The 141,600-nt window shown below is 50.0% G+C and overlaps 2 protein-coding genes across 3 annotated transcripts; one reads left to right on the top strand and one right to left on the bottom strand.

Annotated features, from left to right (window-relative positions):
* The first annotated feature begins 35,841 nt into the window (after positions 1-35,841).
* NCALD (neurocalcin delta) lies at positions 35,842-56,483 on the top strand. Of its 2 annotated transcripts, XM_054167130.1 has the most exons (4): positions 35,842-36,234; positions 45,625-45,730; positions 46,877-46,996; positions 54,453-56,483. In XM_054167130.1, exons 1-3 carry the CDS (start codon positions 35,857-35,859, stop codon positions 46,972-46,974), a joined length of 582 nt encoding a protein of 193 aa, XP_054023105.1. In that variant the 5' UTR covers positions 35,842-35,856; the 3' UTR covers positions 46,975-46,996; positions 54,453-56,483. The 2 variants fall into 2 exon arrangements, with proteins under 2 accessions (XP_054023105.1, XP_009896459.1); XM_009898157.2 differs by lacking the exon at positions 54,453-56,483 and having other exon boundaries at positions 46,877-49,236.
* Positions 56,484-60,335: 3,852 nt separating this feature from the next.
* On the bottom strand, positions 60,336-125,697 carry GRHL2 (grainyhead like transcription factor 2). Its single transcript, XM_054167460.1, has 16 exons — positions 125,411-125,697; positions 111,179-111,368; positions 107,915-107,982; positions 105,970-106,354; positions 102,712-102,764; positions 100,772-100,925; positions 97,828-97,939; positions 92,882-92,976; positions 82,661-82,819; positions 78,337-78,424; positions 78,113-78,249; positions 75,150-75,181; positions 73,441-73,535; positions 68,001-68,086; positions 63,142-63,206; positions 60,336-61,528 (listed from the first exon to the last, which is right to left on the bottom strand). The coding sequence occupies exons 1-16, from the start codon at positions 125,428-125,430 to the stop codon at positions 61,414-61,416; spliced, it is 1,854 nt and encodes a 617-aa protein (XP_054023435.1). The 5' UTR covers positions 125,431-125,697; the 3' UTR covers positions 60,336-61,413.
* Between the last annotated feature and the right edge of the window lie 15,903 nt (positions 125,698-141,600).

Here is a 141,600-nt window from a genome sequence, read left to right as displayed (position 1 = left end):
TTGCAGTCTAACCAGTTCCCCCTTGCTTGAGCGTTACTGCTGATCTGATAGGGCACACAGGTTTCACTTTCATTTATTTCCCTTCACTTTCAGTTGCTTTACTGCTAAAGAACTGAGAACCGTGGTCAGAGTTTGCAGTTTTCCCCTGCTGCCCTGGAGGGGTTCCTTGATCAAAACTGCCAACGTGAGTGGCAAGGTGTATGACGTTTGGTGGCACATGATGTCAAACTGCTTGCAGATCTGAGGTCTGTGTGGGACTGTCTGGACAGTGAGTTATTGAAGAGCTGCTGGGCACTGAGCACTTCTGCAGAAAGGCTCTCTGTGGTTTGCTTTACCTCTGCTGCCAGAGCCTGGGGAAGGAGCTAAGCGACTCCTGTCAAGGAAGTTCTCCTTGCCCACACTAAGGTAAAAGCTGAGAAGCAGAGCTCAGTAAAAGGCAGAAGTGCTGGGTCTTGGGAAGGTCTGAGGTGGTGGAAAGAGGAACTCTTCTCTTTCTGAACTAAAACCCCCCAGATGTTGTCATAGCTCTCCTGGAAGGAAAAGTGCAAGGAGGAGGATTTGGAGTCATCTTCATGAGAAAAACCCAGACTCTTTTCTGACAATTTGGCAAGGAGATTGCCTGTGGAAGAGCAGTCCTTGTCTCCACTGCTGGCCCTGTGGCACCCACAGAGTCCCAGCTGACATGTGTGACAGTGCTTTGGCAAGGCAGTGTCACTTCAGGAACTGAAAACTTAAGCTCAGACCTTAGTCTTCCTCCTGCATCATTAGGGCAGCAGCTCCACCACATTTGCTTCCTATTTTGCCTCTCTTCTGCTTGGCTCTAGCCCACGAGGGAAGGTGGCCACTTTGTCAGGAGGACCTGCAGGACTGCCTGCAGTGGTGACTTGGATGCCAGCTGTGCCTTCCCTTGGCACAGGATGCTGCAGGCAGGAAAGCCGTGTCGGTGCCACACTAGTGGCAAGGATAAAGGAGAGCTGGTGAAGCATCAGCAGAATATCCCACAGCAGCTCCATGAGAGGCTTAGTGAATCTGATGAGTTTGAAATGAGTTTCTCTGGGTCTGCAGCCTTAGCAGATTCAGTTTCTTCTCTTGCAGCAGCGTGAACCACAAGCAGTGAACCCCTGCTCACTATGTCCACACAATGCTTTTGGTGCCCCCATCAGAAAAGTACAGTTCCTTCAGGGATGAGAAAAGGTGACAGGAGTGCCAGCAGGGTGACTGCTGGCCTGACTTGCACTCTTAATTAGACACAAGAACCCTGGCAGAACTCCCCCTCTCACTTAGCTCAAGGGTCTGAAAACTCAAATGGATTTTGGATCCATCTACCACGTCCCAGCTGTGACTTCACTGTGCTGGGTGCCAGTTGTGACTTCACTGTGCTGTGTGCCAGCTGTGACTTCACAGTGCTGTGCCCCAGTTGTGACTTCACTGTGCTGCTGCTCCTGCACCCACAGCCTGCAGCGAAGTGCGCTCTCCGCTTGCGGGGGGCACTCAGGGCAGGGCAGTGGAGAGGCAGCTTGGAGGGCAGGGTTTAAAACAAGCCACAGTTAGCAGCTGGAGGCATTTTCAAAGCTAGCAGCTCTTCTTTTGCTTGCTGAACTCACCAGGCTTTCCCAGTGCTGCTCCCATTATTCATTTCTTTCCCAAAATAACACGTTTAGGCAGAGGAATGGCTTGAGTGGAGAGAGGAGGGGGTGAGCAGCCAGAGCAGGACAGCTGCACTCCTGTGTCTGTGCTGAGGGGGTTCTGGGCTGCCCTTGGATGCCAAGGGCAGCCTACCAGGCAGGCAGCAGCTCTCAGTACTTCAGGCTATTTTGTTTCCTCGGAGGCAAGCCTGGTAATTCCTTCCTGACAGCCCTCAGCAGTGCTTCTCAAGGCTGAGCCTCAGGACAGCACTGCTTGCAGCCGCCCTTGCAGGGAAGTGTTTGCTATTCTTCTTTCAAAGGGAAGCCTGAACCTCTTCAAGCTACATAGGGAACCCCCTCATGGCCAGCACGGTGGGAAGGTGTTCTGTCAGGCACCATGCTCCTGCTGGGCAGCATCTTTGCAGCCTGAGTTGACCAGAAGTGTCTCTTGTTGGTGGGTGCTCATTTGAAGCTGAAGGAGAGGAAGCCTCTGGGTAAATGAAGCTCCAGGAAGCCTGTCCCTAGGACCAGTGATGCAGGCAGATCCCACTGAGCTGGGCTGCAGCCCCAGCCCACAAGGTGCCTCACATGTCCAATCCTTGAGTACTGAACCAGGAAGGGAGCCATTGCAGATGGAGGAGCTCCCTGGTAGCACCTAGCAGGGCTGGCCGGGGACACCCCTGTCTCATCCCTCATGGTCAGGCATGCAGCCAAACACCACGAGCTCCAGAAATGAGTGCTGGCAGCCTTCCCCTGGGGGTGCAGGGTGGAGAGAGTGGAAAAGAAGCCCTAAGAGGAATTAAAAATTAAATGCTGGTGGCAGCAGCTTGCTGTCGCCAAGTCCCAGCAGTTCACCTTCGCCGTGGCTGGCTGGTTGCCCAAACACTGAGGAGGAGGAGAGGAGCATCCCATCCTTGCTGCCTGCACTGGAGACCAGCCAGCCCTCCTACAGCCCTGCCTGCTAGGGGGATGGGGAAGAGCTGTCCCCCACTGCATGCAGGGGGCTTCAGCACTCAGGACCCCCAGCTCTGCCCCCAGCAGAGCCAGCAGTGCCTGCCTCTCTGGAAATCCCCAGCCATAGTGAAAAGCATGGCATAAGAAGGTGGCCAGACCCAGATGAGTCAAACACCACTTGAACAGATGCTGCTACTAAATACAAGGTGCTGGGCAGCTGGACTGGCCACACCCCAGCCCTCTCTCTGATCTAGGGTCTGGAATAACCCCAGTAACAGGCTTGCTTAGTGCAGGCTTAGACAGAACCCACTGCTGGGGCTGGCATTTGGTATGCAAGTGGTGTTCAGGGGTTCCAGGGCTGGGCACCACTGGGGCTGGCATTTGGTATGCAAGTGGTATTCAGGGGTTCCAGGGCTGGGCACCACTGGGGCTGGCATTTGGTATGCAAGTGGTGTTCAGGGGTTCCAGGGCTGGGCACCCCTGGGGCTGGCATTTGGTATGCAAGTGGTATTCAGGGGTTCCAGGGCTGGGCACCACTGGGGCTGGCATTTGGTATGCAAGTGGTATTCAGGGGTACCGGGGCTGGGCACCACTGGGGCACCAGGGGTGCCACTAACACATGTGAAAAGCAGTGTCCCTTGGGGTGAAGAGAAGGACAGACATATATGCAGTGTAGGAAAAAGGCTCTTGCCTCTGTGAACAGAGACATGCCAAAATCAGCAGAAGCCTGGGTGCAGGGCTGTGATGGAGATGCCCCAACCCTTGCACCACCAGAGAGCACCAGCACCTAGCAGACATCATCCCCCAGCACCCTCCTTCCAAGCCAAGGCTGCCATTGCCACCACTCCCACCTGCCCTGGCATTTCCTGCTGCTGTTTCCCCCCTGTGCTCGCCAGCAGTGCCAGCCTGGCCACCTTTGGTGTGCCAGTCCAGATCTAGTTTCTCCAGAACGAGTACTTTGTAAACATCTCTATCAACCTTCATGAGAGTCCAACATGATCCACTCTTCTAACTCTGTATTGTGGCTGATACCTGTTTTATGAACCCTGCCTTGCCTGAAGTGAGCCCTGTGCACTGCTTAATGCCACTGCAGCTCCCTGCCATGCAATGCAACCAGGTATTTAGTGTCTCGTTCTGCAAGTGATCTCCAGATGCTCTCTCCATGAAACTTCAAGGTTGAAGGAGCAAAGGAGATTTCTGAACCAGGCTGGATCAGGCTGGATGTGGCTCTGAGCAACCTGATCTAGTGTGAGGTGTCCCTGCCCATGGCAGGGGGGTTGGAACTAGATGAGCCTTGAGGTCCCTTCCAACCCTAACAATTCTATGATTCTGACCCAGTTTTCTCCTGGTCCTGCTGGTTTTGTTGAATTCAGCCTTGACAGTTTTGGCCTTGGGGCATGTCAGTGGAGCTTGAGAGAGCCAGGGGAGCATTTATCTATCTCCTTGCCTGCAGCTTTTCAAGCAGGTTTGATTGGTTTTAGTACTTCCTCTGTGAGACATGGAGTGTTTGCCACTTCCCCTGCATTTCCCAGTCAGGCACAGCTGCCTGTGTTCCTGTTCTAGCAGAGCAGCCTCCTGTCCCTAGGGATGTGGCTGCCCATGTGGCCCGTGGGATGGGACTTGCCTTCCACCTTGCTGCATGCTGGAAGTGGAGCTCAATGGATGCCAAGCAGAGGTCAGCTATGGCACTTGGCACAGGGCAAAATGTGTCACACTGGACTCTTTGGGCTGGGGTCTTCAGTTAAAGCCCTCCACAGACTCACTGGCAACCCCAGACAAATCTCTTCATGTCAGTGGATGTCTCAGTGAGACCAATGTGACCACAGCTCTGATGTCTTGGCAGATGCTTTCGTGGAAGCCATCCTGTGGCACTGTCTGACAGCATTTGCAGCTTTGCACCAAAGCCCTGCTATGAAGAAAGGCTGAGAGCCCTGGGGCTGTTTAGTCTGGAGAAGAGAAGGCTGAGAGGGATTCTGCTCAATGTCTATAAATAGCTGAGGGGTGGGTGTCAGGATGAAGGGGCCAGGCTCTTTTTGGTGGTGCCCAGTGACAGGACAAGGAACAGCAGGTACAAGCTGGAACACAGGAGGTTCCACCTCAACATGAGGAGACACTTCTGGTGAGGATACTGGAGCCCTGGAGCAGGCTGCCCAGAGAGGTTGTGGAGTCTTCTTCTCTGGAGACTTTCAAAACCCCTCTGGATGTGTTCCTGTGTGACCTGCCCTGGGTGCTCCTGCTCTGGCAGGGGGGTTGAACTGGATGATCTCTGGAGGTGCCTTCCAAGCCCTAACATTCATGATTCTGTGAATCTGTGTCACATGCTCCCCACCCCAGGCACCAGCCTTGAGAAGTGCTGGGTAATTAATTGGGTGGTTTGCTCTGCCTGTGCAAGAGCATTATCCCTGAAACTGCTCTTCCTCCAATCAATAAAAGACTCCATAAAATTGTTTAACCACATTAAGAAAAATGTGATTGCACTCCAGGAATCTTTATTGCCTTTCACTATAAGCTGCTGAATCTAATATACAAAGAAGATCACTTTAACTGTAAAGGAACAGAAGGAGGATCTCTGCTAATGTTCTCACTAAGCAGCTGGCAGCAGCAGGCATGGTCTCCATCTAATGTAGCTGCATCACATAATGAGGTTTGGTGCCTCTGATGGGAGCAGTGGTTGACTGTACTACACAGCCCCCAGGAGAAAGTGGCAGCAGGTTAATTTGTTAGGTATTGCAATATCTTGGTCCAGGTGGCCAAGAAGGCCAATGGTATCTTGGCCTGTATCAGGAACAGTGTGGCCAGCAGGAGCAGGGAAGTCATTGTGCCCTGTGTTCAGCACTGCTCAGGCCACACCTTGAGTCCTGTGTCCAGTTCTGGGCTCCTCAGTTTAGGAAAGATGTTGAGATGCTGGAAGGTGTCCAGAGAAGGGCAACAAAGCTGGGGAGGGGTCTGGAGCACAGCCCTGTGAGGAGAGGCTGAGGGAGCTGGGGTTGCTTAGCCTGGAGAAGGGAAGGCTCAGGGGAGACCTTACTGCTCTGTACAACTACTTGAAGGGAGGTTGTAGCCAGGTGGGGGTTGGTCTCTTCTCCCAGGCAACCAGCACCAGAACAGGAGAACACAGTCTCAAGCTGTGCCAGGGGAGGTTCAGGCTGGATGTTAGGAAGAAGTTCTTCATAGGAAGAGATTGGCCATTGGAATGTGCTGCCCAGGGAGGTGGTGGAGTCACCATCCCTGGAGGTGTTCAAGAGGGGACTGGACATGGCACTTGGTGCCATGGTTTAGTAGTCATGAGGTCTTGGGCGACAGGTTGGACTTGATGATCTTTGAGGTCTTTTGCAACCTTGGTGATTCCATGATTCTATGATAAAGCAGCCCTGTGTGTTCATGGTGCTGCCACTTGAAGGTGATAAGCAGAAGGATTCCTCCATGTGTGTCATGGTGTGGCTTGGGGTGCTCCCCACTGGCATAACCAAGACAGTCCTGAGCGTGCCCTGGGGCAGGATGCTCAAGTGCCAACAACCTTTGTGCCCTGGTAGGGTCAAGCAATGACTGATGAGGGTCTGTCCTGTGCTGGCTCCCCTGGGAGTCCCTGCCAGCTCAGGAATCTTGAAAACTGACCTCAACAGGTCATAGAGCAGAGGACCAGCTGATAGAAAAAGACATACAGATGCTTTAGAAAATGCCTTCCCTCTCTTCCTGGACATGGGTTCAGCCCACGCTGGAATGCAGCTGTCACCCAGTTGAGCTTTGTGAAGTGGTCAGAGGTCTTCAGATGAAAAAGCCATATGGTGGTGCTGTCACTGTGCTCCCCACAGGAGACAAAGAGTTCACATTAAAGAAGGGAAACTGTCCAAAGTGTGATTTGCTCCACCAATACCCAACAGAAACCAGGCACGGGGTTCACTTCCACGCTTACAGATTTGGACAGCATCTTCTGCTAATCCTCTTGACCCCAAGGTTAAGCCCAACCAGCTGTGAATTTTATTGAGGTTAACTTGTAAAGCTTGCTTCCAATTAATTTTTTCTTACAATGATCTTATTCTTGCTGTCACTGTTGTCTGAGGCTTGAGCTGACAGAGCTGGCTGGCTCCCCTGGCCTGGCTGCTGTGTGCTGGCACTCAGCTGCTCGTGCAACACTCAGCTGACATTGCTGCCACTCCACATGGCTGGTGTGCAGGAGTGGGGGGGATATTGGGGAGACCTTATTGCTGTCTACAGCCACCTGAAGGGAGGTTGTAGCCAGGTGGGGGTTGGTCTCTTCTCCCAGGCAACCAGCACCAGAACAAGAGGACACAGTCTCAAGCTGTGCCAAGGGAGGGTTAGGCTGGATGTTAGGAAGAAATTCTTCACAGAAGGAGAGATTTGCCACTGGAATGTGCTGCCCAGGGAGGTGGTGGAGTCCCCATCCCTGGAGGTGTTTAAAAAGAGACTGGATGAGACAGTGCCATGGTGTTGGGTGATAGGTTGGACTGGATGATCTCAAAGGTCTTTTCCAACCTGGTTAATTCTGTTTCTAGCGTGTTCACACTGCAGAGGAAGATGGAGATGTGGCAAATGTCTGCTTGACATTACTGCCTTTGGCTCTCTGTGTGGGGATCCTCTGTGCCAGAAAGACTCTGCCCACTGTAAGAAGTGCACTTGGTTTTCAGGATGCTGTTTCTCTTCCAGAAGAAGGCAGGATGGGAGCAGAAGTCCTGACTCATCCATTCCACTGCTGGTATCTACATCATGTAGACCCTATTTGTGGATTTTTCCAGACTGTGTTTTCCAATGAGCCAGGCCATTTGTCTTATGATCTTCAGAGAAGGCTGTTCCACAGGCTTCACTGCTCCAGTGGTTAGAGACTTGCTTCTCATTCCCAGGCAAAATGTATTCGTGGCTAGTTTATACCCATTTGTTCTTTATGCCAGCATTGTCCTTCAGTTTAAACAGCTTTTCTCCTTCCCCAGTGTTTACCCCCTCTGATCTATTTATAGGCTACAACCCTATCCCCTCTTGGCCTTTCTAAACAGCCGAGTGCCTCTGGTCTCCTCCAAGCATAGGCTTTCCATTCCCTTATTTGGCTTAACAGCCCTGCTCTGCAGCCACTGCAGGCCAAACTCCCTCTTCCTGAGCATGCTGTCCTGGCCACCTACTGCAGTAACCCAGGTAAGCCCTCATGTCTCCAAATCCTTGTACACCCCGCTGTGCTTTCATGCCCAGCATCTGTGCTTCCCCTCCCTGGGCTCAGCAGGTCAGTCTCAGCAGGCAGTGCCACTGGTCTCCTGCAGGTCACATCACATTGGTGGCTCCCAGTTACCTTACAGCTATTTAAGAGAATCATCATAGAATCAATAAGGTTGGAAAAGACCTCAAAGATCATCAAGTCCAACCTGTCACCCAACACCTCCTGACTACTAGACCATGGCACCAAGTGCCACGGCCAATCCCCTCTTGAACACCTCCAGGGATGGTGACTCCACCACCTCCCTGGGCAGCACATTCCAATGGCAGACAACTCTTTCTGGGAAGAACTTTCTCCTCACCTCAAGCCTAAACCTCCCCTGGCACAGTTCTTCCCTCATGGGGAAGAACTTCTTCCTAACATCCAGTATGAATCTACTAATTTCTAGTTTGCTCCATCCCCCCCAGTCCTATCACTCCCTGACACCCTCAAAAGCCCCTCCCCAGCTTTCTTGTAGCCCCCTTCAGATACTGGAAGGCCACAATTAGGTCTTCTCAGAGCCTTCTCTTCTCCAGACTGAACAGCCCCAACTCCCTCAGTCTGTCCTCACAGCAGAGCAGCTCCAGCCCTCTGCTCATCCTCGTGGCCCTTCTCTGGACACATTCCAGCACCTCCAGATCCTTTCTGTAACAGGGGCTCCAGAAGTGGACACAATGCTCCAGGTTGGGGTTTCACCAGAGTGGAGAAGAGGAGGAGAATCACCTCCCTTGCCCTGCTGGCTGTGCTTCTCTTGATGCAGCCCAGGATGTGGTTGGCTGTTTGCTTCTCTTCTCTTGTGCCTTACTGCTCATACTCAGCCTGTGTCCTGTATTGAGAAGAGAGGTAGAGAGAGTAAAAGGGTTTAAAGGCTTCTAGAGGAGGTGGTGGTGACACCCCACAAACCAAAGAACAGAGCTACCTCTCTTTTAGGCTCAAGTGAAGCAAGAGAGAACAAATTACTTTGATGACAATAAAAAGCAGTTCTTGCCCTTCTAAACAGTTCAGGCTGAGATGCTCCCAGATAGTTCTGAATGTGTTGGATATGTATTGCTTCTCCCTTTAAAAGGAAGCCTTCAGAAATCAAGTCAGTTAAGCCTGTTCTCTGCATTATAATCCAGGGTGGGTTTTTTGGGGGGGGGATTAAATTAGATCTGAAGAATAAGATTTCACCTTTACATACTGAGGGCTCTCTGACAAACCTTCAGCTCCTCCCTTCACCTGAAATGTTGTAAAGCCAAGGACCAGATAATTCCACGACCCTCCAGACCTCTTATTGGCTTGGTGGAGAGAGTTATCCTTGGTTGCAGCTCTCAGCATAATTGTTTTGAGGATTTGTGTGCTGGGCAGCCAGGCAGAAAAGGCTTTAATTTGGCATAAGGTGGCATTTTCCAGCTCCTTTTGCTGAAATGGAGGAACTCCACAGCACTGACAAATGACATAATTCAGCTTGACACTGGATGTTGAGCAAACCCAGACAGTGTTCTCCTCAAGCAGATTTGTGCAACTGGCCTCCAAGATTCCTGCTGCTGCCTGGAATCAGCCTGTGGATTGGGAGCTTGCTCAGTCACTCACTAAACTCCAGAGACTGCATTTACTACATTTTCCTTTGCTTGTATGGAGACAGCTGAATTTAGGTTTGTGAATCTGGATTTAGATGCTCCCTGCTTTCTGTAGGTATGCAACGTGGTTGAGTCTGGTGCTCAAACAGTCCCCTCCTGAGCTGCTGTCAAAGGATTCTGTGTTTTTATTAGATGCAGTAAATTGTCCCCAAAGTGGAACAATGAAATCATCTGTCATTGTACTGTGTTTAATCAGACAGCTATGGCATGTACAACCACACATTGTCTAGCAGGAGGACAAGGGGGAATGGTTTGAAGCTAAGGGAGAGTAGGTTTAGATTGGATCTTAGGAAGAAATTCATCAGTAGGAGAGTGCTCAGACTCTGGAACAGGCTGCCCAGGGAGGCTGTGGATGCCTCTTCCTTGAGGGTGCTCAAGGCCAGGTTGGTTGAGGTCTTGAGCAGTAAGAGTCTAGTTGAGAGGTGTCCCTGCCCATGGTGGGGAGGTTGGAGGAGATGATCTCTGAGGTCCCTTCCAACCTGAGCCATTCTGTGACTCTGTGATGTAATTTGGTAGAGGTTGTTTCTAGGTTCAAAGCATTTAGTGTGCACCTGCAGACACACTCTGAGCCAGCCCAGCCCCTTTGCTCTGTTCAGGCAATGCTGGGGGCTGTGATTTCCCAGGGAAGGATCCCTTCCACTGAGGTAGCTTTCTGCTGATCTGAACCCAGCAAAGGGAACTCTCCCTACCTCTCTTCTCAATACAGGACACAGGCTGAATATGAGCAGTCAGGCAGCTGGGTCCCCAGCATGCACAGAGCTCATGGCATCAGCCATAGGGAGGGGACTGTACCAGCCCACAGCTGCTCAGCATCTCAAAGGGAAGACTGAATTCCTTGTATCTGGCAATCAAGATGCAGGCACTGACTTTATTGACAGAATTAGTTCACCATGTGTACAGATAATGTACTCTGAGATTAAGCTACTGCAGCAATAAATTTGTTAACCTAATTTGAAAAGATAAAAGCTTCAGTGAGCTTCATGGCACACTCCACTCCATTTGGTTCCCAGTGCCTCAGAGGAGCAGACAAGAAAGCCCTCCCTCAGGTAGCTGCTCTGTGCCTCTGACCTCCTCCTCCTCCAAAAGCAAATCTTCAGGGGAAGGAAATAGAGCAGCACTAAACTTCTCCCTCTGGGTACCAGCAGCTGCTGCCATTCTTTGCAGCTCATGTGAAAGGTCATACAGAGCACAGGTTGGAGAAGCTCTTCAAGTAAAATGAGTGCTGTCCTGCATCAGGCAGAGATCTCCCTCCCCACTTCTGCAGTGATTCCTGACCACCCTCTTCTCCCCATGAGTTCCAGGTAGGTGCAAGCACCACTAGTCCAGCCCCTGTACCTCTTACAGGTCTGGAAACAGAGGTAACTTCTCAGCAGCAAGAACTGGCACCAGAAGGAGGAAGGAGAGAGCAGCCTGTGGCATGGTGGTGCTGGGCAGGCAGCTCAGGGCTTTGGACTTGTTTCAGGGTGAGAGATGGCTGAACACAATGCTGGGCATCACACAATGCTGGGCATCACACAGTGCTGGGCATCACACAGTGCTGGGCATCACACAATGCTGGGCATCACACAGTGCTGGGCATCACACAAGGTCAGTTGGTGTCTGGGCATTGATCAGTACTCACGAGCCTCCTGTGGCAGCAATTTAGGGGTAGATATTGGGGCTGATGAAGAAACCCCAAGATCTGGGCTTTTCAATCTGGCTGGCAGCTCAGACCTCAGCAGAGGAACTGCTGAACTTGCCCATCTCTGCAGCCTCAGAGAGAGGAATGGCTCTAGCATAGTGTGGCCAAGACCAAGGGAAAGAGATTGCTGCATGTGCATGGGGCAGCTGTGCAGAGGCAGTCAGGTGTCTTGTGCCCCCTGCTCCCCAGGGCTTCTCAAGTTTAACAGGTCATTGATTTTCACTCATGACTGAGCAAAGCAGTTGTTAGGGAGACCATGGGCTCTTATGTGACCTAACTGCATTAAATTTTTCAAGTGGCCACACTGCAAAGATGGCATTGTTAGAAAGCACAGGCATGAAGCTCACCAAGTGGTGTTGGGGGTAGCTCTATTTCTCTCAGCCACACCAGGAGAGTTGGTAAGCTGGAGCAGACTTCCCTGAGCATTCTGGTTGTCTTTGTATTTGGAAAAGCAGTGTTTGCATTTCAGGCTGCAGCAATGCCCTTGGTACATGCCATTGTAACTTCATTTCAAATGACTGATCTGGACAAAAAATAGAGTTCCTGGTGTTGGTTATGTTGTCTGCCTCTGTGAAGGCTCCAACTGGTGTGCTGAAAGCATTTGCAGCAAGGTGATGGAGGCATCTCCTTAGCTTGGAACTCCCCAGGAAAAGAGACACATTGCTTCTGTAGAACCAAATCCAACCCAGTTAGTCCTGTTTGTGCCACCTGGGTGCTTTCAGGGGGAAATCACACACACACAAAAGTGACATTGTCAGGCACTCCAGTCCCATCCATAGCTGTTGCCCATCCAGAATGCTGCTCTGACCTGTTCACTTGCACCAGCTTCACACTTGGCCTCCAGCCAGCAGCTGGGGTTCCCTGCAGCATCAGGTGGGAACCTCAGACAAGGTTTCCAGGAAGGCTTCAAAAACCCCAGGTGATGGTTTTGTTAGAGTTCACCAGGACCAGAGTCCCAGGCCTTCCTTGGCCTGCCTGCTTTGAGGTCTTCAAGGCATTTCACCATGTGCTCTTTTCAAAGAGGGATGCTTGCAAGTGTTTATGAACCAGGGCTGATAGCAGGCAGTTGTGTAGAAAAATACTTCTTGTGTGCCCTCTTGGGCCAATGTGCACATTGCTTACAGGTTCCTCCTTGGCCAAGCTGTCACACAGGTGTCTGAGACCCCACTGCACTCACAGAAGCTCTTTCTGTCACTGCTGGCCCTTGCTCAAAGTTGGTCTCAGTCATTCTGCACAGCTCCTGGAGCTGTTGGCAGCTCTGTGCACAACACATCCCTGTTATCCCCCCCCAGCTCTGTCTCAGCTTGCCCTGCCCCTCTCTTTGTTCAGCTTCATTTGACTAATGACCTTCTTCTCCACTTGTTTGTGTGTAAGGAGCTGCACAGCCTGGTGGGATGCAAAGTGGACTACCCAAGCCGCAGCTCCTGGGCAAGAAAGTGTTAGAGGAGACACCTGGAAGCAGTAGGGCAGTGAGCAGGGTTTGATGGGATGAGGTGAGCAGGGGTTTCTGAAGGAATAGCATCAGCTTCCATCAGCTCTCCCTTGGCCAGAGAAGGAGATCTCCAGGCTTAGTTCTTCAGCATCCTCCAAAAAAGCTGGGCTTAGCTGTGGGGCTCCCCTCTGGTGCAAGCAGTTATTGCTCCACTGATTCAAGGAGACAGCTGCACGTTAGGGGAAGATGTGGCCCATTTCCATCATGCTGCATTGCCATTTTCCACAAAAGCACTTAGCAGCAGTTGCTCCAGACCATTGGCAAAAAAGAGCAGTTTTTCTTCCTTCACATGAGAGTGAACAGAGTACCTCAGCCACCCCATGCTCTTGGAAATGCTGGTTTCCCATGACACATATGCCACATGCACAGGAACAAATCACTAGTGGTGTCCCCCAGGGATCAGTGTTGGGCCTGATCCTATTCAATATCTTCACTGATGATCTGGATGAGGGGACTGAGTCCACCATTAGTAAGCTTGCAGATGACACCAAGTTGGGGGCAAGTGTTGATCTCTTAGAAGGTAGGAGAGCTCTGCAGAGGGACCTGGACAGATAGGCAGAGTCCAGCAGGATGGCATTTAACAAGTCCAAGTACCAGGGTGCTGCACTTCAGTCACAACAACCCCATACAGTGCTACAGGCTGGGGTCAGAGTGGCTGGAGAGCAGCCAGCCAGAAAGGGACCTGGGGGTGCTGTTTGACAGCAGCTGAACATGAGCCAGCAGTGTGCCCAGGGGGCCAAGAAGGCCAATGGCATCCTGGCCTGCATCAGGAACAGTGTGGCCAGCAGGAGCAGGGAGGTCATTCTGCCCTGTACTCAGCACTGCTCAGGCCACACCTTGAGTCCTGTGTCCAGTTCTGGGCTCCCCAGTTTAGGAAAGATGTTGAGGTGCTGGAAGGTGTCCAGAGAAGGGCAACAAAGCTGGGGAGGGGTCTGGAGCACAGCCCTGTGAGGAGAGGCTGAGGGAGCTGGGGTTGCTTAGCCTGGAGAAGAGGAGGCTCAGAGAAGCCCTTCTTGCTGTCTACAACTACCTGAAGGGAGGTTGTAGCCAGGTGGGGGTTGGTCTCTTCTCCCAGGCAACCAGCACCAGAACAAGAGGACACAGTCTCAAGCTGTGCCAGGGGAGGTTTAGGCTGGAAGTTAGGAATAAGTTCTTCCCAGCAAGAGAGATTGGCCATTGGAATGTGCTGCTCAGGAAGGTGGTGGAGTCACCAACCCTGGTGGTGTTCACAAAAGGATTAGATGTGGCACTTGGGGCCATGATTTAGTTAGTCACGAGGTGTTGGGTGATAGCTTGGACTTGATGATCTCTGAGGTCTTCTCCAACCTTATTGATTCTATGATTCTATGCTAAAGGGACCAGCACACGTGTCAGGGCTTGACTGTCAACTTCCTGCTCTGGGAAGGAGATGAGCAACCTCCCTGCTGAATTGTAGCTGCAGACATTTCCTTTTTCTGAAGCTGGTGTCTGTTACCATAGCCACAACCTTCAGAATTTTCTGGCTATTTTGCAGTCATTGATGGGAGTGAAAGACCAGATGTTTGACTGCATTCTCCTTAGCCTATTCACTAAGGTGCAGCTGACATTTCAGGGGCCTTCAATAAATAAAACAACCTCTGTTTGTTTTGATTAGCATTTGCCTAGAGAAAAATAGCAGGAGGGTGCACTTCATCTACAACTTCTAACTGGAGGTGGGGACACAACTTTCTGTCTTCCAGACTGAATGTCAGCCTGGAGCTAGCAGCAGCCAGAAGTAGGTGGCATTGCAGAAAACAGACCAGGAGCTTGTCCTGGCCACTGACAGCCACAAAGGACTGAGTGTGTCTGAAGAAATATTGTTGAGTCAGAGTCTCTCTCTCCCCATGTGTTTGTAGCTCACTGGCAGAGTCCTGCATGGGCTCTGCTGGAGGTCCTGGTAAGTTGCCCAAGTGCTGTGACTGTGGGCACACTCTCAGCATCCCCACTGAGTGGGCTAAACTCTGGGCTTTATTAGCACAAGACCTTGTAAGAACCTTCTTCTCTACCACATCATGGCACTCCTGGTTTCTAGAGGCAATAATTACCCAGGAGACTCTGCTTAGGCAAAGTTACCTCATGTGTGTCACAGTAGAGAAGGATCTGCTCATTAAAGCTTTCTGGAGAGAGAACCCCAGGTATAGGGATGCTTAAGTTTAGCATTTTGTCCTTGAATGGTGGTGACCCCAGCATGTCATGAGAGCCTTGGCATCTCCCTGTGCGTGCTTCCCCACTAGACTCTCTCAGGTCAAGGGAACAATTAGTTTCTGGATCATAAGAAAGATCACATCTGAGGTGCTGAGTCCTGCTGAGGCTAGGATGTAACCTGGTTTCTGCTGAGAAATGTGGTAAGAAGGCAACCACTGATGCCTGCACTCTTGCAGGGGCAAATGGCTGCTCAGCAGGGACTTTGGCTGTTTGTCTGAACACATTTGGGTGGAGAGACCCTACCTACCCCTCAGCTCACTTTGACTTTCAGTGTCTGAACTTACTTGGATTTGTGCCTTGTTGCCCCATGCCTGAGCTCTTCACCAGAGACTTCCTTGGTGGACTGAAGTGCTGGGAAGGTAGATGCCTGGAAGGGGTGGCTCCTGTGATAGGAGTTCAGATCTGCATGTTCAGGCTGCTCTCCCACTCCCTTCTAAAGACAGCTGCTCTAGTCCAAAGCTATTTAACTCTCTCTTTAGTATTTTCTTGACTTGGAGCTGGCAAGTGTCACCTTTTTTTGTGTGTTTGGTGATTTCTTGGTGTTGGAGTTTGCTCTGCTGCTAACTGGAAGCTATTCATGTACTACCCTGACCATAATCTCAGCAGTGATTATGCTGATGAACGTGGATTTAAAGGTTTTGCAAACCAGGGCAAAGGACAGTGCTGTCTTTCCCTCAAAAGCAGAGTGCAGGCTGCAGAGAGAGATCCAGCTTGGCTTCCTCACCGAAAGCCCAAGTGAAAACAGAGATGCCAAAAGAGGGAGCTTAGGTCAGGGTCGATGGCTGCAGAATGTCCCTCAGTGAGAGCTGCGGTCAGTACTTAGCAGCCTCTCACAGTCCCTGCCTCTACAGGGTGCTTACAGCATCTCCAGCACTGCTTCCTCTGGGTGGGCAGGGCAAGAGCTGGCCAAGGATGGCTGTGCCCCTCAGCCATGGCAGGGAGCAGGCTGGCTGCCCAGCAGGCTCTTCTCCTCTGAGCACACAAGGGTTGGCTGTCACGTTCTTGCAGGCATTTTTGCAAGTTGCAGTCCCTTCTGATGCTGGAAAAGCTGCTCTTGTCTGCCTGTGTAGTTTATGCCATTATGTGTGTCCCTTCTCATCACTTGGTGCCTACAGTGCACTATCCACTGTCCAAAACTCTGATTTCCCTAGGTTTTTGCCCATTGTCCTGTTTCTCAGAGGCAGTGTCATTTCCCTGGTGGCAGTGAGTCAAGCTGACAGAAGGCTTGAGCTTTGGGCTTTAGGACCTGATTCTTCCTGCAACAGTAGCATGATGCTGTGGACTAGCCCTAAATAACTTGATGAAAGCTTAATACCATGCTGCTTAGCCTGGCTGATTCGTTGTAGGACAGAAATAATCTGTTACCTACACAGGGCTGAAACATCATCTCCCTGGAGCAGTGCAGGAAGCAGGAGAGAGTCCCTTCCATGGGCAGTATGCTTCCAGGCAATCCCTAGCTTGAGACACCTTTTCAGTTTGCTGTCATGGAAGAGAACCAAGTGTCCAGCTTCCAGCATCTGCTTCAACCTCGGCACACAGCTCATTGCATCTCTCTCTGCAGCAGCTCCACAGACCTGCAGAGCCAAGGTCGTTTGAAAGTGCGGTGAGTCCTGGGCGCAGCAGCTCTGAAGGGCTGACCTCAAATCTCTCCTGTCTAGCAGATCTGAAGGACCCATTTGGTTCTGCCTTCAAGGCATTGACAGTCCAGTCTGGCATCCCACCTCTGCAGCCTGCACTGGTTTGTACTGTCCGATGTGGCAGCCTAATCAGGTGGCCTCTTGTTTTCTCCTCTTGAAAGGAGTGCTGTGTGTTTCGCGAAGAGTAGAACTCTGGGTGAAATGTGTGAAATGCTGGGATGGCCTCGCTCCTGACGCCCAGGGGAGCCGGGCAGTTGGTGGCCCTGCCGCAAGGCTCTTACTTTTTGCTAATTTGCTGCTTTTCAGATGCTAACTGCCTGTCACCTTCTCCACAGAGGGTCATGACCACTCCTCTCTGCTCCAAGCTCGCCAATTACCCTTTTCTGTCACGTTTGTAGAGCATTAACAGTGTTTAAATTAGAGACAACCTGTTTCTGTGCTTGCCTTGGGTCTCGCTGGGGTTTTTCTGACCAACTAAGGTACCTCTGAGAGTCCTTTTTTTTTTTACCCTCATTATGTGCTCAAATAGGAGTCCTGTGAAGACCTTCCTTCACAAATACCACTTTTTAGCAGTGGGTTTTCAGCTGTTCCCATGCAGTTCTGCAGTATTTATTCTTCTCTGTGTGCAAAAGAGGGTGAGAACACACAAGCTTGGCAGCTTTGAGCACTACCTGCTGGTACCCTGCCAAGGGGCAAGGGGTAGCCTGTGGGGCCTTTCAGGAGCATTAGTATTGCCCTCCAGTCAGAAAGCAAGGCCACTGTTGGTTTTCCAGATGCATGGCTAAGCAGTGGGTGGAGAGGGGCACACAAAACCTCTTCAGAAATACCTTGTTGTTTTTTTCCTCCATAAGCAACAGGGAGATATGTACACAGAATTAAACAGGCTGGAAAACACCTCCAAGAGCATCAAGTCCAACCAATCAATCATCCAACCCTAACTGATCAACTAGACCATGGCACTAAGTGCCTCATCCAGGCTTTTCTTAAACACCTCCAGGGATGCTGACCCCACCACCTCCCTGGGCAGCACATTCCAAGGGCCAATCTCTCTTGCTGGGAAGAATTTCTTCCTAACATCAGCCTAAACTTCCCCCTGCACAGCTTGAGACTGTGTCCTCTTGTTCTGGTGCTGGTTGCCTGGGAGAAGAGACCAACCCCCACTTGGCTGCACCCTCCCTTCAGGTAGTTGTAGACAGCAATAAGGTCTCCTGTGACTTGCCTTATTGCACAGCAGCTCCCTAGACTTCAGCTTTGTGCTTAAGGGGGGTTCCAACAAGTGTTGTGTCAGGACTCCAGCAGACCATGGTTCTGCCAGCAGGGATCTTTCTGTTCTGGGCAATACAGGTTTCTTGCCACTTGGTCAATAGAGGGCTTTCACCATTTGCTAACCACCTGTGAAACTTCACTACAGCTGAGTGGGCATCGTGGGGCATGGATTGTCCTCCATGCACTCATGTTCCTTGTACCTTTCCCAGGGAGGTTGTGGGGTCTCCTTCTCTGGAGACTTTCAAGACCCATCTGGATGTGTTCCTGTGTGACCTGTGCTGGATTCTAGAGTCCTGCAGTGGCAGAGGGGTTGGATTCGATGACCTTTGGAGGTCCCTTCCAAGCCAATTGTGTGATCCTGTGTACCCAGCAGTCCTTGTTAGAGGCCCCATGTCCCAGGCTGCTTTGTAGGGGTATGTAGCTACGTGGGCAAGAAGACTCCTTCCTGGTGTCTGTGAGATAAATCAGGTTTTATTCATGACTTTGAGGCTCCCCACAGGACACCTCTGCCCACACAGCACTGATGCACACGTGTTTGTGCACATATGAGACTCAGAGCACAGGACTCCCATCATCTAAGTGAAGGAGATGCAGCTGAACTTTGGCCTCTACTGCTTTGACTACAGCAGAAAACAAGGGTCTAAAAATAAGGAAATGTTTGCCTCTTGGAAATTTTCTAAGCAATTAATCTAAGAAGTATTGATGTTTCTAATTTTGTCAGCAGAGGGAGGACCGTCAGTCACACCAGCAATGCCAGCCCTTTGCTGATAACTCAGAAAGTGGAATGGCTTTTTAATGAAGTTGCCAGAAGAAAGGTTTGCTGCCAAAATCGAGGATATTGCTCTATTCCACTCCTACTCCTTCATCAAGAAACCTTCCAAGAAAATTCTGGCTTTCCCCCGAAGTTATTGTGTGGGATTTTTCTTTTTCTCTCTTTTCTTTTCTCTTTTTCTTTTCTTTTCTTTTCTTTTCTTTTCTTTTCTTTTCTTTTCTTTTCTTTTCTTTTCTTTTCTTTTCTTTTCTTTTCTTTTCTTTTCTTTTCTTTTCTTTTCTTTTCTTTCTTTTCTTTTCTTTTCTTTTCTCTTTTCTTTTCTTTTCTTTGCTTTTCTTTGCTTTTCTTTTCTTTTCTTTTCTTCTCTTCTCTTTTCTTTTCTTCTCTTTTCTTCTCTTTTTTTCTCTTTTCTTTTTTCTTTTCTTTTCTTTTCTTTTCTTTTCTTTTCTTTTCTTTTCTTTTCTTTTCTTTTCTTTTCTTTTCTTTTCTTTTTTCTTTTCTTTTCTTTTCTTTTTTCTTCTTTTCTTTTCTTTTCTTTTTTCTTTTTTCTTTGCTTTTCTTTTCTTTGCTTTTCCTTTTTCTTTGCTTTCCCTTTTCTTTTCTCTTTTCCTTTCCCTTTTCCTTTCCCCTTTCCTTTCTTTTCCCTTTTCTTTTCTTTTCCCTTTTCTTTTCCCTTTTCTTTTCTTTCCCTTTTCTTTTCTCTTTTCTTTTCCCTTTTCCTTTCCCCTTTCCCTTTCCCTTTCCCTTTCCCTTTCCCTTTCCCTTTCCCTTTCCCTTTCCCTTTCCCTTTCCCTTTCCCTTTCCCTTTCCCTTTCCCTTTCCCTTTCCCTTTCCCTTTCCTTTTCCCTTTCTTTTTCATGCCTGAAAACCAGCCCCCAATCCAGCTTTACTGCCAACCTTTGGAAAACTCAGGAGAGTGACAAGATATGGTGATAGAAGGCTTCACAAATCAGTATGAGATCACCGGAGCTGGTTCCCATCTGATCACAAACACATGAATGGTGTGTGGGTTTGAACTGATTTAATGATAGGATCACATCCAAAAGGCTTAATTCAGATTGAGATCAAATGAATCTTACCCAGTTCTGGGTGGTTAACTGCTGATAAGTGACTGCTTTATCATCCTGTGGAGACTAATGGGAAAACATCCTCCTTTTAATTAAGGGATGTATTTTAGAACACCTCGCAATGCAATATATATTGTTAATGGTTCAGCTCCCCAGGATGTTCATTCAAAAGCAGCCAGCCTCATGGGGAGCATCAGTCTTTTAATAAAGAAAAGGCAAGTAGCCAATTAATTTATTTAGTTTTTCTTCATAGAACCATAAAATGGACAGGGCTGGAAGGGACCTCTAAAGGTCATCCAGTCTGAACTCCCCACGGTCAGCAGGAACATCCCCAACTAGATCAGGCTGCCCAGGGCCTTGTCGAGCCTCACCTTGAATATCTTCAGGGAAGGAGCCTCAACCACCTCCCTGGGCAACCTGTTCCAGTGTTCCACTGCCCTTGTGGTAAAGAACTTGTTCCTGGCATCCAATCTAAATCTGCTCTTCTCCAGCTTAAAGCTGGAGTTGTCAATTTCCTAACCTTTCTCTCCGGATTGCTTTGGCAATCCCCAGGGGGATCCCTGTGTTGCTTGCTGATTTAAGTGACTTTCCAGTGAATTCATTGGAACATTAGGATATGAGGCATGTTTGGTGGAACAGGATGTGCTTTTATTGCTGCCTAAGTGATTTGTATGGTGATTTTATATGGTGCTTTACAAACAGGGGACTCATTCTTCGAGCCTCATCCTGTTTCTAAGCGGTGGAGCTTCGCTGATTTTCATAACATCAGTAGTGGAGGAGAGAATTAGGAAATATTTGAGGCATGAAGTGAGAGGAAGTGTGGAGCGTCCAGGGAGTGGGTTGAGACAGAACTTACTGGTGAAGATGATGTGGAAGAGAGAATTGTCATCAGGATATTTTGAGGACATCTTAAAAGCCACATGCAGGAAGCAGTGAGAGGGAGACAAGCCTCCTGTTTGTATAAGGCGTGATACTGAGAATGCAAGAGGTTGAAGTTACTGTAGAAAGGATGGGGCATGTGGAGCACACAGAGCAAGAAGAGCAACTGGAACAAATAATGCCAGAGACAGGGAGCTCTCTGGGATTGGTGAGATGATGAAGTTTAGGCTGGAGGTGAGGAGAAAGTTCTTCCCAGAAAGAGTTACTGGTCATTGGAATGTGCTGCCCAGGGAGGTGGTGGAGTCACCATGCCTGGAGGTGTTCAAAAGGGGATTGGATGTGGCACTTGAAGCCATGGTTTAGTTAGTCATGAGGTGTTGGGTGATAGGTAATAGGTTGGACTTTGGTGATCTTTGAGGTCTTTTCCAACCTGGTTGATTCCATGTTTAGGCAGAAATGCTGTTAACCCATTAATCTGGGGAGGAGGTGGACCCCAGGGAGATGTTCTTTACAGTGAGAAACACTGGAACAAGCTGCCCAGGGACGTGGTTGTGGCCCTGTCCCTGAAAACATTCACAATCAGACTCGATGTGGCTGTGGGCAGCCTGCTCTAGTTGGAGGTGTCCCTGCAGAGCTGAGCAGGGGGGTTGGACAAGATGACCTTTGAGGGTCCCTTCCAACCCAATGCCATCTGTGGATCTGAGTTCACCTTAGCTGAATTTAACCAAGAATCTTCAGTGATGGAAGAAATCTCTTCAAAGTGTTAACTCAGATCTTTCAGGCTGGGTTCAGCTTTTGTAGGGTATTCTCACTGCAGCTGGTGTAAGGCTATGAACATGCAGATAATTCTCCCTGACTTCTTGCAGACAGTTCTATTTACTGTAGTCTGTATCATGACTATGTGATAGATGCCATTGCAAGGGTTCCTTGGCAAAACAGCATTGTTTCTATCTGAGTGGCTGTTGCCTGCATCAGATAGTGAAAACTGCTGGGCTTTTGTACATTCATACCAGGGAACAGTAAGGAAATGAGGGTTATACAGGCACAGCAATTCTGCTGGTGAGGTGTTTTTCTCTGCCTCTTAAGGGAGCTTGCTTACCAACCTCTACCACGTTGTTCCAACTCCCAAATTCATTCCTGAGCAGTAATTGCTGAAGCCAGGCAGCACACTGTGCTAAGCTTGAGGCAGCAGCGGGGTGAGCCGCAGCTCCGTGCGCTTCACGGCAGCTGTCAGGGCAGGATGGCATTCTGACTCCCAAAGTGAATGCAAATCAGAATCCTCTGTCAGTAACCTCACAGACTGTATCCATCAGGTTAGCACACAAATGGTGCTCAAAGAATACAGAATACAGAACTGGGAAACACCTCAGAGATCATCCAGTCCAACCTATCACCCAACACCATCTAATCAACCAAACCATGGCACCAAGCACCTCATCCAGTCTCTTCCTAAACACCTCCAGTGATGGGGACTCCACCACCTCCCTGGGCAGCACATTCCAATGGCAAATCTCTCTTTCTGTGAAGAATTTCTTCCTTCCCCTGGCACAGCTTGAGACTGTGTCCTCTTCTGTCACTGGTTGCCTGGGAAAAGAGGGGGGAAGAAGGGAACAGAAGGCAGCATCTCCACATTAAACATCTGTTGTACCTCCCAAGATCCAGCCCTACCAGGTCAGCTGCCCACACATGCACCCTGTGATAGGACAAGGGGCAATGGATATAAACTCCAGCACAGGAGGTTCCACCTCAGCATGAAGAGGAACTTCTACACTGTGAGGGTCACAGAGCACTGGAGCAGGCTGCCCAGAGAGGTTGTGGAGTCTCCTTCTCTGGAGACTTTCAAGCACTGTCTGGATGAATTCCTGTGTGACCTGTGCTGGATTCTATGGTCCAGCTCTGGCAGGGGGGTTGGACTCGATGGTCTTCAGATGTCCCTTCCAACCCCTAACCTCCTGTGATAGAGTGGGGAGAAAGCACTCTAGAGTGGCTTGAGTAATGGTCACTTTGTTAGGAAAAAGAGGAGATACCATGATCACCAAGGATAAGCACAGTCCTGTCCACAGGAAACTTTTCAGGGAGCACAACAAAGTGCCTGATCTGAGGTCCATGATCGAACTTAGCAAGCAGACCAGATTGCTGGAGCAGCTTGGGGACAAATTTTGTGGCTTTCCTGTACTTTATCTGCAACAGGAAGAATATATCTGTGAAGACAGAGAAGAGCTTGCAGGAAAAACGCCAAGGACGTTGTCTTAAGCCACAATTGATATGTTATTTTATTTGGTGGGTGCTAAAGTCCCTTATATCAATGTGGCTTCTTCAATAGAATTCATATTGTGATTTATCTGGATGAAGCTCTGTTTTGGAAACAAAGACATTTGTCTTCCTATTGATGTTCAAACCCAAGCATTTATCATGGAACAAATCTTTCAGTTAAACCTTTGTAAAATGGAAGTAGCTCACTGCACTGTGACTTGGGTATTACGACTTCATTTCAGATGCAGGGGCTGTAGGCTGTGCCATATGTCACCAGAAGGAAGTTTTCTCATACATTCTCAGGAAAATCTTGGGTTCAGATGATGAATTCAGTGAATTTGGCAAGGCAAGGCTGAAGAACAAAATAAAAGTGGTTTGCCTTAAATTTGCCCAGACAAGTGGGAGCTAGAAACTTGCCATATGTCACCGACTCCCATGAGCAATGCTGAACAGCAGAGCATCGCCCTGCTCTGCAGCACTGCCTGCTGCCCTCACTCACTAATACAAAGCAGATGGCTTTGTTGTTTATTAGAGCTGGTTAGCATCCCAAATCTCTATTCCAAAGGAAATTTTGACATTTCTATTTATTTTCACTGCAAATTGGAACAAAACATTCACATTTCCCAGTGGGGTGGAAGTTAAAGACGCTCTGGAAACACCACGTTACTGCACTTCATGGGCAAGGAATTCTTTCCTCAGGAATGACAAAACTGCTGTCACACTGAAAGCAACTTCCAACACAAGTGCTAAAGCAAAATGGGTAAAAAGATAAAGTCACACTGAAACTTTTTTTTTTTTTTGCCTTATTAAAAGGAAAATAACAAAGTTGAAGTGATAAATTCTGACATCTTCCCAGAATTTGCCTTCCTGAACGTGGCACATTTCCACAAACCATTCTGGTTCCATTGAATCATGGAATCAATAAGGTTGGAAAAGACCTCAGAGATCATCAAGTCCAACCTATTACCTAAAACCTCATGAGTAACTAAACCATGGCTCCAAGTGCCACATCCAATCCTTTTTTGAACACCTCCAGGGACGGTGACTCCACCGTGAAGAGCAGAGCTGCTCTTTACCTGATGGCCTATTGGAGAAGCTAAAAACCTTCACCAGGTGCTGTTCTTCCCCAGCCAGCAATTCACAGACTCACTTTGCAAGTGTAAGGATGCTGAGACATAAGGCATGCACAGAGAGCTAACACTTCAGCTGCACTTTAGAGCGTGGGGGTCCTTCTGTATCACCTCCAACATCAGGCCTCCTGTGTTCAGGTACATTTAACAGTGCAAGGTGCTGGACAAATCATCCCTGGCATCAACTCATCAGCTCTAAAATTAACTTAGTGCATCTTGTTTCCATCTCCTTAACAAAATTCTGAATCTGGCTGCCAGAACCTCCCACTCCTACTCTCCTGTTGCTTACTTTCCTGGAGAATGTCCCACTGAATTTCTTCAAAGTGGAACAAAAAAACCTCAGAGTCCCTCTCCAGGTAGGAAACTCCACCATCACTCATTTTCCCATCAGAGGAACATCTTTGAAAACACCTCATTTGCCAGTTAATGGCTCCACTTTTTCCAGTATCATGCTTTCACTTTATCTGTCAACACCAAGTCTCTGCCGGGGGACAGCAAGCCATCTGTTAGCAATGGGGTTTTTTAAGGGTAGAGTAAACACTCTTTGGGACTCACATGCTATTTATTTACAAAGATTAACAGCACCACCAACAAAAAAAAAAATCAAGATCATGAATGAGATCAGCTTCTTGCGTTGCTTTGTGCAACAGAAGCTTTCTGCTTTAGCTTCCTCCACCCTCCACCAAGCTATTGCCTTTATGGTTACATGCAAAAAAGAAAGGCTGGACAGAATGTAGGGCAGGTTAGAAACCTGATGAAGCTGCTGCTAGATGGGTTTGATGAGCGGTGTGCTGGGTGCGCTGGGGAAGATTGTGTTACTACAGGTGAGTGCCTCACACAAAGGAGAGAAGCACTTCAGAAGACAGAAGAATAAACCCTGTTTGGCATGGCTGGAGACGCGAGGAGCAGGGTAAAGACGAGCTGCAGTCCTGCAGGCACGCAGGAGGGTTGGCTTTTCTGAAGCATTCAGGCCTTTGTTAGGTACCGAAAGAAGTGGCTCTGCTCTCTGAAAGGTTTCAGTTTACTGTCTGCCGGAGCTTTTTAAGAAGCTGCCTACTGCACAGGAGCCCCAGGCGAAGATGTGTTTCTTTTAAGAAGCCCAAGGTTAATTGCGAGTGCTGAGCACTTCAAAGATGTGACCTTGAGCGTTTTAGCAAAGGCAGCCCAAAAAAAGGATCGTTAAGCGAAGAGGCTTTAGGCTCCTCGGTCGCTTTCATAGCAGAAGACAGGAACTGCAGAAAATGTTTGTCACTTGGATCTTGATGTATGCTCTCCTTTTGAAAGGATGCTGCTAGATAAAGTCACCTCCGGCTGGAGGGGGCTGAGCGATTTTGCCAGCTCCCCTGCTGCTGGCTTAACAGCCGTGTTTATAAATGCTGCAAATGTCCTCTGCTGACTGAAACAGTTCAGGGTAGTAAAATCTGGAAAAGCAGCCTCCTGGGGGGGATGTCCTAATGCAGCCCGTTAGCAGAACTTCTTGCCCTTTGTCCTACAAAATTAGGCAAAGGCAAACATACTTGTACAGAGATACTATTTCCATAGAGTTTGAAGAAATCAAGTGCATAAATATACATCCAATTCCCCACAGAGCCCTCTGAAGTCTGCCAAGAGAAAGAGTTGGGTTATTTTAAAGACCTTTAGCTGATTCTGCCCAGAGATTAATGAACAAATTGTTGGGGTTTTCTTGCAAAGCCTGTGACAAATTGCTGTGCCTCAGCTCTTCACAGATGAGCGATTAGGAACCCAAAAGCATGTGATTTCCATTGTTGTGAGCTCCTAAAGAATGAGGAAGAAATTCAGTTCAGGAGTGAGACCGTTTGGGAGTCTGGGAAGAGGGCTTAACCAAGCCTGTGGGAGTTTGGTGTGGTTTCTGTTTTCTTTCTTCTTCCTAAATTTCTCATTAAGCAGGGGAAATGTTGCTTTCAGGCTGAGTAGGTGAGGCTGTGGCTGGTTGGCCCTTGGGAATAACCGACCAACAGCTGTTGCATCATTTTACATGCTGTGGTTGGTGGTCCTCAGCACCACTTCCCAAGGCACTTTGGGCAAAGCACAGGGTGCTGAGAGACCCTGGAGGGCCAAACTGCCCACTGTGTGCACAGAGCAGCACAGGACCCCCATTTACACCCACTGACACCTTGGAGAGTCACTGTAGGGTTTGGGAACGTTGGTTGCTTTCTGTGTAGCACTGTTAGCCCCTTCTCTGGTCATCTTCACTGCCTATCTACCCCTAGTGGGAAGAGAGGATATACCTTAACCGAGCAGAAAACCTTCCTAAGGAAACGTGGGTGCACTCTGCCCAAAGTGGGGGAGATTTTGTGCTGAGGGCAGTGAGCTTCACCTCCCTGTGTAACAGCCAGGCCACCAAGGCTGCAGCAGTAAAGTAGGTGATTGCCAGCAGGTCAAGAAAAAGATCTGGTTAATGACCCACACAACTCGGATGTGGTGGGTGGAGGTGTAGCAAACAAAGTCCGTTACATGAACAACTAGAGGCACTGCTCTTTGACAAAGAGATGTGCACCAAGTTCTGGTTAGAAGCAGTTCCACTGACAAGCTCTGAGTCCCAGATGCAAGGCTTTGAGAGGGGAGGGGTGAGCAGCTGTGAGTGCGAGAGGAGTCGGTGCACAGCACGCCACACTGCAGCTCTGCACTACCTGCTCTTCTCCCCCAGCTCCCAGTACCAGCAGCACTCCTTCCTGGGCATCTTCCTCACACCACACACTCAGCCTTACAGGAAGTGCTCTGGAAGCAGACACCTTCCCTGGAAGCCCCAGTGATGCTGAAGCTAAGGCAAAGACAAGGAGGGGTGAGGGCATCATCCCTTTTGCTGCTTGAGGCTGAAACACCACTTAGTGCACTCCAGACAGTTCCAGACAAGACCATGGGCACTGCTAGGAGCAGCATGATGAGCACTGGGCTCTTATGTAGTTAACCCAATGACGCTGAAGGCCCTGACAGTACAGAACTAGCATTTATTGACAGGGGCACTGCTGTTTTGCTGCTTCCCCTCCTCTACCCCCACACCAGCCCTCACTGCTAAAATGCAGAAAGGGATTATGATAAAGAGAAACAGGAGACAATGTGCAGCAGCTGTAACATTTCTCTGCCAGGGCAAATCTGAAGGGATAAGAGCCTGGACTTTTGATGTTTGACATCCATAAGTGCCTCCAAGTTTGAAACACATGAACTCAGTGCAGCTGCTCCTACCAAGACCTCCCACCTCCACTAAAACACAGAACTAGAAAGGGTTTACTTCTGCTTCTTAAGTTTCTCCTGGGGGCTGTAGCCCTACAGAACACCTACTGTCAAAAGGAGTACTCAGGGCACTTCTGGTTGGGGAAGGATCCCCAGGAGGGGGCTGGAGAAGAAGGGAAGTGACACAAAACAAAACAGTAAATCTCAGCCATGAAAGCCTCAGGATGCTGGAATCAGACTAAGCCGAACATAAAAGAAGTGAAAGTGCTTGTGATGAGCAGGTTGTGAAGTACCAGTGGGGTAAACAGGTCAGCACAGGTATCCCCTGTGCATAAATACTGGATGAGAAGCCTGCCAACATCTTTTCCTCTGCTTGTTGGTTGGGTTTTATTTCCATCTTCATGTCTTCATCATTCTTCTTTCTTGTTCTTCACTGTCAGCTACCTGTTTCAGCCAGCAGTTTAACTCCATGGTTCGTGTTTGCAGGCATTTAGGTGCTTGCTACACTGCCCTGCAAATCTCTTTACTGCTGCTCCTTGTGAATATTGATAAGAGAATGTCAGATTATTTTTGTGACTGAACCTTGCTCATGAATTTTCATCCTTTTATTATTTTTTTTTTCCTGTTTGCCAATGGTTTTTTTTGTTGTTTGCCAATCAACTGAGACTGGCAAGGCTCAGAATTTTGTTCTGCATGTGTTTATTCCTCTATTTTTTTTTTCCTAGCTAACTCTCTCTGTGACTTTGAATAAGTTTGGTTTTCTTTCAAAACTCCCTCCCAAGAGGATGATTTAAAAAAATAAATAAACAAAAGGCTTTCTGGTTACTAAAAATCCCTTGGCTGGGCAGCACTTGGACTTCATTGCAGGAGGCTGAACACACCACCCCCCCAAGAAGTTGTTCTGCCCAGCACTGCTGCTGCTGTAACCAAGAGCACTGTCTCACGAGTGGCATCCTGCACTGCCCCTGAAACTGCCAGCAGGAAAGTGGAGAGAGCAGTGCTGGAGGTGCCTCAGAGGTTGTGAAGGGCAAAACCAGAGCAGTACAAAAGAAGAGTGCTCAGCCCAACCAGCTCCCTGGGAGCTCCATGGATGATGACAGATCTTCTCAGTGCTGGGACACGCAAAGGTCACTGACAGGTTCCTGCCTTGCTCACCTTAGGCTGGAGGTGAGGAGAAAGTTCTTCACAGAGAGAGTTGTTAGCCATTGGAATGTGCTGCCCAGGGAGGTGGTGGAGTCCCCATCCCTGGAGGTCTTCAAGAGGGGATTGGATGTGGCACTTGGTGCCATGGTCTAGTAGTCATGAGGTGGTAGGTGACAGGTTGGACTTGATGATCTTTGAGGTCTTTTCCAACCTTGTTGATTCTATGATTCTATGATGAATCTATGACCTCTCACTGGAGAGCTACCAGGTGATGAGCAGTGCATTACCTGCGTCTACAACTGGGTTTGCATTCATGATCAAGCCATGGCATTGGTGGTGTTCCAGCCACAGGGAAACAGTACACATGATGGGAAGAGAATGTGTCATCTGAGATAGCTGCTGCTTTGAACCACCTCATCACACAGCTTCTACAGCAGCCAGCAGTATTCCAGCCTGAAGGAATAGCTGACCTTATGAAGGAAACTTGGCTTTTATACCAAAATGTGTTCACCAAGGCCTTGACTTTCATAAATTCACACACCTGGACAAGGAGGAACCAGAGATTCAGCTTGAATTGGGAGTACATTGGATCATAAATTACAGAAGGGCTTGCAGAGGCTGCACATGCTCTAACTGCTGAACTGGATTTTTGTATCTGAAGCTTTAGCAAACAATAATAGCAGCTGACAGAGGAGGAGAGTAGTTGAGAAAAGGGCAAAATTTTGCCCTGGAAGCCCTGGGGACACATCTGCAGCCAAAGTCCCATACCCTGAGACGCACTGTGGTTTCCCCCTGGCATTCCCTCTTTAACACAGGGTGAGGGGATGCCATGACAGAGGGTTTGATCAACCAGAGGCTTGGTCAACTAGGACAGCAGCATCCTTTCTTTGAGCTTGTGACACAGTTGCACAGTGACAGGCAGAGGAGTAATTGGGGGGTGTATCAGAAAGTGATGGCAGGAGAGTTTAGCTTGTCCTGTGTGCACACAGTGCCCTGTGCACCTGTGCGTTGTGGGTGCTGGCACGCAGGCACAGATGACTGCTGGTGGGTAGGACATGAAAGAAGGGGAGAGCCCTGCTGTACCCAGATGTGTGGAAGGCTTGAGAGGTGGTGTGTTCCAGTGCTCTTGTCACATGTCCAGGTTTTTAGCAGCAATCAGCAGCTACTCTGGAGGAGGGCATGCCAGCAGCGCTGGTTGAGTGGAGAAGCAGAGGGTCTGCAGGAAGCACTCATGCCACAGGCAGGTCAGCCGGTCTTGCCCCAGGGCACTGGCTCATGCTGGAGCTTGCTGTGACCGCCAGGTAGCGGCGCCGGCTCCGAGCGTCTCACCCATCCTGTGCTTCATTCCAGCCATCACCGGGAACTCCTCAGCTGTTTGGCTGGGACCGGAATCCCTTACTGCCGGCCTCGGGGAAATTCTCCGATTCCGTGTCAGCAGTGCTAAAGGCAGCATTGCCCCCAGCAGGGGATTCCTCCTTGTAAACAGGTCGGACCGTGTGCCTGCGACGGGAACGGCAGTTTCTGAAGGCAAACGGCAATGAGGTCGTTCATCGCTGCTTTCCGTAGCACCTTAGAGCCATCTCCTTAGTCCAGCGAGGTGACGCTGGTCCGTCATGCAGCTGCCTCTCAGCTATGCTGCAGAAGTGGCCTTCTCACTTTAGCGATGTGCTACTGAAGCCTTCTCCGTTCGTGTCCCAGAATGACCTCTGTCTGCATCTTGTGATTTTAGGAATGCACAAAAGGCTTCCTGAATTGGCTGCTGTTACCTCTCTGCCACTGAAAGACTCTTCCCTAAAGCTTGTGGGTTTTTTATCTAGTGCTTTCCGCTTTTAACTTGTGGGATAGCACTGAAATCACCAGGTGGAGCTCCCAGTGCTTCTCTCTGGAAAGTTTTTCACCTTCATTCCTGCACAGGTACCTCTGTAGCCAAGCCAACGGTGTGGTTAGTCTTGCTGTGCCCACTGGAAATATGTGAGGCAGGAGTTGCCTTCAAAATAATTCTGCACACCTTTGGGATGCTTTGTGCCCTGTTAGCCATGAACTACCCACAGTGTTCTAAATGTCCCTTCTTTAAAGCAACCCTTCCCTTAAGGGCAACAAAGCTGCTGAGAGATCTGGAGCACAGCCCTATGAGGAGAGGCTGAGGGAGCTGGGGTTGCTTAGCCTGGAGAAGAGGAGGCTCAGGGAAGACCTTCTTGCTCTCTACAACTACCTGAAAAGAGGTTGTAGCCAGGTGAGGGTTGGTCTCTTCTCCCAGGCAACCAGCCCCAGAACAAGAGGACACAGTCTCAAGCTGTGCCAGGGGAGGTTTAGTCTGGAAGTTAGGAATAAGTTCTTCCCAGCAAGAGAGACTGGCCATTGGAATGTGCTGCCCAGGGAGGTGGTGGAGTCCCCATCCCTGGAGGTGTTTAAGAAGAGACTGGATGGGGTGCTTGGTGCCATGGGTTAGTTGGTGTTGGGTGATAGGCTGGACTCAATGATCTCAAAGGTCTTTCCCAACCTGGTTAATTCTATTCTTTCCCTGGAAAAGTGTCCCTTTCTCATTCTACTTTTTCTCAGCAGTGGATTTCCATTCAGACTTAAGCCTCAGTCCAGATGAAGATGTCTTCTTGTCTTTGGCAGACTGAGCCAAATAAAAACAAGAATTAAAAAGGGCTGTCTTGATATGATGGGTTTAAAGGTTGAAGAGCAAGCACGTTGTTAGAAGTGTGTTGCTTGCACTTGCTTATTGTGGTGAGCCCTCAGCAGAAATAGGACATTTGGTTGCTTGTAAGCAAATGTGTTTAGATGTTTGCCTTGCATTCACACAGCAACAGATCATCTGCATGCTCCTGGCTGCTGCAGCTTCCCAGCTCCTGTGGGGTTGCTGCTTAAGCAGACGATGATTGCCTTACCCTGAGGTCTCAGATGGAGCTAACAGCTGTAAATGAGCAGCAGCGAGCTGCTGACAGGAGACACGAGATAGAGTAAGTGTTCAGCGCCTTTCTTCCTCTTGGAGGGGAAGGCTGTAAGTGCTCTAGTGTCCTGTCCACACACAAGGCACTGTGCTGCAGGGAAAGTCACCCTGTTGATTGCTGCTTCATCTATGTAGTCTCTTAGATGCTGAAGTGTCACAGCCTTTGTCAAACAGCTTTGTCCTCAGTCTCCTCTTAAAAACTCTGCACCTGGACCTGAATAAAGCAGCCTCCTGGTGTTTACTGTGTGGAGCAGGTTGGACTCGATGATCCTCGAGGTCTCTTCCAACCTTAGTTGGTTGCTCAATGCTCAGTGATACTGAGCATTGCCTGTGACATTTCCTACACTAATCACTGAGCAGAGATGCTCTGCACAGCAACCACGCAGCAGCCTTGCTTCCTGTTCTGTTCTGCTGCAGTCCTTGGCTGAAATGGTAGCAGCCCTCCAAGGCATGAACACCTTAAGCAAACAACACTGCCTTCAAAATCAAGACCTTCATATTTTTCTGTGCCATCTTGCCCTGAATAGGGAACCACTCATGTGCACTGTGTCCAGAGGAGGAAATTGAGTGATGCAGTTAAACATCACCAGTAAGCACTCACTGCCTTTGCCTGTGGTTTGTATACTTCCAGCAGTCATTACTCACTACTGTCAATATTTAACTTTGCCACTGTGACTGTCATTCACCATTGCTGTGTTTTAAACATGTAAATGTTTATTAGAAATGGAATTATCTACCGAGGTGACAAAGTGTGCCCCAGATCAGATGCAATTTGAACTCCTTCTGTGCATTTCCTGCGGTCATTGTTAGCTGACGTTCTCTTAGCTCACTCTGCCCGTGATCTAATCTGTCCTGAAGAGGCAGGCAGCAGAGTGTGAAGTGCTTATAAAGATCTTCAGGTGTCTTCAAGGATATTCTGCACCCGGACTGACAAAGCATTTTGCTCTGTTGTTGATAAAATGAGGACAATAAACGGCATTGTTACGGCTCTTAGTGCAGCACCCATTGTAAGGAACAGTCTGGAGGACAAAGAACGTGACACAAATTCATCACACATGGACTCAGAAAGAATGCTGCTGGTTTTGACTGTGTTGCCTGGCATCACAGCAGCTGTGAATTTCAGCCCCTCACTTCATGTCACATATGCTTAGCTCTTTCTGCCTGGAGAAGGTGGATTTGTCTGACTGATGCGTGGCTCCTACCAGTGCAATGCAGAGCATTCTGCTGCTCTCCAGTCTTTATTATTTGCTTAAAACATGTTGCAGCTGCAGCCCTGTGTGGCTCTAGAGGCATCCTTTTGGGGGCTGACACAGGTTCTTACTGGGGGCCTCCTGAAGGCCGCTGCCTTCATGGTACCTCACCGTTCCATTTTTCAAGGGAAGCATGCATTTTGCACTTTGAAGTGTTTGTGATATTAAAAAGCAGCAGGGGATTACATGGCTGATGCCAGCTCACTCCTGCTGCAGCTGGCTTCTGCGTTAGTCAGAGATCCTTCCCTTTCTCCTCGGATGCTCTGAGCAGCGTGCGGCCCCTGGGGCTGCGGGAGAGCTGCCGACCGCGGGCAGCTGCCACCCGCCCTGGGGGTTGTACTGGTTTGCTTCTGACTACACTGGTGCTGCTCTCAATTAAAGGTGGCCACTTCACTTGTCCATTTGCTTCTCCCTCCTGCTGGCAGACCCTGCTGGTGGTGTTTTGCCTGGCATAAACCCGACGGGCTGCCCTAACATAATCTGTTCGCTCGGCTCATCCCCAGGCTGTTTATTGTGGACCCCTTCCAACACCCACTGAAGGCAGCACAGCCTACAACTGCCTGGGCAGCTGTTGGACTAGGTCTATAAAATGGGGGATATTTTGCTGTTTTAAGGATATTAAGACCTTAAATTACTTTAAAACTGCACAGCACATTTTCCTGAGGAGGAAAGGCAACAGTAAAAAAACCACCACAACCTTTGAGGTGGTATCTTCCTCTTGGAACGGGCACCATTTGGATCAGCCCCTGAATGGTCAACAGATAGAGAAACTCCCATGAGGCAGGACTCCTCCAACACTTTTAGACTCCTCTCTGTGAATGGGGGGGGCAATCAGAGGGCTGGAGCACCTCTCCTATGAGGACAGACTGAGAGAGTTGGGGCTATTCAGTCTGGAGAAGAGAAGGCTCCAAGGAGACCTTATTGTGGCCTTCCAGTATCTTAAGGGGACCTACAAGAAAGCTGGGGAGGGACCTTTTAAGGTATCAGGGAGTGATAGGACTAGGGGGAATGGAGCAAAACTAGAAGTGGGTAGGTGCAGATTGAATGTTAGGAAGAAATTCTTCACCACGAGGCTGGTGAGACACTGGCACAGGTTACCCAGAGAGGTGGTGGAAGCTGCCTTGAGGAGTTCAAATTCACCTTGGGGAGAAGAGGAGCTTCTCATGACAGGAGACAATTAGCCTAAACCCAAGAAGCCTCAATTTCTTCTTCCTGGTGCCAAATAGAAGAGAAAGCAGGTGAGCTCCAACCTGTGGCACATTTCTCACTGGCTGCTCTGACGTGCAGGGATTCTGTGCTAGCCTTCGTTTTATAGAAGTATTACCTCTGTCTGGAAAGGACATTTGACTGAATGCTCCTTAGCCCCTCCAGACATCACTCATAAATCCACCTCTGTGGCCCAGAGACTTCATTCTGACAGCAGTCTGGCAGGCTGGTACAAACGATTTTGCAGTTGCACTGGTTATTCATCGCCTGGCTTCCAGCCGTGGCTGCCGTTCACAGGGCGAATTCTCAGGCGGGCTTCTGTGGCTGGAGGAAGGCTTCCCACCCCCCAGGTGTGGTGCTGAGCTTCCAGCAAGCCAGGTGAGGTTGCCTCCTGCAGCCAACACACTCAGGCTCCAACACTTGAAACCCAAAGGGTTAGCAGAGTCGTTCGTTAGTCAATCTGCTGCACAAGGCGATATGCAGCAACTTGCCTTAAATGAAATGCAATTAAGGTGATTTAACAGAAGCTGTATCCAATAATATTTCTTAACAGTCAATTTAAATGGGGGGGGGGAGGGGGAAATTCCAGTTTGGTTGCCTGGGTAAGGGTTGGAGGTTTTTTTTTCCCCCTCTTTTGGTTTTTTTTTTGGAAAGGGATTTCTTAAAGAAGCTGTGACCACCCAGCTTATTATTGCTCAGTAATAGATCCAGTTTCTGGCTGCAAGGAGAATTAAAAACCACAGCAATAATTTGGGGTGGGGGAATCCACCACTGATAAAGCCCTTTTCAGATTGTATCTGCCTTGTTTTGAACCAAAATGGGAGTTGGTCCAGGCCAAACAAGAAAGGGTTGCTCTGGATGGGGTGCTTGGTGCCATGGTTTAGTTGATTAGATGGTGTTGGGGGATAGGTTGGACTGGATGATCTCCAAGGTCTTTTCCAACCTGGTTAATTCTATTCTATTCTATTCTATTCTATTCTATTCTATTCTATTCTATTCTATTCTATTCTATTCTATTCTACCCTATCCTATTCTATCCTATCCTATCCTATCCTATCCTATCCTATCCTATCCTATCCTATCCTATCCTATCCTACGCTACCCTATCCTACCCTATCCTACCCTATCCTATCCTACTCTGGTTAGAGCAATGTATCTAGAAGGGCTTTGGAGCTCCTGGTTTCAGTGACAACTGCAGGTGCACCTTGTCCCATTCTGGAGCAAGAGCAGCTGAACATAGCCCTTTGTAGCAACCTGGTTTCCACTAGAGGTACAAAAAAAAGATGTCTTGGTCAGGTCATGTCCTTGACACCGCTGGGTAACCGGGGTGGAGGGGGTGCTGCCCCACACAGCTAGTCCCTGCACCCTTCTCTGCTTAACCTGCTGCTGGGAAGGAATAATAAACTGCACCAGTACAGGCTGGGAGGTGAACTGCTAGGGAGCAGCCCTGTGGAGTCCTGCTGGATAACAAGTTCTCCATGGGGCAGCAATGTGCCCTGGTGGCCAAGAAGGCCAATGGGCTCCTGGGGTGCATTAAGAGGAGTGTGTCCAGCAGATCCAGGGTGGTTGTCCTCCCCCTCTATTCTGCCCTGGTGAGACCTCACCTGGAATATTGCATCCAGTTCTGGGCTCCCCAGTTCAAGAAGGACAGGGATCTGCTGGAGAGAGTCCAAGGCAGTGGTACAAGGATGCTGAAGGGACTGCAGCACTGCCTGATGAGGAGAGGCTGAGAGCCCTGGGGGTGTTTAATCTGGAGAATACTGAGAAGGGATTTAGTAAATGTTTATAAATATCTGAGGGCTGGGGGTCAGGAGGCAGGGGACAGACTCTGCTGAGCTGCACCCTGGGATAGGACAAGGGGCAATGGATATAAACTCCAGCACAGGAGGTTCCACCTCAACATGAGGAGGAACTTCTTCACTGTGAGAGTCACAGAGCACTGGAGCAGGCTGCCCAGGGAGGTTGTGGAGTCTCCTGCTCTGGAGACTCTCAAGACCCATCTGGATGCATTCCTGTGTGACCTGTGCTGGATTGGTCCTGCTCTGGCAGGGGAGTTGGGCTGTGTTTAAGCCCAGGCTGGACGAGGCTCTGGCCAGCCTGTTCTAGTGTGAGGTGTCCCTGCCCATGGCAGGGGGGGTTGGAACTACATGATCCTTGTGGTCCCTTCCAACCCTGCCTGATACTATGATACTATGATGACTGGATGACCTCTGGAGGTCCCATCCAAAGCCTAACCTCCTGTGATGCTGTGATGCTGTGAACTCACAAGGCTTGTTCCTTTCCCCCTGCAGGTAACATTCTGACACGAACAATGGGCAAGCAGAACAGCAAACTACGCCCCGAAGTCATGCAAGACTTGCTGGAAAGCACAGACTTTACAGAGCACGAGATCCAGGAGTGGTACAAAGGCTTCCTCAGAGACTGTCCCAGCGGGCACTTGTCCATGGAGGAGTTTAAAAAAATCTACGGGAACTTTTTCCCTTACGGGGACGCTTCCAAGTTCGCGGAGCACGTCTTCCGCACCTTCGACGCCAACGGCGACGGCACGATAGACTTCAGAGAGTTCATCATCGCCCTCAGCGTCACCTCCAGGGGCAAACTGGAGCAGAAGCTGAAGTGGGCCTTCAGCATGTACGACCTGGACGGCAATGGCTACATCAGTAAGTCCGAGATGCTGGAAATCGTGCAGGTACGTGCTGCCCCCCGCCGCACCCCCGGGGCCAGGGCGGGTGCCGGAGCCTCCCTCTCTGCCCCTGCACTCAGCACTGCTTAGGCCACACATTGACTACTAGGTCCAGTTCTGGGCCTCTCAATTTAAGAAGGACATTGAGACACTTGAATGTATCCAGAGAAGGGCAACGAGGCTGGGGAGGGGTCTGGAGCACAGCCCTGTGAGGAGAGGCTGAGGGAGCTGGGGTTGCTTAGCCTGCAGAAGAAGAGGCTCAGGGGAGACCTCATTGCTCTCTACAACTCCCTGAAGGGAGGTTGTAGCCAGGTGGGGGTTGGTCTCTTCTCCCAGGTAACCAGCCCCAGAACAAGAGGACACAGTCTCAAGCTGTGCCAGAGGAGGTTTAGGCTGGAGGTGAGGAGAAAGTTCTTCCCAGAAAGAGTAATTGGCCATTGGAATGTGCTGCCCAGGGAGGTGGCAGAGTCCCCATCCCTGGAGGTGTTCACAAAAGGATTGGATGTGGCACTTGGAGCCATGGTTTAGTTAGACATGAGGTGTTAGGTATTAGTTTGGACTTGATGATCTCTGAGGTCTTTTCCAACCTTATTGATTCTGTGATTCTATGATACTATGATTCTATGTTCAAGACCTGCCTGGATGAGTTCCTGTGGGACCTGGTATAGGGGAGTTTGATGCTGGATGTTAGGAAGAAATTCTTCCCAGAAAGAAAGATTGGCCATTGGGATGTGCTGCCCAGGGAGGTGGTGGAGTCCCCTTCACTGGAGGTGTTTAAAAAGAGACTGGATGAGGCACTTGGTGCCATGGTTTAGTTGATTAGATGGTGTTGGGTGATGAGTTGGACCTGATGATCTCAAAGGTCTTTTCCAACCTGGTTAATTCTGTATCTAGAGATACAGAGAGAAGAGAACGCTGTGAGGAGACCTCTTTGTGGCCTTCCAGTATCTGAAGGGGGCTAAAAGACAGCTGGGGAGAGACTTTTGAGGGTGTCAGGGAGTGACAGGACTAGGGGGAATGGAACAGAAATAGAAATGAGTAGATTCAGACTGGATGTTAGGAAGAAGTTCTTCCCCATGAGGGTGGTGAGAGACTGGCACAGGTTGCCCAGGGAGGTGGTGGAAGCCTCATCCCTGGAGGTTTTGCAGCCAGGCTGGAGGTGGCTGTGAGCAACCTGATCTAGTGTAAGATGTCCCTGCCTGTGGCAAGAGCTTGCAGCTGAATGATCCTTGAGGTCCCTCCCAACCCTAACAATTCTATAATTCTATTCTGTATAGGTGATCCTGCTTTGGCAGGGGGGGGTGGACTGGATGATCTCTCGAGGCCCCTTCCAGCCCCCTAACACTCTGTGGTTCCTCCTCCCAAGTGAGTCAGTGAAGCAGCGCTGCCGCCCGGCGCTGAGCGGAGAGCATTTGGGGGGCTGATGATCTTGGTCCTGTGTGTAACTGCTTGGATGTGAGATGTGACTTCATTTGGGAAGAAAAAGAAAGGAAGTGTCACAGTTCAAAGTGCAGCTTTTGATATCTGTTGCAAATTTTCCCTGGGCTGTGTGCTGCGTGGGAAGTTCTCCCTTGGGACTTCCCTTGGGCTAGAGCGCAGCAAGCAACCGGCTGCTAAATGAGGCTCTGTCCTCTGGGAAACCACTGACAATTAATTACAATTAATTGCAATCATACCAAGTAAGTGCCTGAGATCGACCAGGCAGTGTACTTTTAAGAAGGAAGGCTTCCTGCCCAGGATCATGCACAGAATTGCCTGCTTGGAAAAGACCTTAAGATCATCGAGTCCAACCAGAAAAACCATAGAATTGTGAGGGTTGGAAGGGACCTCGAGGATCATCCAGTTCCAACCCCCCTGCCATGGGCAGGAGCTCCTCACACTAGATCAGGTTGCTCAGAGCCATAGAATCACAGAATCAAACAGGTTGGAAGAGACCTCTTCGTGGTGCAGAGCCACGAGGATGGTGAAGGGAGTGGAACATCTTCCATATGAGGAGAGACTGAGGGAGCTGAGGGCTCTTTAGCTTGGAGAAGAGGAGACTGAGAGGTGACCTCATCAATGGTTATAAACATGTAAAGGGTGAGTGCTGAGAGGCTGGAGCCAGGCTCTGCTCACTGGTGCCCAGTGCCAGCACAAGGGGCAATGGGTGGAAGCTGAGGCACAGGAAGTTTCATGTATATGTGAATAGAATAGAATAGAATAGAATAGAATAGAATAGAATAGAATAGAATAGAATAGAATAGACCAGTTTGGAAGAGACCTTCGAGGAGGGTGACAGAGCCCTGGAACAGGCTGCCCAGGGAGGCTGTGGAGTCTCCCTCTCTGGAGATACTCAAAACCCACCTGGGATGCATTCCTGTGTAATCTGGTGTAGGTGCTCCTGCTCTGACAGGGGGGGTGGACTGGACGAGCTTTTGAGGTCCCTTCCAGCCCCTGAAATTCTGTGATTCTGTGACCATCAGCTCCTCCACAGTAAGAAATCCATCTCCTTTGAAATGATGCTGGCGTGAAGAACCAGCTGACATCTTTGAAAGGTGTCTGTCTGCTTAATTGCAGCGAGGTCTGCAGCCCTCGTGTCACACCAGCTGCCTTCACATGAAGCTGCCAGTACAAACAAGCCTTCTCTGGGTAGACAATGATTCCACACACAGCTTCTTAGGATGCATTTTCTCGTGGCGTTAGTGGGAGTCCCACCTCCCTTCAGCTTCCTCTGACATGTTTTTACCCTTGAGGCACATCACTCTTCTGATGGCTCTGAACCCTTTTCGATGTGCTGCTGTATTTACATAGCTTGGAGCTGTATAGTGCAGCACTGCTTGAAAACAGGGCAGGGGGGGAGGGGGAAGGAAAGGCTGTTAGCAAGATCAGTTCTCTGCCTGGAAATGCTGAAGTGCTAGCTATGTGCTGTATTATTCAGGCTTATATTTGTGCTGGAAACCAAGGGAGAGGAATGCACACAAATTACAGGCTGTGATGGCAAACTGCCTGGCTGGAGCCAGCCTAATGCGTGGTGCCCTTGTCTCTCTACAGGGCTATTCTCATGTCCTCCAAACAGCTGGTAGCTAACAGCAGCACTTACTCTGCTTCAACAAGACCAGATACAGAGCTCAGCTGTCAGTGCAGGGTTGTTGTGCTTCACTGCCTCTGGTTTGTATTCCTGTATCTCAGCTAAAGATCAGGACTGCCTTCAGACACAGAGATCTCCCTCCCTGTCTCTGTGCCACCATGAGCTGCGTGGAATATTTGCATTAGAAGATACTCTGCTCCTTACAAATCTTTCTGTCCTCTGGGTAGGACAAACAGGCTGTCGATTGTTGGTTTTGTAGCTGTATTTCTCCTCATGAGAAAACAAAGAGAGTCCCCAAAGAAGTAACAGAGCACAAAGCAAACACAAGGAGCCAAACCCAAGCAAGCGCCTCCTCCTCAGGGGAAGACACCCCAGGCACCCCAGGACCACATGCTGTTGTCCAGTAGCCTGGGAAGCCCTCAGTGCTGAGCAGCAGCACAAACCCCTCAGACCAGAAGACTTGCAGACAGGGAGAATAATGCCACAGATGTGTGCCTGTCAAATTTGATGGAAATAGCAGCGCCCAGAACCTCCGCAGCGAGCCAAGCGAGGTCCAGCAAAAGCAGCAGCTTCTCCCCATTGCTGCAGAGCTGCTCAGCAGCATCATTAGAGAGACAGAAATGTTCTTCCCCCTCTTCACAGCCCTGTTGGTACCAAACTGGAGCATAATACTTTACAACCAGGATGATAACCAAATGAAACTGCAGCTTAGGAGTCAGTGTAGGACAGCACCTTGCCAGTTTGCACATCCAAGCCAGGGTAGCACTTGGACCTCATGCAGCCCTCAGCCTGGCTCTCCAGCCCTCCCACTATACTTCTTGGGAGAAGAGAATGGAATGGAATGGAATGGAATGGAATGGAATGGAATGGAATGGAATGGAATGGAATAGAATAGAATAGAATAGAATAGAATAGAATAGAATAGAATAGAATAGAATAGAATAGAATTAACCATGTTGGAAAACACCTTTGAGATCATCAAGTCCAACCTATCACCCAGCACCATCTCATCAACTAAACCATGGCACTAAGTGCCTCACCCAGTCTTGTCTCAAACCCCTCCAGTGATGGTGACTCCACCACCTCCCTGGGCAGCACATTCCAGTGGCCAATCTCTCTTTCTGGGAAGAACTTCTTCCTAACATCCAGCCTAAACCTCCCCTGGCACAGCTTGAGACTGTGTCCTCTTGTTCTGGGGCTGGTTGCCTGGGAGAAGAGACCAACCCCCACCTGGCTACAACCTCCCTTCAGGTAGTTGTGGAGACCAATAAGGTCTCATCTGAACCTTCTCTTCTCCAGGCTAAGCAACCCCAGCTCCCTCAGCCTCTCCTCATGGGGCTTGTTTGGCTCTCTCCTCTTTTCAGACCTCACTTGAAACTCAACTCTGTGGTGCTGTCTGCTCTCACCTCACATTCTGAGGGATGGCACAAAAGTGGGCCAAGGACAGAAGAGCCTAACAAGCCTGAGCCACAGCCATGCCTGCACTGTGGACCATCAGTGGTCCCTCAGCCCTTTCTGTGAGGGAGCTTCCCATCAGGCAGTGTGCTTGGAGCTCTCAGCCTGTTTCCCAGGGTTTTACAGCACCGGTGGTGTGCCTGTATTCCCCTGGTCACCCCTAGCTTCCACTGCTGGGATAGGCTTGGCTACTCAGGCTCTGCAAATGTGCATGGTAGATACATGACACTGAAGTAGAAGAGCACATTTTCTTACTTTTTGGAGAGGTTTCTTCTTGCAGAGTGTTAGAGAGAGTTCTAATCACTAGAGGAGAAAGTTCTTCCCAGAAAGAGGAATTGGCCACTGGAATGTGCTGCCCAGGGAGGTGGTGGAATCATCATCCCTGGAGGTGTTCACAAAAGGATTGGATGTGCCACTTGGAGCCATGGTTTAGTAGTCAGGAGGTGTTAGGTATTAGGTAATAGGTTGGACTTGATGATCTCTGAGGTCGTTCCCAAGCTTGCTGATTCTATGATTCTATGACTTTATAAAACCCAAACAAAAGCATAACCTCTAAGAACTATCATTTTCATTCACAAAAGGTCATCTGGTTTTAACATGGGAAGACAGGATTCTGCACCAAAAATCTTCCTCAGCCATCACAATCTTTCTGACAGTGAAAAGCAGAACTCTGTTCTCTCTCTCTCTGATGCCTGTCCCAGAGGAGCCCATTACAAGCCTGGCACACATTTGCATGCAGGCAGAGCAGGAGTTTGTTGTTCTCAGTGGGATATTTGCATGAGACAGCACAGCAGGCTGAACACTAAATGAGCACCACCAGCCTGGAAGTCTCCATTTCCCAGAAGAAGGCTGCCCCTGTTGCTGTGGCATCACTGTATCTTAAACAGCACAGGGACAAGAGGTGTTTGGCTTCTGTTTCACTCTGCTGCTCTTTGTGCCCCCTCTCAGCAGTTCTTTTCACTGCCACGCTGATGGTTACCTGCATTTCCTCTCTCATGCTCTGCCCTCACCTAACAGTGCTGCAGGCAGTGCAGGCCTTGCACTCCTGCTGAGCATTGCAAGAAGCTGCTTGTGGCAGCAGCTGCAGCAGCACTGGCAAAGCAGAGCTCCTGGTTGAGATGGCTCATGTCCCACAGAAGCCTCAGGAACTGGCCAGGTGCCAGGCAGATGAGTGTGAATGGTTCCTAACAGCTTTCTGAAGCCTGTTTTAGAACCACAGAAATCACAGAATGCATTGGGTTGGAAGGGACCCTTGGAGGTCACCATGCAGTGAGCAGGGACATCGTTAACTCCATCAGGTTGCTCACAGCCCCATCGAGTCTGACCTTGAATGCATCCAAGGATGGGGCCTCCACCAACCTGCACTGCAATTTCTCTGCAGAGCAGTAGGGTGGAGGACCAAAGCTCTGCATTCCTGTAAGCTCCATCTCCCATAGTGCTGTTGACCACCCACAGCCTGTCACAGGCTCACCACCCCTGCCCATGAACTCTTCCCCTAGGCCAGTCTGCAAAAAGCTGTGCTTAGAGGCACACCTGAGCCATCCCCACGGAGCTGGCTGCACACTTTGGAGGATCACATAACCTGAAGCACTTCAGTGGTGGTCTGAGAGTTGCAGTGCCTGATGGAAGAAGGTCCGTGGGGCACTGCTACACCTACCAGGCACAGCACATCTGCATAGTACTGTGGGAAGATGCTTCAGAGCCTGCCCTTGTGACTGACTTCACCTTAGATCCTCTCAGATTCTCCTGCTCTAGGAATGCTTTTCACATCTCCCATGTGTTTGCCAACAATCTGAATATCCCAGACCACTCAGAAAACAGCTGCAAAGCAGCTAGAAGATTCATCTTCGTTCCCCTTGCTGAAATGGAACATTATTTGGTGAGAACCTCTTGTAAAAGCTCAAATAAGAGATGAAAACCTTGTTCTAAGGGTACATTTTTGACCACATGGAGTCCTAAGGCATCCTAGGAGTACTGAGCTGCGAGCTGAGAGTAATCCTTTCAGTCTAACACAAGCACAGCACGCAGGTTTCACCTGCTGGGCTCTCTCACTTGTAAGCCCAGAAGAGACAGAAGCTGGTGTGTCTCTGGTTTTAGCTGTCAACATTTATTTCAACAGAGTAAAAAGGACTGACTGGAAATGTGTGCTGTCATTGCTGCCATCAGCATGAGAAGCTCGTTGACACTTTGCTAAGTATAGCAGGAAACTGCAGCCCCCACCAAGGTCTCTGGCCCACACAGAGCAATGGCAGCCAGCAGCTGGGAGCAAAATGGGCCAAGGAGTGATGCACACAGGGCTCTGGAGGAGCCATTTCTTCGTGGCCTTTAGGGATACCAGGGAGTTGGAAGCTCTCCTGCCAGAAGTCCACCTGCAAAAGCTGCCCTGACCTAGATGGCTGCTGATAGATAACGGCCTCTGAACCTTCTCCTTCTGAATGCCACCAATGGCTTTCAGCCCAAGTGCTGTGAGGCCAAGGAGCTGCACCCCATGTGAAGTGGAGTCCCTGCAGCCTTTCAGTCCCAGGCTGCAGCCCGGGGCTGGTGCAGCCCAGCCCCATGTTAGTACCACACCAAAGCAGCTCCTTTCGGAGCCTGCCGTTTCAACCAAGCGGGGAAGAGCTCTGTGTAGCTGCTCTGTGTTCATGCAGGGCCAGGCTCAGGATTTTTAATCAGCTTTAGCTGGCTTTTACTTGGGGAAAACTTCCCCCTGAACTCCTGAGTGAGGACATAAGAATCTGTGCAGAGTAACCATTTTCAGCACGGCAGGAGCGCTGCTATGTTATTCCCATCTGGCTCTCCTAGAATATCTTCATCTCCTATTCCCTTCACACGCCTCTGTGAAAAGGACCCTGCAGGATGAAGTCATCCTGAAGTGCTCTTTTTTTGTCCTAAAGATCTGCATATCCTTACTATGGTTACTTTGGTGGGGGTCAGACACACCTGCACTCCTGGCCAGGGCCTGCCTCCCACACGTTGAATGCGGATTCTCTGCCTTGCCATCTTCTCATGCAGAGTGGGGGAGTGACCCCTCCACCTCTCTTCCTACACTAGACAAAAGACTGCTTAAGACACTTCCACACTGGCAGGTTTATAAGCATCATCTCTCGCTGGCTCCTGCAAGCCTTGCATGCCAACAAGGACAAGGGAGGTGGAAATCCTTGCTGTCCACCCTCTCCTTTGCTTTTTCCTTCCCCTGTTGCCTCCTTCCCTCAGCTCCCTTGTCCCTGTGATCATGCTGCTTGCATGTTTGTTCTTTCTACTGTCCTCCTGGTTATCACATGATCATGGTTGTGTGGGCAGGATCCCTGGCACCCTTCTTTTGGGAGCCTTTGGGCACTTCCAGAGTGCAGATGATGGTGATGATGATTAAAATGGCACTCACCACTTTTCCACTGAGGCAGCAGCTGTTTATGCTCTGTTCCCCACTACTGGGGTCCAAAGACAGCCTTACCATGGGGCTGGGACCCTCCAGCAGACCACTAAGAGATGAATAATTAATTAACCAGACCAATGTCTTTCTCAGAGTGTAAGTCTTGAAGTTATTTAAAGGCCAGGAGACATGAAAGGAGAGCTGCTGGCAGAGGAGAAACCAGCAAGATGGCCAAGGAAGGAGGTGTTCCCTAGTCTTGAGGGTAGAATGTCTGTGAGTTTAGCAGCACCCTCCAGCTGGTCAGTCAATGCTGTTATGCTCCTGGAGCCAGCTGATGGGGACCCTGGTCCTGATGATGGGAGTGTGCTAGGCAGAGAACCATCATGAATGGGAAGAGGAAAGAGGGGAGTTCCAGTCAGCCATCCTGGACTGGCAGCAAGGACCCACTCCCAGAGCAGAAGGAAACGGAGAGCAAAGAGCTAAAGCAATCACATCTGCACCAAGTTATCAACTGCTGGGGAGAAACAAGGATTTGGAAGGGATCTACATCTACAGACCTGAGGTGGAGAGCAAAGTGACTGCCCATGCAGCACTGGTCAGCCAAAGGCCAGCCAGCTGCTGTGGGAAGCGGCAGAAGCTGGTCAGAGCAGGGCAGCACTGGTGAGTGCTGTCTCTGCAAATGACCAGGAGGCCATCAGCCTGCAGCCCTCTGGCTGCTGCTGTTCTCACAGCTGTGTGGCACTGTAAAGATGTCTAACCCAAAGCCCTCTTGTTTACTGGTACTGCATCCTCACATGTGCAGGCAAGGTTTGCAGAACCAGTTCAGAGACACCTACTCATCTTTGGTTTGAAAGGAGCATTGCCTCATGTGAGACTAAGGGAATAGATCTGGGTGGGACCAGTGCCATGTGGGGCCAGAGCATCTGCTTTCTGTGGAACAAACAGTGAATGGGGCTCCAAGCACACCAGCCCCGAGGCAAAGGCAGCTCCTTGGTGGTCAAGCCACGGCAAACACAGGCAGGCAGTCACTGCCCACCCTCTGGGCAGGATGCTGACCAAGGGAGGAGAGAAAGGAGATGAGGGGGAAGCAAAGACAGGGTAAGGGGCAGAGCCCAGGTGGCCGAAGCACAGAGGCACATTGCAGAGCAGAGCAGGACCGTGCTGGTCTTACTGTTCCCTTGGGCAGCAGAAACTTCCAGTGCCCAAAGTGCTGCACAAGTGGTGAATTCATCCTTTTCATAAGGGTGTAAACTGGGTGCAAACATAGGCTGTGTCTGACCATGACTAAATAAGGGAACACAGTCTTCCATAGGTGAGTGTCCCACTGAAGAGGGCAGCTGCATGTACTGATGCCACCTGACTCCCTTCAGCATCCAGGCAGCACATCCCAGACCGTGTTCCTGGGATATTTTTTGCCTCCTTTTTTGTCACCAGGAGCTAATCATAACCCTGCCTCCAGATACTGTGCTTCTTACCAGCCCTGTGCTCCTCTCATATCACACAGGCAATCTATAAGATGGTGTCTTCTGTAATGAAGATGCCAGAAGATGAGTCGACACCAGAGAAGAGGACAGAGAAGATCTTCCGCCAGATGGACACCAACCGTGACGGTAGGCACCCTGCAGGCACCAGGGCAGCTGCCTCTGCCTCTGTGCTGGGTGGCTGGGGTGTGCTGCCCACGTGGGGTGACTCCTCAAACCTACCACTCTTCCTTCAGCCACCCAGGCGATGCCACCACCGTCCACAGCCAGCGGGGCATGAGGACGGGCAAGGCTTTACCTTGCCAGGTTGCTTTACCAGGTGTGGTGGGTTGAGATTCCCCCCTCCCCCCCCCCCAGCATTAACTTTGCCAGACCAACTGGGTTAGAAGCAAATGGAAGCTGTATTTACAAGCAAAACTACTCTCTACAATGGCATGCAATGATTATGTACAAAACACACAGGAGTTACAATGTGATGCAGGGATTTACAGTTCACAAACAACACAAAAATCCCCTGGGTCAGAGACCAGGGAAGCTGTTCCACTGTCCCTCCTCCCCCTGGTCAAAGAGAGAAAAACACGGGTTGGACTTAACTAAACAACCTCAGCACCAGCTGGAGGGAGTGCAGAGCAGGGCAGCAAAGCTGGAGAAGGGTCTGGAGGATAAATCTCATGAGGAGCAGCTGCAGGAGCTGGGGCTGTTGAGTTTGAGGAAGAGGAGGCTGAGGGGAGTCCTCACTGCTCTCTACAGCTGCCTGTGGAGAGGTTGGTGCTGGCCTCTTCTCACAGGTAGTGCCAGAACAAGAGGGAATGGCCTCAGGCTGCACCAGGGCAGGTTTAGGTTGGACATGAGGAAGAATTTCTGTCCTGCAAGAGTGGTCAGGCACTGGAACAGGCTGCCCAGGGAGGTGGTGGAGTTGCCAACGCAGCCAAGCCAAGGCCAGCCGACGAGCAGGTTAATCTCTCCCAAGCAAAGCAAGCAGAGAAGAGCTCAGAAAAGAGAAAGAATTGGTTTGGTACAGCCAATTTTCTAACAGATATTCCTCCACTGAATTGGCTCAGAATAATCTTCACTTTTCCTTTTTACCCCCAAGAGGGAGTTGTTTATATTTTCCTGCTCCAAACCTGTAAGGGAATTTTAAAGGCATAGCCTAAAACCACCGCACCAGGCATTTTCTTTGGGCTCCCCCCAGCTTCCCTTCCACCGTGCTTGTGCAGAGGCTTGGCAGGTCTGCTGCAGGCCACCACACCTGCTAAGCAAAGGTTTCTTTTCCAGGCAAACTCTCTCTGGAAGAGTTCATCCGCGGCGCCAAGAGCGACCCCTCCATAGTGCGACTCCTGCAGTGTGACCCCAGCAGCGCCGGGCAGTTCTGAGCCCCTTCTTGGGATGAATTCTGTATCTGCTTTGTTGATTTGGTTTTGTTTTGGGGTTTTTTGGTTTTGTTTTGTTTTGTTTTGTTTTGTTTTGTTTTGTTTTTCCTTGCCAAACAACATTCATGGTAGTGTTGCCTCTGTATGGCCAATTATGCCTTCGTTTGTGGCATCTTATAGCTTCTTTTGTTGTGGATTAATTCTGAGAATGCTGAGTTGCTCTTACCGGGTTGTGCAGAGCAGGGCAGGGCAGGGCAGGGCAGTGCTGGTTTTCAGCAGATGTTGTGGTGTTAGCATTGTTTTTAAAGGTTTCCTTCCAGGGGTGGTTTTGTTTTCTTTTAACACGTCTGGTGCGGAAAGGACACGCTGAGATGCAGTAAACCAGCAACAAAACCCTGGGCAGCAAGACACTGACAGACTTCAGGTTGCTGCTGCGGTAGCTAAGTATTCACCTGCAGGAGCTGGAAGTGTCATAGAGGTGGAAGCAAAGGGGCTGTGATGAGTAGGGCAGGATTCACCCGGGACTTGCTCTGCTGTCCAGAAGGCACCAGTTCAGGTCAAAGACAGGACTGGGAAGAAGTATGAAGTGCAAAACGTGTGGGGGGGTGCAAGCAGTGCACCCCTGCTCCTATGCCTCCTTGTTTCAATGCTGTGAACCTTTTGCAGGTGGTGAAGCAGAAGGGATCAGACAAAGGTGAATGGTTTGGGCTAGGTTCACGGCGGCTGCTCCCTCCTGGCTGTGCCTGAAAGCTCAGCGCGTTGCACTCCTGACCCCCGAACGCACGGCTGACAGCTCCTCTTGCCATTTGGGGCCAGCAAAGGCAGACAGAAGATATGGAAAACCAGGTGTGGACAATGACTTTAAGGGGGATCCTTGTTGAATGTGGCAATTTCAGGTCAGTAACAAAGCAGTTTCTGCTGAGGAGAGTGGGCGCTCACGTGAGGAACCCGTGGACGCCTGCAAGCAGCTCCCCCGAGGCACTTCTGCTGTCCGAATGCTCTTGCACAGTACAAAGTTTGGGGCTGTTTTGGGCTAGCTCCACGTAGCTCATGGAGTTTCTGGGCCTGCTCTTAGTGGAAGGCTGTCATCCAAACTTGTTTTAAACATACAGTTGTGGGATTTCTATTTCATCGGTTTTTAGCAACGTTTGAACCATTCTGTACTGCCATGAGGAAATGGTACACTCTGTGGAATATTTATATATATATATATATATATATATATAAAAGAAAAATTAAAAGCAAGACAAGATCAGCTCTTGAGAGAAATGTTGAATGTTTATCTTTTTGCCCAGAGGCAGGAGGTGGGAAATTCGCTGCTGCCAAACTGTATCCTTTGGTCGGTGCTGCTGCTGCATGCAAAGCTCTCGCACAGCCCTGGGGTTTCACAGGGACTTTACAAGTGCTGCTGCAATGGAAAAGCTTTAGTGACAGGAGGCATGGAAATGCTTTAGTGACAGGAGGCATTATGCTGACTAAATTGGCATTAATCTGTCATTAGCTAAAGTCTGCTCCCTGAGCCTGCTGGAGAGGTACCCGTGTGGGCAGAGCACAGCGCTGGGAACCGGTGAGCTTGTTAACCTCTGCCTGACAGGCAGAGTTGGGGTTTTTGTCAAGTGACCTTGTAGATGCTAATCCCCAGTAGCCTTAATTTAAAATAAACTGCAGAAAAGAAGTCTGCTTTGCAGGCAGTGATGAGCTAAGTACTAATTAGAAGTGATGAACAAGTAGTTGAGTATGAATAATGTTTTTGTTGAACGCTCGCTGAGAGAAAAAGTCCTGGGCAGATTTTTCCTTGCCATTTGCTTTGCCAGGTGTGAAGTGCAGAGCATATTCAAATACAATAAAAACCAGCTGAAAACAGCATTGCTAATCAGTTGTACTAAAATTACTCTGAGTGGCTAATTGCACTCGATGAACGTCTTCAGGCACACACCTTTGTCTCCCGCAGTCACGGAAAAGCAGCTGCTGGCATATTCCCACTCTGTTGATCAAAGTACCCAGCAGAGAGGTGTGTGGGGAAAGGAGAAAGCACAAGAGGCCCAACCACAGACACAGCTTTCAGTAGCTGTTGGGAGCATCACTGGCAAACTCAGCACCAGTTCTTCTTCTGGTGGATGGGAATGTTCCCCATGGCTTCCTCCCTGATCCTCTCTCGATGTGCCCTTTGAAGGAGAGTTTGTGCTACCTTCTTCGGGGTCATCTTCTGCTTTACCTGGAGAGGTTCTGGCCCTCTCTGCTGTATCCACCGCCTCGTGGATTCAAAGTCATCTTCCCTTTTGAGTGCTTTGAAGGCTGTTTTTCAGCAGGGTGGTCCTGCTCTGGCAGGGGGGCTGGACTCGATGATCTCTGGAGGTCCCTTCCAACCCCCAACATCCTCTGATACTGTGATTCTGTGAGCCTGGCCAGGCTGCTGAGGATTGCTGCAGGAAGGTCACTGGATGTGCACTGATCAGCAGCCCCTCGGTCAGATAGGAACCAGTCCCCCCGCCCCAGCTGCTCCTGGGGTGCTGCACCACCACTGCTGCATGGGCAGGACCAGGTGATGCTGGAGGAACCCGGCTGAACTTCTAACCTGACAGCTCAGTGCAGGCACCCAAATCAGAGCAGCCCAGAGCTACCTACAGAAGGTCAACTTGGGTGCCTTCTCATCTTCTCCCTAAAATGTGGAAGCAGTTGCACATGAATGGAAGTTTTTTAAACCACTGACTTTTATTTAAGTGACTGAAATCCATCTCCTTTGGTCTGTACAAAATATTTCTGACCTACAGCATAGCCTCTCTGCTTTTGCTGTGTAGTTCTGGGGCTTTGGGAGCAGGCTTGCTTCACACATTGACACTGCACAACACACGTTGGAAAACACAACCTGCAAGGTGGCCCCAGGCAGTTCCTGCCTCAGCTCACCGAATCTGGGAGAGTAAGGCTCAGTCTGCAGCTGCAGAGGATGGAGCTGGAGGTCAGATGATTCTCTCAGCTTTTGCAGTTTGCTGAGGTTATTCTTTTACCTGCCTACCCCTGTTAATAGGAATTCTTTTCAATTATTAACTATCCCTTCCTTTCTCTGCCTCTGAGTGTACTTAAAAGAGATCCCTAGCTGAAGTTGTGATAGGAGCATCTGCAGACCTCGGGCCAGCAGTGGTGTGCTGCTGCACCTTGGGCTGGGATTTTCTGCTTTGCTGATGCTGGCATTTGCAGAAGACAAACTGACCTGTCCTGCATAGAACAGCACAAGACAATCAGCAGTACTTCTGTCCAGGAAGGATGGCAGGCAGCAGAGGGTATTTCACATCATCTCTCAGCTTTAGTGTGTGCTCCAGTATCAGCTGCATGTGAAAGAGGAAAGCTTCACTCACCTGTTGTGCAGATGAGAACATCCTGCGTGCAGACTGAGTGCATGGCAAATGCTGCTCCCATTTATCCAGCATTCCCAGTCAGTTTCCCAGAGGATGTGAAGCCAGAGGATGCAAGAGGTGTGACCAGCAGCAGCCTGGTTCTGGGTTAGGGTGCTCTGACAGGGGAAAAGGGAACACAACCTTTGTAAACCCAGCATGCCTGTGGTTTTGTGAGCACTTAGGGTTTGAGAGGGACCGGAGAAAGGTCTGTGTCTCAAGAGGGTTTGAAGCCCTGTGAGTTGACAGTAGTGGATGTTCCTGAGGTAGAAGATGCTGTGCTGTTCCTCTTGCTGTTGGTAGGAGTCTGCAGGGTTTTTACCTGCTTGGGGCATTTTGTGCTGTATTGTTCTCTGTTACAAAGCACAACTCTCACCATCTCCAGGCACTGCTGCTTAAAACAGTGAGGCAGAAGCATCTGACTTCCACAGCTGGATGACTTCTATGTACAGAAGTATTGCACACCAGCACAAGAAGTGGTCGCACATGGCCAAGTCCCCATGGTTTAGTAGCTGTCCCTGGAGACTGAGCCCCGAGACCTTTCAGCCTGTGCTCTCTCCAGCCATGGCAAATGTGCAATAATGCAGCTTAGCTGAACTTTCTTTCCCTGCAGACCAGGCTAAGTCGCTTCACCTTGCATCTGCTGCGGGCTAGAAGCGCACACAGGGGCAGGGATCTCGGCTTAGCTGACTCATGGAAACTTGCTGACCTGTGGTAACTTGATGTTGAGCCCTAATCCACAGACTAAGCTGAGATGAGAGCATGGCCATGGCCGTGCCTCTCTCGGTCCATGTGAACCAGGGGACACGGTGACAACTGGCAGGCCGCTGGGGACACGTGGCTGTGGGAAGGGAATCCCTTGTGTCAGAATGAACTCTTTGAGCTCTCCCTTCTTTGAAAACAACTCTCTCTTTCTCTTTTTCTTCCTCTTTTTTGGTTAGCAACACTGCAACATGACAGCAGTGTAGCAGGAGCAGGACAAAGGAAGTCTCCTTCAAAAGAGTTTCCTTTTGATGCCTAAGTGCACAAGCACCAAGTAAAACCAGTGGAGAGGAAGGCTGGGCAAGATCTCCTCAGCACCCACTGCGCCAGCACCTGCTTTTGTCTTTCTCATGGTGCTCCCTCAGCTTCCTGGTGAGGTGGTCCTTAGCCTCAAGAGTTTAAGTGGTGCAAGGCTGGTGGAGAAGAATATTTCACCTGCCCTTTGCACAAGCACTTGGATGTGTCCTTTGCTCTGTGTCTGACTGGGTGGGACCTTGTGTAGTGGTGGAAGTCAGGTCCCTGGGTACTGTGGGCAGAGCTTGTGCCTAGAAATGCACAGAAACATGGCAAACAGCAGCCAAGCACTGCTCAGAGCTGCATGCAGAGTTCCCTGCTGAGTGTGCAGATAAGATACAAAGCAGTGGTGTGTCAGAATCCTGGTGAGAGGTGCTCTGAGCCTGGGCCAGACATGGCACCTTCTGGCTGAGCAGCTCTGCCTGCTACTTCAGTCAGAGGTGCTGGCAAGACACCTTTAAATCCCTTCATGCAGCTGCAGGAGCAGAGTAACTCTGCTTTTATGTAGATGGAACAGAGATGTTTGTCATGCCCCAGTTAGGAGCTGAATGTCAGCTCTCAGGAGGGGCATAAGGCATTTCCTAAGTGTAACCGAGGACAAAGCATTGCCTGCAGGAGCTTTCTTCCCACTTGTGGTGGACAAGAAGCTCCCTTTGACTCTTAAAGCTCAGATGAGGTTTGTCAGGCTGGAGAAGGTGAGAAGAGCTGTCTTTAAGCACACAGACCCAAAAAGCAGCAGGGTTTGTAAACCAGCATGGAAAACAGGGACACCAGAAATCAGGATCATCCCTGAGGGGCTGCAGAAGCTGTTAGGTGCCTCTGAGGTTCAGAGCACGAGACCAGCAGGTCAGATGCAAAGCCAAGCTCCTCATGCCTTGCAGGAACCGTTCCTGGCTACCAGGGGTGTCTCAGCAGCTCCCTCTATTCTAGCCTGGCTTCTGCTGCTGCTGCTTCCAAATCCCTTTGCACCAAGCAGCTGTTTCGAGGAGGGGATTTTCACTGGTTCAGGCAGGAACCTTTTCAGACACACTCTCCATTTCTTACCTAGTGGCAGTGGGGAAGGCCAGATGTGAGGGGCTTCTTGCAATGTACAGATTTGATTTCCTCACTGCTCCCACAGGTTGCCAGTGCCACTTTACCGTGTGCAGCTAGCATCAAGCTATTCTGTGGAAAATGCTGACCAATGCACAACAGAGGAGGCCCCAAACCCAGTTTGGGCTGTAGTGAGATGGAAAGCTGTGAGAGACATCTCTGCCCTTAGATCAGGGCCTGAACTCACAGGGTGAAACCCCCTTAGCAACAGTCAGCACAGAACAGCTCCCCTGTGCCATCCTGCTGCCTGGGAACTCCTGGGCTGCTTCGGTCCCATATCAAGCACTTGCTGAGGCTGGGAGCTCTGAGTCCCACCACACAGAATTGCTCATCTGAGGTTGTTCAGCCAGCTGGGTGCTTCCCAGACCTCGAGGCACACAACAGCCACCCTCTCCATATTGTTTACTCACCATGCAGCTGAGATGGCTTGGATTTGCTCCTCTTGCACTGACCAAAGATGTTCTCAGCTCCCCAGGGCCGGCGGTCAGGGTGCTCAGCTTTCCAAGGTTGTGTGCCCACCTGCCCCTTCCCATCCCTACCCTCTGTGTGAATGGATGACACCACCAGCCCCTGACACCTGGAGAAGCCAGGCTTGATGAATGGAGGTGGAACAGTTTCTGATGTGGTTCCTCTGCCCTCCCTGTGTGCTACCATTCAGGGCTGGCAGGATGAAACCTTTGCGGAGCAGGCTGAGCCCTGTGGTTCTCCTTGTGGTGTTCGTTGATGCACTACAGGCTGACCCTGACCAGGGCTTGCTCTCCATTCCCACACTTTATTCCACAGAGAGCTGGTTTCTTCCAGGCAGGAGCAGCATCTTCCAGTGTGTCACCATTCAGCACATGGCACCCCAGCGCTGCCTGGAGCACCCAGATGCTGCGGGCCAAGGATCATTTTGGTGCAGCCACGTCAGGCAGAAACTCTCCCTGCCACCTGCCAGTAACACGTGTGTGTGTGTGGGGGGGTGACCTCTGGTTTTCTCTTCCCTCCTCTGGGGACAGAGGTTGCAGGAATATTCAGGGCTGGCCTCATGTCCCCCCCCCCAAACAGGTGATTAGCAAACCCACCTGAGAAAATCCTCTTAAATCCTAAGCTTCATTTGTGCTGTTAATTGGCTGCACTCAGGCGGAAGATTAATGGCTCCTCTGCAGTTGTTTGCAGGGGAGAGCTCACAGATTCTCCCCACGACCACCTCTTTATTTCCTGCCACTGGCTCATTCCCATTTCCAGGGCAACCAAATAGTTTTCATTAGTATCTGGGAGAAAAATGAGAAAGAAACCCAGAGTTTCACTCTGATAAGGCCCTACAGAAGCTTACTGAAGACGCTGTGCTCTGCTAGCCATGGGAACGCTCTGCACTCCACGTTTCCTTGCTCATTTGTGTTTAATTCTCTCATTCATGCTTTAGCTGTGATTTACATATTCTGGATCCTCTCAGATGCAGCCCTGTTGGTCATGCAGCTCATGTGCTAGCAGAAGCCCCAAACGGGCCCAAGGGCAGAGCTGCCTGAGCAGCCAGCAGCGCCGCAGGCTCGCCCTGCCTGCTGAAAATGAAGTGCTTAATTACATTAGGGATTAATTGTGTCTGCACAGCTGCTGTATGGAGACAGGTTGAGCCTCATTTCAATATGCTGATCTCTTCCACTTGCTCACTTCAGTTCCATCTGAGCAGCCTTGCAGTTAATATTTCTGCATTCAGATCCCTTGTGCTCTGGAACCTGAGGTGAGCAACGCTGGCCTCGTTTGGCAGAAACACTTCATGCCTGAGTGCAGGACGTGATGCACGCAGCAGGAAATAGTGACAGGTGTGTGTGTACTTTGGGGCAGGTATTTTTGATGCTGTAGATGTTAATAAATCAGCAAAGGCTGAATGGATCCAAATGTCCAGTTCCCATTGAAGTCCATGAGCATTCCACAGGGAGAGCTTCCTTACCTCTGTTCCCTCAGCCTGTTCCTCCATCGCAGCGCAGACACCAGATCTAACTTTGCACAGGCTACCAGAGGCAGCCTGACTGCAGCAGCACGGGGTTCAGCACCTCCTGTGTCCTGGCCAAACTCCATACCTCTCAAGATGAATGCTTTGTAAGCAAACCTACATATCCCAGGGAAGACTTTCACAACTTAGAAAGCAGAGGGATGCCTGTGACTGGCTCTGCATAGCTTTCTGACGGCTGTCTGGAGCTGTGAGTATCCTGCCTGTAGTTGTTGTGATGTGTTCATTCCCCTCCCCACCCCAGTTCTGTTGCAGGCTTCTCTGGTGGCATTCTGAGACTGCAGCCAGTTCTCAGCCTGGCAAAGCCCACAAAAAAGAGGTCAGCTGCCTTCAAGAGGACTGAGGGTAGCTGCCAGGACTTGGTGCTGCGCTGCTGCCTGCTTTGGGAGCAGGTACCCAGGGTGAGGCACCGAACCTGCCTGGTGAGATGGAAGCAGCTGAGGCGGCCACCAGAGGAGATGGGGAACTGGGTGGAGGGTTGTGTCTGTGTTTTGTGCCCCCCAGCATGCACACCACTCCCCTGCTAGTGACCCCCAGGTAGGACCCTTCCTGAACTCCTAGTGCCAGAGCAAAGCCCCCGTGTGTGGATGAGGTGCTCGCAGAGGTGCTCAGACAAACCAGGTCCTTCCTTAGGACTCTCCTGGCCGGAGCTGCCCAGGCTCTCCTCTGCACCCAGGATAAGCAGCATGGGGCAGGCTCAGCAGCACTGGTTTGCATTTTGAAGGCTGTGCTAATTCCATGTGATATTGTTGTGTTTTCCTAGTGGCATCTCTGATGTAAGATGTAAATGCTATTTAAGATGATTTTCCAGTTGTTTTTGTTACTGCTCAAGCTCTAGAGATAGCACCAAGGACTGCATGCTCCCGCGGCCGGCCTGCTCCGGCGCTGCCACAGCTGTACATGGGCACTGCTGTCTCACCAGGGGCACAGGCCCTGCTCTCTTGGTTTAACAGGAGGCAGGTTTGAGCTGAATTCTTCCTGAAGAGTCTGGGGTTTTGTCTTTCCCTCTCTCAGACTCAAGCTTCCCTATTCCACGCCGTGTCAGTCCCAGCCCAAGGAGGACACCTGGGAGGAGGGTCCCCCAAGCCAGGGCACCCCCCTGGCCCCTTATCACAGGCTTCCTTGTCACTTAGCTCACCTGCACATCCAGTGTTCCTTGGGGCTGCTGACAACAGCAGGACAGAACTGAGGGGCTCACATTTTGAGACCACTTGAGAAAGTTGAGTGAAAAATGAAATACATTTGGAGACGTGAGGAAAAGAGCCTGAGAGGCAAGTCTGGGCTCAGAATCTTCTTGGGGTGCTTAATACAGCAAGAACTTGAGGTCAGCCCCTACAAGACAGGACCATTTGGGGGGCTTAGCTCTGCGCTTCTTGCTGGGTTTGGAGGAGGAGGAGCTTGGATTCAGCCTCTAAGGCAGGGCCGAAGGGATTGAGTCTGAGAGAGGCATCCTCCAGCCTGTGTGCAGGGCCAGCAGAGGAGCCCTGCTGCAGCTCAGGAGGTGGTTTGTCCTTTCAGTTCTTCCCTTTTCACTGCAGACAGCAGCTCGAGCTGCACCTGACAAGGGACTGACTTCCAAAGCATGTCCTCCCTCGCTGTGCAGACACTCACCACCAGCTTTGTGTGGTCAAAAGGCTCATTTGTGATAGCTTCTTCCAGTGCCAAACACGAGCAGTGTTGTGTGAAGGGAAGTGAGGAGTCGTTTGGGGTTTTTTATTTACTGTATTGTTCTCACTGTTGAACAAATATTGTTTTTAAATGTTAGATTTTTGGAGACTTTTTGTATTGTAAACTGTTTGGTGACATGGTGCTTTTTCATACTGGAATTACTGATTGCACCTCAATATGACTTATTTTGTTCTCTTCTATAAATATGTAACCTTGAACACCCCTGATGACAACCAGTGTGTGGTGGGTACCAATGGTCCAAACTCCCCTCCTGAAATCCCCTGAATGTTCTTCCCTACTAATAAAGATCCTGCTGCAGCCAGCTGTGGTGTGCACTGTCCTTCCCTTCACACTGCAGCCTTGAAGCCACAGCCCCACTGCCTGCTGAGCAAACCCCAGAGCAGCCCTTGCCTGCTGCCCTCACGGCCTCCAGCCTGCTCACCCCTGAGGGCAAAGGGGCAGCAGCCAGGCAGCCCCTTTGGAGGGCTGAAGCTGTGCATGGGTGCTGTGCTGGCAGGGTGCAGCCAGCTGGGCTCCCCACTGCTAATGCAGCTTCTCCTGCAGCGGTTGCAGTGGCCACGGGGCGAGAGGACATGGAGCGGGTTCCAGCAGCAAAGGGAGGGCAGCACAGGGCTGAGCATTTCCTTCTGAGGAACTTCATGAAGCTCTTCCTGTGGCTCCATTTCCCAGTCTGCTGAGGCTCCTTTGGATGGCAGTGTGACCCTCTGGTGTATCTCCCAGCTTGGTGCCACCTGCTGAGGGCACACCCTGCCCCACACCACCACCCAGGGCAGCAGCGAACACACTGAGCACAGCCCCCTGGGGCACACTGCTGCTCACTGGCCTTCAGCCAGGCTTCACGCTGCTGATCACCACTCTCTGGGCACAGCTGTGCAGTCCTCAGTCCACCTCACTGTCTGCTCATCAAAGGCTTCTCTCTAGGGCTCTTAGGGGAGAGACGATGGCAAAGCTCTTGCTGAAGCCACTGCTGTCCCTCTGCTGAGCAGAGCAGGCACTGGAGCCCCGCTCTGGCCGTTCCCTCTCAGACCCTGCTCTTGTTGCCTTGGCACGATGCAATCCTGCTTTCTTCTGGCTGACAAGCTGCTCTCTGGGCTCAGCAGCAGGAACCCAAGCCCTGCTATGCAGTAGGGGCACAGAGGAGGATGAGGCTCTCTCATACATAGGAATATTTATTTATTTCATTTTTTTCTCCCTTCTTAAAAATGTACAAAAAAATAAAATACCTGTATTTACAGCTTGTCAAACCCCTCTCCCAGCTCAACACTAGCAAGGGCCAGCAGCTATTTTCTGACTCTACAAGCACACTGTTCATACATAAAGCTCCTTGTTTGCCAGCAAGAGGGCTGCTTGTCACAGGCTTTGGCACAAACGTGGGGTTTGGATCTTGTCTCGGCTCACAGGAAACGGAAGAGCGCAGCAACATTTCGTCAGCTTTACAAAGCCAGACCCTTCTCCTTTGCCCAGGTCTGGAGCCACCACCACACAGCATCTCTCTGGCAGCTGGGGAGTCGAGTTTTCACTAACTTGTTGGGATTCATTTGGCTAAACAATGCAGAGACTGCAGGAGGAAAATGCAGAGGGCAGGCTGGACCTCTGAGCCCCCCGAGCGGCAGCTTCAGGGCAGGGCACACAGGAGGCTTAGGGAAAGAAGGAAACCAGAGAGTCCTTTTCTTTGCAGTTTAAATTCAGTGGTAAAAGCCCTCTGCAATGAGGAGGACAGCACTGTGCAGCAACAAAGCTTCACTCCAGGATGCAGCACTGCCTTTCGGGGCTGTCAGCATCGGACTGGGTAGGAAGAAACTGGAACTTCAGCGCCGGAGGGTTGGGAACGAAGCCTCCCGTGGACGGAGGGAGTGGGAAGCAGAACTACAGCTTGGAGGAGAAGTCTGCAGGGCTCCACCAGTCTCCCCAAACACAACATCTACAGGCAAGGCACTGCTCCAACTCTGCACAGGGCAAAGGAGCTGCACCAGTCAAGACTGAAGACTGCTCTCCTTGAAAAAGGAGAGGGAATGAGAGGTTTGTTCCTTTAACTAAACAAGCACAGCAGTGCCACAACGAGACAAAAGGAGGCAAGACAGACACTCCTGTCCCCTGCTGAACAGAGGCCAAGCCTTGCTTCCATCTAACTCCTATTGGGAAGATAATCAACAGGAGCAACTTGTGTATTTTACACAAAATACAGCTGAGCACTTTGTACTCCTCAAGATCTTTGAGTCAAGCCAGGCAGGAGGCTGCCTCTGCTTCAGAAGTTTGCATGATTTGTCCTGGCCCTTCCCCACCACTCTGCTAGCCTGGTTCTGACCCAGAGCCCTGAGAGCTTGCAGCTTGCCACAACCAGTGCCCAAGGTTCAGTGCTCTGCTGGCAGCTGATTCTGTAACCACAGCTGAAGGGGTGCAGGGTGGTGTGCTGAGGTTCTTGCAATGCCTCTGGAGCAGAGGAACAAAGCCCTCAGACCTTGTCAGATCAAGCCAGGGGAGCTCATCCTTAACTGGCTCCAGTTCTTGCTTGAAAATAATCTGACCACCAGGCTCAATCCTGCTTATCTTCCTCAGCCCTTTTGAGGCTGGAAGGAGGAACCAAAGCAGGAGTACCAGGTCTCTTGTCTCAGGAATTTGCACACTTTAAGATGTGTTTAGAAAAGCTTTCAGCTACTCTGGGAAGCAGCTTTCCCTCTCTGGACAGTGCCTGGCCAAAGGCTCCTAAAATAGCAATGGAAAGAAAGCTCCTTAAGCCTCAGCGTTTCCTGGATCCTTGCACTTCCCACTGCTCCCACTCTGCTCCTCAGCACAGGGTGCTGCAGCATCCAACAGATCCCTGTTTATTCTCCACCCATGTGCAAGGTAAGAATGTCCCACTGACACGAGTGCTGGTGCTGCCAGAACAGCCCTGTCCCTCTCTGTGAGCCCTGCATTCTCACTGTCCTCTCTTAATGCAGCACATCCCAAGCTGGGCCAGCCACAGGCAGCCCCTGTAAGCAAGAGAGCTTGGATGCAGGTTTGTTACCCCTGTGCCTCACCTGCAGCTTCTGCCCAGGCACCACAACCAGCTGAGAGACTCCAGCTGATATCCTTAGGATCTCAAACAGCAGAGGAATACAATTGAGATCACCTGCCCAGACTGTCCCTTTTCTCTGAGAAGGAAGCATTGAGGCTAAGTCAGCACAGACTTTCTACCTGGGCCAGAGCCAAGCAGAAGCAAATGGAAGCATCCTAAATCCCCTGTGTTCCCAGGGTGTCTGCCCTGGAGCAGGGCAGCAGAGTGGCTTTGGTGGAGTGCATATTTATACAGATAGTGGAAACCTCAGCATCAGGAGAAGCAAGAACACATGACAAAGGAAGAGGGAGGAAGGAAGGGAGGGGAGGGGGGCAGACAGAAGAGACCCTTTGCTTTGCAGACACTGTGGCTATGTTAGCCCTGATGCTAACAGCCTGAACCTCTTACAGGTTCCAGGTCCACAGAAACTTTGGCAGGTACCTAAGATTTCTATCTGAAGTACAGATGCTGCTGCTCATGAAGTGAAGGAAAGTGCACAAGAGCAGCCTGCAGGACCACTCATGCAAAAGCAGGACTGAACCAGGCTGGTCAGCAACCCCAGCTAGCTTGGCTGGAAATAGCTCCACACAGCTCCAAACACTACAGCCAAGCAGTGCTCTTTTACATCATCAACCACCTAATGCAAACCACTCTGTGACTGAATGAAAAGGGATTGCAGAAGGAAAACAAGAAAGAAAGCCTAAAGGCTGCACATGGGAAAGGATCCACACCTCTGCCTGCTGCACAGGATCCATGCCTGCAGCTGGAACTCACAGCACTGCATGCTGAGTGAGGAGCTCTGTCCAACAGCCAGAGGAGCTGGAACAGAGGGAGATAAGTGCTGGCTTTGGGGGTGCTAGGGACACTCAGCCCTTTAAACATTCCCTGCTATCACTTCAGCCTGCTATTTTCTCTCTTCACAGAATTCAGAGGCTAGGGGTACAATATAATGGGATAACCTTGTGGTTCAGCCTGGGTTCAGATCCAGCCCTTGTGAGGGAGAGCCATGCCCACAGCTCAGTGTGGATACTCAGTGTCCACTGCTTGGATTGAGCCCAGGTTTACAGCTCACCTAACTGTCCCAGGAATCAAACCAGAATCAGTCAACAGAGATAAAAGTGCAAGCACCCTTGAGAAGAAGAGCTTGAGTCCTGGTTCTTACTGTCTAGAGGAGTGCTGCAGAAAGCACCCTTCCCTCCACTGGATTGAGAAAAGCTCTTTGAAAGCCTCCACTTCTGCCACACGAGGGGCAGAAATCCCCTCTTTTACCCCAAGACACACCAAGCAGCAGACACATGGCACCACTTGGTTGTGATGACAGCTGGATGGGACACTCTGGTACCTACAGCTGGGACCTTGCCACCTAGAGTGGGTCCCTTTGTGGCAGAGCATTGCAGCCCCAGTGGTACAGCTTGCTCTCATGTTTCAGTATCAGAGCAGGCAGAGCAGGAGTGCAGCTGCAGTTAGCAGCTTCTCAGTACACACTGCTGAACTGACTGCAGCCACCCCCTCCTCTAGGAAAGGCCTTGTCAAACCCCAAACCCAACACATACCCAAACACAGTGGCAGTAAACATGCCCACAGACAGTAGTTAAAATATATTATTGCATATTATAAACATTATTTACAAGGCTAAAATGGTTTCTCTACCACTTACTTACACACCAGAAGCTGAATGCCTCACTCTCAACTCCTCGCTGCTGCGTGCTGAGAACCACCAGAGGTATTTGGCAAGACCACACTGGAGATATGGCTCAGTCTGAGCAAGCCAACTGGCAGCCACTTTCCCCACCTCTAGCACTGCACCAGCTTTTCAGCAGCCACAGAGAACTGCTGCTGGAGTGATGGACACCAGAGCTGTGGAACTGGACCAGCGTGGCTCCTCAGCAGGTTTGGGAGGAGCCTGTCCACACTGAAGCACAGGAGAAGATGCTGCACTGCACACTTGCAGTGGGCTGGCTGGTTACACATGTGGGGGCTGGCAACTGCTTGTCCACTACAGAGTGGGGAATAATAAATAAGGGACCAGGTTGACATGAGTGGCCTCAGGCCTCCGTGCAGTCCGGACAGGAGTTTCAAAGCAGTCTTGTAACAGGCTCTGATCAATGGCTGTCAAGTTCCCAGGGGACCTTCTGCTTTCCAAGTCGGGTGAAATGCTGTGGTTCCTCCCAGAAAGGCTCTGCCTCAGGCTAGATCTCTGTCAGTGTGATCTTGAAGCCCTCAGCCATGCTCTCCATGTGCAGGATGAACGTGTCCTCGTTGGAGTAGTGCTCGATGATGTTGTCGTCCATGTTTACCAAGATACTGGGGACAGAGGCAAGCAGCACTGTTGGGATGTGCAGGACAGCCAGGGGGAAAGCCAGGCACTGCCCTGCCTGTGCTCACTGCATCACAAGGCACAGCCAGGCTCCAGCACAGCCCAGAACAGAGGCAATCGTGGGCATCGGCACCAGGATCTGCCCCAGAGCCCCTTGGTAAAGTCTCTGGCTTAGAAGCCGCTCCTTGCCAAAGCAATTCAGGTAAGAGACATGCCAGTGCTGGGATGTTAACCCACTTGAGCTGCCTACAAGGTGAGCTGCACTCCAGATCCTTGCTGACCCAGCTGCCTGGTGTTTCCTGTGCCATGGACACCTCCATGCTACTCCCCAGCCATGCCACGTGAGCCACTGCACCCCTGGGAGCATGGGGAAGCAGGGCAGGAGGCAGTGTGAGCTGTGCTCTGCTCACAGGCCTGGCACTCAGCTGGGGGGTGAGAATCTCCACAACAACTATTTGAAGTGCACATGAGTGTTTTTCCCCTCACTCCACACAGTAAAACTGCTAGTGTCAGCAAATCCATCAGTTGGCAAGAAGCCAAAGCTGAGCGGTGTCACCTGGCTCCTCACGCGCTCAGGAAAGGCCCAGGCAACACAGTGCCTCCAGCCCCTTACAGCTGAAACCAAAGTGACTGACTTAAAACTGCACCACAGCAGTAGTGTGGTGATTTAGATGTGGAAAACCAAGTGAAGAGTGGAGAGGCTTAGATCAGTGGCAAGGAGTAGCAGCCCAGCTGTGCGATGCCTTTCACATCTGGACAGCAGCTGCCTTCTCCCCCAGACAGCAAGATGTCAGGCACGTGCATGCCTCCTGGCATTGGGCATGCTGCCCAGCACCATGAGGCCCAAACCATGGCTGGGATCTCTCAGTATCTTAGAATCAATAATGCTGGAAAAGATCTCAGAGATCATCAAGTCCAACCTACCACCCAACAGCTCCTGACAACTAAACCATAACTTCAAGTGCCACATCCAATCCTTTTTTGAACACCTCCAGGGATGGGGACTCCACCACCTCCCTGGGCAGCACATTCCAATGGCCAATCTCTCTTTCTGGGAGGAACTTTCTCCTCACCTCCAGCCTAAACCTCCCCTGGCACAGCTTGAGACTGTGTCCTCTTGTTCTGGGGCTGGTTGCCTGGGAGGAGAGACCAACCCCCACCTGGCTACAACCTCCCTTCAGGTAGTTGTAGAGAGCAAGAAGATCTTCCCTGAGGTCTCTTCTGCAGGCTAAGCAACCCCAGCTCCCTCAGCCTCTCCTCACAGGGCTGTGCTCCAGACCCCTCCCCAGCTTTGTTGCCCTTCTCTGGACACATTCAAGTGTCTCAATGTCCTTCCTAAACTGAGGGGTCCAGAACTGGACACAGGACTCAAGGTGTGGCCTGACCAGTGCTGAGTCCAGGGGCACAATGACCTCCCTGCTCCTGCTGGCCACACTGTTCCTGATGCAGGCCAGGATGCCATTGGCCTTCTTGGCCGCCCTGGGCACACTACTGGCTCATGTTCAGCCAGCTGTCAACCAGTACCCCCAGGTCCCTTTCTGCCTGGCTGCTCTCCACTCCAACCCCAGCTTCTAAAGGATCCTGCACTTGGTTCACTTACCCCTTTTTGCTCTTCTTATAAAGCTTTGCAATCTTCTCAGCTGGCAGCCCATACTTCTCAGAGATCTGGAACCATCAAAATCAAAGAAAGATCATTGCAGACTCATGACAAATGTGACCTGACCACCTCTCACTTTCCATGGCATCCAGACATGAACTCTGCAAACCTGGATGGGGCAGCTACACAGCAAAGGCACTCACAGCCATGGTTAGCTTCAGCTAAGGATGACTTGTGGAGGAATAATCTTCAACTTATCTTCATAATAAAACACCCAAACCAACAGGGATTGCCCTCCCAGAGACTTGGAGAGCATCGTTTTGATAGGTTGTGAGCCATTAGAACTGTCTCAGCTTCTCCTCCTGCTCTGCTCAAGGAGTCACTCACTGCAGGGAATTTCAATCTAATCAGCTCCCTTCCTGCTGTTTCCTGATCTGATTTTCTGGGATCATGGAAGCAAAGGCTTCCTGCAGTGGGCAGAAGGCAGATGAGCTGTACCACAACAGTAGCTGGTGGACCAGCCACAAAACTTGTGCACAGTTCTGCTTCTCAGTGCCTCTTCAAAGTTGGCTCAAGCTAACAAGCCCCTGAACAGCACTTCTTTTGCCTAAAAAAGTATCTTCAAGGTACTTTGTCTCGTGAGAGGGCAAGAAACATGGTGCACACAGGAGCTGGAAGGTTCTGTATTGCTGGGGAGGTGACTCTGTCTAGTTACTAGGGTAGGCAAATGCTACCACTAATGTCTCTCATCCTCTGAGTGTGCAGCAATGAGACAGCTGTGTTAACAAGGTAAAGGACTTCTGAAACAAACCTCCTGCCAGCTACTCCAGTGACAGAGCAGAAAACAGAGGAGAACCTTTGCAGGAAGCCCTTCTCTGGGATGCTGTGGCACTGCTTTGCTGCAGTGTGGTGATAACTGCTTTGGACCTCCATTCTGCAGTGAACCTGCGGGGTGCTTGTGGGGTGCCCAAGCACTCCTCTGAGTCAGTGTGACTCTGCAACAGGTCTCACAGCTCACACTTGAGGACTGTCCCACAAGGCAAAATAACCATGAAAAAACTGTGTGCTCTAATGCCAAATCAAATCTCTTCCCAGCTGAAATGGAAGTTGCAGCTGAGCAGCTGCCTGCCTTCTGCATCAGAGAACCAACTGTCCCATTGCAAATCCATTTCAACACTGCCAAACATCACTCACTGCACAATCCCCTCTGACTGCATTCAGACTGAACAGCAGGATCCCCAGCAGGAGGAATTATCCTCCTCCTCTGGTCAGAAGCTCTTGTGTAAGTACCAAGAGCTTGCCCTTCACTCACACTCTACCCCTGCCTACCACCATCTTTCCAAGCCCCACCTCATCCTGCACTGCCCATGGAGTTGCCTTCACAGTGTGGCACCCAGGTACCCTGGAGGAGGCACCAGCCTCCTCCAGGGTACCTGGGTGCCACACTGTGAAGGCAAATCTTGCCTGACTCAGAGAAGCTCTCAGAGAAACTTCATGTCTCCTTTTAACTCTTTCTTGCCCTCTGTCTTTGCTTCCCACACCTAGCACAAAGTCAGGTAAGCAGCCTGGTGATGAACTTTTGTGTCTGTGGTTTTGTTGCTACACTAAATCTAGGCCTTCCCATAAAGCAGTAACAGAAACGGTTCCCTTTCACCAGGTTGTGGGGAAAGAATGCTTCACAACAGGCATCAGAGGCAAAACTGCAGTCTGCAACTGCAGCAAAGGTCCCAAACTGGGTAAAGATGAGCAAACCAACCCTCCTCCTCTCTGGGCTCCTGACTCTGCAGCCCAGAGACACTAGGAAGATGAAGATAGTGTCCACTGGCTCCATGCAGATAAACAAGCACAAGAAACAGTCCTGTGCCAAGAAGGTTTCATAGCAGCTAATATCCAGCCTTCTGCACATTCCTGTATAAAACACCCCTGGGATGTTTGGGATAACCAACACTCACATTCCAAACGGTGCTCAAAGCGGTGTGAGACTCTGGGACACCACCTCCCGGGAGAGGTAGTGCTGAGAAAGCCTTGCCTGTCACACTGCCCATGACAGGTGTGGAGTTTCTGTGACAGGCAGGGATTAGTGAGCTGTGGGAAAGCCTGCAGCTGGCTGAGCAAGCACATTTCTCCCAGCCTCTAAGGATTCAACCACTTACACCAAACAGTGAGCTCAGGAGTCAGGCTGCAAGCAGCTCATGGGGGAGCCTCTTCCCACCACAGGCTACAAAACAAGGCTGCAGTGCAAGTGTGCCAAGGCCTGCTGCAGAGACTGAGGAAGCAGCATCTGCCAGGGCATCTCACTTAACACCCTCCTCTGAAACACTTCTGCTGCCAGCTGAGAGGGACACTTCTGCTGCCAGCTGAGAGGGACACCACTGCTGCCAGCTCACAGTGTCTCACCTCAGCCCAGGCCACAATACATTTTTTAAAGAGATCTTTATTTGGAGGAACATTTCCCTTCATCATCTCCACTCTTCTGAGCAGAGGAAGCTTCCTCCCTTAGGAAGCCTGAAGCAGTGTGGCAGCCTTCAGAGTGGAACTGCACTAACAGTCTGGATGTGCCCTTAGGGGGTGCAGCCCCCCTGGCATGGCCAGTTTCTCTGTAGGACATTTCTGTGGCACAAGCCATCTGAAATGCTTTCTCTGCTGGAGTCAGGAAGACAGGAAGAGTAACATCTGGGCTGGCAAGGCATGTAGGAAAACATCTTTGCCAGCTTCTTTTCATGGAATGGTCAAGTCTGTTGGCCTGCATGGGTTGGAAGGGCACAGAGGCAGGTACCTCAGAAACTGGTGTGAGCAAGCTCTGGTGAGCTCAGCTCTTGGGTCTTAATTTTAGAAGGGCTGTGGGAGATGCTTGCATCTCCCAGTTTAGGTTGCCTTCTGTCAGCTGAAGGAGTCTGTGATTCTGCACACTCCTGGGCAGGGTACCTGCTGAGATCTGGAGCTCCCCTGCCCAGGAAGCAGGCTGAGTGGGCTGCAGAGCTGGGCTGCAGAGCTGCTCAGGCCCCACGCACACCCCGTGATCGGTGACAGGGGCTCAGTGCTTTCTGCCCACCCAGATGGACTGGCCTAGCATGCAAACATCTTAAACTCCTCTGAAATATGAGACCTCCAGAGAGCTGCCAGAAGAAAGAAATCTGAGAAGGAATCTCATTGTTTGTTTGGAATGGGGGTGTACAAGAGAATAAACCAAACACAGTACCTGGGAAAACACCACCACTAGTCATGGCTAATGGGGAGCAGGGATTAATGGCAACAGCAGAAGTGAAAGCCACACAGAGAGGGAGGCCAGCCTCCACTCCTGCTGTCTTTCACCCCTGGGGCTCCATAATATTCAGAGCCTCAGTTTCCAAGCTCTTAGCACTGAGGTTTTGATTTGGGGATGGTTTGCTGAAGTGACTGGAGAGAGAGGACTCGAGAATGTGAAGCCTGACAGCTTTTTGGCATGGGTTTCTCTACAATATGCTACCAAAAAGAAGTAAAATTTTCTGAAAGTGTTCCTTCCAGTGAACATCTTACAGCAGATCAGATTTCTCTGATGCTGAAAATGTGCCCCTCAGTCAGCAGCTGTGCTGACAAAGGTATGCAGCAACCCTTCCTGCCTCCACACCAGCTTCGTTTTCATGTTCCCAGCGGCTGGAGAAGAGGCTTGGAGAGGCACAGGCTACCAGAGATAAAATACTGGTGTTAGCTTGAAGGGTCATAGAAGGGCTGTAACATGCTTTTAGCTTCCATGCTACAGCTTATCATGAATCAGACTGCAGCCTCTTCAAGTGAAGCCTGGTTTTTATTACACTTCCAAACAAGTGAGCTGCAGTCACAGCCAGCAAACAGCATGGGCAAAAGTACAGCCAGGACATCCTCAGAGATACCTTGATCTCAACACATGCTTTAATTAACTTCATTAACCCACAAATGTATTGTTGCCTTTTGCTACTAGCCAAATATTGTGCAAATAACTCCATCTTTACTGCACCTGAAGTATCTGGTCCATGCCATGAGACACTGCACCAGTTTTATGAGCATGAATATAGACACTTCCAGCACTCAGCTAAGCTCTCCAGGGATGCTTCATCCAGTCCCACCTGCCCTTACACATGCAATCAACACTGGAAATCCACTCAGCATCCCACATGTCAATCTTACATTATTTCCCCCACCCAAGCAGTGAGACACCTGGTTGCTTCTTAACTCTCCCCTCCCCAGACTTCACACACCTAGCAGCTCATGTGAACAGGACTCAGTGTGGAAACAGCCACTCGTGAGCACAGCTAATAGGCAACATGCAAAAATTCAAGTCAAAGCAGCAGCAAAGAGGCAGGCTGGGAGGTAGGTCACTCTGGGAGGGAGAAGGAACTTGAGACAGGAGGTATGCATGACCTGCCTGCATTGACTCAGCAGCTGCTCCTTCTATGCTGGACCAGCAATTGCACAGGGGAGAGATGGAATTTACATGGGAAAAGTGCATCCTTGGGCCTCCAAAAAAAGCTTCCTTGGGCCTTTTCTTTAAAAGATGGCTGTGAGCACACCAATGGGCACTACAGAAGCAGATTCAACAGGCTCTGAAACACCTCAGAAAGCAGAGCCTGCATTTCTCTGCTGCCCTGACACTGGTTCATTACCACCACTCCTCCAGGCTCAGGTCTCCAATGAGTCAGCTCTGTGACACTGTTTGAAACCAGCAACCTGCTGACAGCACTGACTCTGGAACGTGCCAGCACTTCAGAGGTGTGCTCCATAAAGCCTTTATGAAATGCCTTACAGGTATCTGAGAAGAATTTTGTCTTTATACTAAGCTTTATCTCATTAGTACACTACAAGCTTCCAGCTTGTCCTGCCGCGACAGACAAGCACCGAATACTCACCGCCTCCATCAGCCCCTTTACTGTGGGTGACTTCAGCATCAAAGCATCAAAGACCTCATCTGTCTCCTTCCTCACATACAAAAGCACTGAAACAGGAAAAGAAAAAGCAAACTTAGAGCAGTTCAGTTGGTTAAACAGAGCAAACACCCCAAATTGAGCAGAAACCCAAACATGAATCCATGACAGATACGCTGAAGCGCTGAAGCTGGTTTGCACTTGAAAAAGTGCTGCTGCATCATCAGTGATCCAACCATGGGAGACACTCACAGCTGCTTTGAAAGCACACAGAGAACATTCAGCACATTTGCTCTGAGGAATATAGACTTTCAAGAATCTAAATCTCCATTCACTGAAACAAGAGAAGCTAAAGAGTGCTGGGGCCTCATCCCTGGGTCATGAGAGAAAACACACAAGCCAGGTCTTCCTAAACCACTGTCTCAGCTTGCACCTCTCCAGGCTTCATCCACAAGGCTGGGAAAGGACATTCAGAAAAGGCAAGCCTGGCTTGCCTTGAGCTGAGCCTCTGAAAGCAAAATCAGGGAAAAGAACCAGTCCTCTGTGGCAGTAGCATGCAGGTGACTGCAGAGGGGCCTGGCCACTCTGCAGAGCAACACTGGAAAGAACAAGTCCAAACCCCTCTGAGATTGTACAGGGGAGACATTCCAAAGCACTGCTGTAGGCAGGCATTTCTCTGCATGCCCACCCCTGCTCAGGTACCCCAAATGCCATCTGTACTCCTAAAAAGCTCCACTTCCTCCCTCAGATGTCCTGTACTCCACAGGCACATCGCCCTGCCCTCTCCAGCTCGTGTGGCTAAAGAGAGGACACTTGCTATGGCATGGCAAAAGCAGGACAGAGAGTTACAGGGCAAACAAACACACACTGGCCAAGTGCTTTAGACTCACTCTCACACTACTGACAAAGCAGGAGGTTAAACGAGACGTTCCACGATGAAGTTTGCTCCCTACAGACAGCGCCGCAGGTGAAGCACAGACACCAGGTGCTGCTGGGTGCTTTGTGGCTGTGCCAAGCTGCAAGGGTAGCCACTTTTCTTGGGTAGCTAGAAGAAGTTATCTTTTGAAAGTGCCAACCCTCATGGTGCCCAAGATACCTCCCCCAGGTCAGTCAAGAGATGACCTGCAGATGAGTTGGCGCAGCAGGAATTACTGGGGAGTTAATTCTCAGGGCAAGACTGCAGCAGGGTGGGCTCAGGCCCACTTGCAGAGAATTGCAGCCTTCTGGCCCAGGTTTTGGAATGACTGAAGGAAGATTTCAAATACATGCAGGTATGTCCCTGGCTCTGGCCCACAGATCAAGACAGGCAAGACAGTGATGGATTTGTGTGTCTTTAATTCAGAAGTATGAGCCACAAAACTGCCACCACAGGCATGCACAGCCACATCCTTTTTACCTCTGCTTTGGTAATTCTTTGGGATCTTCCTGAGGGGGTCCTTTTAAAGGACTTAGAAGCTGAGGTAACTTTGGGCCACAACCTAAGTAACTGTCAGAAGATAACAGAACAAAAAACAGCCACATCAGCATTTAAACTTGACTGGGTTTGACATGTTTCCTTGCAGGAGCAAGCACTCCCTCCAAGCACTGATTTCCCCTTTCCTAACCCTTTCATTCAGTCAGTCATTCTTTTCCTGTGACTACAGAGCTGTCCTCTACCTCCTGGCTTTTCAAACACCTGGAACTCTGCCAGCCTTAGAAATTACAAATGCATCTGAAAAGAGGGGGGAAAAAAACCCACTGAGGGTAAAGCCAGGGCCATTACACAATCCCAGGGCTGAGCTTTAAATCTCTCTGTTGTGCCTGACACATCAGGCAATGCCATGCTGAATGAGGGATCTGTTACAAGGATAACAGGGGACTCAAATCAATCACAGAGAGTGCCAGGATCAGCACACCTGGGCTGCTGGGGTTTCCTCTCCCCTGACAGGTGTGGAAACCCTGGCTTTGATTCACCAGGGCACCTTCCCATAAATGGCTTATGGTGACAGTGATGCTTTAAGCAGCCCCTGTCTCATCCCTGCCCTTGCTCTCTGTGACTCTGGCCCACCTCAGTGAGTTGTTCTGGAGGATGAACTCTCTCAAACAGCAAGTGAGTCAAAAACCCCAAAATAAACCACCTCTTTTTCTGAGTTGTTGTTCAGAAGAGAAGAACACAGCAGGAGGCACAGCCAGGACAGAGGAAAAAGGGCTGCAAAAAGACTCCAGTGGGCTCCAGCAGCATTGCCACCGAATGCCAAGCCATGACTGTGATGATGTGACACAATTCATACTCACAATCACAGAATCAATAAGGTTGGAAAAGACCTCAGAGGTCATCAAGTCCAACCTGTCACCCAGCACCTCCTGACTACTAATCCATGGCTTCAAGTGCCCTGTCCAATCCCTTTTTGAACACCTCATGCCCTCTGATCCTACAGTCACCATGGCCATGGCATCTAGATAGGTTCACTCTGGTAGCAGAGATTGCAGTACTTTGGGTGGGTGGGAGAGTAACTTGTGCCAAGCTATTTTTGTCTGAAAATTAGACTCAAAACTTGTCTGAGCTCTGTAGTGATAACCTGGCCTTGGTTCCCAACCTCTCACCAGGGCTGAAACCCACTGTGGTCCCTCATGCTCTTTAGATGTTGAAAAGCATTAGAAAGCAGAGGAATGATAAATCTGTCTTTAGTTACTTCAGAACTTGGCCTGATGCACCAAACTGCAGAGTGGCCACTGGCCTTTGCTGAAGGCAAGGAGGCTGTTGCACCTGAGAGATTTCTGGCAGGCAGGCCACTGACCTGAGGCTGCAAGTGTGAATGCAGAATGATGTGAGCTGCTTCTTAACACAAGTTAAGCAACTGTGCCAAGACAGAAGGACAGCAACAGAAACGTGGCCAAAATGAAACCAAGGACATGATGAAACTCTAAGGCTTGGCCACTGTGCAGCTCTGAGTCCAGGCATTTACTGATGCTCCACAGGTGCCCTGTGTGGTCTCTGGATGGAGCTGTGGCACATTTCAGGCAAGGAAGGGAGGGCTGGCAGCTGTGCCCTGGCTTTCCTGCACTGGGAGTTTTCACTAACTGCCCAGACACAAGTTCCCCAGGTGAGAGAGTGACTGCTGCTCTCTGCAGGGTGCTTCACAACCCTCTGACTGTTACCAACCCAAAACGTTTTGGAGTAACCTAGCACAACTTTCCTGAGCCAGGAGCTCGACAAAGGCACAGCTTTCTTCAAGCTGCCAGCTACAGGAGTGGAAACCTCTGCTGCTGCATGTATAACTGATGGGAAAGTCCCTAGGAAATCTGAAAGTGATTTGTAAAAGCTTCCAGAGAACTCAAAACAGGAGAAGGTCACAAGGCTGGCAAGTCAGTAGCTGCGCTGCACACGTGGCTCACAGGAACACACTCGTCCCCCCTCACAGCTCAAGGGGATGAAAGACAAATTAATCCAGACACAGGCACCTGTGTGAGAGCATGAGCCTTGTTTCACTGCTGCTTTGCACACCCCAGCAGATCTGTGCCCTTAACACCTGAGCATCCCCTGCACAGTATGGCAGCAAGGCCCAGCAGGCAGAGGTGAGGCCACCCACTCCAGTTCTGCAGCTGAACTGCTCTGCTGCTGAGCCACCCTGGGACTGCATTGCAGACCACACATCACACCAGCACCCCATCTGCACCTGCTCTCCAGGAGTTGGGGATTTTGCTGCACCAAATACATCTGGGAGGAAAAAGAAACAGGCTTCTAGTGTGGCTAAGGCTGGGCAAAGCAGCAGAGCATGTTCACAGGCAATGATCCTGTGGCAGACAGGACCACCAAGTGGGCAGGATTCAGCTCAGCTCCATCAGCACCATACCAGATGCAGGGTTCCTGATGGCAGGAAGCTCACTAGAGCAAAGGCCATGCTAGAAGAGGCTTGACCTCCAGCCAGCAGAGTCCAAGTTGCAAGAAACACTGAACAGGAAAGGGATGTGAAGGGAGCATCTCCCAGCTTCTGCTTCATGCCTCTCCTGGATACAATTACCTAACATGGCCTTGCCAGCAGATGAAAAACTTCTTGTTGTGTTTGGGCTTTTTTTCCCTTTCAAACCTCCTCCTTGAAATGGTTGCAAGTCCTGCATGATATTAAAACAATCCACCACAGCAAAGGACAGGAATAATCTAAGCAAACCAATACCTCCCTGCAGGCAACTTTCCAGGCTTCCAGCTGGGAAGCCCAGGTGAAACTGCAGGAAATGACAACTCTTTCTGCAGCCCTGATGGCTGTCCCCTTCTTCTCCATGGACATCTGATAATGTGAATTTGGTCAAGGCCCTGAGTCAACCAGATGTGACCTCACATAATTAGTTGAAGATTTAAGTAGAAGAAGAAGTTGTTGACATGTACTCCAGGAAGAGATCAGTCTCCATCCTGTAATCTTGCATGCTGCCCCTGGTTCAAGCTCTCCAGCCTAAGCAACACAAAACCTGTGCAAATCAGGCTTCTGGGAAGTTGTTTCTACAAAGCTCAAATGAATCTTACAAATGGTGCAACTAAGAAGAGCTGAGCTCTTGTCTGGATCTTGCTGCTTTGTTGTCTCAAAAACTGATGGGTGAAGCCCAAAGCATTTGCAAGTCTGAGTTCTGTAAGTTGGTCAAACACCTGGGGCCTCCAAAAACCTTACCTGGCAGAACTCATGAGAATGAAGAATGGCAAACACTCTCCAGTGCCTAACTGGCAGCATAGGAAGTTATCATCTACAGCACTGCACTGGCAGTGACTGGACACAAAGCCACCACACCTTCAGTGCAAAGCTCCACAGCTCTGTGTTGAGCTTCAATGCAGAACTTCAGCTTCACTGCAGCAGACTGGAAGGCAGGGGCTGTACTAGTACAGAACATGAAACCCAGCTGCACTCATACTCACTTAGGGCAGTGACACAAACTCCTGACCCATTCAGCCAGGTCTGCTGGGAGGTGCCTCTCCTATTTCTAATTGGGTGGGAAACCTCTGAGATTTTAGTCAAGCTAATCTAAGCCTGCAGTCAGCAGGAGCTTGCCTGTTTAAGGTCTCTTTCACCAGCAAATGCTGGTGACCCCAGACAGGACAGAAAAGATGAGCACAAAGGAATAACAGAGAGCCCTGGATTTGCTACTGCAACATTTCTGAACTCCATGGCTGGGCCACAGATCCAGAAACCTTCTGGCTTTTTTCTGTTTCAGACACATTTTGTGTCCTGATCTCTTGAGACAGCAGAGTCTTTTTGGTTTTGCCTTCCTTTCTGCTTTGAAGCCATGACAAGACTTAGTTAAAGCAGCTCCTTGTACACTGACAGGTGCCAGGAGCTCTTCTCCCACCTACTCCACATTCATGCTAGCACCAAAGTGACTCTGTCTGAGCCAGACCTGCCCTTCCCAGCTTTAGGGCACAAATCCCACAGCTTTATTTTGAACTAGGAACTGATGTTACCTCTTTTCAGGCCTTCTTCTTTCACTTGTTTCAAAGGGGAAGGACCAAACTCCTCTTCCACAGGCCGGAACATCCTTTTGACCAGGACACTGCTGCTAGAAAAGACACAACAAGGACTGTGTCAACAGGCAAAGTGTGCTGCTCCCAGGAGGAGAGGAGGCAACAGCAGCAGCCATGATTCACTTTGTACTCTGGCAAAAACCCCACTAGCTACCCAAGAGCACCAAACCAGAAACTGCAGGGATATAGCTTTTGATGCCTATCTGAGCTTTCCAGGCCTCTCATTGTCCAGACTGACTGGCTCTCAGAGGTGACAGGAAAATATGCTCCAGTGGTGCAGAAACCCCAGAAGGCCCTTAACTGTTTAAACACTGAAGGAAGAGGGGGTGAGGAGGAAGGAACAGTGAAGTATGGAGCTGAACCCACATTTACACATTGATTCATCTCCTCCTTGGGGTGAAGGAGACAGCTTCAGGCAACACCAGCAATAATTCTAAAAGCTGAGACCTTAGAAGGCAGCCAATTGAAGAGGAATAACCTGCTGGGCCAAACCCAGCCTGAAGGTGCAAGGTGCCCCAGCAGGGAAGTTGAGAGCTGGAGGCATAGCTCTGGCAGCACTCAAGTGTCCCCTTTTAGTCTTGGAGGAGTGAACTGAAGCTAATGTGCTTGGGGCAATAAACCACTTTGCTTCTTGAATTCCAGCTTAGGAGCATCAGCTTTGTAAGAGAAACAGAAAGGGCTTCGTGTTTTCAGCCCATGGCAGCTGCAGGTGCCCAGCCACAGGCCACATCTGCAGGCTTACCTGAGTGCAGTTTGGCTTACTCCAGACTTTCAGAGCTGAGAGTCCTGACTTGGGATTGAAGCAACTTATGGAAGTGTGGGGGGCACACAGGTGACAATGGGTCCTGGCTGAACAGCAGCCACATATGCTGCAGCCCTTAACCTCACCACACTTCTGCAGTCCTTCCAGCCCCTCCCAAGCTCCACAGGCGTGGTCCCATGTCCAGCCTTCCCCCTTCCCAGGATCTCTCTGCCTTTCTCTTCTGGGGCTTGGGTATTTTCTCTGTACCTCCTCTATCTGTTGCACACACCTGTGCTGCTAACAGCTTCCCAGGAATGCAAGGAAGCTCAGTGCTCCAGGGAAAAAACCCTGCTTTAGAATCACAGAATTGTCAGGGTTGGAAGGGACCTCAAGGATCAACCAGTTCCCAACCCCCTGCCATGAGCAGGGACACCTCACACTACAACAGGTTGCTCAGAGCCACATCCAGCCTGGCTGCAAAAACCTCCACGGATGAGGCTTCCACCACCTCCCTGGGCAACCTGTGCCAGGCTCTCACCACCCAAATAATTATTAGGTAATTATTCTAAATTATTTGAGGACCCTTACATCTGTAGAAGGCATTTCATTATCAAATGCATTGCACTGTCCTTACACCAAAGCTTATGGCTCTTTAAACTACTTTACTTGGAAATGCCAGTAAAAACATACATAGAAAAAGCAGCCAGCTGACATGAAGGAACAGAAAGTCACCATACAGTGAGCCTCCCCTGCCAGCTCCACATATTGGTCACCTACCATTAGAGACAGGAAAACAGGAGAGAAAAGGGAGGAAGGGGATCAGTTTCAGCTGATTTTGCATTTCATGACTGCTTTCTATGAGCTTGAACTGCTAACTGCAAAGCTTGAGAAGCAGTAAAAGCCTTACCCTTCTCTCTCATCATCTGCATTGTAGTAAACCTAGAAGAGTGGGGGGGAAAAAACACCACAGTTATTCCCAAAACTCAGACAGACACCTGCTTAAAAGAATTGCTTCAAAAGAGAGAAAAGACAAAGAGTGGACATTGCAGTTTTTCACCTGTTAGAAATCCTTCTTCTTCCATAAACCACAAGCAACCTTGGTGCTAAGTGTGACCTGGAAGAAGTGTGGCTTAGGCAAACTGCTGCTGAGTATCCTCCAGTGGAAATACATCAAAGCCTTTGGACAGACCTGGCCCTCTCCTCTGGCTGGAATCACTGCCCAGTTATTTTGCAGTCCTCCAAATCAGATCAGTACTCATCTAAATTACTCCTAATATGCTTTAAGCCATGACACTCACAAGCTTTTCTATGTATTTAATGTTGTATGAAAACCTAATTAAACCATAAAGACCAACATTAAACTTCAGGCCTAATGGAGATACAATTGCTGATGGTGCAGCTCAGCTGCTCTGCACAGGCTGTGGGCAGAAGCTCAAGCCCAAACCATTGCTTTGTGTAAATGCAACAAAAAAAGAGCTCACAGTTACTGGGATCAAATTTACAACTGCAGCAAACACAGCTGACAGCAGCAGAGGAGGTATAAAAGCACAGGCTGCTGTCAAAGGCTTTACAAAACAGCCTCACAAGGTGCCTGCCAGCTCTGCACCAAGCATCCAGCATTCCAGCTGTGAGGCACCAAGCAAGCATGGGACAGGAGCAGGGCAGGGGAGGCCTCTGCTCTGCTGAGGAAGAGCAGGGAGTCTTGGGCAGGTTTCCAGCAGCTGTGCTGGCAAGGCTCAGAGCACAGCTCTCACTGGGGCCCTTCACTTCTAGACCTGCACAAGGGGAACAGCTCAGAGGGGTGGATGTGTGTGTGTGTGTGTGTGTGTGTGTGTGTGTGTGTGTGTGTGTGTGTGCAAAGCTGAGGTCTGTGACTCATGTGATGACCAGGACCTCAAAGTGGCCACACTTCCATGATGCACCTTTAGAAACCACTGAATTGTGGTCATCATAAATCAGCCCTAGGGAATACATACAGAGCTCAGGACAGCAACAATGCCAACACTGCAGCCCACAGGAGCAGCAAACAACAGGCTGAACATTGCCAGGGGGGCTTCCAGGTACTTCAGAAACTTACTTAGAGTTACACATGCTAAGGAATGCTCCCACCCTCTCCTGCTCTCAGGCAAATCCACCTTCTGGTCTGAAAGCCACGCCAGGAGGCACCCAGCACTGCCATGTGAGTGGGTGGCATTCCAGTTTTGGAGAGTCAGTGGCAGATGTGGTTGCAGTGTCTGCACTCTGTGCCTTGCTCTACCACAGTCCTCACTGCTTTAAGACAAAAGCCAAGCCCAACACCTCATTATTGTAATACTTTGCAGCCAGATCCACATCAAATACCTTCAGCCCTTTATGAACAGCAGCATAAAAGTCTCATTATACTCCCAGAGAAGTGAATAACTAACAGGTTCATGTTAAAAAATTGGTCAGAGTTGACTCTCCAGCTCAGGTTTGCAATCCCCCACCAAGCAATAAAGAGAGAGACTCTGGAGAGTCACGGCTGCAAAGCCTTCCTCACAGCTCCTGCTGACACTGCCTGAGCACACTGAATGGTGACACCACCACGGTAGGGTTTTACTGTGTAGAGTGAAAACACTTTCTTCCAAGGAATTCCCAGATCTTGAGGGGATGCCAACAGAAAGCAGGTGGTGCAGTTTGAGTCTGCTGTTGACCTGGGTCTTTGCTCTCGGTTGTGACGGGAGGGGGATCTCCACCACGAGGTGGCTCTTCATCTCAGCCAGCCAAACGGTGCTCAGAGCCAGCCCTCTGCTCACTCACAGATCAACCTTAGGCTTCAAAACTCTCTTGACTACCCATTCCACTCTTTATTCCAAGCAAAGGATGGCCAAAAGCATAAGGAACACAAACGAGTCAGTTGGTAGTGGTGCATAAACTCCTTTTCACAGAATCACAGTTTCAGGGGCTGGAAGGGACCTCAAAAGCTCATCCAGTCCAACTCCCCTGCCAGAGCAGGATCACCTACACCAGATTACAAAGGAATGCATCCAGGTGGGTTCTGAATATCCCCAGAGAGGAAGACTCCACAACCTCCCTGGGCAGCCTGTCCCAGTGCTCTGTCACCCTCACAGGGAAAAGCTTTTTCCTCATATTTACATGAAACTTCCTGTGCCTCACCTTCCACCCATTGCCCCTTGTGCTGGCACTGGGCACCACTGAGCAGGGCCTGGCTCCAGCCTCTCAGCACTCACCCTTTACATGTTTATAACCATTGATGAGGTCACCTCTCAGTCTCCTCTTCTCCAAGCTAAAGAGCCCTCAGCTCTCTCAGTCTCTCCTCATATGGAAGATGTTCCACTCCCTTCATCATCCTCGTGGCTCTGTGCTGGACTCTCTCAAGCAGCTCACTGTCTTTCTTGAACTGAGGGGCCCAGAACTGGACACAATAGTCCAGATGTGGCCTCACCAGCACAGAGTAGAGGGGAAGGAGAACCTCTCTTGACCTACTGGTCACACCCCTTCTAATCCACCCCGGCATGGCATTGGCCTTCCTGGCCACCAGAGCACATTGCTGGCTCATGGTCAACCTGACATCCATCAGGACCCCCAGGTCCCTTTCCCCTTCACTGCTCTCCAGCAGGGTCATCCCCAACCTGTACTGGTGCATGGAGTTGTTCCTTCCCAGGTGCAAGACTCTGCACTTGCCCTGTTGAACTTTTCATGCATCCAGGACTTGGGAGGACAGCTGTCTCTTCCAAGGGTTGCTTTTTTAAGTGACTCACCAAGAGCTGCATTTATCAAGAGCTGAAACAAGCACCCCCCAGGTACAATGATTTGCTCTCCCAGCATCTCCTGAGAACACAGCAGGCCGATGGCAGGTGAGCAGCAGCTCCTCTCACTCTCTTTTCCTACCTGCCCAGTCCGCTGCAGGTTTCCGAAGTGAACGTCCGGTATGAAGAGCACGGGCTGGGAGTCCAGGTCAGCCATGGTCTTGAAGAAGGTGATATCACTCTTTTTTTGCAGGGGCAGTGCACTCAACTTCCCTTCAGCTGTGAGAATGACCACACAGTAGCATGGTTAGGAGGAGGCAAGTCAGGCAGGGCTCAGCCCCAGCCAGCAAGGCGGCTCTTACTCACAGTTGTTACAGGAGGCTTGGGATGCCTGCCCTTTGCCTTTCTTCCTGTTCTGCTTCCTCTCTTCATCTCGGATTTTCCTTTCTGCTCCCTGATGCAAAAGAGACAACCCACAGATATTATCCAAAGAGGAACCACTGGGAACATCACACCCTGGAATGCCTGGAACTACAGCAATGGGTGCATGAGCAATGCTGAAAGTGATTATCCTATCAGGGACCCATCTGTCCAGACCGCTGGGAATGTGCCAGCATCGCAGCCATCACCTGCGCCTGAAACTCAGGCTGGCACACCCAGCAGCCCCCAGGGCTGGAGACAGCAAGAGGAACTCAGGCTGGCACACCCAGCAGCCCACAGGGCTGGAGACAGCAAGAGGAATATATCCACATGCTGGCTGGGAAGAGCTGGGATGGACATGTCAGGCAGCGTGCAGTCTGCAGCATGGCTGTTGCCACCACAGCTCACACGAAGGGCATCCCGAGCCCAGCGGTTCCGTGACCACCAGGGTGCTGTGCACCTATGGAGAAGGCAACTGGAGAGCGATGGAGCACTGCCCTGCTGGGCCCCAGCAACTTCTGGGAACTTGCAGGCTTCTGTTATGTAAATACACTCTCGAGTTTAGAAAATCAAACTTGCTATTGACATAAAAAGCAGCAACACCTCCTTTGAAGTTCTCCTAATTTACTCTATAAATATGAACAGTCATGCTGGGAAGGGTATTGAGAATCCATATGCTGCCAGACAGCCAGCATGCAAAAGTAAAGATCTTGTCCAAATTAAAATTAGAAGTTTCTTTAAAGGAAAGAGGGGAGGGGGAGGAAGGTAAAGAAAGCCAAAATTATCCACACAAGATGGCAACGTTCACACGAGCCAATGAAGTAAGCTGGAAAAGCATGCCAGGGAAGATCTGCAGCCTGTGATCTATCAATAGATTTGCACAAACTGAAAGAGGTGGAGGAAGTAACAGCTCTTTAAAGGACTGGAAGGTGTCCTGCAGAGACAATGCCTCCAGACCCAGGTCCCAATCCAGCTGTCTCCACCTCAGCCACAGAAGCCAAGGGATTCAGCGGTGCTCCTCTCAGAGCTGTTCTAGGGCTGTATTTGTACCTTCAGAGGCCATCTGCTCTGTGGCAGAAAGGAGCTACAACATGGTGCACAGCCTGTGTCCTGCAGAAGGCACACCCCTGAGAGCCTCACACTGCTCTGCCAGGCCCACAGCTCTACCTGCTCTCAGTGCTCCTGCTTTGCTGCCCACAGGTACCAAGATGAGCCACCCAAGTTTTCTACATGGCTGCAAGCCCAATTTTCCTCTCAGGGAAGCAGAAGCTGAGGAGGATTCAGCCTTTTATACACAATACAGAAGAGTTTTGTTGATTTCTCTTTTATAGTCTCTTTATTAACTTGGCAAAGCTTCACCACTTTGTCTTCATTCATTCAAGGCAAGAGACCCTTGGGTGCAGGCAAGCCCTGAGCAGGGCAGTCATTCCCACCCCCTGCTGCTTGGTTGGTGCCACAGCCACTTCACAAGTGAAGAAACTGCAGTACCCACAGGGCTGCCCACCACTGCTTCTGAGCTTGGAGTACTCCACATGGCACAGTGCAGGCAGCCTATGAAGTTCAGCTGATTCTAAATACTTCTTTTTCCAAGTGTTCAACTCATTTAAGCCTGTCTTGCATTCTCCCTCCAGACTAGCAAAGCCCTGATCACCCCCCCAGGAGCTCATGTGTACACTCGTTTCTAGTTCAAGGCTGAAGTGTCCCAGGTGTGGTCCAACAGGCCCCTGGGCTTCAGCCTTCTACTCTCTGAAGCTGAAGATCAGAGCTGCTCAGTATCTTGTGATAATCCATTTCCTCTCTGCAGCCCCTACTGAAGGGAAGAAGGCAGGAGCTGCATTGCAAACCACACACAGGTTTCCAAAGGAGGGAGGACAGCATTTACCAAGTGAAATGCCTCTGCTTGCCTTCAGCAAAGCTAACCCCAGAACTAGACACCCAAAGCCTCTCTGAATCCTCAGTTCCTTCACACACAGTGGCTGCAGCATCTTCAGTGGATAACCATAAATAGGCCTGGCAGCTAGTTTCCCTGACAACCCACTTAAGGAATAAACTCCTATTGATGACCTGCACGTGATCAAAGACTGCAAGGGCAGAGAGAATCAGCCCTGAGAAGGCAAGATGTGCACTCTGGCAGCTGCTTTGAAGGTGCCTACTGGAAAACAATCAGAGACAACAGACTGGAGAAGGAATAGGGAGCAAGGACACAATTACAACCTTTTCAGCCTTTATTCCATACATTCATGCCACAAAGCACACACTGGAGCTGAGCTGGTGCTGTTCTCTGGTTCATGTGTAAATTAACACTACATGTAAGCAAGTGCCTGAGCAAGCACTGCAGCACATACAGCACACACAGTGTGCACCACTGAGCTAAAGGCAGCTCTGTTTCTTCAGGGGTCCTCTTTCCCCTGCAGCTGCTGGAGGACATTACATTATCAGCAAATGTGTTGCTTAAAAAGTGGGCACTTTCACCTGGGATCTATCCAAACACATCTCCTGGTCCTAGAGAGGCACCATGGCTGCAGAACAGCCATTTGTAAGAACCCTGCCAGGCACAGAAACTTTCTCTTCCCCATTTGTCACGGAGACATTTCAGCACTTAAGGCAGGAGGAGGCTGCTGTGCAGCTCCTTAGCTCCACACAGCTGTCACAAACCAGGAACCTTCCTCCTCACTGCCCTCTGGGTTTAGGACTGGGCCTGAGCAGTACAAGTGACACCTGGATAGCTGTGCTCTTTTTTCCTCACATTTTCTTGGCAATTCCAATGTTGCTAACTGCCTTCCAGAGGCAGGCAGGTGAAGATTGCCCAGGTGAAGGCTGCCCAGGGAGGTGGTAGAAGCCTCATCCCTGGAGGTTTTTAAGGCCAAGCTGGACGTGGTTCTGAGCAGCCTGATCTAATGTGAGGGGTCCCTGCCTATGGCAGGGGGGTTGGAACTGGATGATCCTTGAGGTACTTTCCAACCCTAACAATTCCATGATTCTAAGATGCTTGGTTACTCTGATGTTTACTGAGCTTTTTAACATCCAGCTGCAGCTTCAAATCTCTGAGTATTTGACATGCAAAGCTAGAGTGGGAAGCATGGCATTTGGAGTGCAAGAAGACCTCAGTGCACATATTTGCAGTCCTTGCTCCACTAGCCAAACTGCCTGCTTAGCCTTCAAGAGCCCCTTGTCAAAAGAGCAGCAAGGGAACAAACTGACAGAAGGAGAAGGAGCAGCAGCAGAGCCCTGGAACAGCTGAACCCTTACCCTGCCATTAAAAAGTTAATGCTAAGTATTGCCTGGGGCATGGCCTTTTTCTGTTCCCACCTGCAAGGCCATAGACTAACCTGGATAAATTTCCAGGTCACTTCAATGGGTGTAGACTCCTGAATTCCTGAACCTTGACTGATCCAGGCATCAGCCCTCCCTCCTGGAAGATCTTTCCCAGCAGGGCTGAAGCTGTGGGCTGGCAGGTATTAAACAACAGCTGAAACATGGTCAGCCTCATATCCGAGAACCATCACTGAGGTAACTTTTCTGAGCAGCAGTTTCTGCCCAGCAATGCAGACAGCTGAACAGGAGACTGCCAGAGCCTTTAAGGTGCAGGATCTAATTTTGGTGTAGGGAAACCCACTGCAAAAAAACCCCAAATTTTGCAAAAGGAGGAATGAGGCCAAAAAAGGAAGGTGCAGATCCAAAGTGGGAAAGGCTGATGGGTTTGCAGTTTACCTTTCATAAGAAAATCCTAGCAAGGTGAAGCTTCAAAAAGAATGGTTTGCCATCAAGCCAGGAGTTAAAACCCATCAGCTATACCCCTGAGACTTAGTGCTTTCCACTGCATCCCAAACAAGAGCTGAGCAGGCTTTCTGAAAGGTGCATTTCTCCATCTGAGACCTCTCCACAAAGTTTACATGTTGTCTCCCCTGGTTGGTAGAATCAAAAGGGCTCATCAGACTGGCACTCGAATGCCTATGGGCAGCACTGAGCTTCCAAGCAGAGATCTTTGTGCTTTCTGTGACCTTTTTCATACTCTTGTATCAATGCCCTACAACATGGTGTCTTTCAACAGCCCAACTGCTGCTCCCAAGCTGAGACAGCAAGGGCAAAAAGGCTGCAAAGCACTAACATGATAATCTGTGAGCTCTGTGACACAGACAGCCCAGGCTCTACCACGAAACACAGCACTGCAGGGAAAAAAACAACACATTTAATTAGGGCAAAACCAGAGCACCAGTAATTGGCTACCAAGGTGCCTGCCCTGCCCGTGGCAGCCGTGCTCTGCACTCACCTTGTCACAGAACACCTTGATCTGGCAGTAGGCTCGGTGGATGGGCTTGTTGCTGCGGTTGTTGTAGCTGTACGTGTCGATCTGAATCATCAGGGGAAGCCCTTTGACCCCTTTCTGGGAGGAGAAGTCTGTGCTCAGGCAGTTCACCGTGATGAAGATCTGCAGGCCAGAGAGATTGCTTTTCAAATGTGCTGCAAACAGTTGTCAGCCTTCTGGGGACAAGTGGCAACAAAGGTGAGGGAACAGCAGGTGCCGCTGCCCACCCCCCCGAAGGGAAAGCCAGCCCAGACCCCCTGCCAAGGCACACACTGCAGCCCAGTCCTGCAAAGCTGCTGCCCTGCTGGGCAGAAGGCCACAGAAACATCCAGGTTGGAAAAGACCCTCGGGATCACCAAGTCCAACCAAGAACCCTACTCTACAATGGTCACCCCTAAACCATATCCCCAAGCACCACATCCAAACCGCCTTTAAACACATCTAGGGCTGGGGACTCCACCACTCCCCTGGGCAGCACATTCCAATGCCAATACTTTTGTTCCTAATGGCCAGTCCAAACCTACCCAGTCACAGCTTGAGGCCATTCCTTCTTGTTCTATCACTAATTCCCTGTGAGAAGAGACCAGCAGCAGCCTCTCTCCAATGTCCTTTCAGTTAGTTGTAGACAGCAATGAGGTCTCCCCTCAGCCTCCTCCTTTGCAAACTAACCAGCCCCAGCTCCTTCAGTCATTCTTCATAAGATTTATTCTCCAGGCCCTTACCAGCTTCACTGCCCTCCTCTGCACTCACTCCAGCACAGGTTTAAGGCATGTACCTGATGCTTGGGTCACATTTGATTGCCCCAAGGTAATGTGTGCTGGCTCACGCCACAGAGCTCAGAGTGCATGAGCTGGATTCTTTTTGGAGGAGTCAGACCAGATGTGTCCTAGGAGCACACCTCACAGGTCCCAGCTGCTCATGGTTGCTCAGTCTGTGGGAACTAACTAAAGATAATCTGAGATAAAACCTCCTAGAATGTCTCCACAGATGTCAGGTCTTCAGCCCTGACTTGTTTCACTCTACAAAGTGTGCTGTAAACATGCCAAGCTCATCTTGCAGGGGTCCTTTCCAGATGCCTTTTGGTCTGGCTTGTTCTGGTGGCTCGCAGCTCAAATTCAGTGTGGCCAGAGGAAGTCCTACCCTATGTTTTATTTCACAAACTCTTTTCACACTCTCATCAGCAATATCCTTTCCCCCATCCCATCAAGAGGCACTCCTGATCTTCACTCGAAGGGTCCTTCACTGTCTGTCTTCAGTTTCAGAAGTGCCTCTCACTGTCTTTGCAGCTGGGAAGGAGTTTCTCAAGCATTTATAAAACCTCTTCTCCAAAGTCCTCTTTGCTGTGTTCCATCCACACACCCTTGGCTCCTGGCAATGTGCCTGCTTTTGCTTCAGAAGCCCATCTCGAGCTTGCTTTCTACACCCACTCACGTCTGCTGGTAGCCAGGAGTGACCTCCTGCTCTCTGATCTCCATGGCACTACAAAACAAGGTGTGTCTCCTCTGCCACCCCTTTGCTGTACAGGACCTGGCAGAAGGTGTCCCCCAGGACTATTCTGATGCAAAGCAAGCACTGTGAACTGAAATGTCACTGCTGTCTTTCAGTCAGGACGGTTTGCATGGAAACTGGGAGGTGAAACTGACTTAAACCCCAGCTGTTCTTGCCAGCCCCTGGGTGGGGATATGGGACAGTCAGGCACTGACCTGACTTGACTTTTGCCCAGTTTAAAAACCAACCAAGCAAGCAAACAAACAAAAACCACACCAACAAAACAAAACCCAACCCAAGCAAACAAAACCCAAGCACAACAGCAGCATAAGCACCCCTCAGAGAAAAGAGAACTGTGAGCTGAGGAGAAGGACAGAGCAAACTGCTTGTGTGTGTTCCCTAAAGCAGGAGGTGTCAAACCTGCCCCCACAGCACCCAGCAGGCTCAGCAAGACAGCTGGGGGAGATCTCTCCAACAGACCTAATGCACACCTTGACAGTCAGAGGAGGCACCAACAGGACCCTGGAGTCTTGAAGGACTCAGGAAGGGAGAGCGTGAAGTAATCCCTCCCCAGGCCACAAGCAGGGGAAAAAACAATCAAAGCAAAGAGCTAAGTGACCCCACTGCAACATCCCTATGAGAGGGGCAGCTGGACCCCACTGCAGCATCCCTATGAGAGGGGCAGCTGGACCCCACTGCAGCATCCCTATGAGAGGGGCAGCTGGACCCCACTGCAGCATCCCTACGAGAGGGGCAGCTGAGAAGAAAGGTGTTGAGGGCTGCTGTGGGGATACCTCACCCTAAGGGCAGGAGGTTAAGGGCACAGTAGGGTTTGCACATGGGGACACCTCACCCTAAGGCAGAGGGTGACGGTACAGTGGGGTTTGTACAGGGCAGAGGGTGGCATTACAGTTGGGTTTTCAGATGGAGCCAGAGCAGCTCCTCTGCCTGCCTGGGCTCAGGGCCCCTCTGCAGCCCTGCTGCTGATTGTATCACAGAGCTGCACTGACAAATTAAGTGGTTGAACTTTAACTGCAGGGAGAGGAGGGAGGTGGGGAAGGGCCCTAGGTGAAACTCTGATTTGGAAGCTGATAGTGTTATTTCTGTTTCAAATTACAGCTTGGCCTCCTGCAGCTCCAAAGGTAAGTGTGGATCAGGGGGCACACACCCCCTGAACACGACAGGCTGCATTTTCATTTGCCTTCAGACTGCTCTGCAGTGTTAGGGCAATGCTTTTAGTTGTGTGCACACAGCAGTGGAGCAGGGTCTGGCAGAAAGCAGGATCTTGCTGTATTTTATCCCATACAGCTGCAGGGGGATTTTCCAAACTACATCAGAGTGAGAGGGGGCATGCAGGCTTTGCATCTGCACAGCAGCCTGGGCAGCTGCCACTTTTCCTGCACACTTGGCTGAGAAATGAATAAAGATCTTGTCCCAGCTTAATCAGCTATACACACTGTGTGTCACCTCCCCTGCTGCCTCCAGGCACAGACCAGAGGAGGACAGACTTTGCCACTGCAAGAGTCCCCACACAGCAGTAACAGATTATTCAGCATGAATAATGGATTGATGCTCTGAGATTCAATATCCTTGTCCTGACACCATGGTACTCAGGATCTGTCTGAGGAGCAGTGCTCATGAGGGGTGCACCTTGCAGACACAGGGACTCCAGTTAACACAGATCATCTGTTTTGGGGGCAATTCTCTGCCTCCACACAATCTACTGCTAGCTTTGCTGTAAGGCACAACACTGACTTTGGGTTTGCAAAGAGGTAGGGTGTGAGAGGGAAGGGAGGAAGGTGCACATTCTGCTACTTGAGTTGATTTTAGGGTTTCCTTCCATTCCACGATAGATCTGCTCCAGTTTCAACACTGAGGCGCAGCAGGCTGCTGTGGTGAGGAGGACCTGGGGAACCATCTGCACATTTGTCTTCTTTCTGTCCCTGCTCTGACCAGAAACCTCTGCCTCCCTGAAGCAGTGGGGGGGTCATGCCCCCTTCTCTGAGAGGCAACAGCCCTCATCTTTCCCTCCTTTGCAGCTCCTGTGCACAGTGCAAGCACTCCCACCCTCAACACGGCGAGGGGCAAATCAAGCCCATGGGCAGCCACAGGTAGATGAAGTCCAGCTCCACCTCTCTTGAAACACTCCTGGATTGAAGATGCTTTGTGGTCTAGTGTCTTGCACAGCAGAGTCACATGGCTAGAAAATCTGAAGTTGAGCAGCAATGACAGCAGCAGTGGGAAGCCCTACTTTTGGCACCAGAGCCCTGTCTGCACTTGACTCAGAGGGATTTCAGTGGGTGTGACTATGGCTGTACCCAAATTCATTTACAAACCACTTTTTTTTCCCTGTACAAGCTGGGTTTCAGCAGTGGTTTGCTACCAGGAACGCTTTTGGGGGGTTGTTACAGTGATGGCCTTTTTTTCCTCTTCACTGTCAGTGTATCTGAGGTGAGAGCAATCAGCCACAGAGCTCCACCCATCTGGCCTCCAGCTCAGGCATGCCCCTGGCAACGCACAACTGATCTGGAGAGACACCGGGTGCCTGAGAAAGTTTCAGAAGTGGTCTAAGATAACAATAGCTCTTCTGTTTGTGACAGAGCACGTCTAAAACAGGCACTCTCTGAGGGAGGTGCTGCTGCAGAGCCTGGCAGGTACTGTGTGAGTTACTGCCTGTCGGGTACACACCGCAGCACAGCCAGCACAAGGCACAAACAGCTACCTGCCTGAAGAGAGAGCAAGGCTCAGAAAGGCACTTCCCCCTGCAGCGTTTCACCCAGCCACACCGCTCCTCCTGCAGGGCTCTCAGCTTACACATTTTAAAGGTCTACACTTGGGAAACTTCTAATGCAAGCCTGTAGTTGCTACGTACATTTGTGGCTCCCATCACCCCAGAAAGTGCCGAGGGCAGAAGTGCATCAGAGTACAAACCCAGAAACTAACAGCAGCTTTGCTGAGCAGAGGCAGAGCACAGGCTGCACGCCTGGCTGATGGCTCTTTCAAAGGCCTGCTTGAAAAGGATTCCTCCCTCCAGCCTGTAACAACAGAGGCTTAAATGACTGCTCTCAAACGACTAAGTCAATCCCATCATTCCTCACACACACTCAAAGGCTGGGTTACAGTTTCTCCTGCCGGCCTTTTACCTTACAAACCCCACACAAAGGCAAGGCTTTTGTTTTGTTTCAACACAAATGTCTCCAGCAAATGTTTACTCTCCTCTCTTGAAGCTTCCTCAGCCCACACCACGCCCCGGCAGCTGCACAGGAATGCCATTTGCCTTCAGTCCCCGATGCACACTGAAATTTCAGCGCTGTTTGGGACCACAGGTTAACCCTTCTTTAGCACACAGGGGTGAGTGTGCGTGCCTGCTGTGCAGAGAGAGAGAAAGTACAGGTGTGTGCTCTTGCACACCGAGGTGCCTGCATAAAGCAGCTGCCAAGCCTAATCCTACATCATTTCTGCTACTAATTCCCCAGAGTATCATAGAATCATAGAATCACTAAGGTTGGAAAAGACCTCAGAGATCATCAAGTCCAACCTGTCACCCAACACCTCATGGCTACTAAACCATGGCACCAAGTGCCACATCCAATCCCCTCTTGAACACCTCTGGGGATGGGGACTCCACCACCTCCCTGGGCAGCACATTCCAAGAGCTAACAACTCTTTCTGGGAAGAACTTTCTCCTCACCTCCAGCCTAAATTTCCCCTGGTGCAGCTTGAGACTGTGACCTCTTGTTCTGGTGCTGGTTGCCTGGCAGAAGAGACCAACCCCCTCCTGGCTACAACCTCCCTTCAGGTAGTTGTAGAGAGCAATGAGGTCTCCCCTGAGCCTCCTCTTCTCCAGGCTAAACAACCCCAGCTCCCTCAGCCTCTCCTCACAGGGCTGTGCTCAAGGCCTCTCCCCAGCCTCACTGCCCTTCTCTGGCCACCTTCAAGTGTCTCGATGTCCTTCTTAAACTGAGGGGCCCAGAACTGGACACAGGACTCAAGGTGTGGCCTAACCAGTGCTGAGTCCAGGGGCACAATGACTTCCCTGCTCCTGCTGGCCCCACTATTCCTGATGCAAAATATCTCTTCCTCCTAAGTGAATGAAATTTGATGCAACTTAGGAAGGAAATTAAGAACAAAGTAAGTCAAAACCTGCCCTGAGTAGCAACGTGAAAGACATGTGGGCTGCCACCACACATCGCTGCTAGAGGCTGTGCTGCTCTGGAAGCTTGACTTTGCCACTCTGCCCACTTGAATCACAGCTCACTTCAGTCCACAGCACCCAAGAACCTCATCCTGCAAATCACTCACTCATTGAAAACAGCTCTTTGCTGTGCCACGGGAGGTTCAGGCTGGATGTTAGGAAGAAGTTCTTCACAGAAAGAGAGATTGGCCATTGGAATGTGCTTCCCAGGGAGGTGGTGGAGTCACCATCACTGGAGGTGTTTAGAAGGAGACTGGATGGGGTGCTTGGTGCCATGGTTTAGTTGATTAGGTGGTGATGGATGGTAGGTTGGACACGATGATCTTGAAGGTCTCTTCCAACCTGGTTTATTCTATTCTATTCTTTACAGTATGGACTAGGCCAAAATTCATTAGATAACTGGAAGGCTCCCAGAGGCTTCAGCAGGCCTTGGCTCAGACCTGCCTCTTCAGTTAAATATAGCAGGACAGTGCTGCACACAAGTCTACACAGCAGCTGCACAGCACACAGCTCCTCTGCACACCAAAACCCATGTGCCAGCACCTGCCTCAGCAACCTGGCTGCCAACACCTCTCCTTACTGCCTGTCCCAAGATGCTGTGCTTAGAAATCAGTCAGTTCTTGATATCACTGCCCTAGGGTAACATCTTGAGCAACTGTCCTCTGAAGTCACACTTCTGAATTTGAGATTAAAAAAGTACCACCCACAAAAATAAGCAATTAATGCATTTTTCTTCCTCAGTGACATTATCGTGACAGTATTAGCCAAGAAGGCACATCTCCAAGAGCTGGCATTATTTATGACAAAGATATTCTCCTTGGAGTGAAGGAGCTCTGGTTCCAACCCCCCTGCCATGGGCTGGGACTCCTCACACTAGATCAGGTTGCTCACAGCCACAGCCAGCCTGGCTGCAAAAACCTCCAGGGATGAGGCTTCCACCACCTCCCTGGGCAACCTGTGCCAGGCTCTCACCACCCTCATGGGGAACAACTTCTTCCTAACATCCAATCTCAATCTACCCATTTCTAGTTTTGTTCCATCCCCCCCAGTCCTATCACTCCCTGACACCCTCAAAAGTCCCTCCCCAGCTTTCTTGTAGCCCCCTTCAGATACAGGAAGGCCACAGTGAGGTCTCCTCAGAGCCTTCTCTTCTCCAGACTGAACAGCCCCAACTCCCTCAGTCTGTCCTCATAGCAGAGCAGCTCCAACCCTCTGCTCATCCTCGTGGCCCTTCTCTGGACTCCTTCCAGCACCTCCAGATCCTTCCAGCCCTAACAGTTCTATGATTCTCAATTACCTTCCTTGCAAACCAACTTCCATCAGCAGTAAGACTGAAAGCTGGCAGATGTGTGCAAGCTGGCTCTGTTCCAAAGCCTCCACTAGAACTTTCTCAACCACCCAGATGCTGCAGCAAAATCTTCTGTAGGGCAACAGCAAGGCACCCGACTGCCTTCTAGCATATCACCAAGGCTTGTGAGAGATGGTTCCAAAGTCAGTTGCTCCTGGTAATTGTTGTTTGCTTCCTCACCTTTTTTGATTTTCATTTAAGAAGTCCTTTAAAAATACCAACCACAGCATTTCAGGTTCAACCATAGGGAGCCAACAAATCACCTCACCCATAAACGCTGCCTGTTTATACACAGAAGTAAACATGGGAGTGAAACAAAGAGGGACTGCACAGAAGTGTCCTTACTGCCTGCCTCTGCTTCCTTGCTACACAGTACTTTTGTCTCAAAAGTGCAAGAGTTTGACAGGGCTGTAAATCCTTATCCTCACTCCCCTCCTCTGAACCACAAGCCCCACGGTGACCTCTAGACAACAGCCCCAGCAGAAAATGATGTTAACTCTAGAAAAAGGGAGGGATGTGCCAGGCCCAACTCTTCCATCTGCCAGCAGGGGACTGCTGTTGTTGGTCAGACAGAGCAGAGGAAATGCTAGCAGAGTGCTCCAGAGAGCTGTGCCCTTCATCCACAGAATTCTCCAGATCAACATGTGCTGGCCACGATCCCTCCTCCACTGCCTGGTTCTGCCAAGCAGCAGTCAGAAGATGAGGGACCAGACACAAGGAGCTGAAGCCAACACCCTAGTTCCCTTCATTTACTCAAGTAACAGAGGCTCTCCCTCTGCCTGTGCACTCTGCATGCCTGTTTCTTCCACATAACTGAGATGCTGCCTTTGAAAGCCTGAGCAGGCTCACTGCTAGAGGCAGATCTGGCTGTCACACCCTCACCCTGAAGGGCTTCCAGGAGCAGGGTACTGCTCTGCTTACATGTAGCAGGAGGAATCTGGCTTAAAATCAACTGCCCTCCAGGTAGAGTAGGAAAGCAAGAAATCTAAAGCTCCAGGTAAGCCTTCCTAGATGCAGGATGCAGCCTGCCAGGAGGGATATCTAGCTGGGGGCTTCTTGGCTAGGTGATTGCTGCTGCTGCTTGTCTGATTGCTCAGGATCGCTCCCCTGGGCCCTTCCAACCACCACTTTGTTTTCTTGATTTCTTCCCAGGCCAGCAGAGCCCTTGAACACATCACATCTCAGGGGCCCTTGAAAAGAGCTCCTCTGTGCCCCTTTTGTCTGCCTTGGAAGAGAAAGGGCTTTGTGCCTCTGAAGTTATGTTTTAATCTTGAAATTGTGGTGAAAAGGGAAAACAATGCTGAGCAGAAACAATGGATGGAGCCAGCTGAAAGATCACTCAAAAAGCTTAAGAGAGTCTGTAATTAAGCCTGGAAACTCTTCATCTCTCTTGGATGAGGTAATTGCTGGATTAAAAACAGCCCTCAGTGACATGCCTGAGAGTCGCCAGCTTTCAAACACCGCAGGGGCATCCTGTGGGAATCCCCAGCACAACTGGTTCCTGTTCTGGCCTCTGCAGCAAGAGCACTCCTGGGGGGGGAAACACTGCAGTGCAGAGAGGCTCTCAGGTACCACCTGATTCATGCTTGCTAGCCTAAGACCAAAGCATGTTCTGAAGCCTCCTGCTTTTATCCATACCCCTGCAGTTCACGCTCCTACAAGGTTAGGGATTTGATAACTACCTGTGTACAAAGCCAGGCTGCATGTCAATGACTGCTTCCTGCAGAAAACCAAGTGCCACTGCTTTCAATTCAGCAACAAGAGAGCCACTGTTTAAAAACCTTACTAGGTTCTGCTTCCTATGATCACTGTCAAGAGTTCTGTGCTGAAGTGTTCTGGCAGCCAAGGCAAGAGCGACGTGAATGGTGTGAGACTGCAACGAAACAGCTAACAACTGGCATTAGTGCTTGTGACTTTCTTGCTCCTTGGGCAGCATGGTGCCTGGCTAAGCCTGGCTTTCAGCTGCAAGAGTTAGAGAAATGCCAGCCCTGCCAATGGAGATGGCAGCTGCTGTTGGGCAAGACTGCCATGCTCCAGCCCTGGCAGAGCTTCTGTTAAGGTCCTTGGGAAGTCCATCATGTTGGAGATCCCAAACCTGACTTTGCTTGCATAATGCTGACATGCACACAAGGGTCACCTACTGTGGCTGCAGAGGCCATCACAGCACTGTATTCTGAAATGCAGCCCTGTAAGGGGAGTATCTGAGGTGCTGAGAATGGAATCACTGCATGAGTAAACAGCAGCATTAGCAACTGGGCCAAGTACAACTCTGTTTACCAAGGCCAGGTGGTTTGCAGAACCACTGTCTTTAAAACATGCAGGGCTGAAGCTCCTGGTATTCCAAACCCCAGCACCTGCAGGCAGCAGCTCCCTTGCTCTGTGCACTCTCCTGCTTTGTCAGCAATGCAGTGGGGAGCAGTGCAGGGGCTTGTGTCTGCATCTGAAAGACCTTGGGCACTACTTGAACACAGGGCATTCTGTATGCAACATAAAAACAGTATCAGGAGCTTGCTAAGCTCAATAGTGTTTGCCACATCCCTGGGAGCCCCACATCACCCCCCCTCGTTGAACACAGCCTATTTCCCTTTTTGTTTGCTTTCCAGGGGCCAACTCCTTGTGATTAGCAGCAGCTTTTCATTTCTCCTAGAATTGTCCATGCAGCTGAAAAGCTCTGCCAAACTCTGAGAAACTCATGAAGGTGCTCTGCTCTCCGGTTTGTAGATTCACTGTAGCAGGCACAGCCCCAGATGCAGACCCCCATGTCTGAGGGTACTTGACCACTGCACATGGAAGGAAGGGGAATGGGGGGGAAAGGGGAGGGGAACATTCACCTTGTGTTCTACACTGACACTGCCAGTAGGGGAAAAAATCTTCTGTTTCTCAGGCTGGGTGTATTTTAAATCACTGAGGTAAGAAACTCCAAGGTGAGAGGCCAGCAGGCTTCCCTCAGCACATCTCTATCTGCCAGTGACAGGGGTGTGAAAGCCCTTGTCCCGACAGCCCTTACACTGGGTAGCCAGAACCCCTGGGGTCAGTAGAGACCACAGCTGGCCTGGCTTTGCACAGCTCACCTCCACTGACCCTTACTATTATTTGTTCAGATGGAGACAAGTGGCAGTCAGAGAAGGATGCCATCTGCATGGCTCTTGCTCACCTTTGCCTCCTCGTTGACATCCCAAGTGAAGGACACAGCGTTGAAAGCGATTTCTTCAATGTTCCCAATGGTATTGAAACTCTCCTTGTAATCAGCTGCAAGACACAGCAAACAGAAGACTTGTGAGAAGGGTTTGAGCTCCCTCTTCCACAGATCCTAGCACATCTTTGTTTCCCACCAGAACTGCCTCTTGCATTGTCTAGGTTGCGTTACTGATAACCTTGAGGTACTGCAGCTTGTGGCTGCTGTGCAGGCAAATCCCAGCTGATGCTCTTGCAAAGTGCTGCTTGCTCTCAAACAGAAAACCACTGGGAATAAGTGGGTGCACCAGGCCAAGGCATGGCCCAAACTGGAAGATTAACTAGAAGTTATGTAAGCATTTGAAGAGACTGCTCCAGCCCTGACATAAATAAATGGCATTATGGTGAATCTTAGGGAAGCTTCCTAAAAGGTTAGCAGCTATCAGCTCTTTCAACTCTCCCAGCAATTAATGCACTGGATGCTGGGTCTCTATTTAATAAACAAATACATACATTTAAGCACACACAAACAAAAACAATCACACACACCCCCCTCCAACAAACAACCAAACAAAACCCACAAACAAACCAAAACCCACAGAACCAAACCCACGAAGATCCCTTCTCCAATGTATGCATGATACTACAGCAGCAAACAAACACGACCAGTAAGGCAGGGAAACCACCCAAAACAGACAACTTCCAGGGCTTCTTTTGTTTCCCTTTGCCAGCCAGTTTAACATCCTTTCTTCTTTGTGATGACAAATGAAGAGAAAGCCCTGCTCTGCAAGGAGGAAATAGCCTCTTGATTGAAGGAACTTCCAGATTGTTCAGGCAATGAAGCAGCTCTCTCTGGGACATCCACATTGCCTTAGAATCACTTCACTGTCAGAGGGCTGAGATCACACCATGCAGCAACCTTGATCTGGTGTTTGCCCAAGTCTGTGCTTCAGAAGCACTGACTCTCAGCTATGCAATGTTACAGGAAGAAGATGTTTTTGTGGCCTACAAAGGAGACACCCAAATGGTTTTGTTTCTTATGCCCTTCTAAAAATAAACTGCTGGTCTGTAAAGAACCATTTGTAGGTAAGAAATGCTTTAACATCACCTATACCATTGCTGCAAGGAAAGTCATTCAAGCTCTGAGCTGTGCAATCAGTATACTTTTCTCTCATCTGAAGCACAAGGATACTAGCATTTAACTGGGCAAGTGAAACTGTGTGCCTGAGGTCCATGGATGGTTTTGGATGCAGTAAAAGTTCACTGTTGTGAGCACAGCAGCAGCACAAGCCACAGAGTGAAGCCATGAGTGAACGTGGTGCTGGAGAGGGCAGGCAGGCTTTTCACTGCCATCATGAACTCAGATCTCCTCTCTAACTGAAGTCACTGGTTTCACTAACTAAATCCAGCATGGGAATGCAAATGAGGCATTAGAAGACACCCAAGTAGTTTAATATGCATATGCACACATCCACCCACCCTTCAATGTATGATTCAAACTGCCTGCTGCATATGGCGTGCTGTGGAGGTGCTCTCTGGAAAGCCGTGCACAAGATGTCTTGTACAGACACATGTTGGCTTCCCCTAAAGGGCTGTCAGAATCTCACATCCCACCAGCCATTCCCTTCCCCAACACAAGCCTCTGCTTCCTGGAGTGGCACACACAGGTCTCACTGACTGTTTGCAAGCAGAAGAGATCCTCTTGCCCTCAAGCTACAGACAGCAGATGATGAAGGGAGCATTGACACCCAGGGATGCTCGGCAGCTGTTTGTGTCACTGTAGGTTTCCCTCTGCTGCTGCTGTGAGCTACTAGAAATAAGAAAGTGGGGTTCTTTGGCATGCAAAGCCCCAGCTTTGCAGGAGTGATTTCCTCCTCACTGCACATTAGGCAAAGGCACTTGAGTGCCAGACACAACTCGTCCGCATGCACTGCGCAGCGCTGCTGCAGCTTTGGCAGTGTGCACATCGGGAAAGCTGTCCTGCAGAAAACCCCAGTCTGAAGCTTCCACACACAGCTTATGGTCATGTTTGAACCCATTCCAGTAGCAGTCAAATGGTGGTACTGACTCTGAATAACCCCTGTTTGCCCAGCATTGTGCTCTGTGTTTCCCATTGTTTGGAAGGAACAAGCCACTGCCCCGACATCACAACACAGCAGGGGTGGAACAGTCAGCCTTGTCCTCACTCCTGCTGAAAACAAAGTGTCTCCCCCCTCCTCTATAGAAATCTCTAACTGATATAGCTGAAATTCTGGAAGACACCTTTCCTTCTTGCTTAACATGTGTCAGGTCCTCAGGTTTACTCCTCAAGCACCAAGGCCTTGCTGATCCTGCTAATATCGATGCACCTTCAGCCCCAGTACTGCATCCAGACCATTCAAGCATCCTTGCTGCCAGGGGGTCCCTGCCAGTACACAGAACAAATTAAAGCAGTGACCCTTGCATGTCTGGAAGGAGGGAACAAGTTACTCTGCTTCCTCTGATCTCCAGAATAGAGCAGAGGGCCATGATGCAGAGGGACAGACAGATCTGTGCCACCAAGGAAAGCTGCACAAGCAGAATGGTGACCCTGAGGGCTGAGCACCCCAGAACTAGGCTAGATCAAATTCATTTGATTCTCTGCCTGCTAAGGACCAGGTTGTGCTCCAGATTCAAAGGGCATGCAGGAACAGTTACAAAGGAGTCACAGATATCAGACAGGAGCTACAAATACTAAGTTAAAGCACTGCTCATGATTATAAATGTGGATGAGACAGGTGACACAAATTCAAGGCTGTTCACAGACAGTTTCAAAGGAGCCTAACACCTGATTACCCCTTTACATGCTGTTGACAGGTGGAGTGAAACCCAGAACAGAAGTGGGGGTGCTAGAAGATTGCCAGACCATGCCCTGAAGATGGGACAAGCCTGATACAGACCCCTGTCCTTAGCAAGCTTCTCTCACTGTTGCAATAGCTCTCCATGGTGTATCCTGGCAGACTGCTTCTCTCTGCTGACTGCACAGGGCCTGGACACTAACTCAGCATTCCTCTACAGAAGCCCTGAAAGGATCCAAAATCTTCACAGAACCAAGCAATGATTCAGCTTGGAAGGGACTCCTGAAGGTTATCTGCTTTGACCCCTACCCTACTCCCCCTTCAAAGCAGGGCCAATCTTGGATTTGGATGAAGTTCCTCAGTTAGATCATCTGATCTGAAAAAACTCTCAGCTTTGGCTAAATGCAGCTTGGTGCTTGCGTGGCAAATGTCAGCAGGAGCCACTCTGCCCTAATGGAAATGCACTAGGTAGGAACCGAGGCCATATTGCAGTTGCTGTCAAGAAAACACTTCTGAGCAGCATTTAGGCCTTTCTTCTGAAAGCACTGAGGTGAACCAAGCTCCAAGAGTCCTTCCATCTGACGGGGAGGGCTGGGTCACCACGTGTCCCCACACCAGACCCTGCCTCCTGTTTGCAAACCAAACATAAATACCAGCCAGGCTGCCTCAGAAGCCAGCACAGCCCTGCCCCAGCTGGGGCTAAGGGGCACACCAGAGGCATTCACTCCAGCACAGATAAGCACACAGCTCACACAAAGCACTGTCTTATAGAAGGTGCATCATAAGCTGGCCTGCTGGGCTAAGGACTGGAAGGTGCCAGGACACCAGGAGGGTGTAGGCACTGCGCTGGAGCAGCTCCTCAGCACAACCTGCAGAGCTACAGCTGAGTGTTGCAGGCTTGCAGGGACTGGCACAAAGAGCCAGGCAGACTTCACAAACAGCTATGACTTGCTCTCTTAACGTGGCATGGTAGGAGTCATTTGGTCTGGGACTGGGGTTTTACTGCCTTAACTACTCCAAAGAACAAAAGAAGCCAAACAGCTGGGGAAACAACTCAACCAGAAGTAGAAGACAAGAGGGAGAAAGGAGATTCAGGAAGAGCTGCTTTGACCAAATACTCTCGACTGTAAATAATGCCAGCCTCAACAGAGGCTGTAGCATTTGAAAGTCAAAAGGCAACGCACGAGTAGGACCACTTGGAGCCTGATGCCCTGATCACCCTGTTCAATCACCCCTGAAGCCTTGCAGTGCTCTCCGCAGGTAACCCTCCTTCATCCTCCCCCTTCCCTGCCCCCTCTCATTCCTGCCGTTCAATGGTTTGGTTCCCTCAGGCGGTCAAAACAAGAGAGGCTTTGGTCCTGCCCACTGCTCTGCCTGGAATCCTCCGCAGATGGCTGCATGTGTAAACTGCCCGTGGGAGGGGAGAAGTGCTTGATGTCTAGACACTCCCACGGATCTCAGCTTCAGGCTCCTTGGCAGCAGGTTTGTGTTCCTCCGCTGCAGTCTCCCAAGCACGGGGGTAGGGCAGCTGTGGCTGAAAGGGGCTTGTAAGCCCCTCGGGTGCGATGAAGAGTAAACAGGTCTCAGGACAGCACACCAGAGCCTGCTTCTCCCTCACTGCTCTCTGACACCAACAAGACTCAAAAGCCGGGGTGTAAGCTGGTGTGTGTTCCTTTGCAGTCACCACAGTGATGGCATCATCTCAGGCTGCACTTGCACATCAGATTAGCCAACAGAACTGTTAGGTGGGCTGCTGCTGCCACGGGATCAAAGAGTGTGGTCAGCCTTTGAAAAACTAAAGGAAACAAACACTGCCACTCCCGAGGAGGTGCAGACCTTGACTTCCTAACAGCAGAAGGTGGAACATTAAACACACAGGCAAGGGGCAGCTCTTCCTTGTGTCTGCTGTGGCTCATTCCTTTTGGACAGCCTCTGTCCTGCTCCCTAAAGCCCACAGCCCAGTCCCAGCAGGGACAAGCCACTGCTAAAAGCTGTGGTCCAAGCCCTGCAGCCACTGCCAGCGTTTCCCACTACGTGCCTCTGCCAGGTGCCAGAGCTTTGCACATTCTGAAGCCCTCCCTGAAAGAGCTGGAGGTTCTCTGGCACTCACCAATGTCCAGGACCCTCTGCTTGGCCGTGTGCTGCCTCGAGTGCCAGTACTTCCAGTACTTCAGCTGCTCCTCTCTGTTCTTGTCCTCACTGAAAACCACCATCACCACGCTCTGGGGAAACCAACACAACTTGCTTTAATGCAGATGTCAGGAACAGCTGGAGACACAAAAATTCACATTGCCCATGTGCTCATCCAGTCACCACCCTCTCCCAGAGCTCGGGCTGCAGGAGACTGCTGGGTTTTCATTCCAGTCCAGCACTGCAATGCAGGTAAAGCCTCAGGGCAGAGCTGCTTTAAAACAAGGCAGGGCCTAGAGGTAGGTTCTTCATAGTCCAAATAAAATTTTATCTTCTTCTTGGATTGAAGAGGTTTAAATTGCCTTAAGTAAAAAGTGATAGTTTCAAAGCTAGAGGCTGTCCAGTTCCAATTCTGGGTCCAAGTGCTGGGGTTCAGACTCCTTGTCACCCTGGAAGCTGACACTGCATTGCAGAGGGAAGTGCACACTGGCTAAGGGCAATCCTCCTGCTCAAGAGGAGGACTCTGGCTTCCACGTATCTAATGTCAAACTCAGTGTGACTGGGTACTGGGATTTACAGTGCTTTTCAGCTCAGGCTCTGAGTTCCCTCTGTTAAGTTGTGTGACTCAAGGGATTGAAACTCCATGCAAAACTTCACAGGAGCAATAAAGGCTTTTTTAAAAAGCCCTGCTTGTAAGCAAGAAAACAAAAGGCACAAAATGAAAGAGAGCTCATACCAGGTGAACCAGACTGAAAAGAAATAGAGGTGAAAAAAAAAATCACTTTAAAGTCTCTTCTTTTGTTTCCATTTCTCCTGAGTCACCACCAAGCTCATAAAAACCACCAACAGTTTCACAAGCCGAGGAGCTGGATCACGACTGATTCATGATCACCACCACAACCTTCTACGTGCCTGTGACCGTCTCCATGCCACCTACAACAGCCAGATATCATCACTACCCCTTCCATGCCTAGCTGCTGTGTGGGTGCAGTGTACAGCTCTGGGCTCCTCAATTTAAGAAGGACATTGAGACACTTGCACATGTCCAGAGAAGGGCAGCGAGGCTGGGGAGAGGTCTCGAGCACAGCCCTCTGAGGAGAGGCTGAGGGAGCTGGGGTTGCTTAGCCTGCAGAAGAGGAGGCTCAGGGGAGACCTTGTTGACATCTACAACTAATTGAAAGGAGGTTGGAGCCAGGCTTGGGTTGGTCTTCTCCCAGGCAACCAGCACCAGAACAAGAGGATACAGTCTCAAGCTGTGCCAGGGGAGGTTTAGGCTGGAGGTGAGGAGAAAGTTCTTCCCAGAAAGAGTAATTGGCCATTGGGATGTGCTGCCCAGGGAGGTGGTGGAGTCCCCATCCCTGGAGGTGTTCAAAAAAGGACTGGATGTGGCACTTGAAGCCATGGTTTAGTTAGTCATGAGCTGCTAGGTAATAGGTTGGACTTAATGATCTCTGAGGTCTTTTCCAACCTTGTTGATTCTATGATTCTATGCAAGGCAGTGCTTGCTGTGGGTGAATCCTAACTTACACTCATGCACACACAGCCATCAGCTATGTGCTGGCTGGCCAGGGGCTGCACAACCACAAATGGCAGTGCAGACTGCAGCTTCTCTGCCAAGGACAGAATCAATCTTCTTCCTCTGTGAACCCCTCACATGGAACTTGTAGAGGTTTAACACCTTCAAAGCCACTCACTTCTCTGCAGGATTTAGATGTAATGGAGAATAAACTCAACAGTCACTTGGCTGGGGACCTGGTAAACAGAATGTGATCATCTAAGCTGCATGCAGTGTCACAACCTTCTATAAACTGCACAGCCTCTGAAAGAAAGAGTCTCATCTCCAGCCATCTGCTACCACAGCTTCAAAACTTAGGTGGTTGTGCAGTGAAGGAAACTTATGAAGACTGGTCTTCAGTCAGCCCAGTGTGCTCCTGACTCCTGTGTCAGCTGTACAAGTGCTAGAGCTGGCATCACAAAGGAGGAAGCAATAGGTGGCTGGCAAGGAGAAAGACTTCAGCAGCTGAGAAGTCTTAGATCAACTTCAGCAAGCTACAAAACATCATCAGCCTCATGTCCTTAGGAAACCAGGCTAAACATTAACTGCTATTGCCTCTTTTTTATGCAGAGCCTCTCTGAACTCTGTGTATGACAGAAACACAGGCTGCAGTTTGCTGCAGTGCTCGTGCTGGCCTCCATTGGTTCCTTCCACCAAAGGCACAACATTTGTTATGTACCTCAGTGGTTTGGCTGCAAGCATTCTGCAGCCTCATTCATATGCAGCCCTTCCAGCTTCAGGGTGAAATGTGCAGGGCAGCTACCGAGGCTCATTGCTCATTCCAAGGTTACTAAACATTCCCAGGGAAATCAGGAGGCCTGTTCACCAGGCAGATGGTGGTGAACACCCAAGGCCCAGTTTTCCCCACAGAGTCTAAGATGCAAATCATCCATTTTGTCCCATTTCTGGGTGAATAGCAAGTGAAAGCTCACACCTAATCAATGGAAATGATTTAACATTTATGTCACAAAGGATGGCTTCAGCTCCTTACATTCTGTCTGAAATGCAGCTGCTGAAGTGCAGCAGTGAGTGAAGGACTTCCACAGCAGATGGAGCAGTGCTGATTTTTCTCTTTGCTCATGGCAAATGATGCAGTCACCAACGTGAGGTGCAGTATCTGTGCAATCAGAGCCTGGCCAAGCCACCAACTGGGGCAGACATGTTTATAATTAACTCTTCAGAAGGTCACTCTTTGAAAGCACTGGATCCCAGAACGTGGGTATTGCTTTCCCTCCTTTAAATGGGGCATAAGAGTAAGTTTGCTCTGTTTTCTCCCACAGGATAAAAAACCACAATTCAAAGCCAAGCAACCACAGTTACATTTGTCTGCAGAGCTCCATCCCCAGCTAGGAAGGAAACTGGACTCTACCCTGACTTTGCTGATGGGGTGCCGGAAGCATTTGTTGTCGCCGGTCTCGCTCAGGGTGATGGCGTAGAACTGGCCTTTGTTCAAGTAGGTCATGGGGCCCTCCCCTTGCTTCTGGCGCAGGGACTTGGTAGCTTCCAGAGTGTACTGAAAAGTGCTGTTGAAAAGACAGGAAGAGAAACACCAACAAAATCCACATCACTGGCTCCTCTCATGCCCAGTTGTTACAGATCTCCTGCACGGTGCAAGCAAGGCCTCGGAAGCTCATCACAAAGCTGCAGCCAGAGGTGTCACAAGTGTCTGTGAAAGTGCAATTTTTCCTCTTTGCAAGCTAAACACATCTGGCAACCAAGCACAAGACCGTGCTGTGGGCTCCACAGCACCCTGCTGCATGTGCTTGCCCTGCAGCTTGGCCATTGGGGTGAAGCACCCATTGTTGTCACACGAACGGACTGCAGGCTGCATGATGCACACTGTGCCAAGTGCCCTGGGAGATGCCCCTCAAAACCTCCCACCAGACAAGGCAGCCTAACAAGGATGTGTGCTGGGAAAGGCTTGGGATGAGCCACAGTCAGACACAGGGAGCCTTAACAGCTGCCCACAGGCTGCTCCTCTGCTTGGTGGCATTCTCTGGGCTTCAGAAAGGCCTCCAAAACTGTCAGTGTCAGGTGTGCTGCACTCGGCCAGCTGCACACCTCTGCATGGGATCGCTGGGCAAATTGCTTCCTGTTCCCAGCTGGCAGTCCAAGTGTGCCCTATAGCAGGAGGGTTACTAGTACCCTTAAAACCCACTGTAGTCACTCCAGTGATTGGAGCACTACTCTGAATGTCACCACCCATCTTAACTAAAGTCCTGTGCAGTCATTAAGGGATCTTCTCTCAGGCTTCAAAGCACTTTCACCTTCACCACCTCTTTTCAGTGTGAAGTTTTCATAACTCCCAGGAAAGATGCTTTTTGTTTTGATTAACTCACACCTGGGGATGTCATTCTGACAGGGACTTGGGCCATAGCACAAAAGATTTCATGCCTGAGAATTGTTACCAGTGCCAATGCCCTAGGATTCAGTTTTATATCCAGGGTAGTAAGTGTGTAGTCCCTGCTAAATACCTGTCTCATTTGTACTGCCTGTATAATGACTCTGCTCTAAGCTCACTGCACTTAATCACTGCTTTCATACTCCTCAGAAAACAGAGCCTCCACTGCAGCAGCAGGAAAAATACACAGGCATGTTTCTGAAGGGAGAGGAATCTCTGAGGTGGAGCTGTGCAGAGGCCTGAAATGAAACAGCAGCTTACAGCTGTACTGCTCCCACTCTTCATCAGAGTGACTCTGCAGTGGCAGCCCATTCTGCAGGCACTGCTCTGTGCCTGAGGAGGACACTTCCTTCAAACTTCAATTGCTGAAACCTTTTACAAGACCTTTTTGAATGTTTAGGTTTTTGTAGATGATTTGGAATAGATTCTTCACTTATTGTATAGGTAAGCATGAAGGGCTGCAATGAGCTGCAACAAGCAGTGTGAAAAGACAGAGGGCTTCCCAGGCAACCTGTCAGGAGTAACTAGAAACAGAAAGGGAAAAATAAAGATTGGAATTGCATAAGGTTGGTGGAGCCAGTTCAGCATCCTGCCACCCTGAGAGGTAGGGAAGATTTCCCATCAGCTGTGCCCTGTTACCTGAGGGACCTCTCTGCAGTTTTAATCTCTCCTGTCTCTGAGGGTTCTCAGGGGAGTTACTAGTTTAAAACAATGCTGAGGGAAGATAGCAGATGAAGGCACAATCTGCTCAGATAGGAAAGCCAACATCTGCAGAAGAGGGGAGAGTGAGGCTGGGCGGCATCAAGGGAGTCCTGCAGGTGCCCCGGGGTGATGAAAGGGAGGGTGTGGAGAGCACACAGGCAGCCTCTCCTCCATGCATTCAACACATTCCCAAGCTCAGGCCATACCTTGTTTGTTCGTAGATGTATTCCTCAGCCCCCACCGACACACTGCGGTACTTCTGAAAAACAAAGGCAGCAGTCAAACACAGCCAGATACAATCAGACTGCAAGGGCCAACTAAAGCACGGCCATGCTTAGCTAAGGACCCCTCAGAGGGAATCATCCACCACTTAAAACCGGGACAGGACCCTGCACGGTCTTTACACCAGGACTGACAGTGAGAGTTCATTTCTGTCAAGCTCTTGAAGTTTTTCATCACCTAATTGCTCCAGGAAGGTAGCTGTAAAACATTTTCTGCCGAGGCATGAGCACACTCTGAAACAAGCCTGGGAAGGTGTACCCTGTTCTCAAGGATTAGGAGGTGTCCAGGTGAAATCTGGAATCAGTAAAACGCTGACAGCACTTTGGTTGCTGCACTGTCTGCTTTGAATGGCAGTGGTGACACAGACTAACAAAGTCTTTCAGCTTAAATTAAGACTCTGGCAGCCAAGTGCACCCTGGCCCAGATGAAAGGAGACATGCAGTCACTCTTCAAAAAAAACAAAACAAAGGCAAACACATCTATCAAAACCAAACATTCATCAAGAGGTGGAATTCTGACAAAAATAATTGGATTTGCAGAGATTAAAGAAGGATTTGTACACCCTGTCCTCAAGAGCAAAGGAGCCCCTTCATACTCTACTCTCTGCGCCTTGCTGCTTCTTCCTGGCTTGCCTTTTGCCTAAACTGTGCTTTTGCTGCTGTCTCTGATTCACTGATGGGCCATTACATTTCATTTCCAGGACTTCTTCTGTGATCACCACTTAACCAATTAAAAGCTGGTTTGTTTCCAAAAGTGTGCAGCCAGGCAACTGTGAAAAGAGTTTCGGTTTTACCCTGTGCACAACCAGGCCACAAATCGACATCCAGCCAGACACCAGCTGAGTGCATAGGGATTAGGTACCCACAGGGAGTATTTCCTAAGGAGCAAAAGTCAAGGTTCCACAAGCAGTTGAACAGATAAGAAATACTCTAAGAAATGCAACATCTGAGAGGGATTACAATAAAAATTGTCCCATGGTAACACACTGGTTACAGGCTGGAGGCTGGCATTCTCAAAAGCTTGAAGTTTACCTATCCTTGGAAGTTTTGTCTGTGCCACAAAGGACCAGTGAATTAATCATAGCTAAATAAGGGTAGCAAACAGATGAGAAAGTCCTGTTTGATTATTAAATGGCATCCAAAGAACACAGCAAGCCACTGACCAAAGAGTCCTCGACCAGAGGGACCTCTGTACACTCAGCACCCCCTCAGGATCACAGAACTGTCACCTAATAAAGGTTTGGAAACCACTTCTAAATTCATACCATGTTTAAAACCTGAGTGGGTATCAGACCACATCTACTGCAGCCAAACCAAATCATTCTCACCAAGGGAACAGGAATACCAGTAAGAGCAGCTGAGTCCTACTTTGAACACCAATTTAGCCCAAGGTTCTCTTTTGGTATGTTCTGATGTCTTACTTCATGCTCTCCCCACACCTGCTTCATACATCTGTCCCTACACAACAGCACATGGCTGGAGAAGCAGACAGAGCACATCCTGGGATTTGGGTAGCTGAGGAAAAAATCATAGAATGGTTTGGGTTGGAAGGGACCTCCAAGGTCATCTAGTCAAACCCCCCTGCAGAGAGCAGGGACAGTTGAGAGGGTGTGGAAGCTTCTCCTCCTCCCATGCCACATCCAGGTGAGCATTTGGGGCCAGAATGCCACCAGCAGTGGTACACACTTCACCTAACAGCTGCAGATGGAGAAGCACCATACCCTGCTATTAGCCAATCACTTTGGGAAATGTGCAGTAAATGGCACCATTACTACAAAACTCTGTAACTGCTGTGGAGTTTGGGTACAAGACCAAGGTATGGATGTCAATTCCCTCTTGAGCTCGAAGCTTTGCACCCTGCAGAACACTCTGCACAGCACAGGCTGGGCAGCTCTCAGCAGCAGCCCAGCACAAAGCAAGGGTAGGGAATCACTCAGCCACAGCACCCAGGGACAGCCACAGGGACAGTGCTGCTGGGCTTGCATAAAGAGCCATTTAGCAGCAATCAGGCAAAGCAGCTGAAATGGTGTCATTTGATAATGCACAGCAGTGTTCCTAATCCAAGGGTTGATCTTCCTGACTTTGCAGAGGCAAGCTGGATTTCTTCATTAATTATTCATTTAGTTAACTTAACTGTGCTCTGTATCTGAATGTGGATTTCACCTGCAGCTATCCCAATCTGATGCTTGTGTGGAGACCATTTCCTTTGCTGGAATGCACACACACAAACACAGAGGGAATGTCTCACACATCCAGAGGAACTCAGCCTTAATGTAGCCTTGTGCTTTTGTTACAGTCACAATTTCATAGAGAGAAGAAAAATTCAAGGAGACTTTTACCACCTAATCTCTCTAATTATCTGTGGTTATTGCTTGTTTTAATTTTTACCTTATTCTGTCTTATTTGCAGCACTCTGCAGGAGGCAAGAGCAGCCAGAGGGTACTCAGCAGATTAAAGCTGGCTATATCACTACTTGGCCTCAGCATAACCCTCAGACAGTTAAAGGCAGCTCCCTGTCTCTCCTCTCCTCCTCATTCCCCTACAGATAACACACACCCCAGTCTCTCCCTGCCTGTTAACTTCTCTGTTCCACTTCAGTCACCTAATTCTGCTACTGTTTGCCACCTGTTCGTGTTGAGGAGTGGAGCTCAGTGCAACTGACAGCTTCTGAATAAATTACTTGGGTTCATCCAGCAGCAGAGGCTGAGGATGCTCACTTCCACTTTCAGAACAGGAAGAATTCCCCAGTTCCCACGTGGCTGCTACTTCTTACTGTCAAGAACAGGTCTGAAGGCAGAGCTTGCTAATGGATAACAAATCTTTCAGAATGGCAGCCACATTTTACTTGACACAACATCCCTGAAGACAAAAGATCAGGATCAGTTATTCCCAGAGATTCCAATAAACCAAACTTTAAACCTGTGTTCCAGAAGGCCTCATGCTGTTCCTGTACAGTCAGAGCACAGCCTGACAGGACCACAGCAAGCAGCAGATGTTAAGTTGTTGAAACAAGCATCACTGTTCTTCTAATGGCTCTTGACTGCCCAACTCTCCTTCTCTGTTTACAAGCTTAAATCTCCTTCATTTGTTTGCAGCCTGTTACTGAGTTTGTGGAGGTTAGTCTCCATTTGTTTACAGCCTGTTACTGAGTTTGTGGAGGTTAGTTTGAGGTGGGACACTTACTTCTGCTCCTCCATCTTTGAAGGTGTCACTGTAGGTGCTGTCAGGAGTGCTGCGCTGGTCATCCTTCAGGTAGTTTGTGTGGGGAGCAATGCTGGACACCTCGTACGGCTCAAAGATAACCCCTCGGTGCTCCTCACTCTCTCCCCTGCCATAGTGAGCTTGTGGAGCCATAAACACAGGGGTGAACTCCTCTGCTTTAACCACAGTCACTGCAGTCCCCGTGATGGGTGTCGAGCTCCCAGACACATTTGTGTTGTATTCTCTTTTGGAGGGCTCCAAAGGGTCTTGGTTCAAGGAGAGGTTAACTGGCACCGTCTTCAGGACTTGCACACGGTTCTCTCCCCCACTTAAACTGCTCTGAGCTTCTGTGGTATTAAGGCAATTTCTGTGAGGTAAAACCAAAAAAGGTTATGAACTGTCCTGAGAGAGCAAACCCCCTCCTTAGATAGCTCAGTGTTCTCAGATAGCAGGGAACAACAAGCCACTGCCCTAAGAAGCAGCACATTAGCAAACGCTGGGCAAAGCGAAGTGAGGCAAACAGAGAGGGCCAGAGCTCTCTCACAGCTAGGGACAGTGAAGTCATTTGCTTTGACCTATAATCAGTATGACTTGTTACAATAAATTCTGGGTATCAGGGGTTGCTTTTGCCTTGGCTTGTAATTTGGATGCAAAATCAATCCACCGGTGCCTTCAGGCTCAAAACAAGAATACAGAGTAAGGCGAGGTACTGATTACTCACAGCACATCATTTGCATGTGAAACAGGCAGAACATCAACAACAACATTCCTACACTGCTGCGTGCTCTCTCAGGCTGCTGACAGGACAGGGCTGTTTGTGTAACTCTGGTATCAATGCTCTCCTGAAAGAACAAGCCCAGGAACCCCCTGCACCAGAGCAGGTCAGTAACTGCAGCGGCTGGAGGGTAACCTCCAGCAGCATTCCCACATCTGTCTGCCTGTGGTTGCTGCGGCAAGCAATCTGATCGCTGACAGCTGCACTTCCATAAAGCCTTCAGCAGCTGCACCACCCTGCTTTGCCTTCAGCCCAGGAGAGATGCTCTGCCCCTATACTTCCTCCCTCTCCTTGCCACTGAAGATGCTCTGCCCCTATATTTCCTCCCTCTCCTTGCCACTGAAGATGCTCTGCCCCACTATTTCCCTCTCTTGCGTTGCCACTGAAGGCCACTTCTGTCAGTCACACTCAACTTAGGGATTTCTTTAGCACTGGCAGAAAAACTGTCCTTCAAAAAGCTTCACTTTGTGTTCTGAAGCAGTGAATTTGTCCTGCTGCCTGTTCAAACGTTCAGAACAAGCCACATCGGCATGGACCTTGTGCAGCTGCTCTCCACTCCACTTTTAGAAGGTACCTTCCTACACATAAACACTTTGTTCTTCCCACCTAAACACACACTCCCTCTCCTGTCCACAACTCTTCATAAAGACAGCAGTCAGTCTCTTTGGAATCTTCAAGTCACTTTCAGCCTGAGAGGAGTGAGAAAAACCTTTTGAGCAAATGATTTTGAGAGAATTACTTCATTTGCTTCTGGCCAGCCCTCAAGTTATGTTAAATAAAACAGTCTAAATCAAGTCACTGAGGCCAAACTACTGATTTTTTTTTGCTCTAGAAGCCAAGGGAAAAAAAAATAAAAGACAAGAAAAGAAGCCAATAGCAACTGCCAGCATAATCTGCTTTTACTCAGCAGCAGCAAAACAACTAACTAAACCCAACCAAATGCTGAGAGGTGATGCTGATTTGCAGCCTGCGTGGTTAACAACACTGTTCGTGTTTCTAATAAGGTAAGAGTGAAAAGCAGTAAAGTTTGCTTCCCAAAACAGTCTTCATTCCCTTATCTTTTGGAAGATAATCATAAACCCTCAGGCTATCACAGCTCCTTCAGCTCCCAACTGATCAACACTGTTGGTATGATTTTGAATAATACTGTACCTTTTATCTTGGTCTTCTTGATTATCACTCACTTTGTTAACAGACAACAGCCTTTTATCTCTGGGCACCTGAGAACAACACCAGGCATGGGGTCAGGCAAATGCAACTGTCAGGTATTTGCAGCTTCTATTCTACTGCAACAACTAGAATCATAGAATTGTCAGGGTTGGAAGGGACCTCAAGGATCAGTTCCAACCCCCCTGCCATGGGCAGGGACACCTCACACTAGATCAGGTTGCCCAGAGCCACATCCAGCCTGGCTGCAAAAACCTCCAGGGATGAGGCTTCTACCACCTCCCTGGGCAACCTGTGCCAGTGTCTCACCACCCTCATGGGGAACAACTTCTTCCTAACATCCATTCTGAATCTACCCATTTCTATATTTTTTTTCCATTCCCCCTAGTCCAATCATGACCTGGCACCCTAGAAAGTCCCTCCCCAGCACCGTGTCAGTGCTGTCTAGTTCACACATGCCAGGAGCCCTTTTTTTGTAGGAGAATGATTGTGAACAAAAAGATAATTTCCAAGGGGGGAAAAACTGTAGGGATTGTTTTCTTTTCCAGTTCTTGGCCACACCAATCTAGAGCAAAGCACTCTGCTCCATCCTTGGAATATCAAGCTAGGCCAAGCTCGCTCTCTCACACACAAACATTTCACTGAAGGATAAAAGATGAGGAGGACATGATGCTTTGGTGGGCTCTGCATGGAGACCCTTTTAGCTCTGGGGAAAGTTTCAACTGAGCCACAAGCACCAGCTAAGCCCTGCTATAGAGCTGTCTGCATGGTGCAGGACAAGCACTGTGGGGAAGTTTGTGGATCCTTCCCTTTCCTAGCATGGGGAGAGCTGAGGGCATGCTGGCATGTCATCAGAGCACAGACTTCCACTTTGCTGAGGGCATCTCCAGCCATAAGAAGTCAAAATTCAGTCAAATCTGGCTCCTCCAGAGACTCAGAATTGACACCAAGTGACAAAAGATTTGTCTTCCCACATACCCATTTCCTGACACCAGCATAGAGACAAAAATCACCAAGGGCAAAGCTGCTGCCACGACCAGGTTTTTGTTGGTGTTTGTTGCTGAACAAGCAATCTGGGAGCTAAAACTTTGAATCTATCTTTTCCACAAGCTGGCAGAGCCACCCCAAAACAGCACTTAGCTTGGGATTAAAGAGCAAGAACAGATCTAAGGATGGGCTGCAGCTATGCCTTTCGTCTTCAAAGATTTTTAAGGAAATATCAGAAAACCATCTGAATTGAGAGGAAAAGCAATATCACAGTGCACTGCAGGGCTCAAGATTAGCATCAGCAAGACAGCAGCAAAGTCAGACACTGCTAGACAGATCCTTTCCTTCTCCCAGGGAAAATCCTCTGCTCCCCATCAAGTGCACTGCTGGTTGAAAACATTTATTTCATGTATTGCAAAGCGGGGTCTGTGCTACAGCTTGCACGTGTTGCTTCCCCTGTTAAGATCACCTATTGATCCCTGAAGGAGGGTCTACATTTAGGAAAATACAAGAAAAAATACATGGGGGGAAAAAAAAAAGAAGCTTAGTTCAAATATTTCACATTGACTGGAAAAAGTACTTAAATAAAACATTCCCCAGCATGTCAGAAATCATGAGCCAGCTGAGAAACAAGGGCAAGGCAAGGGAGCCTGGGGCACCTCTGCAGAGAGTCTGGGTCTCCTCTGTGCTTCCACATTACAACACAGAGGTTTAGGTTAGGTTTGAAGCTCCTGCTTGAGAGCATCAATAAGAGTTATCCCTTTTTCCCAGTTCAAGACAAAAGCAGTCATGACTGAACGCTGGAAACGGCTTACACCATCTCACTCCGCCTGAACTCCAAGTCTTTTGCAACTGCCTGGAATAAGGAACAAACCTATCTCTTAGAACATAGATCTGGGAAGAAAAAGGGCTGCTCTCTGGTTTGACTTGAGAAATGCAGCAAGTGAATGATCTGCTGCATACAAAAGCATTCCTGAAGCACAAGGCAGCACTCCAGATGCTCACACACACCGATTGTGTGCTGCACGTTACACACCCACGGCAGCTCCACAGGCTCTGGCAGCTCTGGCAGGCAGAGAAAAGGACTTTTCTTCTCTCTCATCAGGAAAAGCTTTTCTCTACTGACAACACCATGCAGAAGCAAGGGACATCTCTTGAAATATAATCAGTAAAAAAATGTAACACATATTTAACCCTGAGGTTGAAGCATGGCATCCTGCCTACCACCCCCTCTCCTGAGCTCTCATTCCATGACTGTAGCAAAGGATAAAAGGAGCAGCCCATTCTCTAAAAGCTTTGATACTCAGAAATACTAAAAGCAAAGGATTTTCATTTTCCATTTCTACTCCTGCTACTTCTTCATGAATTACAAGGAGAGCTGGCGTTGTTCTGCTGGGTGTCACAGAACACCACCTGTCCAATACAGGCTTCAGGAGTCCTGAGACAGTTGCAGTGCAGTCCACAGTTCCACACTTTAGTACGTGGAAGGCAACACTGACTGTGCTTGGAGTGGAGAGAAGTCAGCCTGGGTGTCAGGGTGACATTTCTGTATGACATAGAGATGCAGGACTGTGGGACTCTCCTCTGATTGCAGCAGAAATCTTGAGCACAGCTTTGCTTAAACACTATGGAATACACACACTAAATGGTAGGTAAAGCCTTGGGCTTAAAACCAGGTATGAACTGAAACTGTGTGTGTGAGATCTCCACCTATGTGTCCAGCTCCATTTCTGTCCTCCACCTTTCCACTCAGACTGCAAACTCCCAGTGCAAGGGCTTGGCCTCACTGTACATTTGTATGTTTGTATACAGTCTACTGCCATCATCACACAAACAAAAGTCACATGGAAACTGTCAGACCAGAGACTCCAGTTGAAGAGCAAAGTAAAACATGCGTGGAATGAACCAGAGAAGCAGACAAACCTACAGGTGGATGAGGCCTCCCTTTTCCACTCCTTACATAATGCTGCAAGTACCCAAGCACAAATGAAAAGGGGACTAAGTGATCCAATGCCCTTGCAAGCAAAGAGGAAGACCGCTATGCTCAAAATAACATTAAAGAATCAATGATGGTTGGAAATGTAACACAGAGCTAAACACAGCTAAACAGCCTCAGACAGGCTTGCTAAATGCAAACGGTGCTTGGTGCAAGAGACAAAACAAGATGCAGTGATTTCTGTCTTTGAAAACCGACTCTTCTGATGTCTCTCACAGTGGTCCCCTGCTGGTGCAGCAGGGAGGAGTAACGACAGAGTTACCTACTTTATAATAGTCATACAATAGGCCAAGAGCAGCAGCACTGTCCTCATCACCATTTATGCTCATCATAGCCTTGGTAGCTGCTGTTAGAGGGTTCTCCAAATACGACTTCCAGGCTTCATCCTCGCTGGTGTAGGCTCGTCTGGTGTTGAAGGAAGTGTCACTTGGCACTAAGGCCACAAGGCGCTTGTTACTGCATAGACAGGGAGAATAAAATGATGATCCAGAAGGGATTACTTTAGTCACAAGGCACGTCAAAGAACATCACATTGCTCAGTGGTATGACTACATCAAGCAAGCATCTCTATGTTAAACTTGGTGGCATAAATATTTAGCAGCATTAGGTATCCTCAAGTGCTTAACCAAAAAATCCCTGCACCTGTGCAGATCTCGTGCAAACAATTCCAGTGTATCTTTACTCACACACAGAGCTGCCCAAGTCTTTTAGGACTACCTGGAGGGGGGTAATAAAGCAATATAAGAACATTCTGCCCCAGTACTTTTGCCAGATGTACACTTGATTAGGGGAAAAACTAACTAACATCAGTTATAATAAACAGCTAATATCAGCTACAATAAAAAGACCTGATTGGGAAAAAAGCACTAATACTAATGGAGTGTTCAGCCAAGGCAAGCAGAGATCAGGGTTTAATTCCTGAGCACACCTTGTAACTGGGCTGTTTTCTGCTCTTGGAATGCAGTTTCCCTGCAATTTCACAGGTTTTCTGGAAGGGGGTATGAGGGGTGGCTCCAGTGGGTGGAGCAGAAGTAGTCAACATATCTGGTCATAGTTCACACTTTACCACTCACCACATGTGGTTACAGACCCATGGCAATACACACGAGACCATTGGTAAGTGGGTACCTGGAAGTGGTGCCAGTCTGAGCGGTGCCTGTGCACCACAGCTATGGCTGGCACTAACACTGGGCTGGAAACACAAATGGAGACCATAGCACCTGTTTCTGTAAAATGTTCAACACATTTATGGACAAGGATGCCATGGGAAACAACCAACCCAAACAGGTAGCATTCCTGTTAGAGAAGACAGCAGGCAAAGCCTGGGCAGAGGAAGAGTGGAGCAGGAGTGTGCTGCTTGGTGCAGGCTCCAAAAGCGCTGTCAGGAGCTGTGGCTCAGGTTCCCGAGATCACGATGGAGCTTTTCACACATCACACCCTACAAACCTGAGAGCTGAAAAGGTGGCAGAGTAACTGAACACACTGACATCCCTCACAGAACTAGCAGACATTGCTGGTGACCTCCACAAAATGCTTCTTGCTTTCTTCTACATAAAAACTGCTCATTATTCAGTCTCTTCTTTTTGCTTCCTGCAGCGCTACCAGCTCCACAGACCCAACCCCAGCTACTGCTGCCACAGAGAGCAGCATTCAAGCACTGTGCACCTGAGCCTTTTATTCTATGTCAGAAATAGGATTTGAGAAAAGCACAACTGAATCCACACAGTAAAAGCTCTCAGGCACCAGCAGTCTTTGCCTGGCCCCACGCTGTAGTGATAGCAGGCTGGGGCTTTGCCTGGGGCTCCACTGCTGCCCCAGTGCAATCTGCAAAGTGCATGCTTCAGTGTTTAAGGAAGAGGAGGGAGAGGGTGAAGATTATAATCTCTAAAGTTCAAGATTAGGGTTACAAATTTCTGTAATGAGAAAAAATAATCCATCTGGTACACAGAGCAGAGTTTTATGAGCTCCGTGGGGGGAAGAGAGAGCATTTTGTAGCTTTGTACCATAAACCACAGCCAACAATTGCAGTTCAGATTCTATTTCCCTTTCATCTAAGACATTTGCATTTTTACAAGTTTCCTTCCTTTTCTGAAGGCCCTTTCTGCCTGGCCTTTTGCTGTCTCTAGTTCTAAAGATTTTTTTTGTCCCTGTTACAGGTTTGCTTCAGCAAGTGAATCTGAAGCAGCAAACAGGAGCCCAAGGAAAGAGAGACCTGCTAGGCCCACTTGCCTTTTCAATACTTTATTGTTAGCGACTCAGATCAGATTTGCAACAGCCCTCTTGTTTGTGCCAGAGGTAGCTGAGGGCCTGTTCCCACTCCGGAGTAGCCAATTTTCCCTGGCTCAGAGGCAATTATTCCAGGCAAGGATCCTCCTTTCCTCAACAAAGCTCCCCTTCAGCTAAAGGCAGGTTGTTTTGCTGCACGGGCAGCTGCCCGCTGCCCCGCACAAGGCACCGCTGGCTCTCCCTCCCGCAGCGATCTTCCTGACAATCCCTCCCTGCCCTTTGGCACTCGGGGCGCTCGGAGCCCCGCGGCCCTCCGCACCGATGCGAGCACACCACAGGCGGACTGTCAGCTGCCCCTTCGGAACACACCTCCCGAGGGACGCTGCAGCGGAGCAGTCAACCTCCTGCTTTGCCTCCCGGCAGACTCGGAGCGGTGAGGAGCAAGAGCTGCTGCACGCCATCGTGTTGGGGAGAAGATAAAGCTAAAGGCGGGTCTAGGAATGGACACTCAATAAAGAAAACAGCTGGGATGGCTGGAAAGGCAAAGATGCACAGACCTAGCATAGACGCAGCACCTCCCCAGCATCTCCCCAGAGCACATTTTCTACAAAATCCAAGTTTCCACGTTTGAAAACGAAATCTCTGTCTCCCCTGGCTTGAGATACGGTCTGCAGCACAACCAGCCAATGCACTCACCGTGTTTACTCTGCAAACGGACCGAAACAAAAGCACTAAGAAAAAGGAAAAACTTCCTCATCACCGCCATCCCTGTAATCAGCTCCGTGGGAGGTTAATGGCCAGCCCTAATTATCACGATTTAACATAGCCAACAATTTCAAAGGTTACATCCAAAGCAGTCAGCCAAAGCAACGGTGCTTGCTGCAAGAGCTCTTCTCCATGAATTCAGGTGGCTTGGTTGCAAGGGAGGGGTTCTCTTAAGAAGCGAGACTTGCATGCACACCTTCCCTGTCCTTTGCCACGACTGCTGAACCTCCCGGGCAGTTCCAGCCACAGGTGACAACGGGTAGCCAAGTCCGGGTAACCAGAAGCCACTGTAATGTGTGCTATGGAAACCCAGACTCCAAAGGGAGGCTCTTGCACAGGGGAGCTCCCCTGGTCCCATCAGACACAATTCCATGCCGGGGCAGCCAACTGATGAGAGCAGGCAGCTGCTTGGAGGGACTCTTAACAGCACTTGGACCACGGGGAAGACAATCAGCAAAACCTCTGAGACAAAAATTGTTCCACGGGAGAGAGCTGCTCTGAATGCCTCACCTTTGAGAAGAGCCCCAGTTGGAGACTGCAATTAGCGACACATCTACAAATCTTATCAAAAGCTGCAAACACATCATGGCCACATTCTCAGAGAGCCACTCAGGTGAGGAAGGAAGCCAGGCAAGTGGGAGACTCCCATCCGACCTGGCCAGCAGTGTCAGCAACAATCCGCTGTAGCCCCAGGCACATCTTCTAAAGCAGCCTGCCGAGGAGCAGACAAGCCCAGCCCTTAGCATGCCCATTCCCCACTTGGGCTAGCCCCTCTAGTCAGGATGAGCTAAGCAAAGCACAGCTAGGAGGGCCTGTAGCAGCTGAAAGCACATCTGCACTTTCCCATGGACATACAGCTTCAGAACTGAGGAGAGGATGACCTTTGAAGCTGTTTCAGCTGGCTTGTGCTAAGCAGGACAAGTGGCTGTGTCTGAGTTCATCAGGGTATGAGGAAATGGTCTAGTTTAGAAGCTAGATTTCCCTGGCACTTGAGTCTTTATGTCAACACCAAACTTTGGATGATCTTTATTTTGCAGGATGCTGGTGGTTTCCCACACACACTTAGGTTTTTCTTGTTTGTAGCATCTTCCATGACTTGTGTGCTTTCCTCACAGCAGAAGACACACCTCAGCATCCCAGCTGCACACCAGTTATGGGTTCCAATCTACCTAAAATCAAGATTGTGGAATGTACTAAAACCCATGCAAGTGGATGCCAATAGTATGTCCCAAACTGTTCATTTCAGTGACCAAAGTGCTCCAGCATCAACTGGAGAGGAACCTTTTACTTAGTCAATACATTAGCTGAACGGAAAGGGTTTGCCTTTCATCTTCAGATTAGAGATAATGAACTTTCAACAGCCAGCACTTGGAGCTATAAAATTCTACTACAGGCAAATTCTCACCCAGTTTGATGTCCAAGCCCGTGGCTTGGACAGGAGCACTCTGAGCTGGGTTAGGAACTGGCTGGAGGGCTGAGCCCAGAGAGTGGTGGTGAATGGTGCCACATCCAGCTGGCAGCCAGGCACTAGTGGTGTCCACCTGGGAGCAGTGCTGGGCCCCAGCCTGTTTAATATCTTTATTGATGATCTGGATGAGGGGATTGAATCCAACAGCAGTAGGACAGGAAGTCATTCTGCCCTGTATTCAGCAATGGTCAGGCCACACCTTGAGTCCTGTGTCCAGTTCTGGGCTCCTCAGTTTAGGAAGGAGGTTGAGTTGCTGGAAGGTGTCCAGAGAAGGGCAACAAAGCTGGGGAGGGGTCTGGAGCACAGCCCTGTGAGGAGAGACTGAGGGAGCTGGGGTTGCTTAGCCTGGAGAAGAGGAGGCTCAGAGAAGACCTTATTGCTCTCTACAACTACCTGAAGGGAGGTTGTAGCCAGGAGGGGGTTGGTCTCTTCTCCCAGACAACCAGCACCAGAACAAGAGGTCACAGTCTCAAGCTGTACCAGGGGAGGTTCAGGCTGGATGTTAGGAAGAAGTTCTTCACAGAGAGAGTGATTGCCCATTGGAATGGGCTGCCCAGGGAGGTGGTGGAGTCACCATCACTGGAGGTGTTTAGGAAGAGACTGGATGGGGTGCTTGGTGCCATGGTTTAGTTGATTAGATGGTGTTGGGTGATAGGTTGGACTTGATTTCAAAGGCCTTTTCCAACCTGGTTAATTCTATTCTAATTTGTGAGTTAGCTTGCACAGAATCAGAAATGTCCATTAACACATCCATGAACAATGGTGAAAGACTGCAACTCTGTGGTCAGAGCCTGCCTCTCTTGAACAACTTTGATGCTTAAGAGCTTTCCCTTCAATTTGCAAAGTTCATGCACTCCTCAATCTCTCTGCCAAATCTGCCCTGAACTCCAGTCTCCTCCACCACATGCTCAGCATCACAACCTCACCCACTTGGTGCTCCTGGGGAAGAAGTCTCATCCTGCCTGCCCCCCAGCTTCTGCCTCACCCAGGAAATTCAGCCCTGAAATCCAAAGCAGGCTGTTACAGAATTCTCAAGGCAGGCACCCAGCACAAGCACTTCCTGCTTGTTTAGGGCATTATTGCTTTTCTTGGGCACTGCATCAGTTCTTTCAACAACCTTAACAAAACCTAATTGTAAGATTCAAGCTGCTCCATGCATATCCCTGCAGACTTCTTTGACCATTGATGATGGGTTCCCCCCTATCTGCAAAGGCTAGATGCCAGGTGGGAACACAGCAAGCAATGTGAGAGGCATTAGAATGGGGGGAATCCTCATTCCCACATTTCAGCCCAGGCCTGAGCTTGCCTATTCTTATGCCTGGAAGAAGAGCACCAAGCACATCTGCACACATCCTTGGCCAACTGTCACCTCAGGAGGGAAGGTAGGAGGCTTTGGTTCATACAGCTGTTACTATGCACACACACAAAAAATTAGCACCAGTCATGTAACTGGAAAAGGCAAAACAGACTCTTGTCACCATCACTCCCAACCCAGCACAACAAGTCCAAAGGATATTTACCATAAACTCCTCTACAGCTGGATGCTAATAAGCTGCCCAGGGCAACAGTCTCTAGCCTGGAAATGCTGTGAGAAACACAAATTCTAAAGCAAGCTATCCACAGGGACCACTCCCCTGTTGCATGCAGATGTTGCATCCCAGCTTTCTGATCCCTTGACTGTCCAGACCACAGACCTCGCTGAAGTATGCTGTGACTCAGGGTGCTATGGAAGAACACCATCCTCCAGTGCCAAGTAAGAATGAGGAACATCAAGACCACTCCCATTTCATTTGGTGTGACAAAAGGCACAGGAGCACACTCCAGCTGCATCCCATAGCCAGAAGAAGAGCTGGAGCTCCCACTTCAGTTTTGACATGGCTAAGGAGAGCAGAGCATGATCACTGGCAAGCATTGCAGTAGCTCTAAAGCCCTTTGTAAGTTTATTTTACACTTACCCAAATCTCAGTCCAGCTCTAAGGCTGCTACAAAACAGATGTTCATGCCATTTGTCTCACAGCTACTGCACATCTAGATGAATTCACGGGCACAAACTGAAACCATTAGGACCGTTTCAAAGGCAGCCAATGACGGATCTCACAGGAGCTGGGAAAGTTCACAAACCTTAGATTCTGGATCACACACTTCTGCCTGTCATCCTTACACAAAGGAGTATAAATCAAAGCTAGCCCTAGTGCTCAGGACCATTGTTTTAAAAGATTCTGTTAGCCCAAATGTGCTGCCCTCAGCACACTCCTTTGCCTAGGCACCACGTTAAAAGCACACAAACTAAACCAGCAAAAAACCCACCCCCACCCCAATAAAAAGAGTTCAGAATCCTCCAACCAGCCACCATGGATGAATCACTGCAAGTTTTGATTTATTTGATTTAAAAAAAGAGCCCTTGTCTTTAGGATTTATTGCCCAAAGTGTAATTAAAAAGCCAGCAGCACTGTTGTTTCAATTAGCTAATCCTACTCCCTTCAAACTGCTGCAGAAATGTTTAATTATGGCCCGTGTGTCTCCGTCTTGTCTTTCAGAGCTGACAATCACAGCATTCCCAGAAGCACAAACAGGTCTCCAAAATGCCCTCAGCCCAATCCAGTGAGCACAAAAATATACAAGTGACTTCCAGGTGAAGGAAAATCAAAGCATTTGGAGCACCAGGAAGCCAGGAGATGCCCTCTGGCCCCACCAAGGAAAAAACTCCCCCCTAGAGAGGCTGAGCCATCTTGCCTGCTAATGAAGCCTTGGGACTCCTGCAATCTGGGGACAACAGCTCCTTGTGAGCACAGGACAAATCTGAACGAGGTTACTTGTCAAATGGTTAAAAGAAATGATTTTACCTTTACAAAACACTCTGAGAGGAAGCAAAATAACATAGTGAGAGCAGAAGGGTGAATGGCGAGACAGACCAGCTCAGCAGTTAGATGCCTGCTACAAGCTTGGTTTGTTTTTATCCAGGACCAAAGCAACTGGAGCATGTAATGGTGATGGGAAAGATTAAACCAAAGAGGTGATTGGCTAACACTGACACAAAAATATTGTTATGTCAGAGTGGAAGGACCAAAAGGAGACCTGACACAAGGATGGAAAACACGCAGTCAGTCCCTGCTGAGCACTAGCTCAGGTAGGCAATGACTCACCTGAGACAGACTTTTTGCACCTATGATTTCAGGGCCTTTTTTGTTTCATTTTTAATTAAATAATGTTCACTCTTTTGTTAGCCTGTTGCCTTTTGGTGGGTTTTTTTCCCAAGCCAAGCAGCAAAGTGTCTTACAAAAAGGCAGGTCCCATCACATCTGTAAAACACCACCGGCACCTCCAAAGATGAGGGAGGACACTCAGCTCCTAACCTGCCTCCAAAGATGAATAGAATAGAACAGAACAGACCAAGTTGGAAGAGACCTTTGAGATCATCCAGTCCAACCTATCACCCAACACCATCTAATCAACTAAACCATGGCACCAAGTTCCTCATCCAGTCTCTTCCTAAACACCTCCAGTGATGGTGACTCCACCACCTCCCTGGGCAGCACATCCCAATGGCCAATCTCTCATGCTGGGAAAAACTTCTTCCTAACCTCCAGCCTAAACCTCCTCTGGTGCAGCTTGAGACTATGACCTCTTGTTCTGGTGCTGGTTGCCTGGCAGAAGAGACCAACCCCCTCCTGGCTACAACCTCCCTTCAGGTAGTTGTAGAGAGCAAGAAGGTCTCCCCTGAGCCTCCTCTTCTCCAGGCTAAGCAACCCCAGCTCCCTCAGTCTCTCCTCACAGGGCTGTGTTCCAAACCCCTCCCCAGCTTTGTTGTCCTTCTCTGGACACCTTCCAGCAACTCAACCTCCTTCCTAAACTGAAGGGCCCAGAACTGGACACAGGACTCGAGGTGTGGTCTAACCAGTGCAGTGTACAGGGGCAGAATGACTTCCTTGCTCCTGCTGGCCACACTATTCCTGATACAGGCCAGGATGCTATTGGCCTTCTTGGCCACCTGGGCACACTGCTGGCTCATGTTTAGCCGATTATCAACCAGCACCCCCAGGTCCCTCTCTGCCTGGCTGCTCTCCAGCCACTGACCCCAGCCTGTAGCACTGCTTGGGGTTGTTGTGGCTAATGTGTAGAACCTGTTACTTAGATGTGGTCAATCTCATGCCCTTGGACTCTGCCCATCCATCCATCCTGTCAAGAGCTCCTAACCTGCCTCCAAAGATGAGGGAGGATACTCAGCTCCTAAGGTGACTGCAGCAGCTCACCACTGATCAGAATGAGCAATTACTTAGTGTCCTATCAGGCCATGCCCTGCTTTGCTGAGAAATTCCAGTGTGCAGAGCACCCAAGGTTGTTTCAGCTGACTTGAAGCAGCCATCAGTAGGCTCCAAAATTAAACCCAGGTCGTGACAAGGCTTCCCAGACCTGCTGCAGTTTAACCTGACCCTTGGCCCTTGTTCATTCCTTGCTTCCACAGAGCTGATGGAGATGGAGCCGTCACTGAACTGATAGCACTGTTTGCAGGGGGTTCAGAACATGAGAGTTTTTTTACAGTCAGAAGGGAAACATGAATTCAGCAGCTAAGCAACCCTGGGAGGCAAGACTTTCCAAGCACACAGACCCAAAAATGTGCTTCACAGAACAAAAAAAACCCCACCAGAATTGTGGAAGATGTCCTTATTCCCCCCGATTACAAACCAACCCACAGGTGTGAGCAACCTCTGAGGCTGCAGACACATTCTCAAGCTGCAGGTATGGTGCAATATTTACTTCTCCACAGTTCACATGCACTCAATGTGGTTGCCTTGGTTAAATATTTCATAAGCAGCAGTTCTCTCCTTTGTGAGGTTAGCACTCCTGAAGAACAGGACAGTGTCCTGGTAGACTAGGATGTCTGAAATAATTATTTCTCTTCTTTTAATTAGCTGGTGCTGCCTCAGTAGCTGATTTCAAAGTTAATGAAGATTCAGCCCAGGATGAACTCCTAGGTCAGCATTTGAAAGTGCTGGTTTGTGTCTGTGTGTACAAAGGAGGGCAGCTGCTTCATACCCATGGGAAAGAAAATGTTTCAGGTAGCCTTCAATGGTCTGCCCTGGATTAAAAATTGTGAAAATACTTGACAACAAATGTCAGCTGGTGCAATATCATTTCTCCTTCAGATGTCCCTGCCAGAATGAGAATGATGATGTCCCTGCTGCTGTCCCTTCCACAGGGAAGGGGTTATGCAATCACTATAATCCAGTAAGCAACCTGGGAAAATCCTCTCCCTCCTGCTCTGCTTTGATCTTCAGTCTGCTCTCAGAATTCAGCACCAGCCAGCCAGCAGCATTAACAGTGAGACACAACCATCTGATACCCTTACTCCTCCCCCCTCAGCTCTATGCACACCATGTTCCTTGCACAGAGAGTTTTATGGGGAACAATCATGCCAGCATGTCTGACACTGAAAAGTGCAAGCACTTAAAACAACTCTGATTCCTGTTTCTCCACTCATTCAGGGATGAGTAACACTTTGGAGAACTCACCTCAATGGATGCCCTATCCAGACACTCAGTGGGGAGAAAGAAAAAACAAATTACTGAGTAGTCTATGACCTAATTGCCACTCAGCATCTGCTGATGGGAAACATGTTTGGCCCTCAAAGGTAAAAATAAGAGCTGACAGCATCAAACTGTAACCCAACATGCCCCACGCTCTTACAGCACTAGAGGCTGATGTTAGATACTAGAAAGGCAACATCCAGATTTGCACACCTAGGAAGGAATGGGGGGAAGAGCCCAAGATGAACTTCTGCCACAGAAGTAACAAGCTGGATGCAAACATGACTCCACTGACACACGGGAGCAGGTCTGAACCCATTCCCACCTCCAGGCTTGCTCTCCCCTCAGTTATTTACCCACAAGCACATGTTCAGCTGCAGATCCAGGCAGCCCCAAGCTCTCCTCAGTGTGATCAGTCTGAGCATGCCCCCAGCTCTCCTATCTGGTGTCCCAAGTAGCTCACACAAACTGGGAGTGTGGGGAGCCTGTCCACCCTGACCTGACAGGCTGACCAGCTAGCAGAAGAGCCACAGCGACCAGCACACACAGGCCTGCTACCAAGCCTGCTCTTTGTGCAGCTGCAGTCCCAGCCTATGGACATTGCCAACTTTACACAACACCAGGAGTGGTGGGGACATGACTGTGGCCTTTACCAGGCAGATCCCAAGTGGTTGTACAACTGCTGCTCCTCATTCCCAGGACTACTGGCAATCTCTAAAACCCTGTGAAGTGTCATAAGCATTGAGGTCACCAATTAATTTAACAGATGCTGTTGATCTAGAGTTCTGTAATGACTTTTTTTTTTCCCTTTCTGTATACCAAGAAGTGAATCCTGGAAATCACCTTTACATCCTGCAAAGGGGATACTCCCTCCTCCCTTCCCTATGCCCCATGGCTGCCCTTCAGTCCCCAGGGCTCCCTTGTGATGGCTCTGGGATCTGGATGGTAACAGAAGCAGCTGCATGGCCCTCTTCTCTTCACAGAGGCAGACATTTCCTTCTGCAGAGCTTCTTGTTTGAGCAGTTCTGTCTTTAACAGCTGCCCTTTGCTTGCACCTCCTTTGCATATGAAGAATGTAGATTGATGAATGATGACTGTTAAAAATAACCTCCAAGAGCAGCTCAGGCTACTCATCCCAACACTCCCCTGAGCCAGTTCTCTAGCTGTGCAAACAGCTCTACTGACACAGCTGGGAGGGTGGAAGGGAGGCAGCAACAAGTGGCCAGAGCCTGCTCCAGTCGGTACTCGGGGTGAGAAATACCCGTGGAATCATGCCTTATCTCTTCAAACTCTCCTGGTGCCTGTGGGAGCAAGCAGGCAAGACCCAGCTTAGGCAGAGAGACTAAAGGGAAAGAGGCAGGATATGCACAGTATCTCAAGGATAACCTCCCCATCCAAGCTCCTCGATTTGCATCAGAATGCAATGACTTCTTTAGCATTTTCACCTAACTGTCCACCTTCCTCCCTTAAAGCTGATGGTGCAGGTAGCACTCATGGCCCTGGCTCCTCCCTCCAGAGGGACAGCAGGCAGCCCTGCAGGAGGGTGTACCATCTCTCCAGAATACCTGGCAAATCCCACTGAAGGATGAGACACAAACACTATTTCCCCACACTTTCTGTATCAGCAGTTCACTAGCACAGACCCCACAAAAACACGTCCAATAACACCAATAAATTAACTGACCTCAAAATAAGGAGCTTCCCTCTCCAGTCTTACCTGGAAGGCCGATTTGGGTTTAAGATGGGCCATGTGGAAGAGAATAATGATGTACTCTCTGGATTAAGTTTAAAAAAAACATAGAAAAGGAAAGGAAACCTTTTCATGCAGACTGTGTCCCCCCCCTCAGCTTCTAATATCTCATTCCAACTGGTCATCTTCTCAGAAACAAAGGCATTTGTCTTCCTGTTAAACTTGAGTATAGGAGGACCAAAGATTTCTTTGCTTTTTATTTCCTTTTCAAACTCTTACCTACTACCTCCGAATTTTCTGAACACCTTAACCAGATACAGATCACAGGCATACCTGCAACGGGCAAAGTGCTGATACGTGCTATGCAGTGCTCTTGCATTCCTCACAGGGGTAACAGCAGCAGCACCACACAGAGCAGAAGATCGATGATACTAATACTCCAGCCTCAGTAGCTATCACCTATGCCATACTGTTCCTCTTGGATAGTCCCTTCACTTCGTCTCATCCTAGACCCAGGGGGAAAGAACTTCCCCTAGTTTTTCAGATGCCTTAGGTTTGCGCTGCCCTGTTTTTCTCTTTCAAAACTGACGCGATACTAAGTTGCTCTTTCTCCCCTCTGAGTTCCGGTTAGCAGAATAGTTTCGGAGTTTAACAGAAACGACTGGTAAATTACAGGCTCCTTTCATCTTCGTGCAGTTCTGCAACTGTTCCTTGCTTTGTGATGCTCTCCGATGTGGGGATCTTGGCAGATCTCAACTCTTTTGCAGTTAATCTGGTTCCCCTCCAAACTCAACGACTGCTCTTTCAGTTGCTGCTCCTTGCCTCCCAGTAATCCCTCAGGGCACTGCCCTTATTCCCTTCTTTGCACTTAAATCGTTTACTGCTCTTATCTGCCTGCCTGCGGCGTTAGTTCCCATCCCTGTTCAGATGAACTCCCAAACTCCATTTTGTTCCCAACTCCTACCACAGTCGGTTTAACTGCACGTCAGTAACTGCCTTTGCACTGTCCCGCTGGCTGACATCTGAAAAGGCCGGGACTAAAACATTTTGTAAATCTTTCTTCTCTGAACAGTCCCATCTCTTCCCTACCACAGCGGCCAAACCTGCTCTTTCCCTTTGTCCGGTAATCTCTTTCTTTCATTCCTTGACAGGCAGGCTGTCGCCAAGTCTCTCTCAATCCTACGTCTCCAAGATCAGGCTCCTCCTCTCTCCTTCCTTTGTCTTGGGGAGCCCACCAAGGGCTGGCATCTGAGCGGCACCAAGTAGCCGAGATTGCACCCCACGACCGGGGCGCTCCTATCTGCACCAGAGCAGTAGTGAAACAAAACTGCCGCCTCCTGCGTGGCCTCTGCGATCTGTCGCCCTCCATCTTCCTTGCCCCATTAGTCTCCCCGGCAGCCTCTTGCAGGAACACCAATAACCCGAGCAGGTAAAATGGCCTTCCCGCCCGCCTGCCTCACGGTGGCTCCTGGGCGCCGCACAGCAGCAGGCCGCCGCCACGCTTCCAGCCAGGACCCGGCCCTCACGCCAAGACACTTCGCGGCCACCGTGGGAACGCAGGCATCGGCTTTACCCTACGGCGTAGCAGGGAGGGCGGGGAAGGGGGCAGACAAAATAACCCCAGGTTTGGGGCGATCGGCACGAAGGACTGCTGGAGTCGGACACACGCCGGGGTGGCAGAACAGCAAGGCGCGGCCTGCGCGCCCAACGACAGCTCCCGACGGCTCTCCCCGCCCTGGGCCAGGCCCCTCTCCCGCCTAGCCCTCCGCTGGCTCCGTCTCGGTCATGCTGCCTGCCCATGGGGCCCCGGCACCACGGCCGGCGTCCCCAGGAGCCTGCGGAAGGCAAGGGAAAGATCCCCATTGCACAGCCGCTGCTCCCCCGGCCTCGGTCCGGTCTGCTCCGCACGCCTCTGCGCTGCCATGGCCCGGGCCCGGCCGCCGCGGCCTGCAGCCCTCGCTGCCGTGTGCACGCCCGGGCCGGAGATGGGCTGCGGCGGGACCGACACCGGCGGGAGCGGGCGGCTCCCATCTCCTTCTCCTCCTCCTCCGGCGCCGCTACTGTGAAAGTTACTTTTTAACCCAGGGCGGAGGCGCCGGTCTCCGGGTAGCGGCGGGCCCGCCGGGGCGTCCCGCCGGGAAAACAAGGTCAGAGCGGCGAGGCTCAAGGAGCCGCTCACAAGGGCTGGGGCGGCCGAGGCTGGGCAGCAGCCTGGCTGAGCTGGGCCGGGGCGCTTCCTCCCGCCGCCCGTAGGACAGGCCCGTGGCGCCGCGGGCCCCCAGCCCTGCCCGCTCGGCACCAGCCGAGGGGCGGCAAAGGGAGGAAGATGGCCGTGCCCGGCCCGGGATAAAAGCCCTTTGTTGCGCTTACAGAAAAGCTGAGAAATACTTTTCGTCCGAGGCCTTTGGCGAGCGGAGGCTCTTCCGCTCTTTTAGGACAAGAACAGCTCCCTCCCGAAAAGAGACCCTCGAGGTGAAAGAGGTTAAAAATTGTTTGGGTTTTTTCTTTTTCTTTTTTTAGAGCCCTAACTAAAAGGGGAAATTAAAAAAAAAAAATTAAAAACTAGAAAGAAAGAAAGAAAGAAAAAAGAAATCGCAAAGCCCCACGGCCAGGTGGAAAGCGAGGTGAGGGGTGGAGAACCGCAGCCTTGTCCTCGGGCGCTCTGGGAATTGCTGTGCCACCCGGGTCGGCGTCGTTTTACGGAGGGAGAAACGCCGTCCCGGCAGCTCCGCGTCCGCCGCCGGAGAGGGGGAAACAACCAGCCAGGCAGGCGGGCCGGCCGGCCCCGCGCAGCGGGAGCAGCGGCGTGCCTGCGATCACTTACTTGTCCGTCTCTTGTGACATGTTTGATCCAATGAACTCTCTCCCCTTTTCCCGGTGCCTCCGTCTCCCTGGCGGAACTGGACTTTCAGGTCTGTGCAGGTGAAGGCGTGTGTGAACGCCCGGGACGGCAGAACCAGAGCTACTGGTAATTCTGCTTTCCTTTCCCCCCTCTCCCGGCTCTGCAGCCAGCCGTCGAAGTAGGACAGGTAGAGCCCCCTCCCCCTCGCATGTGGGGAGCGGCGGGGCTGGGGCGCCGGCTGGGCTCGCACGGCTCGGCGCGGAGAGCGGCCGGGCACGCACAGGTAACTTTCCCGAGCGGCGCCGGATTCTTTCACTAAAGGAGCGGGGCAGAGGGGCGAGCCGCCCGCTGATTGGGCGGCGCGGGCCGGCAGGTGCGCTGCCATTGGAAGAGGCGCGCAGGTAAGGCTGCCGCTGAGCTCCAGGTAACGCTCCTCGCGGCCGCGCCGCGCCGCGCCTGGAGGCAGCCGCGGGGGCCGCCGCCGAGGGGACAGCAGGAAGGGGGAGCCGGCGCGGAGGCGGCGGGCGCTTCGCCGGCAAACAACCCCCTCCCTTCCCCCGCCGCGGACGGAGCGGGCCGGCCCAAGGCGAGGCGCGGAACCGTTGGTGCCACCCGCGGCGGCGTTTGGCCGCCGACGCTGAGGAGAGGGCGCTGGCGTACGGCGGAACGAGGCACGCAGCCGGCCTGGCCCCGCTGCCCCTCAGCCAGTCGGCCCCGACGCCGCCTGCCTGCTTCGTGCGCCGGGGCCGGCGGCGGCAGGGAGCAGCCGTGCCCAAAATGTCCCGGCTGCCGCGGCAGGGCTATGTCTGCCGTCGGATGGCGCCCAGCGAGGCGCTGGCTTTCGCAGGACAGTCTCGTGGATAGCTTTTCGGTCGGGTTGTAGAGATTTTAATCCTTTGGTTTGGGGGGATGGGTTTGGACCCGACGCCCGGTTGGGACCGGCCGGGTTTGACGTTGGTCATGCCTTGGTGCAGAAGGTGTCTCACGGCAGAGGGATGAAGGGGTGCCGGGAGATGACACCCACCACATGGATCTGAGCTTTTGCGGTCGAGCTGGGGAGAGGTCGAGGGGGCTGTTTTGACAGTCGAGGAAGGCTGGAGAGGAAACAGGGAAGCTGGAACAGGGTGTTCACAGAGGAAGGCCCAGTTGTGCAGGGGTGAAGTGGATGGCGAGAACTGCAACATCAATCTGTTGTCAACCTTCGGTACAGTCCACTCTACAGGGTACTTTGCCTGAAGATCTTCACGGGCCCACAACGGACAAGGTCAGGCTGCATGAGCAGCACCTTTGCCCCTGATGGGGAGAGATGAACAAGAGGGTTTCGTCTCTTCCTTGGGTCAGTTAGAGCAGGAGTGCAAGGGTTGCAGAGAGACTTCCATCTGCTCTCACCTGTTCTCAGTCCCCTTTCTGCCACCAGAGACGGATCCGGACCCCACCAACGCTTCCTGCTACCACCTCTCCTCCTGGAAGGAGACATCTACCAGGCATCTGACTGGAGTGCTGATAAGTGCTGCACAAATAGTGCTGTATGTGGAAAGAGTGCCCCGTTGTGTGGGGCAGACCATTGTATTGCTTACTGATCTTTGCAAGAATGTCAGCTGGATTATGTCAGGCTTAGGTGAAGGCATTTTCCATTTTCTGCCTTTGAATTTCTCCTGACAGGGGAATGTAGTAGAAGGGATGTTCACAGAAACATGTATCTATATGAGCAGGTATATCTGTATACATATAAATGTATATTTGTATACATATGCCTCTGTGTGTATAAAACACGGAGAGTTGCAATCTGGGGCCTGAGCCTTTCACCTACTCCTTGCAGCTGAGTTCAAACTTGAGTCTGTAACATCTTTGGCATTAGGGGATTACAATCAGACACAAGTATCTATTAATGTGGCTTAGCTGTGTTCATAGTAACTAACCAAATCAAGGCAATTCTGTATAAAGTATTTCTAAATCAGCTTAAACATAGTCCCGTGAAGGTTCCCATCGCTCTAAACAGAACTAGGAAAGTACTCTAGGTAGATTAATACCCTTTTGAGCACAAGATGTTAGTTAACCTTTCCCTTCATTTTCCCCAGTTAGAGGAAAGAAACACTATTATGCAATCTGTGAATCCACTCAGAAGCTGCTAGTGCAAGCTGAAATCCTAGGACTGAACTTGTAGGCTGTTCTTCAGAAGAAAGCTGCTATGAATTGCTTTGTGTGATGCATTTTGAGGAAGCCAGAAGGCTTCATAAAACGCAGGAGAGAAACAGATTCATTTATCCCTTACACATAATGCAGCTGTTTTGAGTACAGCATTGCTCTGTCATCTTAAAGCAGGTTGAGCCTCTCAGGCACGTCACTGTGAGCCTCCAGGAGCTGCCTGGCAGGAATAGTGGTAGAATGCTGTAACGGGTTAAGTTAGTGAGGTCCCTCTTGTTGCCTCCAGAAATGAGAAGGTTTATTTCCCAAGTATTTCTTATGCTGAAAGAAGGTTTTAAGACTTGAAAAGGTTACCTGTTTGAGCTCTGTCAAGAGGATTAGCATCAGTTCAGGTATCCTCTTCCTTGGTTTTAATTTCTCAATGATGAGAAACACTGGGATGCCATTCCACCCCCACCCCCCTTTCATTTTTCTTGTATGAAATGTAAAGGAAGAAGGAGAAGAAGATCAGTGAAAATGCCACCTTCCCTGAGGTAGAAATGCTGCTGATGTGTGATTTTACAAGAAAGAAAACTGCATTTGATGCCATCTGCAGACCTGGACCAAACCCAAACTGTAACTCAGACTGAAATGGAGTTTGTTGTTCTAGTGCTGGGTCAAATACAAAAACTGCCTTTAGCAGCCTGCTCTCAGGAGGGATTTTCTTAGAATGAGGTAGTCAGAAGACTGAATCGCTGCTTAGCATCTTAGGTGATGTTCCAAGGTCAAAGTTAGGAATCTAAGTGGGGAATGCAGCAATGAACTCTTGATCTGGAGTTGTTGGAGATGATAACTGTTATTTAGTTGAGACCTGCTTAGATAGAAAAATATACCCTGAAAATTATTGTAACCAGGTGGGTGGGCAGGCATAGTGCTCATTGTTTCCTGCATAAGCCTTTTGCTGCTGCAGACTGGAATCAAATTGTGAGTCTCAGAGCCCACCTCTAGCTGAGCTGGTCAAGCAAGTCCTACCTAATCCAGCCTGATGCTCATTCTTCGTGATCCACCAGACTGGTGCTGGTCACTGAAAAATCAGCTCATGTTCTTCCTGGCCAGACCAGTCTCAGTTCCTGCAGAATAAAGACTGCAGAGCAGGAATGGAAGTCATGCAATGCATTAGTGAAACTCTAGGACTCAGCTTTGAAGCATACAGGGCAAAATCTGAAAGAGCAAACCAGTGTTTTCCATACTGTTCCTGGTTCTTTGCTTGCACAGCAGCTGATAGGTTTATTTTTTGTGGCATTGCAGGGATTCAGTGTGGAGTTCTACTGTCTAAAGCTTTACATCATGTTTCTACTATTTACTCCACAGCAGCTAGCATCAGTGTTGTTTGGACTTGTCAGCACTGGGTGAAGGAAACAGAGTGTACAAATAAGGCTTGCTAATTGCAGCAAGTATTTCAGAAAACTATTAAAAGAAGTCTGTGTGTTAAAAGATGTCAGAGAGATATTTATGTCAAAACAGGGCTGCAAAAGCGGTTCAGTGGGAGAGCAGATGTTTGCAAACAGCTATGTTCAGTAGGCAGTGGTTAGCACATGTTTCTGTTTGTGTCTTTCTGTGTCGTGATGGCTGTTGATATAAAACGTGCTCTCTCACAGTAGCTTCAAAGACAGCCACCTACCTACTAGCTTTGTGATATGAAGCATTTACTGCTAACCCTCCCCACAGCCCTTCCTTTGTAGTCATCCTCTGCAGGAAACTACTGGAATTTGTGCAGACCTTGATCCTTGACTGACTTGGGTGCAGCCATCATGTACACCAAAATAATCCTAAACAGATTACAGTGCACCCTATGTTACCCAAAAGAGATCATCCTTATGCTCTAAGGAAGGATTGCTCTGCACTCTTAGCTTTAAGAGAGCCATTCCAAGTAAGCAAGATCCTGGTAACAGTTTACTTCTGGTGCTTGACAAGGAAACCATGCAAGTGCTGTCCAACAGCAGATTCTGTGGTTAGTGTGGTTAGTACTTGTAGATTTCTGCCGTGCTGCCTGGACACTGCACTTTGTGCTCTCCAAACAGGTCTGCTGGGATCCCTTTAGCAACTTCAAGCTCTTGAGTACCTCCACATCAGGTATGACAGCAGCAGTTCAGTACTGTGGAGGACCATGGAATTAATACCAAGCATTTCCTGGCCACAGGGTAAGGTGTGGAGCACCCTGGCACCTTTTATTTGAAAGGCTGATTTCTGATTCTTTAGACTGATCAAAGCATTATAGAAACACACAGGGGGGGGGGGGGAAGGAGGGGCTTTCCTTATTTTTGTTGTGCTCCTGATGAGTGCAGAACTGATGGGTCTGAAAGGTGTCAGCATTTTGAGCGTGCTATAAAGCTTCCATGCTGAGCTCAGGCAGCGTGGCAGACACAGGCACTTCAGCTTAAAGCAGGAGATGAAAACAGCTCCCAGCTTGGACATCTACTCAAGACTGAGGTGCTGAGAAGGCAGCAAAGTAGAGACTGGACTATTAGGCAGGCAGTAAAGTACCAGTCCCTGCCACCAAGACTGCTCACAGGTTTGGAGCCAGTTCGATCTAGAATGATAGCTTTGCTGCAGGCACTTGGAGCCACCTGACAGCCTTTTGGCTGTTTTGAAACACTGGGGGAAATACAGTGAGGTCATCCAGTGAGGGTAGTCTTGCTCTTCGTGAAGAACTGCAGAGTGAAAAAGAGCAAGAAGGCACCTCTGAAAGACAATGTCGTGTTACGTGGGGTCCAGGGCTCTGGGCATGTGTTTGTGAAGCTGACATTAAAATTGCCTGATGTCCTTCTGGGGCAGAGCTAAGGAACCTCAATAACCTGGCCTGTGGGGAAACAGTGAGAGTGAGGCCTCCTGAAGTTTGTCCAGCTTCCTGCATTAATCAGCAGGATCTTTGTGTCAGCACAGAACAAACCTGCAAATTCACAGACACATTTTGAGTAATCTTCACCTGAACTGTTTTGGGCTGAAGGGAACATGCTGTTAGTCTGTTTAAGCTGAATTCCTATTCATGGAGAATGCACAAAGAAAATTGTCCTAACACCTGTATATCTTTTTGATTACTGGAACACTTGGGGTGTTTTTCATTTCAAATAGTAGTTTAAAACCATCTTTTTCTCAAAATGCAAGATTTTTCCCCCTCCTTTCCTCCCACCCCATTTTTCCCTTCTCTGCTTTTTCCCTTCTCTTCATCTTGATAACACAAAATCCCCTTATTTGTATAGGATGAGCCTGGGGCTGTTGTTGGTCCTGAAGTGGGTGTCCAGGGGCGGTGTTCTGGTCTTCTCCAAGTTCCATGGCGGCCCAGACTGGAGGGCTCTTGCTGCAGGGTGGCAATGGTCAAGCCTGCTTTTGCCACTGAGACTGCTGTCTCTAGCTCTCATCAGTCAGTTCTTGAACCATTGTGACTTAACAGAGTATCACTTTGAAGGAATCTGAAATAGAGATGTGATCCACATGTGGAAAACCTAAGGGCTTCAAATGTCTTTGCACTGGCTGTAAGAGTGTGGAGAGTTGAAAAACACATGGAAGCTCCACAGGTCTAAAATCCAGCTCCTTAATAGTGAGCATGCTAAAAGCCATGAGGAGTGTGTCTCTTTTTGCTCCCTAAAGTAGCTGTAAGCGTTCCAGCAAGCAGAAGGTGAAGGATAGCACATAAACAATTGCTTGTTTGCTTTTCCCACACTCAGGAGCTGGAGTGAATGCAGCCCAAAGAATCCACAGAAGTACTTTCCAGTCAGAGCAGCAGGAGCTGGGAGACAAAGCTGTGGTGGGTATCATCCTGGTCCTTAGAATTCAGTGTGTCTTTCCCTCAAAATAGGTCACTACTGTAATCAGATAGGAAGGTGCGTAAGAAATCACAGCAAATGGAAAAAGCTGGTGAATAAGAGGTGGGGTTTATAGCCCTGGGGTGTGTTGCTCGTTTATCCTTGTGGCTGCCCTCAGGAGCAAGCAAATGTTATTTTAATTGAAGGGCAGAGGATAAAGAGGATTGTCTGGTGGCACAAAAGGAGCCAGTGTTGAAGCCAGGAGATCTTTGCAGTGCCTTGTTCTATGGAAAGGTCAGCAGACCACGTGTCTCTGGGTTTCTGTTCAAGCATTGTCAACTTTGCTTTTAGTTCCTCTACAGACAGGTGTAGCAGTGTCACTTTCTACTATTTGTTGCTGTTCTCTTGTGAAATCGAGGAGTATTTCAGAAGGCCTCCAGCTGGTTTAGCTCACAAACATAAGGGCTCTATATAATGGGACTGCATCAGGCTTTTGAGGCAATGCAGGATCAGAGCTTGTTGACACAATCTTTGGCCTTTCTTATGGCCTGTCTTTGGTGTTTCAGTCCTCAGGAGTTTCGAGATAATTTGGTCTGTGGCTTGGGGAAGACCTCAGTTCTGGATCCCCTGCAGCTGCCTCCTCAGCCTGTCCTGTCAGGTTCACACCTCAGTGATACCAAGTTGATACAACACGTGTGCCCTGCATGCACCTACACGCCTGCTTTATCTCTGCTCAGGCTGCTGTGAAAGGAGATTTTACTGTTCCCTTGCTGCTGGAAGACTTCCCTGATACCCAGGGAGATATGATACCTGCTCTGTTTCATGCCACCCCTGTCTTGTGGGATAGCCATTGCTAGGAATCAGACCCTCTTTGATATTCTAGTTCCAAGTTCCTTCACAGGTTTTTGCTTTGCAGAGCCTCAGTTGCCTGTCTGCATTATCCTGCTGCCTAATCCAATAGTGCTTTTGGAATTGTTTTTTTAAATGCAGATTGGAGTTGCTCTGTAATTCCACTTCCTTTAGCTGTGTTCCATGGCTGTGGCATAGGCTGTGTAATAACCCTGCTTTGTTCCTCCGTGCCCCTTAAGAGAAGGGTCAGGCAAGACTTCTGTTTTCTCAGTTCACCCAGGGCGCAGAAACTTCTCCCTGTGCCGTGCCCTGGACACCACGTGTGAATAGGCATTGCCCTGCAGACTTTGTTTCGTTTGTTTCAGCAGAGACAGCAAATCTCTCACCAAACAGGTTGCCAGCATCGCTGCTTTTCCCCTTGCGTTTTGATTTCTTTCTACCCAAGTAGGTGGAGATCTTTGCTTCAGGAGGGGGAAGGGGAAGGTGTTCTGCGGGGAAGAAGCTTTATGTGGCTCCGGGACAGAGTTGCTGAGCATTTGCTTGTCTTGTTTGACTTGAAAACAGTACCTGGAGACGGCAGTGTGTTTATGTGGAGTGTTTGGGTGTGAGGAGCAAAGCAGGCGGATTTACATTTACATTTCTTTACTGTTCTTTTTTTTCTCTCTAGCTCCCACACTTGAGCAATAGCCCCGCGGGGAAGGGCGGGGGTGAGATGTGTCTGTTGCTCTTTATTTCACCATAAACTTTGCTTAGTAGTAGGACTCAGAGGAAGGCAAATTCTGCTTTGCCATCACTGGGGGGTATAAAGCACCCCTCTGCAAAATCCACACCATGGTTAAGGTTCTTGGAGTGGGAGGCAAGATCGCGTGCTTGGGCTGTGTCATTCCAGAGTGAACTAGGTGCGTGAGGACACGTTCAGAGGTTCAGGAAACCCGTGTGAGAGGGAGGCCAAACTGACACCCTACAGTCTGCTAGCCCCAAGGCAAAGACATTTGGCATTGCTTAAGCTCTCCCAGCCCAGGCACCAAGTGCCAGAGAGCTCCTGACCTGTGAATGAAAGGAGGAGTGGGCGTGGGGAGGCAGCTGCAGCACTTCTCCATCTCATACGTGAGGGTTTGGAGCAGCAAACTTGCCAAAGGTTGTGTGGGCAATCAGAGCAGAGTCAGGAATTTATTACCCCTTGCCCAAACCTCAGCATGGTGCCAGGTGCACACAGGTAGCTTGCTGAATGCTCCAGCCTGACTCCTGGAAAGTACTCTTGCCTTCCCAGTGGAACCAGTGAGCTCCCCAGGTTAGAATACATTTATTTTTAAACTGCCCAGGCAGGGATTGCATGTTTTGAGAAACGTGTGCCAGAGGGAGTGCCTTGTGGATTAGCCCTTGAAACAACATCGTGCCTAGCTGCTCATTAAAGCCACTGCCTAGTAGAATCCCTCAGCCGCCCTCCTCTGTGCTCCCAGGCACAGAGCCTGCGGGATGCCAGTTTCAGCCCCTTTGTTTGTTTAAATCGCTAGGAAAGCTGAAGGGGGAGTTTACAGCAGGGAAACAATTCAGGGTGACTTGCACTCAGCACTCACAAATGCAGAGAAACTGCATTTGAAATAGAGGCTTTTAAATCCAGATGTCTGTATCTCAGTTTATCAGAGCTAATTGGCTCAGCCTATGTGCAGCATAGGTTGAATTTCAACTGTTGCATTGATTGCTCTAAGAAGAGATCAGTATCTGCACAGGACGGCTGATGTGGTGTCATAACAGGGACAGGTCTTGCCTTGGGCAGAGTGAGGTCGATTCAGCAGTTTTGTAACTCTTGGTACACTTTTTCTCAGTTTTATGAAGAGGTGGACACTGAGCTTGTTGCCCCAGCGTGCTGTGGCACCAGGAAGTTATCCTGTAGCAGGGATTCCTGTGGCATCCCTGGGATCACAGCAATGAGCAGGCAGCGACTTGAGTAAAAACCAGGCCGCGTCAGAAGGTCCTGCCACCTGCTGTCCTGCTATCTTGTTTGTAAGGTGTGGGGGGAAAATTTCATGCTTCAACCCTCATCCTTACAGTGAAGTTGAATAAAGCCTATTTTGTTGAGATTCCTGGCAGCTGACTGCGGCAGAGTCACCCCTGCCCAGCTCAGCCCAGCAGAAGAGCATGTGGATGCCCAGTGGGGCTTTCTCTCTTTCTTACCCTGGGTCATGCATTTCTGCCCTCCTGTGTCACAGCTGCAGCCTTGCTCTCTCATCTTCCTAAGAACTGGTTTGGTTTGGTTTCTTTCATGGGGTTAGTTTCCAGGCAGGCAAGCAGGTTGGTTTGGCCCCCTAAAACTCCACAGCTAAACTGTGGGAGTGCTTGAGCCAACAAAAGGAAGGGGACAGGACGGGCCCACCTCTTTTGGCAGCAGTCTGGCTTCGAGTTGAAGTGCTTGTGAAGGTGCATGCAAAGCAGACTTGTGCTGGGGTGGATTAAAGCCTGCCAGGTGTGAGCACAGGGACTTAATTACAGCACTTGCACAGCCCAGTTCCCCTGCAGCCTGGCACAGGGCTGGCTCACAGGACAGCTCGGCAGTAAAGAGGCATGGCATCACCATGGCATCACCATGGCATCACCAGCAGCCCTGGCACCAGCTGATAAACCTGGCAGGAGCTGTGGTGAATCTCTGCAAGTGCAGGACAACCCACAGCATCGGCAGAGCCAGGGAGGCTTCTGAGTTCAGAGGTGCTGTCTGATCACGGAGGAGCTGCCAGGCGCCCGTGAAGTGGCCTCCCCTCCTTGAAAGGTGGATGTGCAGAAGGTGCCGTGCTGGGGTTTAGAGGCATTGTTATGAAGGACCTCAGTCATGCCAGTTGTCCTTTGCTTTTGAAGTGACCTCAGAGCTGGCTAATGCTCAACTTCTTTTAGATGCCTGGGGTTAAATGTAATGCTTTGGCCCTCCAAACCCAGCCTCGCAAGATGGGGAGGGGGGATTTCCCCTTGATCTGTGCTGTTCCTTTTGAGTTCCAAAGCTTCTGTCGGGCAGGGAGGGGGAAGGGAGACTAAGGATATCTGAAAATCTTCAGTGTCAACAAGGCCAATTATGCACACTGCAATTACCTCAGTGTAAACAGCCGATGGAGCTGTAATGGGGAGACCCTTCTGCGCCTGAGCAGGGTGCTTTGAAGTGCCTCTGCTCAGAGGTTGCCTGTTACTGCAGAGAACCCCAGCAGCGGCAGCTGTTGGCTCCAGTGAGTAGTTTGGTGGCAATGGCAACGGTGCTGGGCAGGCTGGGAGTTGGATGCTGTGATCCGAAGACAGGGTCGGTACAGCTCCAGCGGCAGCCTGGCTGTAGGCTCGCCTGTGCCAGCCGCCTTCCATCACTGACAGCAGTGTGAAGGAGCTGGAATTTTCTGTGCCATGCCAGTGCAGTCCTTGCCTTTCTGCCCAGCAAACTGCTAGAACTGCATTTTTCTGACTGGTCACTCTCCCAGGTCTGCAGCCTCCTGGCTTTAGGTCTCTCTGTGCCCCACGTGTTGTTTTCTCCTTCAGAGCACCGGGCTGCTCGTTCCCACGGCCTGATCCTGTGGCAGGTGGAGTCCACTGAGAACCTTTCTGTGAGCTGCTGATCAGGCCCAGTGGGGTTGAATTCAGATGGTTTTTAGTTCAGTGCTGCTACCTGCATAACGCTGAAAGCTGCAGCAGGTTCCTCAGCCCTGGTCTGTGGCTCTAGGTGAGGAATCAAACACAATGCAGGAGCTTCTCTCAATGTCCCATGCCTGCTCCTCACCTAAAAGTCCCTTAGCACTGACTGTATGCAACCCCTGCTGAGGCCAGCAGGCCTGCATCAGCTGCCTCTGGACATGACAGCTCAGTGCAGTGAGGGCATTGCTGCCACACACACAGGTGAATCCCAGCTGTGCAGCTGCACTTGCCTGGTGTCTGCTGTTTTCTGTGAGAGAATAAAAGTCACCCAGGGTAACACAAAGGTGTCAGGCTCTCATCTGGGAGAGGGTTGTGTGGGTTTAGGCTAACAGCTGCCAAATCACAGAGATGCAGATCTGCTTAAATTGGTTTAATTTGTGTCTGACAATTGGAATGAAAGATTAATACACATAAAGCATTCAAAGCTTGGGGGTTGGGATGCTAACTGAAAAGTCACCAAAGGAAGCCTGAATGGTGTGTGGGAATCTTGGTGTATGAGCTTAGTGGCTAATTAGAGGCAGGGAGGTGGAGTGCCCTCCTTGCAGCTCCCTGACAGAAGCAGGCAGCTTCTGGCCCATGCAATCCATCACACGAGCAGTGAAGCACCTACTGTGGACAATAGACTGTGGTGAGAGGAAGATGCAAACAGTGCCAGAGCTGGGCAGGCTCAGTGTCAAAGATCCTGCTGTCTGTGTGGCTTGCTGTGTCCTGAGCCACAGCAAAGATCCAAGCATCTGAGAACAAATGCACAAACCTTCTAACCTTTCTGTCTCTCCCCTGCCATGTTTGCAGCAGATGACAGAACACACTGCAGAGGCCCTGAGCTTTTAAGGCTGCTTTAGCCTCTGAAGTGCATGTGTGCAGTGCAGGTAGTGGAAGCTCCTTCCTTGCATCATATTGGAGAATCATGACATTTGAAAAATAAAGCTTTCAGCTGCCTGACTGTGTCCTGGTATTTCCTTCTCAAGCATTTCCCTGGTGTACAAATGAAGTGTGTATATATATATCTCAATCAGAGACTGAAACAGCACCCTTCTGTCACAGGAATCTGAGCACATGGCATTTAGAAGTAGACATGGAGAACTGCAGGGGCTGATGTAACTGCTGCATCACTGGCACCACTGTGCTCTTTAATTAGGCACACTTCTGTTTTTCTCAGTTGTTTTGCAGTCTTTTGTTGAGAATCCCTTCTTTGTGTCATCATTTAAGTTGCTGGGGGGTTGGTTTGGGGTTTTTTTGTCACTTCAGAATTCCACATTTTCTTCTTTCCCCCACATGTAAACACAACTTTCAGCTCTTGCTCACCCTCTCAGCTAAACTAACAGGATGAAACCTCACACAGGCATCAAGCAGCAATACCAGGATGTTGCTTCTGAACATTACAGAAGCTACAAAACTTTCTTCCCATGTCACCATCTCCCTCAGTAACAGAGCTTTGCCCAAGCTGGGGTCACAAGTGGTATAATGCAAAGGCAGGCTGCCTTCCTGTGTGTGCTCCTACAGGGGCATGTCTTGTGTGCCATTAGCCTGGAGGACTGAGCTTTATGATAGAGCAGTCTGGTCTGAGTCACTTTCCCCCCATGACCTGTTCAGAAAGTGCCAAGAAGGGCAAAGCCAGGTGTGCAGAGACCCTCCTGCTCCAGAAGAGCTACCTGTTAACGCTGGGCAGAGCAAATCTGAACGGGGTGAAATGAAGTGGAAATGGCAGTGCCAGCCCTCCCAGGTGGCTCTGGGCTGCTTTGTGCACTTCTGCAGCCTCGGGATGTTTTGCATGTTATTTCCTCACCATCCACAAATGGCTTTTGGATCCACACAGTGCTGTGGAGCTCTTGGACAGCCCCCGCGGTGTGATTCAGGAGGCACAGACTGTGCCGTGCTCCCTGGGCTGTGCCGTGCTCCCTGGGCTGCCTGCTCTGTTGTCCTGTTCTGGTAATCCTCTGCTCCCCTGCAGGTATTGACACGTACAGGAGAGCTTCGTCACAGCCAGCAGCAGGCAAAGGTGCCACCTCCTCTTTGACTGTCGTAGAGACCGTCGGGCTGTTAAATCAGCCCCAGCAACAATCGTCAGTGGGGCTGCAGGAGGGTCAAAGGTTTGCTGGTTTAGGATTTCGTGGGAATATTCTCTTGTTTGGACTTGGCCCAACAGCTTCGTTTACCTGTTTGACAGGTAACAATTAGCGAGTAATAGCTCCGAGGGCTGGAATGCGGCTGCGAGGGCCAGCGGGCGCTGGGCTCCCCGGTGGGCAGGTGTGGGTGCAGCGCCCAGGTATGTGCATGCACAGCATTCCTGGGAATCAGCTTTCCCTTCAAGATGCAGCGATGACTGCGGGGCACAAAAGGGCTGGGCTTAGCCCAGGCTCCAAGACGCTGAGCTGTTTGCGAGGTAAAGAAGTAAAGTAAACAGTGGGAGAGAAGAGGAGCTGAGGAAAGGGCTGTGAAAAGCAGCTGCCCCTTGTTTCACTTGCCTGGAGACAGGAGAATCTCGGCAACGGAGAATTCAGTGCGATTGCAGTGTCGTGGAGGAGAAAAAGGAAGGGGAAAGCTGAGATTTGAGCGGTGTGCTCTGTGGCTGGATGCCAGCAGGCGCCGGAGCGCTCTGTGAGGGTTACGGCCGCGCTGCGCCCCAGCGGCAGCCCAGCCCAGCGCGGCAGCACAGCCCAGAAGCTCACCTGGCACGAATGTGGCATGGGGAAACCCTCGTTCATTTGGCTTAGAAACAGTTAAATGGCTTCTGTGCGGTTACCCTCAGCTCTGCCCTTAGCAAGAGCCCAAGCCTCAGGAGTTGATGGAATAAACCCACTCGAACTGACCCCATTTCCAGCTGCTGCAGCAGCCTCCCCCAACGCCGAGGGAGATGTCCCTAGAGGGACTCTTGGACAAATTACGGAGACAGTCGGGGTCCTTGCCGGTGTTCTTTCGATGTTTTGGGGGTTTTACTGCTGCAGGTGACCCTTCCTTTTTAGCAGCAGAAACAGTTGCTCAGTCTTTTCACAGCTTATTCCCGTTTGTGACCAGAGCTCTGTGTTTGTGTGTTTCCACTTACGTGCTGCACAGCTCCAGCTGACAATCGAGCCATTGTGTGCCTGTGGAGCAGCCACCTCCTCTTTCCTGGTCTCTATGTTTCACCTGCAGAGTGGGAGTAGTGAGTCCTGTGTTAGTAACCATGAGAGACACCAATGCTGAGTCCTGCTGGTTACCAACGTGTCGCTCACGACAGGTTTGTATTTGCTCCTATCACACAGTAATTCTTTTGCACCTCATTTCACTGAGATGACAAAGCACTTCTTTGGTTGGTTGTTTTCTGTTAATAAAATTAATGCCTTTTTTACTTATGAACAGCTTCCTTGGGGTACTTGGGGTACTAGTCAATGTCATTTGAGAAAGAAGAAATCCAAGTATAATTAGAGACCATTTTCCTTGGACTTAAAGGACCCAGCACTGCTCTGAGTCATTCAGCATTGTGCAGTTATTTAGCATTATTTGTGCAGTTATTTAGCATGACCTTCATTAAGAGGGAGTCTCTTTGCTCAGCAGTGTGTGGGCCAGCAAACTGTCATTAAGCCTGACTGGCACAACAGCAAGGTTTGTATTTATTCCTATAACTCCTCAAGAGCCCCAGGCGAGCACTACAGAAGCATGGAGACATCTCTGTGCTGTGGACTGAACCAAAGAGGAACCCTGTCACCAGGGCAAGGATCCACAGAACGCTGCTCTGTGAGATCTTGGGTTCAGCTCTCCAGCACCAGGCTTGATCTGCTTGGGAAGAAGCTTTGTGAAGCAGTTACCAGCTTGAGTCTGAGTAAGGAATTAAGAATTAAGACATTTTTAGCCAAAATGATTCTGGTGCATGTAGCAATAAGGGCAGAGAAAGAAATACTCTGTTTTCCCAAGTTTTCATGTTTATGAGCAGCTCAGCACAGCCTCGGAGAGGCAGAAGGAAACTGCTTCAGGACTCTGGTTTGGAAATCCCTCTGCAATCCACATTCACTCAGCTGCAGTGCTGCTCACATCACAGCTGGATCAATCCCTGCTTGTGTCCACAGCAAGCACATGCCAGGCCACGTGTGGCCTCAGGGCAGATGCCTCTGTGCCTCCAGAGCCCTCTTGCTGGGACGAGCACCCTGCAAGCAGAAGGTCCCCGGGAAGACAAACTGCTCTGCAAGGGACAGTTTGTGGAGCTGGGGCAGAGGAATTGACCACGACGAGGAGCACAGAAAGGGTGCTCAGATGAGACTGGAGTGAGGGGAGGGGGCCTCTGAGCAGAGCAGTAACAGCAGTGCAGACTGCAGACAGACATGGGGGCATGAGAGGGGCAAGGACTCTTTGAACAAGACAGAACAGAGGTAGAGAGAAAAGGCAGCGGGGCTGGCCTTTGAGGAGCAAGGGCTACTGATAGCTGAGTGCTGCTGCAGGGACCTGTCTGGACCAAGGCCAGTGGCTGTGGGTGGCCTCCTGCCTCAGGCAGCATGTTTTCTGCTTTCCCCTGGTGCTGGATTGTCCAGAGACATCAACCTTATTGCTACTACTTACACTGCTAGGAGCTGCAGGACAGTCACTTACCAGCTGGAACACAGAGGGACAGTTTCAAACAGAAGAATCATGCAACTGTAGAGCAGCCCAGGTTGGAAGGAACCTTGAAAGATCTTTTGGTCCAACCTTTGACAGGAAAAGGAGCCTAGATGAGATTATCCAGCACCCTGTCCAGTCACATACAGAAAACCTCTAGTGATGGGGACTCTACCATGTCCCTGGGAAGGTTGTAGAACTACACAGCTTGGGTAGGACAACAAGGGCCTGGACAAATGGAATAACAGCAAGTGTCTGTCAGTGCTGTGTTGTACAGGATGTGGGAGCAGGCAGATGAGCAGAGAGGCCAGCCAGCATTCCCTGCCAACACCATGGCAAGGAGCACACTGCTGTTATGCTGCTGCAGGAAAGCAGCTCCAACAAAAGCAGTGCTGAGGGCAGTGCTGAGACCTCATGGGCATGATTTGCCAGGTTATGCACTAGGAGGGGTGTCCCAAATGTGTTCAGCACAGAGAGCAAGAGCTGCAAGGAGGTGCTAAGACCTTGAGGAAGTAACTAGCAGGAAACAAACAGGATTTCAGTTAAAGGGCAGCGCTGGCACGGGGACAAGAGAGTACAAGTGGACTTTGACGTACCTCAGGTGGCAAAGAGAAGGTGGCATCTAACCAGGTGAGAAGTGAGTTGCTGGAAGGTATATCCCAGGGGGACCAGTGAGAACGAGGGCCTCAGAGGACTGCAGGTGCAGTTCAGTTGGGAGAGCCTGCCAGGACCACCCAGACCACTTGCTTGAGCAACTTGTACTTTGGCATCCCCTAACTTCTGAGCTGTCACCGCTCTTCCAGGGCACTTGAGGGGCATCACACTGAGTCTTCTGCAGCTTTAGCTCTTTTGCTGCAGTAAGGTAGCTCTCATGCAGGCCCAGTTACTTACCAGCAGCAGAAAAAGAGTATCAGAAGAGGAAACTGTTCAACAGAGCTGATCACTGCCAGCAGGGTCTAAGTCCTGACACAGAGAACCTGAGCTCCTAAAGGCTGGTTGGCACAAAGCAAACAGTGCCCTGTTTGACCACAGCCCAGCTGGTGATGCCAAGCTTTGTGGAGATTAACTGCAGCCATCATAACTCAGGGGGCTCTTCCCCTGTCAGGGCTAACAGAAGTTATGAAGGGTGAGAAGAGCATCCTTTGCATGGTCTCTGCAGCACAGATG

Source organism: Dryobates pubescens, chromosome 14 (assembly GCF_014839835.1).
Source record: "Dryobates pubescens isolate bDryPub1 chromosome 14, bDryPub1.pri, whole genome shotgun sequence".
In the NCBI taxonomy this organism is placed as follows: Eukaryota; Metazoa; Chordata; class Aves; order Piciformes; family Picidae; genus Dryobates; species Dryobates pubescens.
This window is presented reverse-complemented; position numbering and strand designations above follow the sequence as displayed.

Bases quoted from the DNA above. Each gene is read 5' to 3' on its own strand.
- NCALD (XM_054167130.1), top strand. From the start codon at position 35,857: ATGGGCAAGCAGAACAGCAAACTACGCCCCGAAGTCATGCAAGACTTG. The intron at 36,235-45,624 runs GTACGTGCTGCC...CATATCACACAG, and splicing joins AGATGCTGGAAATCGTGCAG to GCAATCTATAAGATGGTGTC. The intron at 45,731-46,876 runs GTAGGCACCCTG...TTTCTTTTCCAG, and splicing joins GATGGACACCAACCGTGACG to GCAAACTCTCTCTGGAAGAG.
- GRHL2 (XM_054167460.1), bottom strand. From the start codon at position 125,430: ATGTCACAAGAGACGGACAA. The intron at 102,765-105,969 runs GTAAGTGTCCCA...TTTGTTTTTCAG, and splicing joins TCAAAGATGGAGGAGCAGAA to AAGTACCGCAGTGTGTCGGT. The intron at 97,940-100,771 runs GTAGAGTCCAGT...TGGTTTCCCCAG, and splicing joins ACCCCATCAGCAAAGTCAGG to AGCGTGGTGATGGTGGTTTT.